The sequence below is a fragment of the Tympanuchus pallidicinctus genome, unplaced genomic scaffold (assembly GCF_026119805.1).
Source record: "Tympanuchus pallidicinctus isolate F22 unplaced genomic scaffold, pur_lepc_1.0 scaffold22, whole genome shotgun sequence".
NCBI classification, from domain to species: domain Eukaryota; kingdom Metazoa; phylum Chordata; class Aves; order Galliformes; family Phasianidae; genus Tympanuchus; species Tympanuchus pallidicinctus.
In genome coordinates, this window is record NW_026294739.1 from 10,836,937 (window position 1) to 10,981,115 (window position 144,179).

Here is a 144,179-nt window from a genome sequence, read left to right on the forward strand (position 1 = left end):
ATCCAAACGCCAAACAAAACCGACAAAATTAATTTTTCATTGGTACCGTCATTTTCACCCAGGAACACAGTGGGAATGAAGAAGATGCCCTGAGATACATAATTCCCGTGTTTTTCTTCCTGTTGCAATGCAAAATGTATTCAAAATAATAATAACTTAAGTGCTAATAAGTCACATATAATCCTAAAAGCAGATGGTGGCCTATTGAGATCAGTAAGGGTTTACGCCTTGGAAACATTACTGGAGGACCAAGGGCATCATCCAAACTGAAAATTCGTGCTGAAAGAAGGACTCGTGTATTTAAGATCCACCTATATAGCAGTCAAGTACACACCTCATTTTTTATCTTAAATGCTTCTATGGGCCTACCAGATGTGATTTTTGGATCCACAGAGTGAAAAATAAAGGTGAAAGAAGGGAAAACTTGACTGTGGCATCCTTTGGTTTGGAACCTCAAGCAGAAATCAGGCCCAGCATTACGTGCCCAGATGCCTGCATGGCTAATTGGGAGAACTGCATCAGGCAGTACGTGGCAGAGAGCACAGGAGAAGTTCACCCCTGGGTCCCAGCAGCTCTGAGGACAGAGAAAGCCCAGGCAGGGGAAACAGGGAAATGCTGAAAATGAAGGAACCTGTCAGTGAAGCTGCAGTTGATAATTACAGGATTAAAAACAAAAGCCCCTTTGCTTCTTGGACAATTACTCATGGCCGACTTTCTCCTGCCACCTCCATCAGGCTCACAGAGATTCAAAAGAGAACAAACATCACCTGAGGTACAGACAGTGAGCACTGCTCAGTTCACATCCCTGCATGGCTGCTTGCCCTCCAAGGAGCAGCACTGCTGCACAGCATGAGTGCTGTGCTGGCTGCGAGTAATGCCATGACCTGCGCACTCTGCGAGCAGTTCTTTGCTCATTTCAAGAATCAAGTTCAAATGTTAGACAAGAAACCGGGGGAAGATGGAAAGAAAATAGTTACAGCTATAGTCTTAAGGTAGAATACACGTAGGAAAATTTTAGAAAGAGGTCCTAACAGATCAAACCTCATCTCAGGTCTGGTAACAGTAACACTTGTTCTTAGAGATGTAAAGAACATGTAATTACAAGGCTGACAAATAAGAAGTCATTGGGAAGGAATTAAATCACAGTAGATATGTAGAATATCATCCACCATGAAAGAAAGGACAGATTTCTTCAATAAAGCCAGAGTGGAAAAAGAAAGACTGTTGGGCATCATTTCAGAATAGCATTGAACTGAGGTCATGGCTCCCACGGACAGGAAGCAGGAAAATTCAGCCCTCAGGATAGAGGATAAAGCCATCAGCTGAGCGTCACGTCCACGCAGTGCTCCAGGGAACTGCTCCCTGCAGCCCAACCCTGGCAGCAACACATCTTCAGTAGACAGCAGTACACAGATCCTGGAACTACACCCTGACATGAACATCAATGGTTTTCAAAAAAGGAGGAGGTATCAGAGAAATCCCAGGAAGCATTTTGTTACCAAATGTTCACGTAGGCAGCAGTAGAAAAGAATGAAAACTATTAATGAAAGAAGGATGTAATATGCAACAATTAAAGGAAAGGAGGAAGCTGGCAAGGATACATTTCTAATGTATGACAAAAATGGGTGGAGAGAACTGCAATAGAAAAAAATACATGTACATAGCAAGTTCATGCCCAGAATTTGACTAAAGACTTCTACATTTTCTTGTTATTTTCCTTGGTCTCTTCTAAACTAATTTTATTTTAGAATTTTCTTAGAAAATTCAAGCTTTTTCCTCAGGAGAACACAGAGCTGAAAGCAATGCATGCAAGGCAATAGATGTGGTGAAGCCATCTCCTATCCCCAAAGGCTTTGCTCTGCCCGATGGAAAGGAAAATGCTTGTGAAATGCCAGAGCTGAGCGCAGCTGGCTGCAGAATGCCCAGGAGCTCTCTCTGGCCCTGCCTCTGCAGACGCAGGGTCAGACGGGCTGCTTTTGTCCAGAAATGCTAACTTCAAGGCCTGAGTTGGCAGCTGGAGGTTAGTGCTGTTACAGCGTTCCCAAATCTCTGAACTAAGTAGCAACTTGTCCTCAAATCAAGAGTTTTGAAGAATAACGTAGGCAGTGTGTTCTGTACCATGCAAGTATGCACGTGGTGCTACAGAGGTTAACTGCAGAAACAATTTGTACAAGTATTCCAAGACATAATTTACAAGACATACAATTCCATAGACATAATCTTACACTGTCACCATCTGCACCTTTGACTTTTGACCTTATCAAAACTTCATAAAGAATAAAACCTTCCTTTTTCTGTGAAACAAGGCAATTTCTCCACAGGAAATAAATAGATTCAGTGAAGCAGACATGGAGGAGGGGAGATAACTCATTCCTGTTAGCTGTGTGGCTCTGAGCATGGGAGCCCAAAGGATTTTCTTACCCTAAAACTCCAGAAACAATAAGCAAAACCAGAAAAAGGAGTGAGCAGCCGCAAGCAGTGCTCCCTACAGAAACTTACCATGAAAAGTGATTTTCTGTAAACTTACAGCCAGTTGCCAAACTATTTTTTTTTTCTTTTTTTTTTTTTTTCATTGTAGTGCATTTTCACAAGATCAGCAATAACATTTAGGATTCAGATGGCAGATATTTGAGCAGAATTCTCGGGGACCTCTGAAGGAGACAACAGCTCCCTGAGTTGTTTGCAATACCCATTCCTTCAGTGCCCCTTTCCTCAGATGTCCAGATACTCCTTTCTATCCCCATCTCCTTCTCCCATCTGTTTCTAACTGCATGAAATCATCATACAGCTGGCAACTTCCATCTTGCCTAAACCACCAACGTTACGTTTCAACATATGGATAACTATTGCAACGTGGAATGGAAACAGACATAGTTCACTGCACTGCAAGCCTATCATTGCAGCCAGATGGAAGCAGGCTCCATCACAGGAAGCTGCTTTCTGAACTACAAAAGTTGTAGTTATGCTTTATAAAGATGAAATTGCAGCAAGGGAGGAAGGACCTTACTCTGCCCATGTAAATCAGCAGCAGTCAGAGCTTTGTTGCTTCAGATGTGTTCAATCAGCAGTCACCTGGGTAGTGCAGTTAACGAGTAGGAAAAGTGAAAGGCATAGTAAATCAGCGATCAAGGTGGCAAAGCCTTAGCAGTATTTACAAAGGAAGAGCAGCTCTCTTTTAATATTCACCCTTTGTTCATTACATCCATCCCATGAAATGAATGAAGTTGTCATGTGCTGCAAAATGAGCCAAAGAAGAGAAGAAAGGGAAGATGAGCTTTCCCCATCTCCAGCATTTCAGATAGAAACATGATGAAGTGACTGCAAGGCCTTTCTCTCCAAAGCACTTCTTCAGCCCTCCTGCACTCAGACAAGGTTCATCTTCCACAACGACTTTTGCAGACAAGCTGTAAAACCTAACATGTAAAACAAGCCAGGCAAACCAGAGATTACTTACATCTTCTTCTAAGAGACCTTTTTCGTATCTTCCAGCTACTTTTTATTATATTCTAAGAAAAACATAAAACCACAGAATGTGCTCCTGCTGGGTTTTGCTGTCCTTGAACTCATCTAACTCTGCATGTCTAAGAGTCCAAAGCTCCTTTGTTCAAGAGCCCCACTAGCATATCTTAACGGATGCTGAAATGAGGCAGCACTGAGCTTCCTTCCCTAATATTACAATGTTACTGTTGATCATTAGGCAGTAATAAAAGGGAAAAAAAGAAAAAAATTACAAGATTAGTCTGTGAAAAACCATGGGACAGAAGGAATTGTCAGCAATTCCTTCACTGGCAGCAATGAATGTTTTTTCCAAGAATGAAAAAGAAACATCATGCAAGTGAGGTTATTAGTTTCATGTCATAAATACTTGACAACCTGACTGTTTCTCCTTGCGTTTAGATTAGTAATTCATACCTATTTTCCCAAATAAATGATTAACCTTTTTGAATGATAAATTCATCTGATCAGTATTTTACATGAATTAAATATTATCTGAAAATAGCAGGGATTCATTATAAAATAATACTAAAAAATAATATTCCAAAGTAAAATTTGAAAAATCTCTTTTCAGTTATAGATATACCTACATGTACTGCAGGTATATCTCACTGAAATGATTACATCTGTTCTCACTCAACCACAAGCCTATGAAATACTAGAGCTAAGCTAGAATGAAATGAACAGAAATACATGGGTGCTGTTGGTTTCTTTAACAAATACATCAATATGAGCTTAAAGGCCCATCTGGCAATAATATAGCATTTAAACATGCATCACATTGCCTGACCCAGTATGTGCATGTGATTCCTTAACGAGGGCCTCTTCAGTAGTTCAACCCTAATAAGAAATCTTCCATAGCCATTTTATTTTCAAAGAATCAGGCTAAATGTTACTGAAATTCTACTCTAGCTGTCTGAAAATAGTTTCTCTTTGGTTGCCTCTCTTTAATTTATGCTCAGCTCCAATAAGAACAGAGCTGCCACCCCAGTCTTGTTATTATGGGCGCAATCCAGCCGGTGGCCGAGAGGCCCCACATTGCTCAGAGCCGCTCATTTCAGGGGATGTCCAGCACCTTGCACTGCTGAGCACGGCGTGAATCACTCGAGCTATATTCATCATGTCTCTTCCAAGCCATCCAATCCGAAATCACTTTGTTGCTTTCGCTCATTCATGATTATAGCCATGAACAGCCCAAATGAGCAAAAGATTAATAGTGCTAGCAAACATTGCCAGGGTATAATCAGCTGTCGACCCATAATTACTCAAAAGATCGAATGAGTGGCTTTGAAATTACAAGGAGAGTTACATTCCTGCACTGAGACTGAGCAGCAAGACATGAGTGCCCATGAAAACCCATGCTACGATTTTTGTCTGCGGTCCATTCTCCGGTATTTATGACATGCTTGCTCCAGCCTCAAGGCCCCATCCTGCACTACTGAAGTCAGTGTGCACCATAAGAGAAAAGTATCCTGCTGACCGGGCCTTAAGCCAGACTTTCTGCACTGAGGGAGGTCTTAGGCATCTGGCCTAAGGCCAGGTCTGATCCCCATTTTTTGCTTTCATTGCACTAATTTGTACATGATTTATGTAGGCACCAAAAGCTGTAAATTAAGCCCTGCAGAGTGCATCTTGTAAACCCTGCTGACCAGGGTTGATCTTGTAAAAACTTCAGTTCCATGATCCCGTAAACAGTAAAATGCTTTGCAGGACTTCAAATGAGTGGTGTTGAAATGGACAGTTAATCATAATGAGTAATTTAAAGGCTTGCATTTGTTAAAGTTTAGGGATGCAGAAAAAAATACAATTGAAAAGGAGCTGACATTCAAGAGAACGGGCTTAAAGCAAAGAAGTTTTAAACATTTACTGTGGGATGAATAGGAACTGGTGGAAAAATGCACTTATGAAATTGCCTGAAACTGGGAGTCTATGTGAGCATTTATGTCTCTGTCAACAAACCATCGTAATGTAAAAAATGTTCCTCTGAAATAAGTCTGTGGTATTAAACAGACTGAAGAGCATCCCATGTGTTCAGCCAGTAGGGGAGGGCAGGTCACTATGTGTTTTCCAAGAGTTACCCTAAAGCTCTCTTTTCTTTTGAGATTTCAGAAGCCTGGTCCAGTCTCCTAGAGTGGCAATTTGGGAAAACCGCTGGAGCAGGGAAGCTTCTCCCACAAGTATTCCCCTAAGGGTAGACATCAGATTTCATATTCTCTGTTACCGGAATGGGTTTTGGTCTGATTTTCTTTTCCTGACCCTGCTCTCTGTGAGTTTTATGGCTATTCTGCCTGTCCACAGTGATCTCATTCTCTCCAGCTGTCTTATTTAAGGTAAATAGAAACTGCTGTCTGACAAAACCTAGTTTTGACAGGTAGGTCTTTCTGAGTAGTATTAATAAGTAATTAAAGTTAATTTAAACAAAATTGGCATCAATTTAGCCTTATTTCCTACTTCCTGTGTGACCTAAATGAGGAATCCCAGATGGCCCCAGAACAACTCCTGGCAGAATTTCTGCAGAGCTGAATTTGAGAAAGACAGGAGATGGGCTGGCAATGATTTTGCTCTGCTAGAGTGCCTTTGCAGAAAGCCTTCAGCCTTCCAGCCTTCAGCAGGCATTGTGTGACAGGCTGACCACAGGAAAGGTGAGGAAAAGCTGAGGTCTTACTTATTTTAGTGCCTCTCTGGTTGGTCAAAATACCATATGTCTTTGCAGCACACCTCACTCTTTTGCCTTTTGACAAGAAAACTTTTTATGGGGCAAGAGAGGTGGCAGCCAACAAAAACACATTGTGGAAAAAAATATATATATATTTACATGAATGGTTAAATACTGCTACTAGGAAAGTTGGAGACCCTGACACAAGAAAGCAGGCAAGAAGATTTCATGACTGCAGCAGTAGAATATGCTTTTCTGCTTAGAAACATTTAGGAGCTAAATTCTATCTTTGTGGATTTTTTTTTTTTTCCTGTCATCTTCTTCTCCATCTTTCATTACATATGCACATAGTTTTATAGTTTTATTTGGTAAAAGGAATCTGAAGAGAAGGTGTGTTCAGATAAGTAGAAGAAAAATATTTCTGCAGAGTAGGGTTTGCACCAATACTAGTACCCACAAGCACTGAGCTCCACTTCAGAGCAAACCTGAGATAGGCGCAGATTCAAGCCTTTAACAATTAAATGGACAAGAGTGGCTGAAATAATGTTTTAGGTTCCAGGTGGTGTACTGTGAACGTGCAAAAGCACAGATACCTTTTTTTGGAACTGGCAGCTTGTCTGGGAGGCACACTGTGAGCAGAAGCATGTTTCTGGTTGATGCAATCTGCTCTGCATTCAAGGCAAACAATTCATAGTTCAGTGTTCACCTGTCCCCTGTTCAAGGAATGACAGGAATAAATGGAGAAGTTCCAATGGAGCCTCAACAGGGCTCTTTTCAAAACTTACAATTTTAATTATATTTTAGTGTATCATTCAGCAGGTGCCAGAATAATAGCCACTTTGAATCTTTGAAATAATTTCTCAGCCTTCAATTTGTGCTGCTTTCATTTGGATGCTCAGAAAGATGATAATTTTGATGATTTGTCAGGTGGCTAAACCTGACATTGGCAGTACATTCTGCTTCTTCACTCTGGGCTGTAGGAGAGTATTTTCAGAGATGATCTGGCTGCTTCTCTTGCAGATAATCCCAGGCCTGCAATGCACAAGACAATCTATAGATTGATTCTACATTAGGGAATGTGATGGAATGAAATTCCTTTCTCTTTAAAGAAAGCTAAAAAGCAACTCCCTCTAGAATGGAAGAGCACCATGATCACCTGCAGGAGTCACAAGTAGCCCAGCAGCAGTCTCGTTTTGTGAATGGCTGTTCATGAAATCACAAGCAGGATTAAGAATGTGGCCAAAATTGGATGCAGCCTGAGAATTACATGTTGACAAGCATGGGTCACTGTTTTTCTGCTGTTCCTTCTTCCCCTGGCCATCCAGAGGATATATACAGTTAAGAAGGCTGCAGCCAAAATCACTTTCAGAATGAATCATAGAACTGACAGAAACTTGAACCTAATATTGTTCTTGGGTAAGCTGTGCAGGCAGATTCTGCCCCAGGGTACTTAAATGAGGAAGCAAAGTTGGTAGGCACTGAGCACGCATCTCCAGCACACTCCTAGTAAATTGCCAGGTAAAAGCAATCACGTTGTCATAGCAAAGAAAAAGGACAGATACAAGTACTCTTGTATAATCGTATGCATAGTGTTGCCTCTGAGATGTATACACTTTGTTAAAGTGTAGCCTGATAGACAGAAGGAACTAAGGAAAACCTTATAGCCTCTGTATGGGATTCTGGCAGGCAGCTACCTAGCAAATTATCACCTCCACAAAACCCTTACTTGCAGGAAAGTCTTATTAACATGACTCTCATGTTGTGCTTACATCTCCTCCTAGAATGTAGAACCCTGCTGGAATAAAGCCAGCAAAACTCAGGATGGCTCAGCTGCAATGCTCCCCACAGATAGTGGGGAGTATTAACCTTAATTCTTTTATTTTGAGCTCCCAGAGTGGGATTTGTACACCTGAACCAAAGAAGGGAAAAAAAGGGCTGGAGGGTAATACTGTTTTGGCTGCACTGCTTGGAAAGACTAAAAATTCGTATTAACCACTAAGTGGTTTCCATCCAGATAGATTTGATACAAATTATAAAGATATACATCACTTGCAGAAAACATTTTCATATTATTTCTGTTACATATATTCTCAGCTTCAAGATGTTGCCTCTTCACATTTGCCACTAAATATCTATTTTTTTTTTTTTTTTCAAAATTCCTGTGTATCCACAGGAGCTGTACTAGCACTGCATTAGCCTTGTCTCAAGATATATGCCTCTTTCAAAAGCTCTGAGGGTCAGTACATATTCCATTCTCTTCATTTCAAGACAGAGACACGTGACTATCTTCAGCTCAGTCCCCTTTTGTCCTGCATTCTCTTTTGCTCTGCCAGCTCTGTATGGAGATGACTCAAAGTCTCTAAGTCTGCCAGCTTGCTCCAACCTGGACTGGTGCTCAGAAACAGCAGCATTCATTTCCAGGTCTTTGGTAAACGCATTGAAAAACGAATACAACATTTCCAGTCATGTGGCCTTCATCTCTTTTCAAGATCCTTTTGAAGTTGTTAGTTCATGAGATTCAAGAAACAGGTCCCAAGGCTATATATCACTTAATCATATCCCTCTGGCTGGAGTTTTGTTTTTGCCAGATGGAGTGTGTGTACCTAAGTGGAACACAGCTCGATGGAGTTGTTGGATCTAGCCTCCAAGGTCAGTGCCATCTGAAGGATTTCAGGCTGCCAGATAACATAAAAGCCATGGTTTCTGCTTCTCAAAATAGAGTCCATGAAAGTCATTTTGAAACTGTAGTGCATGCACGAAACTAGGAACTATTATCAATGTTTCTAGTTTGTCAACTGAAGGCAAAGTGTTTTAATCCCACCCACCTAAATAGCACATTGACACTATTAGCCCCTTGGGAAGCTTTTCAAGATAATAAAAATCTGTAAGTGAACCCAATCCTTCAGAGAGGAACATTAAGGCATCCCTGTAGATTATTAATTTCATTACTGCCATCACTGTGGTCAGTTTGATAGTGCTTGTCACAGGAGGAGCATCAGACACCCTGCACAGCATTGCAGCGGCAGTATGCAAAAGCACACTTAGCAGCAACCTATCTAGCAGAGGACTAACCATCTGAATGATGAAAAACCTATTGCTAAATATTTACTGAGACATGGGGGCTTCTCAAATCACTATACAAAGACAGTGTGAAGTATTAGTATTGCCACAGGCTGTACACATTACCTGGTTTGAAGGTTTCACCTCCCTAGAGAACTACTCTGGCTTTCCAATTCAAAGAGTAGAAATCACTTGCTCACAAAACAAAATATGATCTTAAAATTGTACCATGCTTGAAGCAGCTACTAAAGCCAGAGAAAACATTATGATTCAATTTCCAAAGGAAAACAAAGGTAAGATAAAGGCTGAAGAAAATCCCCTCTAAATCACAGAAACCCAAGAAAAATCATTTACTGCTTTGGGCAAAATCTCAGTTGCAGCCTCTTTCGCTTGTTGGTATCTTGTACATGCTTTTCCAGATTAGGGTCAGAGGATGAAGATTCCCACTGTTTCAATAAGAGCAGGCCATTTAATCGTGCTCTTCGTATCTTCCTTCTGCTGCTCATTAGCATCCTGGCTTGCTGCATGTCAAAATGCATTTGCTCTGTTGAGTTATTACAAATGTTTCTCCACTTTCTAGGATTTAGATGGAAAATGTTGCAATGTTTATGCTGTTGGAAAAGAAAGTAAAGACTTCCCCCTCCCCCCTCCCAAAAAAAAAAGGGGTTAGGTAATGGGGGAGGAGGGGAGCATGTGATGAATTAGATAGCTCTCCAACATAATTCTAATGTTTTGTTCCCCCTATGCTCTAAGACTATAATTGAGACATCTGATGGTGCAGCTGAATATAAGCTTCCATAAACAAGCCCTGTACATTTGAACACAACTGCACGTAGGCTATCCACACACTTTTTCCACTCTGGCTGTTCCTTCCTGCAGGCAATTGGGGAAGATATTTTGGCCACAACTCCACTGTAGATTACTCCACATTTTAGTCTGATTGGAGTGAGGAAAAAACTACTGGTTAAATGTTCATGATTTTCAGCCAGCAATCCCTCTCCTTTAAAAGGAACCATCACTCCCAGGCTGACCTCCAAGGCAGAGCTCTGCTTGCAAGAGTGTATACCCTTTGACAGTGAATTTACTAAAGTGATTGAATTTTTATTGGCTCTGCTTACTTTTGATCCAGTGCAGAGAATACTAAGCCAGGATTTGCTTTACTATCACAATTTATATCATTTACTATTACTTTTTGTCCCAGAGAAAGCTAACCTTTTTCCCAAGGAATTTCTCTGAAGCAAGTCACAGAAGACAGCTGTTGCCCAAGCACTTACAGGAAAGATAGATTTACATTTTATTTGGATTTTTAGGAAAACTCTCCTGTCACACCATACATCTCTATGACTAAATTAGGTCATTCCTTTCCTTTTTGCCTCTTTGCATTGCAGAAGAGAACAGTAGTGATCTATCAGTCTGTCATCATGCAAGAAGGTTGATTCTGAGTTTGTCCATTCACTTTAAACTCCACACAGACTTCAGTCTGTGATTCCCATCAGCTTGGGGCTCCATAAACAAGACATGACTGGGCAGAGAAAGGCTTTGATATTTCAGCAAGTAAACATGTAAAAACACCTAATTTAGATGATGAGTGGTTGATAGCAAGGAAGAGCAACTCTCTGTGATATGGTCTCCTCCTAGCCCACTGAAAAATATTTGGCAGTCAGCAAAGATCCAGAAAACAGTTATCAGCAAGGGTTTGCTCCTCCACATATATTGTGCCTGAGATGGCTGCCCATGACAGGTCACTGGGAGACAGCATTCATCACTGTTCAAAGCACTACAGCCGTGCTGCACAGCACCATTGTCCTCTTCAGGTGCCCCAAGTCTTCCCCTGGCAGCTATGCTATAGGGAATCCTGTGCCTTCTTAGTATTAACAGAGGATGCAAATACTGCTTTCACATAGTTGATTCCTTTAAATGTCTTCAATAGATTATAAATGCATGGAATAAATTTTTAATTTTGCACTAAATGTCATCCAAGAATCACATACACACACTTCGAAGTTCCCTTTTGCACTGCCAAATGCTTAGTTATTAGCAAAGGACTAATGGAACCCAGCTTAGTTACTGCTCTACAGGCACATGGATCTCCAAGAGAGAGGCCACTGTCTAACTACATCTGCTGAAATCATTAATTCAAGTGTCATTATTTAGAGAATTCCCTGACACATGGAAATAGTAAAAATCTAAGATGTGGGGCTAAAAGGAGTGTAACACTTTCATAATTCTATTTGCTTGCTTTTATTATTATTTTTTTGTTTTTTGTTTGTTTGTTTGTTTGGGGGAGAATCATAGTTCTTATATTCTGATGCAAGAAGAGGTATTTGATTACCTGAATGTCATTCATATACCTTCATACCATAGCCAAGAAGATGAGTTATGTTAACTCATTTTGGCCCTCAGCTGACTAAACTGTTGATGCCATGCTGACAGCCTGTCAGCAGTCACCAGCTATTAGAGGCATGTTGTGGGAAGACATCTGCAAATAGCTTATCAGTACAGCCTTACCTCAGCAGCAAAAAGGACACACAGCATCAGTTCTCATGGCCTGACCAGCATGAATATGCCATGTTCTTCCTCCTGGATGAAGAGAGAGCACTTTAATTGGTATGAATGGCAGGTGGGTAGCTCAGGTGGAGAGGAATATAATTGCCTCAAGGAAAGGATGAAGGTCCAGGAATTGTGACAATTCTCTACATATCTGTAATCAAGTAGCACCAAAGCATGTCTCCAAGGAGAGCGCTCTCTTGCTCTCTTAAGTGTCCCAGGCTGCAGCTTGATTAATATGTAATTCCAAGCTCTCTTACTTTTAGCAACATTCTCCTGTTTCTTATCCATTGACAGCAGGTATATTGAATTTTTAAATGGTCAAATACTAATCTTAAATTTATATTAACTTAAAATCCCTATTGGTGTGTCTGGGTCTGAGCTGAGGCTAGGTGTACTCTGGGCTGAGCAGTTAATTGCCTTTGACTTTGCTGAGCTCAGTAGTATTTTGAGGTCAAACATATTTCATTAATGTTTACACCTCATTACCTCTTTAAAAAGATAAAAACTCAAGTTTTAGTGCTGATTTCTGTTTGCAAATTCATTTTCAGTTTATCTGACGGTGAAAGCATTTGCTGAATTTCACTACGTAATTACTGAATTGCTAACTCCAAGGAAAAAACTATTTGCTGTAAAGATTTCATATTTGCAGCTTAAGAGGTGCTGATTAGTTCATGTTTTACTTCAGTACTTCTTGGTAGTATCAAATCATACATAACCACTGATGAATTTCATAATTTATTTTTCATAAATTTAACATGCACTTTTGCATAAACTGCTTCTGCAATTTAAGGCCATAAATTGAGCACAGACAGCGAACATAAAGTGAGTTGATTTATTCAACAGAGATTTTACCTTCCTGTCTCCTGCTCTTTTCTCTACCATGGAAATAACTATTCGCTCTTTTCTTCTTTGCTTTTTTTTTTTTTTTTCCCCCAACAGGAAAATATGTGCTGAACACACAGGTAAGTTCTTGTTCATTTCAATAGCTGGCTTTATTGCTTGGTGCATTTTAATGTTAGCTCACCACCTCTCATGGCCTTTCCAAAGTTTGTTCAGTGGAAGGAGAGGACAGGGCACAGTGAGCCCTTGTCTGTGTTGAACGACTTTGCTTGTATTTCTTTTCTACCCAGCCTGGCAACAAGCAGGATACAGACACAAAATGCCAGCAAGGTTAGCCTCAGTCCATTGAATGGCCTACATTTTCCAGGAGCCACACATTCTGCTTCCTGAAAAATGAGAAATTTGCTGAAACAATAAAGCCTTTTGCTCCGTTGTACAGCCATACTCAATGGCATTTTAAAAAGAAAAAAAAATACTGAAGTCACTGTTGTGCATCAGTTAAAAAGCAGGACTGCCTGCAGTAATGGAAGACAACAGGATTTAGCTGCTAAGGTCTAGGTTTCTGGCATACATACACAGCACCTTTATAATTAGGATTCATTTTGCCAAAGCTCCCTGGGTGAGGCATTGCTCTGTCTCATACCACGTGACTGGAAAGCCACAGCAAAACCTGGAGACAGCACTCGAGTTGATCAAGTGGCTGGGAAAGATCACTAACAAAATGTAAAGGGTGTGGAACTGAGCTCCTCAGTAGCGCACACAACAGCTCAGGTATGCGATGGGCTGCAGTGAAACAGAAAGCATAGAATCATTAAGGTTGGAAAAGACCTCTAAGATCATTTAGATCAACCCTCCATCTATCTCCAGTACTGCCCACTAACCCTCAGTGCCACATCTACCCTCCTCTTGAACACCACCTGGGGTGGTGACTACATATCTTCCCTGGGGAACCTGTTCCAGTGCCTGGCCACTATTTTGGAGAAGTTTTTCCTAATAACCAAGCTGAAACTCTCCTGGAGCAACTTGAAACCATCCCATCTCATGCTATCAAAGCCACATTCATGCAAGTCCAGTTACTTTGGGAGGATGTGCTAATGCCAGCTGTGCCACACAGTTCCAGCATTCAGATGGAACTTAACAGTTACACAAAAGGGACTGTACTTTGGAGCAGGGTATCAGCTACAAAACATCATCAGAATGGCATCTGGGGCACACATAGCACAGCCCCATGTTACAGCTTCATGTACCATGTACCTCCCATCCAGCACGCCTGCCCCTGCTAGCTGCTCACCTCAGCAGGGCCTGATTGCTCCTCAATAAACAGTAATCAGTGGAGAAATATTGACTTCCTCATCTGCTTCCAGCTGCTCTGGTTCAATAACTAGGTCAGCTAAAGGTTAAACCAGCAGAAACACTAGCAGCAAGCTTAAATACCAACAAATAAACTAAAAAGAAAACAGTCATTGGCCTGGCTTGCCTGTCTCTTGCCCACTTTCCCAAGTGTTCATGGCCCCGGGGCTGCTCAGCCTCTATCATGGCCATGTCTTGTGTCTAAGGCCCAAACTCACCTCAAAGGTAAGTCGATGCCATTATACCAGCAACAAAACAAGCCTGACTCCTTTGATGCACGCTGCTGTGATACATTCATAACTTCTTGCAAAGCTATGAATTATGTCAGAAATCACAGCCCAAACCCTAATTCTTGCATGTGCTATAAGCCTAGTACAACTTTAAAGGCATTACACAGTTTTTGGCAGTGTGTTCTCACATACTTGCACGTGCATTTTTTATTTTCCTAGTGGCACATCATTCCATTTGCAGCTGAAGACGTTTAAGCTTTGATGGGAAATATCTCGCTTTGCACACACATGCAGGGAATACATACTTCAGAGATAGTGTAATCTGCAGTTCTTCCAGAGAAAACCGGAGGGAAGCTCACTGTGCCGGCCTTAGGCTTGCAGCTGCCATTTCCACGCCGGCACTGCCACCTACTGAACGCTGGGCTGCTTGTATCAGCGCTAGCGGGAAAACAATGGAAACAAACCTCCCCAAGTGGCTGGTCGAACGTCTTTGTAGAACACAGGGTAATGTTTCTCTGGGACAAAATCTGTAAGGTGTCTTTTTTAACTTGCAGATGACACTCAGGACTCCTCAAAATGATCACAGAAACAAGATTGGGAAAAGTCCTGAGAAAAATAAATAAGTATCAAGATGCCTTACATTTTATGTTTTGTATAAAGGTGGAGGTTTGGGGTTTCTTCCCTTCTTTTCTTTGCCTTCTATTCAGAACCAAAATGCATAGAGATGACCAATCCACTGGCCCAGAGATTCTCCAGTGTTTGTGCGTGCTGGGGAGGTAGGAGGCCCCTGGGAGGCAGCTTTGCTTTGTGTTACTGCAATATTGCTGTCAGCAAACAACAGAAGAAAAGAGAGGATGATAAAAAGGAGAGAGCGTAAAGCATGACGTAACATACCTTTCCAAAAGGAGCCTTATACCAAATGGCCCAACAGAAGCTCTAGGTCTCAGCCTACTTGTTTTTAACTTCTCTACAATGCAACAACATTTAGTTAGCAGAAGACGTACAAGTGGCATGAAGGTTCAGAAGCAACTTTTTGAGGTCTTGGTGTAGGTTCTAAATTGTTGCTCAGTTTAGGAGGGGGACTGTAAAAAAGGCATAACGTGGAACAGCACATCCAAATCCTAGAGTGATCCAACCCGGTCCATAGACACAGCATATATAGGCATGTGTCATGAAAGCTTGAACAGAGCTTACACAGCCATGATACAAGACAACACCTCTCTCTGCTGGCTAGGTTTGTTGCTGCACCCCAGAAGGGCAGCAGATTTTGTTTTTGTTTATTGCTTATGTTTATTTTTTAATCTTTCTGACCTCCTGTCTCACTAATTCCAACATCAGGTTCCATTACATGATTGCTTTTTGACTGAATTGGCTTCTTCATCTCACGGTCCAGTTTTCTCTCTGCGCAGCAGGTCTCTGTTTCCTTGCCCTGGCTGCACAAGCTCTCCTTCCTGTGAGTCCTCACAGGAAACTTCTTCCTCAGCATCTTCCAGTCACCATTCACATTTATCAATTCCTATGTGTTTCTGTCACACAGCATTAGCATTCTTATTCATGCAATGCCCATTAGTAGTCAAATATTTATGCCATGACGTTTTATAATACGTTTCCTTGAACAAAGATTTTCTTTATCAACCCAACATTCCCAATAAGCTATACCTGAAATAGAGTAAATGATCTAGATTTCTTCAGAAGAGATGGGAAAACCAACTGCTTTTCTCTTTCCTGAAAAACTTTTATTGTTCAGTCTCTGCTCCCATTCTCAGTTTTTCAGCATTGAGAAAAGTTATTCTCACTAGTAAAACCAAGGCAAAGTATGTAAGGCATGTATGGACCGGCTTTGGGTCTACAGAAGCACCTTTATAAAACTCATCTGAGTTCAAACACCTTTAGAAGACAAGCTGTAACATACTGTATCTTTTAACAGTGGCCCTCCTCTCCTCCAGTTTGCAAAATTCTCTTTGATCAAGTAGCAAAACCCCAATTTTGTTTTAAGGCTTCGGAAGGGGTAGATGATTTTTCTTCCCTCTTTCTTATGATTTCATTTTCTGAGAAACCCAAACTATCTACACATTATTTTACTGAGAAACATCATATAAATTATGTTTTTCTCTGACATATAGACCCTAGGGTTTCATTAAGTGACTGCGACTTCTGAACAGCTGGAGATAAAAAACTTACAGGGATGATACAGATGGAAAGGTCATTAACAGAACACAAGAAATCCATCTGCAAATCTCCCTTTGTAAAGGTTTTATGTAACAGTTTTCTCTAACCTAGATGGAATTGAATAACATGCAGTGTGCTGAAAAACTTCTCATGTTTTCCAAAGCCTGGAATATGGATAGGGGATAAATCATTGTCTTGTTTACGGTCTGATAGATGAAAGTGGGAATTTCTAGAGCCTGGTTGTTTTTTTTTTAATCAAGTATGGATGCTACTGTGGGTTCTTCGAAATACAGACAAACTGCTTTAAGAATGATCTATTCTGCATTTAGCACAATCACAAATGCACAAACACACTTGTCTCTTGAAGTTCTTGAAAAAATAAATGAATAAGCATTCCACAATTAAATATCATTAGGAAACAGTAATAGATTATGACAGTGGTAGCATACTGTTTGGTGAACAAGAGAGTTATCCTTTGGTAGCTTTAGCTATGAATTCTCAAGCAATATTTTCATCCTCACAGAAAACTACTGTGAAGCATCTTGCAAGGCAAAAGAGCTGTGGAACCAGCACCATAACTACCCAGTTAGCCATCTGATGGAAAGTTCCTAGTCCAGTGGTCCCTGTGTGCTTTAATGAATCAAGACTGTAGTTCTTTCCTGTTATTACACCAGTTCTGGCAAATCTGTGAGGCTTAGCCAGGGTTTCTTTCTTATAATAAATATTTTCCCTATATAGTTTGATCTGAGAGACAGATGTGATTGTTTTTGTCTAATTTTGCATGCAGGTTGCACTGAGGGTGTTTTCAGGCCTTACACTGAACATCTAAGCAAAGCAATACACACAAGATTTTGAGTTACACGGAGGAATGAATATAGGCTCCCAGTTAAGTTCTGTTAGCCCAATGTTCCTAATACCTTGCTTATATTTGCATTCACTCTTAAAGTGGTCCCATGATATAAAATTGATGACAAGATGCTTTTCAGACAGTACTAGAAACAAATGCCAGTGGCTACTTCCTTTTAATAGTCTCCTCTAACTTCTAACTTCACTAGATCATCATAATTTTTACAGCGAATTTTGATAGTTCTGTTTCTTTAGGTTACTTGTCTTTGAATGTATTTACTTGGTAAGTTGGAAACAACAGAATATCAACATCAAGCCAAAACTACCAAAGAAGATACATAGGAAACAATCAGAACTTCTTTATTAGGCTGACTGCTTATATTATTATTGAACAAAGAAATTGATCTCTTTTTTTAAGAATTAAGGTTTTAATACAACAATTCCAAATTTATTGGAAAAAAGGCTGCTATATATTTCTATACATTACAGTATTGTTCTGTACAGACAAAAGGTGCTTATTTGAATACAACAGTGTCATTAGATTACAAAACCAGAAGCTAGACAATAAAGCCTTTAGTTTATAGAAATATAATTACAAGAGTAAGAGGTCCACTTCTTCCACTTCTCACATTCTCACTGGAGCTCTGTAATCCACTGGGAAGTGGGTGGTTTATTTTCTTCCTTCTAAATACAAAGTTCTAGATTTCACTGCCACACTCCCGCTCGCTGTTGGCTGTCACCAATACTCTCAAAAAACATGAAATCCTAGGAAGGAAATAAAAAGCAAAAAAAGGAAACAAAAAATCCTTTTAAAATCTAGATCTTGGTTGATGGTTCTTTTGCAAGGTATTCAAAGCAATTCCTCCCAGAAACTTTATGTGATGAGAAGCAGCTGGAAGTACCTCTCTCCAACCTAATCCCTGAGTCTCTTGTGAGAAAACAAGGCATTCACAAAAAGAGAAAAAAGTGGTGGAAGACTGGGATGTTTAACTTTATCATTATCAGAAGGCATGCTTCCTTTACTTAGGATTTCCATCCTAACTTCCTTTAGCCTGACTCAAGTCCCTTCTATTTTACCTCAAATTGGATTCTACCATAAAGGTCACTATCTTTACTTTACATATGGGAGATCCGTATTCTGTGCCTGAAGTCCTTGCTTCTTCATATTCCCTACTCTTCACCTACATCCGTGCACCTAAAAACACACAGTTAAGGAAAACTTAGTCCATATGCAGGGCAATAAAAGCTGGCAAGAACTTTCCAAACTCAGATGCTGCATAAGCCTGTTTCCTCCCTTTCTGGAGCCTGACCAACACAGGAAGAGTGCACTTTTGAAGCAGTACCTGATGCTGAAGTACACAGGTTAATTGGAAACACAAGCATGACAGACTCAGAGTGCTGACAACAATGGCATGAAGTCAGGTGTACTTTGCCCCCCACAGAAGTCTCTGCCCATAGAAATAACTCCTCTGAGAGCATTTAGTCCTACTCATCTTGGTGCTTCATGTATTTCCAAGAAGAAGGATCAGGAGGAGCTGGATGCAGCACCTATCTGTCCAGTCCACCACCTCACTCAGCTGTTCTGGCATTAGTTGGGCCTCCTGGCTAATGCTGTTCTGTACGTGTCTGTCTCACCACCCACATAAACATGCTTGCCTCTGCTTATGAGTCTGTAGAGTTGTCTTTTACAGGGTTTGTTAATCTGATTGTGAAAAGTTCTTCTTAATATATTCAGCACTTCACGTAGCCTCGAATAAGCTTAATATCCAAAATATTCCCTCCAGGGTTAGCTTTACACGCAAGAAATCCAGCAAAAGCTCTCAAACACTTTGAGAAGCCTATAATCAAAACCTTTATCAGCACAATTTAAACACTGAGATGAAGTCAGTTCATATTCAAATATCAGTAAGCTACAGACTTACGATAAGGAAGCAAGCGCCGAGCATGACAGCTTTCATTTTTACATCAAGGTCCATTGGAAATGAGATTCCAAAGTTATCAGTATCTGTAAATGCTTCTTTCAAAAACCCAGACCACTGCTTAGAAATCCTCCCAATATTAGAAGCCTCATCCAAAGTCTTCACCTGTTTTAACAGAAAATTAAAAAAGAAGTTGTTCAAGAATCCCCAAATTCTTTTCATAATAGATCCATTTGAAAGCTTTAAATTGTGTTATTAAATTAATGCAGTCACTGAATGCAACTATTGGTACTGAAAGACAAACCAGACCATCAGAAAGTCAGAGTGAAGTAACACAGGCATCAACTTAATTCTACATCTGACTGGAATTCAATGTTTTAATGGTATTGGAAGTCAGCTACTGCATGCAAACATGCACGCATGCATGTACACACACACTGTGTTGGGAGTGTTGTCTTTTAGCCAACGGAGTGAATTAGTACATCCTGCCACGCACCAGGAACAGCTCAAGGGAAAAGCAAACATTCTCTTGTTCCAAAAGAGAGGTTAGCCCTTTCTTAACATTGTTTCCTAAAGTTACACAGTGTTCATAGTTCTGTGAAAGCGTAATCTCCCAAAATAAAATCAGACTAAACTTGCTTCAGCAATTTACAACATCATTTTAAACAAAGTTTACTTAGTTTATCTACTAGTTAATTTGTATGAAAATGCTAATGCATTAACCAGTATTGTTTTTAAATAAAAGCTGTAATTCTTCTGTCATTCCAGTGTATATTTTAGGTCCAAATTATTACTTACTTGGTTAGTGAATGACTATTAAATGATTGGATGAGTGGTTGTGGAAAATCATCTTAATAAACAGCTAATACAACTGATAATGACTTTTTTTTTTCCTGTTTGGGAGTAACACCATGGATTAAAAAAGATTTTGCTTCTAAATTTCCATTAAGAGATTTGCATGCAATCACAAGGAATCAGGTCTCAGATGAGTGTCTTTCATATGTGATTTCTGGAAGTTTGCCAGGCTTTTCCAGAATGATCTACCTACCTAGAGAACTGAATTGACTATATTAGCATTAAAAGATTACGTTCTAATTATTTTGTATATACCACAGTATAATTGTAATAAGAGAAGCAACAGACTACTATCAAAATACTGTTTGAAAGGAGATATATACAAACAATTCTTAGCATTACATACCTCAAAATTAACATCTTCACAACAGCTGCAGACGACACAAGGGCCACTAATTTTCAGTACATCCATTCTTTTCTCATCCTGAACAGTAAACTTGGGCAAGCAGGGATGCCAATTCTGGACAACATAACCTACCGGTGTTCCTGGAGGTGCCTGAATTTCTATCTTCAGAGGAAAAAGAAAATCCCCACGTGAAGCAGTTTTATACGCTTGAAGATATTCATTAGACAAAAAAAACACAGTAATATGCAAACTGAACACAACTTATTCTTCCATAACAACCCAGCTTTCCAATGAAGCCGCACTAGGTTTTCTGCAAACAATTTCAGAAAGCTGAACACATATTCCAAAACCAATACGCAACTTCAACCTTCACTGAAATCAACAGCATACTCCTGAGCTACAAAACATATAAGCTATGGGTCTAAACTGCAAAGATCAATGTATGTGAAGGAAAGATTCTAAGCATCCTGAAAGTCAAGGCCTCATAGGGTGCAGCTACTACACATCTGTCAGTAAGAGCTCTGAGAAGGCTCAGATTTGAGACTCCGTCCATAATCATCACCTGAGATTCATTAATATTAAAGAAGATCTTATCCCTCACAGTGAGAAGTGACTCACCTCCTGCAAGCAGCAGGGGAAAAAACATGACGAACACCTGAGGGGTCTCTCCAGCCTTATCACCTCATGACCCAGATTGTCCATAATCTTCATAGTGAAAGGTCGTGCTGGCCCACAGCAGTTCCTTGTGCAGCAATCAGTGTCCTCTGCTGCAAAGTACACCCTTTGTCCCAATGAATTCTTGATTTCATATTTGTTGTTTGATTCCAATCCAATAAAAACTGAAAAAAGTAACAGAACTGTTAGTTCCTGAGGTGCATCTGCATGAACAACAAATAATAAAAGTACCAAGCTAACCCTAACCTACTGCTTGGAAAAGCCTCATTTGGAGACCATCAGAGGCAGCTCTGATAGAGGGAGCAGTGGGGAAGGGCCCTCAAGCAGAGCAGCCCAACAGAAGTTCAAAAAGGACAAGCAAGCACTACGAACATGGTGATACTGAAAGAGTATGGAGACGTCCATCAGTTCCCCTCCCTCCAGTCATGGGTGCCTGCTGCAAGAGCAAGCATTACCATTCCTAGCCACACAGCGGGAAGTTTCTTAGGGAACAGCAGAAGGTATGGTGAAGCAGAAAAGGGCTCCAGAGGGCACAGTTAACTTCATATTCAGAAAGCCACAAAAAGGCCTCACAATCAGGATTCATAGCTAAACAAATATAAGATGTCAAGAGTCAATCATATAAGCCAATCTGCTATAAAAACATTTCACTTACTCTCAAGAAGTTCAATTTGCTGATGAATTAGTATCTGGTCAATCTGTTCATGGTTGAAAAATAAAACAGAATAAATAGTTAGCAAGTTGTAACTAGGATATACCAGTTTTAAGAAACATTGTTTCATTTCAGAATACAATGTTAATGTCAATACATTTGTCAGAGATTGATATCTATCAGTAAAGCTGCAGACATGACTCATGTCTCTCTCTCATTTTAGCAGAACAGTGTTACAAGCACCAGAGCAGATGATGGAAGCTGTACCAGACTGGTCTGGCTACAGGCATGCAGGTCTAACGTACTACTTTCACAACTTGGTGTGACTCCGTAACACTACAGAGTCTGAAATCCCCATGTCAGATGCCTGCCTCAGGAATCTGCACAGAGAAAAGCAGGAACCATTAGGAGGAAATTCAAAAATTTTAAAGCAGAACCTCAGCTACTGCTCAGTTCTGAGTGAAACTAAGGAAACACCAAGTTTGGTATTGGTTTATTTTCTGAGAAATATGCACATCCATAAACATCAGCATAAGGCCTTTGTATTTACTCCAGTGATGACATAAACTACACTTTTAGAGTCAAAGGGTGTTTCCTGTGATATATACTGCAACATGGGAGCAATTTTCATTTTGCTGCGAACATTTTCTAAGTTTGTTACATTTGATTAGAGACACTGAGAAAGCATCATGTAAGAAAGCAAGCTCATATATTGTGCTACAGGTGCTTGTATATGTATACATATAAATGTAATGCATCTTGACAAATTGCATTACATCTCTCAAACAGTAGCTTCAGAAATGGGAAAGATATGCAATTGCTCTGTGCCCACTGTCCTTTAGCATCACACTCAGAAGGAGTGGGTATCCCTCAAAGTGCTCTGGCCATAACAGGCACTTCCACACTCACATGTGCATCACTCATCAAGAGGCCCCACACAGCAGCCTAAAAGCAGCAACTCATGCAGCTGCAGTAAAGACAGATGTGTTTTCTTGCTTTCTCCCAGGTGCAGGCTGCTTCTCAGGTGACCACATGTTTCCTGGGGAAGGATAAAGGGTGCAGGTACCTGTGTGAGATATTCCAGTCCAGGAGGGCAGTTGGGAATAGGAGGAGGGATGGGCATCCAGATGGTCCCGGGAGGCTGGTTCTGGATGGGTGGAACAGCAGCTCCGGGTGGGTTTCCCATGGGATGTGCCTGGTAAGCATAGGGCCCTGGTGCAGGAGTGCCTGGCGAAGAGACAGGAGAGACGCAGTTAGGGAACTGAGGTCTTGAAAAAAGAATTGTATCGTGGACCTTCAGAAGAAAAGAACATATAAATTATTTTGAACTACGCAGATTCTCATATCTACAGCGTATTTCAGTTAGGGATATTACAACTGTCATGAAGGAAGTTATGCCGGATTGGGATGCTCTGATCACACCAGACAAAACTAAATGAAATAAACAAATGCGTCTCTCTTGAGCATAGTATTCACTATACTATTCACACGGAGATTAGTTAGAACTGTTCGAAGGACTCCCTCCCGTGCGGCAGCGGGTCGCAGCACCTCCGCAGCAGGGAGTCCTGCGGCGTACCGCTAGGTGGCGCCAGCAGCCCCGTGCCGGGAGAGCTCTGACTTCGTCACCAGCAGCTGCGGAACGGGAAGGGCGAGCTGCCCCCGTTTACCGTTACGGCAGGCTGGTGACAGCTCCAGTCAGATGCACAGTTCTGTATTTTGCTCAGAAGCACGCAGGAGCTTGCGAGGAGAAACCAGCATGAATACTTTAGTAGAAAGTCCCAAGACGAGTGGTTCCAGAGATGTTGCCTCATAGACGTCGTGGTTAACCTTTGCACCAGTGCCTCATTCTGTTATAAAACACACTGGTTCACGTGAAAGGTGACGCTGCGGCCATAAACCATACAGCGCATGCAGGCGCGGCGTACAGCCCCGCAACAGCAGCACCGCCCACCGCAGATAAGGACCCACCCTCCTGCAGAGCTGACGGCTATCAGCGTGTGTTACATGCAGCATTCGGGTAACACAGCCGCTCCCTGGCCTTGAGCACAGGGAGCACGTGCTCGTTCCTTGAAGGCGTACTCACAGAACTCGGATTTCCTAGCTGAAAGACGCACAAGGTTTAATGTACACACAGCACAGAAACTTAAGCCAAACATTTTGCACTTTATAAATAATTTATGCCTGGAGCCTGTTAGATACTGTTCAGCTGATCTGGCTCTTCAGAAAGCAGTTTGCTGCCAGAGTGATAAGCTATTTGTGAGTGCTCTGTTCTGAATGGGGAGCAGAAAATGAGATTAAAAAGAGGAAATAAATGGAAGGTACAACCACATGCAAAGTACAGCAGCAGGAAAAGAAACAGAAATAGGATCTATGCAAACGACAGAACTGTGATAGGAAAACAATCCTTCACTTCTGGATTACTAGAGAAAAAGAAACTGAAGAACTGAAATAACATTTAAAAAAAAAATCTGATCATCAGCAAGAAGATGCCACACATTAATTGTGTTGCATCAGTAGCACTTCCCTACTAAGCTCACCCCCAGCAACCACTGAGGAACAGCCAGCATTGCAGACTTCCTCCACTGCTGGACTGCGCAGCACACATAAACATGTAACACCAAGAAGGAAAGAGTCTGACTTTCCACCAGAACAGATATTAACAGAAACGTTACAGAATTAATACAGAATTGTAAATCGGAGATGGCTGCTTTGATGGAACCTCCTGCTTCCCATGCACACCTCATAACCAAACAGCAGATCTGTAGCCAGGCAACCTACCGTAGAAGTTCCCAGCTGCATACTGCGGGTGGCCATATGGGGCCTGGTTTCCTGGTGCATAGCCAGTATTGGAGAATCCAGGTGCTGGTGCTGGGTTATTTGCTGTAAGAATGCAACATATACGCTTTGAGTACTCCTCTCACACACAGGGGAAAAGGTCCCTAACACCGCCTTCTTTTTCAGAGTAGGTGTACAGAAATTAAGCTGCTGTTTCCTGAACAGCAAAATGAGCTTGTATTTTATCTATTGAAAACACGTGTATTACAGCATGACATAATTCAAAGGGGTTCTGATTCTTAGCATGCTTAAAAAAGGACAGTTACTGCACTGTCATGCCTATCACGAAGAATATCACAGAATAACAGAACTGGGATTCGAACTGTTTAGCTGGAAGCCACACCCAGAGGTCACCTAGCCAAGCCCTGCCAAGCAGGGTCAGCTCACTGTCCATCTGCACCACAGGGACATTTGTTCATTCACATTCACAGGAAGCTTCAATGCAAAGAATTGTCCCAGAACTGACAGGCTGCACTCCAGTACAGAACAGACTGGTCAACTACAACTCCTTCTCCACTACATAAAAATTTTCTCCCAAGTTCTTCTTGCTAGTAATGTGCTAATTTGTCAGCTAACCTGCTGACTTCAGAGTTATGAATTTAGTAACATTTACCGACATCAGCATGTAAGCAGCAGTAGCCTGTGTTTCAAGATGATTCAAGATTTGAAAACATTGTGTAAATTATTAAATTTTGACATTTGAATCCAAACATTCAGACATCTTTCCTAAAATTATTAGGCAAATTTATATCAGTTTAAACTAACATTGCTTGAATACTTAAGAAAGAATATTATCTTTACTATAACACAAGACAACACTGGTCTGTTTTACTCACCTTGCATTGCTATGGATCTGCTTGTAACCGTTCTGCAAAACAACATATTTATTTATTGGTTTTTGAATATACAATTTCACAGAAAGGCCACTCACCATTTTCTATTAATTAGCAGTAAAAGATATATGAATGTCTAAATTATATGGAACTGTTGAATTACAAATAGAAGCTAAAATAACTGAATATCTCAGCTTCCTCCTGGGCCAGGCCACCACGAAATAACCCTGCATTGCCTTTGCCTGCTGCACTCCTGCTTTGTGTATCCTGAAACCATGCTCAATTCGTTGGAAAGCATCGGTTATTCAACTGCAACACAGGATGACATTGTGCAACTATCCAAAGTCATCGTGCAATTCATATGATCGAGTATAACAGTAATTTCAGAGCAATTAGTTTAGTTATCCATGCGTCCAACAAAACCTGCTTGGGTAAATCTTGAAGCAGCTGCCACTAATAAATCTCCACGCTATTTCACTTTTCAAGTGGCCCTGCTAGATATTATACATGAAGACAAAAATTGCATATATGATAAGAGGTGGGCTAGCACATGCGAGTGAGCATCCACAGCAGACTGGGCCAGCAAAAGGGCCAGCTGTTTGCCTTTTTCTATTGTTCTAGGGCTTCCAAAAGGACTTGAATAAGCAAAAGAATGTAGCAAAACCTAGAGATATATTTTGTCTGTTACAGTTCATCCAGCTAGTCAAGTTCAGCAAAGACACAAAACTGGGAATTTAATCTGAAAGCAGTTATTTCCTGTTTCTCATTCTCACAGCAAAAGCTAGTGTCATAAGAGGATGCTGAATGGCTGTGGGACAATGTGGCATCCAGCTCACTGCCCAGCTTAACACAACATCCTCTTTGTTTAATAAATTAGTTTTAAAAGTGATCTTCTCTATATCCTTTTTCTTCTTTACTTGCATACCCTGCTAACAGAAATACCATGCTGCTTTATGTATTTTAATTGGATTCTAGTTCAGTATGTGTATAGATTTAAAAAAAAAAGAAAAAGTAATCTAAAAAAACGCGTCTTCAAAAATAAAAGAAAAAATCTGAAATAATGCATTAAAACTACATAATTAAACCTTGTCCTTGCTGATGATAATCTGGTGTGTCACATTTAATATATGACCATATTAAAATATGCTGACAAAACTTCCAGCTTGTGGGAACACACAAATTCAAGATGATTTAAATATTTACGTAAATGGATCTTTTGCAAGTTTCAATATATCAGCTCACACTGTGAGATGTTCTGCATACCTGAACTTCTGAAAGGTACTAAGAATTACAACTGAACCCTTTAGTAAAGGTCAAGCAGAGACAGAACCATAGGATTTATGCAACAAAAAGCCTTTATATTAGCCCAGAGTATTTTCTCTCCCTACAGCCACTCGCACACTCCTCTGTGTGACTGAAGATTCAGAAATACTGAGATGTGCTCTACAGCTAGTAAAGACTTTACAACATTCACCTCCCATTTCATCAGACACGACACTAGTGTTGACATTATTTCTTTCACTAACGTTATTTCTCTATTGCTTTTATCCAGACTCCTGCCACCTGTGATTCAGCTACTATGTCACAGCACTGCCAGTCACACCTTGCTTTTCATCCGTGTGATTTCATCGATTGTGAAATAATGTAAAATTCTGAAGTACCACAGGAACAAGGAACAAAATCTCATTTTTTCTCAATTGTGTTACACAATAGATTGTTCAGCCATTCTCATATGCATGGGGAAATTCCCACCCGGTGATGAAAACGTAGCAATGAGCAGACCAGTTGCTTTAAACCTTTCCAACCCAAGTTATGCCAGGATTGTAAGGATCCTTCAGATGCCATGCTGGGTGCCACAAAGCCCCGCTGATGGCACATCCCTGTGGAGAGGACCTGGCTGGGGCTCTGGGCCTGCCCCACACTGTAGCTATTTGGGGTCAGGGATGGGAATAGGACCATGTGCCCGGAAGACGTCTTCCGTTCTGGTCAAGCACTGCCCTTTCCTGGCTGAGATTCCCATGGGATTTCATAGCTCTGGGCTCACAGGGGATATAAATACCCTCCCCTGGTAGAGGAGAGACCTCTCAGGGTTCAGTTTACTCGGAGAAAAGCAGGAGTGATTTTGCTGGCAGGCTCCAGTAATGACACTCATGAAATGGTTTCTGGATCACTGGGAAACCTGACATTTCCAGGCAGAGCCAGCCCTGCCACCAAGCAAAGGTGGAAGGGAAGAGGCTCTGTGCCTTCAGGAGTGAAAGAGACCAGGCCCAGCAGCCTCACCCACTGCCCCTGCCTGGAAGCACTGTGCTGCCCACCTGCCTGCACAGCAGGAGCTCCCAGGCTTCTCCCTCTGCTCTGACATGCTGCATTCAGGGCCTTCCACAGCTTAAACTCTGTCAACCAACAACAACAACACACCCAACCTGTTCTTTATTTTCTCAAATCATTAACAAGTACCACAGAAGTGGCACTGAGGTGCAAGGCGCTGCATTTTTCCCTCTCGGGGAAGTTAGAGCCCAGGCACCTAAGGTCAGCAAAAAACTTTTGGAAAGGAAATTGTGGAATTATCTGTTCTGAAGGAAGTCAGAACAAAGCAGTTCCAGTTTAGCGAACAGTATGGGAACACTGCCCTGAGACCAACCCCTTTCAATGGGCCACACAATGCCCATGCTGCTTTTCCACCCCTTACTCTTCTCAGAACTGCATTACACAGCCTCAGTTTCTAGATCTTACCCCGATGCACGTCTGAAGCGATGATGCACTGCTTTCAAGACCCCTTAATTCACTTCATTGCTGGGCTTCTGCTTTCTATCTGAAAAGCAGCACTGCTTCCATTCGTGACCACCAGCTCCATCTCCGACCCAGCTGTGCACAATGCTGCCAAGAGCACATTAACACGTGTCCCCAGACACAAACACTATGCACAGTGCCACTTACAGACCCAAACAGGCCCTTTCTGAGAAAGCACGTGGTTTAGAAAACAGACAGGAGGAGTCAAATAGCCGTAAGGCAAGCATTAGTTCACCCCAGCTAGCTTTATAGCACCTCTTTCTATCGCTCATTATTTCAGACTGTTCAAACGCTGGATTTTAACCTTGACTGCTTAGACTTTAACCCTGTTTACTTAATTAAACAGGTGTTTTTTTGTTTTGTTTTTTTTTTTTTGGTCAAAATTAACAAAATAGCTTTTCAAGAAGGAATTTAATGACCTGCAAGTGACACAAAATTATTTCCTGGTGCAGCGACATACCTCCTCCCTTACACAGACCTCCCTGATCCCCAGGGCCCTGCTTACAGCCCTGGGGGCATCGTGCAGAGCATCCCGGCTCAGCCCCACCCGGGTACCACCGAGCCCCCAGTGCCACCAAGACCACCACGCAACCTCAGCACTGCCAGAAACGAGATCTCCCCATAAGCCCACCTTCGGAAGGAGTTACTGTGCCACTTCTATCAGCCGGCTATCCTCGAAGAGAGAGATTCTCTATTTCACCGCACAATCCCCCCGTGAAAAACGTGGCCCTTCTGATCATGAAGCATCCCCGTGACAAAAATACAGATACCTTCAGAAGCACCCGGAGGAAATCCTACGCGGCGAGCACACGCCCCGCCAGCACCTGGAGACCGCTCCGCACTGCAGCAGCGCTCAGCGCGGCTCTTAGCCCAGCGGGGCGGGTGCGGCCGGGAAGCGCCACCGCCCCCGAGCAAAGCAGAGACCGGCGCGGCCGGGAAGGGGCACGGCCACGGGAGCGCGGAGCCCGGCGTGCGTCACGGCCCCGCCCGCGGCTCCCTCGCGGAGCGGCCTCAGCCCGCCGCTGACCCGAGCTCGGCGCTGGTGGCGGAGTGCGAGGGCGAGCACTAAAAAAGCCCTGAGTATTTCTAGAAGGCCTTGCACGGCTCGAAATTTAAAGTGGTAATGGCTCCCCCGGTACAACTTCTGGAACTGAAGTAATGCAGGTGCTCTTTAAGGAGTTTGGCTGTTCAGCTACTTGTTTCAAACGCTATTTGGCAAAACCAGCTGGTTTATGGGAAGCATTGCTCAGGAAGAAAACAAAATGAAACTGCTTTTGATTAGTGCTTATCCTGGATGCAGTTTGTGCACAGTTTCCCGAAAACTGGAAAAAAAGCTCTGAGCATCTTGAGTTGTTCTAACAGCAGTCCTTGGAGGGCAGTTATTGCACTCCTATACTTTGTAATTCTAAAGTTCAAGCTGGAATGTTGTGTCTGGCTTTGCCCCGAGCGCTCTGTGCCAGAAGGACCTTGGTTCCTAACTTTCGGCTCAGGGTCCCAGGACAGTCAAGGCTGCAGTACTTTGTGAGAAGAGGCAGAGAACATGGAGTTTCTTCTGCTTGGAGAAAAAATGGCTGTGGGGAGACCTAATAGCCACGTACCCATATCTGTGGGAAAGACATCAAGGCGATATATGCCCCAGCCCTGAAGATGCTTAACGTTGGATGGGCCCTGGGCAGCTGGGTCTAGTGGATGGCAACTAGCTCCCAGCAGGGGTTTGGAGCTGAGTGATCTTTAAAGTTTTTTCCATTCTAAACCATTCTATGAAAACACTGTTGATTTAAGGAAGTGATTGGCTTGCATTTGGTTCATTCTGATATCTGATAAGTAACACTTTAATGCTTACCGATACAATGGTACCAGTTGGAGAAATACAGACAGCACAGAGGATCCATACTGCTCGGAGGAATGCTGTTCTTAAGTCTGAGCAGATTGAGACAATTGGAAACTGTCCTGTAATTTTTAAAGCTGTCCTGAATTCTTGCGCTTTCCATCTAGACCCTGGGGAACCGCTCACCATCCTTAATCCATAAGCAGCCCATTGGTGATGGAGAATGGGAAAGCTCAAAAAGAGTACCAGGAGAGCTACTAGTGGTCTATCAGATAAGAGCAGCTGTAGTTTGGGGCCCAAAGGCCTATGCCTATATTTAAATTAAAAAAAATAAAAATAAAAAGAGGAAGAAGAAAGAAGGAAGAAATCAATTATATTTCATCAAAATTTGTTAATGGATGACCTAGACAGTAAAGCGTTAAATACTTCCTTACAGCTCAGCTACTTTTGTAGAAGCTGCTTCGTAGAAACATGTATGTTCCATATGTTTTCAGGTTAAAGATTACCCAAAGATGCAGTTAATATCCATGTCACATAGATAAGCTAGGGATGTATTTTATTGAAAGGCCTGGTTTTATAAGGGTTGTTGTACATAGGTCACTCAAAGTATTTACTGCTGTGAAAACTATAAGAGGAACAAAAAGCACAATAACACTGTTTGATAGAGCAAGTTCTCAGCTATGGAACACTATTTTTCAGCACAGACACCACCATCAGCTGTGCATTTTCATCAGCAACAAACAAGAGCCTGCATGCAGCATACATAGATATTTCCATCTCTAGGCTGCTGCGATCCTTTTCTTTCATCATACATTCCTACTTCAGAAAGCTTAAGAGTATTTTCAGACAAGTAATAATAGAAAGCAACTCTTTGATAAATCACTAGAAACAAAAAATGCATTTTCACAAGAAGGAAAAAGATATTCTGCACCTTTATGTTAACGACTGGCTAACTGATTCTTAAAACTGATTTTTCACTGTGTCTAGGAGGTAATAAGTAGTAGCACTATTCTGAAATATATTACATATGGCATCATCATCACCTCAGTAGCACAACAGTCACTTTGTCAGATCTCACAGCTCTGAACAATTTTGCAGCACCTATGGGCCATGTGTTTTTAAGTACGGATAATAATTCCATGCTGTATGCCCACATCAGAACTGAAATAAATGATAGCTGAAATTTTATTTTTTTTTTTCCTTGGAGAAAAAAAGATATATATATATATAATATTATATATATATATTATTTTTATATATATATTATATATATATACACACAAACTTGTGTACTTTCAGTCATGGCAAGAACAACAAAAAAAGAAACAGTGAATTGTTAAGGAAAGAAATCCCTTGCAGCAGTGTGGCCCACATGCTGATGGCAGTGTTGGTGAAATCACCTTCTACTTCCTTTTCTTTATACATTCATGTAATCATTGAATCACAATGGTTGGAAAAGACCTGTAAAATCATCTAGCCCAACTTACCACTAATAATGCCCACTAAACGATGTTCCTAAGTACCACATCTCCATGGTTCTTGAACACCTCCATGGACAGTGACTCCACCACTTCCCTGAGCAGCCTGTGCCAGTACCTCACCACTCTTTTCAAATATTTTCCTAATGAACCTCCCCTAGAACAACTTGAGGCCATTCCCTCTCATCCTATCGTTACCTGGGAGAAGAGAGCGACTCCCACCATGTCACAGCCTACTTTCAGGAGTTGTAGAGGGTGAAAAGGTCTCCCCCGTGCCTCCTCTTCTCCAGACTGAACAATCCCAGTTCCCTCAGCTGCTCCCCCTAAGACTTGTGCTACAGACCCTTCACAGCTTCACTGCCACGCTCTGGACATGCTCCAGGAGACCGCTCAGGGTCTCAGTGGCCTCAGTGACATGATTACAGTCAGGGCCCAAAGCTGAACTCGGTACTTAAGATGCAGCCTCACCAGAACTAAGAGAGGGAAGATCACTTCCCTGCTCTTGCTGGCTGCTCTATTTCTGATGCAACCCTGGATGCTATTGGCCTTCTTGGCCACCTGAACACACTTCTGGCTCATGTTCAGTTGAATATCAACTAAGACCTCCAGATCCTTTTTCTCCACATAGCCTTCCAGACAGTCTGCCCCTAACCTATACTTTTGCTTGGGTTTGTTGTAGCCAAAGTGCAGGACATGGCACTTGGTCTTGCTGAACCAGGTGGGTCGTCTCGTCATAGGAGAAGATGAGGCTGGTCAAGCACAACCTGCCTTTCATGAACCTATGCTGGCAGGGCTTAATTCCCTGATTGTCTTGCACATGTCGTGTGATTGCACTCAGGATGATCTATAGATCTTGTAGTCCATGCTAGGGCTGCTGTTTTCCATCTATATCTCTGGAAAGCAAGCTGCACTTAATCTAAAACAGACACATCTAATTGCAGTAATTTGTGCATGCATGAATCCCAAGACTGCAAATTAAATTAGAATCCTTACCAGACAAAAGAGAAATGAGTAAATGAAGGTCACTTTGTAACCTTATATATTCTACAGCTGCCCTTTTCTATCTCCCAAAATAAAGTCTTCATCTGAATATTCAACTTTTATAAATAAATAAATATATATATATTATTCTGGCCATATTTTGAATTTCATCTAGACAATGGGCATGTCAGAGATTTGGGGATTTTATTTTGGTGGTTCTACCAGCTACATACAAATCTAATCTGGAGTTGTCATTATTCCGCATATCTGCACTGAGTCCACTAAGAGAATTAATACTGGGCACCAATTTTTGTCAGGAATAGATAAATGTATATTTTCATATGGTTGGAAAATCAGAAATACATGGTAGTATATGATAATATTTTTCCTTTTCAACAGGAATGAAGTTGTTAGCTAGTTCGACTTACGTGCAAAGATTTAAATACTCTATTTCAACAAACATGCTTGTTTGACATAGGGATGAATGTTGTTTCCTGCATAAGGATATCTTTGTCCTGTCAAGGAGAACAGCAGCATATCCTTCCTTTTTCTCTCAGACATTTTTCTGGAAGAAACCTACTCACCTGCAGGGGCAGAAGAAATATGCCATGTTTTACACAACACTAAGTAAATGGCCAGCCTGCCAAACAGAACAATACCCAGCTTGTTTTCTCCAACTGAGATCACTGGAGTCACAACAGGCTGTCAGTCAGATCACATAGTGCCTCTTTATTTGCCCCAGAGAGCAGATTTAATCAGTGCCTTAAACATTTGAGAGAAAAGTTGGAATTGCTTCAAAAGAAGTGAGAAAGGCACCACGCTCCTTCCTCAGGTTTATCATGTTTAACTGGAATTAAACATTATTTGTAGATTCCTGATCCCATTTTTGAGATATGTTGCGTGCATTCAGAGTGCTTAGAATATCACAGCCACTTCAACCTCCAGTCCTCCTAAACTCTGGCACCTTGGTGGATCCTGTAGCATCCAACCGCGATGATGAGACCTCAATCCTGTTGATGAAACATGGCGAGAGTAACATCAGATCACCACCACTGTGTCAGGGATGATGAACATGTAGCAAAAAGCAGCTTAAATCTAAACATATGAAAAATAGATAAATTACTATTCTTATTTCTCTGGTATGGAACTGGGGCAAACAGATTCCTTCGCAGCAACAGCTGACAGACAGAGAAATGAGCCGATGTCTTCCACATCCCAGTTGTGCTCTGTTTTTGGTTCAGTAACTAGGCCTTAACTAAGATAATAAAAGATGTATTCACAAAACTAGAAGACACAGCTGACACAATAAGTCAGTATTAAAGATTTGTAGCTGTGGTAACAGGACTGTTAGCTTATTTGATTTCATTTAACAATGTCAAGTCAGCATCAAGCTTGCAGCCTGACTACTGACTTTCAGGTTCTCCTTTGGGAAGGGAAATGAAGAAAATAGTTTTAATACCATTGCATTTTTTGTTAAATCAGCATTCTAGTAACAGAGTGGTATGGATAAGAATTCTGAATTGCTTGGTTCTTCCATGTTGACCTGCTAGGTGTCCACTTAGGCAGACAGGGACAGTCATTTAAATAGGAAAAGCAATTCCCAGAGTGAACAAGCAAGTGTTGGTGTGTATCTTTTCTCAAAATGTTGGAACAGAAGGGGAAAAACAATAGAACAATGAAAGAATCAACACAACATACTGGATTTTGCTACTAAATGTTTTTCTGCCAAACCCATTTCTTACACTGAGGAGAAGGCTAAATGAAGTTTTGCTGCTGCCAGCCAGACAAAATTTTGAATGCCAGCATTGCAAATGAATGAGCATAAGCTGCTTTAGAGTAGGAAATCAGGATATAGAGTGGAAAAGAACAACTAGGCAAAAAGAAATACTATGCTACAGCTTGCAACATTTAGGATTAACTGGGATACTACAAATGTTAAATGCAGCTTGAGTAAATCCTGTTTTCTGCTGAAGTGTTCCTTATCCGGCAAATAGGTATTTATGAGCAACGTTCCCATAGGCATGATTTTTTACCTAAAAAGCATAAGTAATTCAGGCTTAAGAATAAATCAGGAAAGTCAGCTCCAGCCAGCTCCTGTTCCCTATCCTGCAGGCACACAGTGTGTGTGTCAAAGTGCACACTCCAGCTTTCCAAGCAGTCTAGAGCTGCTCGCATTTGTGTTTAAGCTTATTTCACCATCAGGGTCTTGCGTTTAGGCTCTGTTGTAGGCAGCCTTAGAGTTCCCAGCACTGACAAGATGCCTGCGCCCCTGTGGCCCTGCATGCTGCCCTGCTGCCATTCAGATACTTCCAGACCCAGCATCCCTGCCAGTGCATAAACAGGGAATCGCAGCTGGTCAATTCTGTTAGGCTGCCTGGGGCCTTCAATTGCATTTACCTCCATTTTTGAAAGCCACGTGGAAATAAAGCACTGCAGACAGCAGCCATCCACACCACATGGCTGCATGGCTGTAGTGAATAGGTTGGTGTTAGGCATGAAGGGGTCTACATATTGGTCTCCTCCACTGCCCAGCCTCACTTTGTTCCAGTACAACAAAGAGTATCTGAAAGCACTCAGCCCCACATCTGTTTTTATTTACAGTTAGCTAGTCTTATACATCCTAGCATTGTTTTTGAATTTGAGCTTTTGAAAAAAAAAAAACCACTTCACTTTGACTTTACTGTTGTTAAATAAATCAGGGGACGTTTGGATTAGAAATTTAGATATTAAGAAGAAATTCTTTACTTAGAAGGTGGTGAGGCCCTGGCACTGCTGCCCAGAGAAGCAGTAGATGCTCCACCCTCCCTTGAGGTGCTCAAGCCCTGGGCAGCTGAGCTGTCGGGGGAGCAGCCAGCCCATGGCAGGGTTTGGTAAGTAGATGGCTTTAAGATCCATCTAACCCAAACTGGTCAGTGATTTTATTATATGATGTGATAGTTAATCAGGTGCCATAGGTCAGTAAGAGAGGTGCTGAAACATGGAAGAGTCACAAAGGGTGCTATTAGGGCTGTGCCATGAGGTACACTGTGCACTCACTTCTTATCAGCCTGAGTGCGAATTTTACAATACCTGAACACATAGCCAGACGGAGAACAGAGTGCACATTTTTGCATAAGTGACTCATCTGATAAGAATGTTCTGGCATCATTGAGGATTTCATTAATGAAGTAGATTAATTAGGAGGTTGTGAAGGTAAAAGGGACACTAGATCTGCAAAGGTTTATGATGCAGACCGACAGGTCAATTAAGAATGTTTCAAGGAAACCCAGGACAAGAACTAGGAGATACAGGAGGCCGGAAAGGGGAAAACATTGGAAAAGGAAAACAGATATTTACATCAGACATAAACTCTATTTAATATTAAGTCTTACTTAGATGTCAACATCAGGTACAGTGAACTCCCTTATCTCATTAATTACTTTGGATGTGGAGTAATTACACATGAAGAGATTGTTTATCACAGAATCGTAGAATCGCTCAGGTTGGAAAAGACCTTGAAGATCATCGAGTCCAACCACAACCTAACCATACTACCCTAACTCTAACAACTCTCCACTTGTTTATCAAAGCAGAAACCTCTCTCTCACTCTGGGACTGTTCTTTAGAAATCCTGAGCACAGTTTTCAGGAGATTTAAACTTAGTCCTATTAGTTCTTAAACTAAGAATGTCAGATTTGTTACTCACATTTCTGATGGACTTGTTCAATACGTGGTGTGATAAATTGTATTTGCCATCCAGTTCCTGATTCAATTCTTGAGTATAATAGAGCTGCGAGTAGTCAATGATTTTCTTAAAACATTTTTTCTTTCTTCATCATCTTCTCTCAGCGATATTTCTTAACTACAAAAGAGCAGAGTATTATGGCTTGAACAGATCAGCAGTGCACTAGAAAAATGACTTCACCAAGCAGATGTTTGTTCTGTAATGAATCTCTGCCATATTTTTTCCACTGAGCTTATATTTTTAAGGATGTAATTAGACTTAACAAGTAGTTGAAAGCATTCTTTTACTTTTGCCATAAATATTTCATTCTCACCTTGTCCTTCTTCACTCCATGTCCGCTCTGTTCTGCGATGGTCTCAGTCTTTCCTGAAAGTTACACTATTGTTTCATAATTACTCATCTTCGTCAAGTGCTTCTCTGGCTTCCTAGTCATTCCACCTTTCATAACATTGGGACAATGCTAACCAGGGTGGTGACAGCTCAAACTAAACACACTGTTCCTAAAACGTGCCAAACCCAGTTCTGACAAGGGCAGACAGAACAATTGACCTAAAAGCTTCAGAGAAAGCTGAGGCTGCTTGTGCAAGCAGGTCACTATGGGGTCAAGTCTGATGTATGTTGATTCTTTCTCCTAGCCATATAACTGCATCTTCTTATGCCAACAGCATTCCAGCCTGTTTCAGAGCAGGACTCACATGCACACAGCTGTTAGAGGAGATGACTTTTCTGTTGAAAATCAAGGCAAAATGGCTTTCTGCCACCAGTTCTGCTTCCTGCAGCTAAAGCAAACAATTTTAGCTTACAAAAGCTTTTGTGACTTGCATATGTACCCTTTCTTCAGGTGTAATGCTTACTGGCACGCTTCATGTCAGCGTCAGCCCCAGGTTCTCCACTGTTAGGAACAAAGCATGCCAGAAGACACACCCTGCCCGTTTACACTGACACTGTTCCCTACAGTTCCTTTCCCATTTCCAGTTTTTTTCTGGTCTCTTACATTTTTGTCTGAATTGTTCAAGTTACTCCTTCACTCTGCTTGCTGGTATCTAGCAATTTCTGGCCAGGAAGTATTTCTGTATGGAGCAATGGTAGCTTATGTCTTTTTTTTTTTTTTTAATACAAAATAACTGCACTGCAAGTAGAGCACTTACCTGATGTGGTTGTCACAGAGTGAAAAAGTCCCTGAAGTATCTCAGCGTGGAGAAACACACCAAGGTAACACATCCTGTTGACATGACTTGTAGCATAGAGAGTTCAATGCAAATCTGAAGCTTTCAAGTAGACTTTGAGGCTATCAGGATACATGAGGACAAGGCTCTGATTCCTACAGAAATACTAATCCTTTGCCAGGAGAAAACAGAAGATAATGGGGATGAGAGGTCTCTGTTATCATTTTTGCAAGAGAGTGGAATGCAAGACCTAATTGTGAATTTAGCTTAATTTTCAGCGGCAATTCTGGAGATGCGCAATCAGGAAGTCACCTACAGGTCTCTTTTCACAATCCCAAAAATTTCCTATCCTTTGAGTTAAAGGAATTGATGTACTCGGGGTACAATCACTGGGCATGCATCAACCTGCCCATCTGAACTTTATTTTGTGAAAGGTTAGTATTGTGCTAATAAAAGAACATTAACAAATATGGAAAGGAAAGCAGGAAATTGTATCTAGCCTGGGCTGTCTCAGTCCAAAAAATAAGTATTCATCTCTTTTGCAAACTGATTTCTTAGCTTCATGTGAGAGGAGCGAAGGAATTAACTGCTGATAAATAAACAAGTCAGTCTCATGGCAATTGCTAATGGGAGCGATTTGCTTTTGAAGATGCCATTCCTAAGAGAGGTTTTTAACGAAACATCTTGCATTCCAGAAAAAATAACAAATCTCCTTTCACAGAATATGGACTAACTTTTCCTAAGGATCTAAAGCTTTAGCTCCCCCTGCCCCACCAAGGGTGCTACTTTTCAGGAAAGAAAAGTACACATAAAAACCTGTAGCTGCTCTTTGAGTTAAAGTAATATGCATGATTCTAACTTAGAATATATCATCCTAATTGAAAAGAAAGCAATACAACTAAGAAGAGAGTCAAATAGGAAGAATTATTATTTTTTTTTCCTCTCAATACAGGAAGCACTTACCTCAATTAGAAAACATTGCGTTGGGATCATTTCCACATTTGTCTAATTATAGAACAAGGAAATTAAAAAGTTTTTTTTTTTTTTTTTTTGATTGTACAACATCTTCAAAGAGACATACTTTCATATCCCCAATATATTAGATAACCAGAAGATCTCAGAGCTTACAGAGATGCTGTGTTGCCACTCTCTTCCCAGGTACCGTTGTCATCTGGGGTTGTGGCAGTACTGGGGGTTTCCATCCTCTGCCCCAGGACAGCACACTGCAAGGCACCATGATGATATGGGACAGGAACAAAGGTATTTTACCCATAGAAAGTCCCCGTTCTTCTAGGGAGCAAACCACAAAGCAGCTGCTTTTAGACACAGCATTTTGTTTCTGCAGAAGGTGGGGAGTGCCCTGGAATCAGAGCTTTTCCCTCCACCCGAGGAAGATAGAGAGATATTCCAGGTGCAGAAGATAGGTTTGAGGCTGACCAAAGGAAATGCTCTCTTTGACATAGACTGGCTCCTGCCCATGTTACCTCATGAGATATTTGTCACCTGTAATCCAGCTATAAAAAGCAGGTGATAAGAACAAGCCAGCATCTTGTACCAAAGGTTTCATATCAGGCAACAAAGAAAAAAAAATCTTCAGTTAAGGGAGAAATAAGAGGTTAAAAGTGTGTTGGTCTTTAATCAGTGTCCTGAGTACACCTTGTGGTCTGTGAAAGCCATTCTATTAATGAACTGTTGCTGCCATCTACTGAGCACAAAAACTGCATATCACACAGATCAACACAGCAGCTAGCTATGGAGCGGGAAACTGGTCACTTGGCTGAATTAAGGTTTTCACTAGAACAAAAGTATTTCTGTATAGAAGTTCAGGACGTGCTTTTACTTTAGACTGTACCTGTGCCTGTGGGAAGTACTGAATTCTTCTTTGGGGATTGGAGCCACTGGGGAACTGAGAAATGTGAGTTTTGTAAAGAGCACCCAAAATATGAAATACATTGCTGTTAGTAAGAAAGCTTGCACAGCTGCAGATTTTATTTTTTTTAAAATAATGTTAATTTTCTTTGGTGATATCACATCAAACTCCATCTTTGGTGAACCTGAATTCTCATCCTCATATAAGTAGGGAGTTTCTAGTTGAAAAAGTGCTGGCATTGGCACTGTATTTCTTCCAGGATACTGAGGGGTAGGACTAAAGCCAAGCAGGCTGCCAAGGAAGTTCTCCTTGGTAGGAAGAGCTGTCACAGTCCCCATGCTTTGCTTTGTCCAGAGACGGAGGCAGTTCTGGATCATACCAGAGGCTGCCACTGGGTTTGAACGTGGCATTCATACATACACATATGCAAGTGGTGTTGTTTGTTTGTTTGTTTCCAAGTTTCCAGACTAACACACAAAAACAGCAACCAAATCAGTAAGTGCAAGAACTACAATTCCATCATCTGGTTGCAATATAGAAGAAAACATGTGCAAGCACACATTGCTAACCTACAAGGACATTGATGGCCCTGTGGGTAAAGACAGCTCTATTAAATTCAATGTGAATTGGACACGTTTGTTTCAGAGATGTTTTTGGCTTGTTAAGGGATATCAGAAGGCTGGACATTGGGAGTGAAAAGTGGCAAAGAACAAGGGAGCTGCTGGTCTCAGCAGGCACTGCATTTGGCTGTGCGCAGCATCAGTGCAAGAGCATGGTTTGGTGTAAGAAGCAAGACTGTGGCTGAAAGGACAGCTGCTCGTGTCTAAGGTAGCAAAGCGATTTCAAAGGATAAAATAAAATAGGAATCTGGTTCTTTTTCTCAATTTGAATTAGGGGAATTTAGGAGTGAAAGGACTGAATTCAACGGAATTACATTAGTGAGAAAAGCAAATTGGCGTCACCTGTGTCCTTCTGCAAAACCATATATTTCCACAGGAGGGAGCTTCTTGCCCACGAAGCCCACTGCTAGCGCGCAGGGAAAGGAAACAGCAGCGCTCCCCGCCTGAGCGCTGCTAGGAATTACAGCGACAGCTGGTAGTGAAACGGTTAACAAATAATGATGATTGTCAGAGCTTGTTAACCGCAGTTATTTTCAAGACATATGTAAATGTGTATAAATACCTAAGTGTGGTATATAATCTAAAACATACTGCTTAAATCTATGAACGTTCCCGAGTTAATTTCACTATGGGAACGTTAGTTGCAGCTTCCTGGATTTACTGTGTTTGAATTCATACCCATGAACATTAAATTAAAATTAGTCTAAATATTTGTTGAGAATTAATCACCTGATAAATTTAGCTCTTTTTCATTGTTATGAATTATTCATCATCTCCTCTCCCTTCCGTTGATGTGTTTGGTTATTTACAAGAATTGAATTACCAGTTTGTGTTTCAAAATCTAGCATTCCAGGTGATTTGTAAGGTGTTCCCCTTGGAAACTGTTCTTACCACGATTATTTTACGGTACTTCTCTGCTTCTTGAAGAACTCATTGAAGTTTTTGAGAGAAGCATAAGTAAATTCATACAGGAAATACTTTGCAACAAAATGTTTTTGTTTATGTCTTGCATGTATATAATGAATGCTGGCCTCAGTCCATCAAACCAGCCTACCCAGATTCCTCTGTAGGGTCTTCCTACCCTCAAGCAAATGAACACTTCCCCAAAACTTAGTGGCATCTGTAAACTTAGTGATGATCCATTCAATCCCCTCATCCAGATAATCAGTAAAGACTTGAAACAGGGCTGGCCCCAAAACTGACTCCTGAGGAGCATCTGAATTCAATGCCATTCACCACCACTTTCTGGGCCTGGCCATCCAGCCAGTTTTTTTACCCAGAGAAGAGCACACCTGTTCAGGCTATGGGCTGCCATCTCCTGCAGGAGAATGCTGTGGGAAACAGTGTCTAAACAGTGGCTAAAGCCTGGGTAGACTACATCAAAACTTTTTCCCTTATCCAGTAGGTGGGTCACCTGATCAAAGAAGGAGATCAAGTTGGTCAAGCAGGACCTGCCTTTCATGAATCTGTGCTGGTTGGACCTAATCCCCGGGTTGTCCCTAAGAGCCCGTGTTGGCATGAATGCTTAGGAACAGTATTATGAAATACTGTGACTGCAGGAGCGAGCAGTTATGTAAAACTTACCTAACAGAGAAAACTCCTATTGCACAGTTTTACCATAGAGAATACCTGAGCTTGCCAAAGAGAAAAGATAATTCTGTTCCAAGGAGGTGTTTGCTCTTGGATGGCCTCAGACAAGGCCAATTGAGAAGTTATCAACCATCAGATATTACAAAGAGCGGGAAAAAAAAAACAACTTCTAAATGAAATTCTTGAGTGGAGAGGAGCACAAATGCTTCACATTAGATAGGTCAAAAGCTAAGTGATTCGTGTTCACATAGGGGACTTTCTCAAACCATACTGCCTGCCTTCAATACAGACAGCAAAAGTCCACATTTTCTGAATGGAGTTTAAGTTCCCCCATCTACTATTGGAAGCCTAATTTCTGGCCACAGCTCATTAAATAAATCTTTGCCATAAAATAAATTGCAAGCAAACATCCCTTCTTTCAACTCACTGAAATAGATACCATGTTGAACTTCCCATTGGGTGATGTCTTTATATTTGTTGCTTTCAAACTCAGTTTGTTACTATTAATTAAATAACAAATCCGAAAATGACTTCTAAAATTATGAAAAAGCTAAACCAAATCCCTCACAACACACCCTCATGTGGTTAGTAACTGGTACCAGCACTCACAGAGCATCAAAGAGTTCTTTAAACAGAGACTTTCATCAGTGACGCTGCAAGGCTTCGTCTAATCTTTCATGATTTCCCATGCAGGAAGATCAAAAGAGAAAGAAGAGAATAGCACTGTTCCTTTGGAACAGTGCTCTGTGGGAAAAGTATATGTTTAGCTACAACGCGTGTAAAATGTAAGTGGGAAATTATTATTTACAAGAGATATATTTTAATAAACAACATCATTAGCTCCCTTTCTTTTCCTATAAGGAACAAGGATTTGTGCAGTTCAAAATCATGTCCAAAGCTCAAGAGATTTCTGGAAGAAAATGAAAAAGAATTAGAAAGTATCTAACATATAAGTCTTCAAAGCAAGAAGATCAATTTATGTTCATTTTTACTTACTGAAACACATTCTGCATATTTTATTGTTTCTGTCATCTTGTTAGAAGCCATCCAGAGAGTTTTCAAAGAACATTAAGTCCTACAAGTAAACAAATAGTGAATGGTAACGAAAGTACAAAAATGCAACAATTAATATCAGAAGTCGTGCTTGTAGGCTTTTGTTACATAAATTAATTAGATTAGTCAATCATTTTCTATTATTCTGCCACTGAGCAATAAGAATGTCAGAAGACAATCCAAAAATCTTTAGTAACACGAGTTATGTTTTTAACCTAATAAATCCAAAATATATAGGTTGCTGGTATTCTAGAGCAGTGAGTAATTTAAGTAGGTTTGCCCTTTTATGTATATTTTGTGTTGTACAAATCCTAGACGGCTGAAACCATTGCACATGAATATTAACATGTTAGCGTCAAAAGCAGCACAAGCTCTTTTTAGGCAATGGTTTGACTTTTCACTGCGTGTATGCCTTTGTCAGGTCACAGCCAACAGCAAGGACCTCTTTGGTCGCAGTCTGTCCAGCTCTTGACTACCTCTTGATTTTTCATACTTACGATGAGAAAGCATGCACCGATCATCACTGCCTTGATTTTCACGTCAAGATCTACTGGGACCTGGATCCCAAAGTTGGCAGTGTTGGTAAAGACATTGTTTACAAATCCAGACCAGTACTTGGAAATTTTGCCAATCGTCGACATTTCATTGAGGGCTTTTACCTGCACCAATTTAAAAATAAAATAAAATAAAAGGAATAAGCCTAGATGTAAATAAATCAAATACGCACTGATTATATCTCCACAGAATTAATGACTCTGTCCTGACATGCAGAGTACTCTATAGTTGTCAGGCTGTTCTTTTCTTCTTGTCGTTGAAATGCTCTACGAGTGTCAGATTTGACTATAGGGATGGCATACAAGAAAGAATCTTTCTTGCAAATTTGGAGACATCAGAATCGTCAGAGCTGACAGAAAAATGGGGGGAAGCAAGTTTACACCACTTTTGCTCTTCTTTCACGAGGATTTTTTTTTTTTCAGATTCAGATATGCTCCAAGTCACAGCAGCAGCACTGCTGTGGTCTGCTGTCTCCTACAACTGACAGATATGTTCTTGATTGCAAATTCCTCACACAATAACAAAATTAGGAACATTACCTATTTAAGTCTTCTGATGTGGCTAGAAACACAGAAGTTCTCTTATGATTATGTAACTAAGAGGAAGAGCTTTGTTTACATCAGAAAACTGTTCACAGTTTTTTCAACAGTCTCTCATTCTCTTTCATACCCTAAGTATCTCAAAGGCTCTTCCAAATTACTTTTTTTTTTTTTTTGTCCTGACAAATGAAGATAAATGGATGCAGAATTGTCAATCCCATCCAGAAGACATCTGCAGAAATCTGCATGTAGAAGTTTGGAACTCCAGTGCACATGGTTGTGATTCTGTTCCCAAGTTATTGCAACATACGTAATGTCTTTAAGAGTAGAATGACAGGGTTTTTGATTAAAAATTTCATTCAAAGCAGCAAAACCGTAAAATTCTTAACACTCATAAGTAACATACCTCAAAGTCAACATCTTCAAAACAGCCACAAGTTGCATATGGACCAATTATTTTTAGTACATCTTCTTTACTTTCATTCTGTATTGTAAACTTAGGCAGAAACGGGTCCCAGTTCTGTACAACGTAACCAGCTACTGTACCTGGTGGGGATTGAACTTCTAACTAGCAAACAAAACAGAATAAAATCTTATAAACTAATTTTATATTAGCATGTTTTTCCATAATACTTTATCATTTATGCAATTACAAACTATTCATTTAATGCAGTTGTGTATAATTTTTACCAAATCACGAACAGGACATCTAAGGTGCTTTTAAATACAGTGAACAATAGAGAACTCAAAAGCTGCACTAGAAGCTATCATTTTGAATCAAACGTAAGATTTCATAGAAGTTATACACTGTGGTGAAAAACAAAAAGCCTGTAATGTGTGAGTATCCCATAGGCTATTTTCTGCAGTAATTGTGCTACCCAGGATTCTTTCTTCTGAAAATCTGGATGCAGAACTGAAAATGTAGGTAAAAAGTCTCTCTACAAAACATTTTCATAAAATAATATCTATGAATGCAAATCAAAATTAAGGAGAAAAGATCTTATTCTTGATAGGATCTGTTTTTCACTCAAAGCAGCTGATTTTTGCAATTTTCCATGGCCTTGGAGAGGTGGAGCCCTGACACAATACACCAGCTTCTCCTGAGAGCTGCTTCCCAGGCCAGCCTGCACTGCCAGCCCCAGGAAAAGTCCCTCCTTCCCACTCTGTGCTTGCAGTGAGTGATGCACATCCACAGCACTAAGTGATGTCAGTCTAAGCTGGGTGAGCAGCGGCTCAGGGCCGCCCTAAACAGAGGGAGATCTGTGTTATCAGATGCAGGAGTCTATTTGGGATGCCCATGAGAGGCATGCGTGGCACGTTACTTCTAAATTACTTCACAAAGGGCCTTGTTTATCAATAATCGCTTCTAAAGGAAAGTCTTTGGGTTCTTCTCTCACTCAAAGTGTTGCATCAGCAAGTGCAGAAGCAAAAAAAGAAGCTGCCTCCATGCAGCCCAGGCTAGGTCACAGCTGGGAATTCCTTCCTGCCATCCTCACTGAGGTCATGCAAGGCTTAATTAATGCAGAGCACATGCAGTGAGATGCTCGAACAAAAGGCAATTAGGCAACACTCACCTCTTGCAGGAAGCAAGGGAACCAGCAGCTGTTGCATCTCAAGGGTCTATTCACTGTAATCACCTCTCGGCCAGTGTTATCAGCAATCCTTATGGTGAAAGACCTTATAGGTGAACACAAGTTACGATTGAAGCAACCATTTTCTTCCACTGCAAAGTAAACTCTTTGTCCCAAATGGTTTTTAATCTCATATTTGCTGCAGGTCTCTGTGCCAAGTATGGCTAAAAAAGCCAAACAAGTTGGATGTTACCTTAGCATAAGATTAGATTACAAAGAGCCTCTGCCAAGACTCACCGAATTCTGCTCTGCATACATATTTACAGCTGCAGTCTTCTCTGTGGTATTTACTCTAAAAAACTATGAACAGAGACTGTTTAAAAATTGTTTTTAAATGGTGACATAAAGAAAATGTATGATAATAATGAAATAATCATGTCAAGTTCTATTTTGAAAGAACATTTAGATCAAATACTTTAATCTGCTGTAAACTGCAGTACATATCACAAAACAGAATTCATACACTGAGTTTTGGTTTTGGCTTTTCTTAGTCTGCACACTGTGAAAAACATTGATACAAGGTTATCCCACTTCAGTGACACAACTTTCACTCAGAGAGGTGCCCAAGAATCAGGCCAAAACTTCTCGAATAGGAGAAATACAACTGAGGAATACATTTTAAGGTGTTTTAATTGTTGAACGTGAAATTTTGCAGAACCATGTAAATCAAACTATTATGCTGTATTTAATGCTTTCTGATCTTCCTTACTTTCTTCACTCGTAGCACATTCATCATTGTTTAAGACAATAACCATCTTTCCAATCCATGGAAAAAATTGAATCTCTAGTAACTTTGAGGGAAGGATTTTAGGGCTTGGGCACTGTAACTTTCCTCTCTTCATCTCACCACACTAACACCATGCTGGAAGCCTGATGGAAGGTCAGCATGAAGCTGGGCTTGGAAGCCCTTTAGAGACAGCAGTAGTTGGAGTACAAGAGTTATTAACAGCATACCTTCAAGGAGCTCCACCTGCTGATGAATAATGATCCGGTCAAGCTGTTTCAAAAAGAAAGAACAAAAATATAAGCTAGTGGGTGTTAGAAGGTCTGGGGCTGCTGGTGATCACCTGTCTCTTTGCATTCCATTCCTTCCAGAGTTCCCCAAAGAAACCCTCTGCTTGAAACCATCCTCACCTGTCATTTGGTTACAAACTGCCACTTTTCTGTGCTTACTGTCCCTCCGACATGCTCTGCTTTAGAAAATAATAATTAGTATTGCGAAACCTTAATTTCAGCCTACCTCCCAACGTTATGTGACTTTTTAATGTATGTTTTATGTGACATTTTAGGCTTTGCTGGTTTCTTCTCCTTAAATTCCAGATGGGCATCAGACGCCTAATGCTGAATTTTGCCATTACTCACAGCTGAAGACAGAAAGCTCATGACAGACATCTCAGACCTGCATGTCACAGCTCTCCAGCATATGTATATTTCACAATTGATAAATATTGTCTTGTACACATTCAAACTGTTGTAGCAATTTATCAGTTCCAGTCATCTCCTGCAGCTAGTTTAGACAGCAAAGAAAAGCTGGTAATAAATAAACTTCCAGATCCCTTTCATTAATCTCTAAAATGTGCATGCCAGTAATTGAAATAATAAAAAATATTTGGACTTAAAAATCTTCTCCCAAGAAGCTTTGCTGTTTGTCATTTAGATTTCATGAGATATGAGAAGCCTTGGAGCTCATGGGAAGTTAGTGCAGAGCTCTGCTGATGAAAAATGAATAAACAGGTTAAAGATGGCAGAGCTATTTTAATATTTTAGTATTGATTTTAATATGGATTTCTTTCCCCCACACAGGCTTTCATGGAGGAAAGAAAAATAATGAGCTTGAACTGCTAAAAACTTAGAGTGATTTTGCACTGCATATCAGTTTGTTGTGAACAAAGCATAGGCAATGTTTAGCCAACAGGCAGCACCATTTGTTTGACTTGTTTGTTTTGCCTTGTTTCTGCAAGGCAACCATTCTGATGCATCTTTCACTGAGGCACTCGTGGATTAAGGAAATTCTGCGTTTGTATTTGAAAGCATGGAAAGCCCTTTGCTTTACATAGGTCTCAGTACTCTTGAGCTCTAATGTGCTAAAATTCCTTATGCAAAGCTAACTCTTAGCATTTAGTTTTGTGCGCACTAAATTTACAAAACATCAGTCTGACCAAGTCTAAACTAAGAAGCTTCTTACAAAACTGGTAAAGCCTGAATTATTGCACAACACAAGGTTGAGCTGCTTGGAAAATTCTCAGGTCTCTTCTATCTATTCCTTCTCTGGGCAAAGGGTGATCCATCACTTTTGAGGTGGATCCCACACAATTCCCAGAACTACAGCTTCAATCTGGAAGTTAATCACGTTTTTTCGGGTAACCTGTTTTGTAGTAAATTATTTAGAGCGACACATTTGTGATGATTATAGAAAGCAAGTTCAGCAGGGCAGAGGCAGTTTATCGCCAGGCTCTGAAGCACCTCAAAGAGCCAAACCCATCGCTCCTCAGCCCGACTGACTTCAGTGTGCATTTGCATAGTGACAGTTTTCTGTTCCTCTCACCCAGTGCTACACGCTGTGCCCTAGAGTTCCTGTTTAGCATAACGCTGTGGGGATCTCTATGAGATTCACTGGGGCTGGATCCTGCTTTCAGAGGCAAGTATGTTATGGCCTTATTAAGAAATATATTCAACTTTCTCAAATAAATCTATCCAGCTATCTTCCCTGCTCCTGCTGGAGATAATCCCAGAACCTCATTTCTATTTGTTATCTTCTATTTATTCACAGCCACTTTCTATATAATCCTTCTTCTGTTGAAATCATTCTTTAAAACAATGCCTTTTTTTTTTTTTCCCGCACAGGTTGTTTTCTCTTCCAGGGATGACAGCTGTCAGAGTTCCTTCTCTGATAGAATTTTATTTTTAGATAAAAATGAAAAAATTGCAGTCCTGTTTTAAAGCAAGTTCTCTATTCCCTGTGCCCTTTAGATGGCACTTCTCTGTGCCTGCTCCAATTGGGAACCCACATCCATAATGCACACAAAACCAGAAGCAAACATGGTATGCTCCATTAAAAATCCCCAGTTCAGCTAGAAATACTTTCCACCATTTACATGAGAGGTTCTGCCTGCAAGTTCTGGTGCAGACCGTGGGTTTCCAGGTCTTCCTCTGGCCAGAAAAGGGGACACTGAGGGCCAGGCTGATGCCCTACCTTCACAAATGCAGTCTCACAGGGACCCAAACACACAAGGACCAGGAGTCATCTCAGGAGTGAATTGAGAGTAATTAGTAAGGGCTGCAGCACAGAGACATGGTTATTGAGTTGAGAATGAAGACTTTATGTCAGATGTAATCCTTTCATAAAATGGAGTAATAGAATTTGCTTACCCACGTTGTACAGATAAAGGTAAGGTGTAATTCGTGTTCATGCAGAAAGCTGAATGTGTTACCTGCCAAGTATTGACTATCACAATCACTTTTCAACTAAAAAATGTAGCTCCACAGTCTGTGAACAAATGCTCCTGTAATTGACAACACATATCATTTTGTGCACAGGCTCCATGAAATGAAAATCATAACTCCACATGAAAGATGGTTTCTGAAAGGTCTCCCACTTTTGTTAACTGTCTTATGTTCCAAATAGAAAATGCATTCAATTTCTGCCTCTATACAAAACTACAGAAAAGCATATTTTAAATACAACCCTCAAGTCATGCATCAGAATTACAGCCTCATAACTACTCCTCAGCTCCCTCTTTTCTGCTGTACACTGTTTGGGCACTGCCCCTTTTCTGCCTCACAGCCCAAAACAGAGGTGCAAGTTTGCAGCTGCTCAGGCTTTCTCTTCGTCAACTTGAGAACTTGTTTCTCCCTCTCAGTTGGAGAGCATTGTCCTTGTGGGCACGAGGAATTTGCTCCAAAGACCTCCATGTTCCTCAGGGAGAGGGGTGTGATTCCCTCACACACTGCTGGTTTTAATCAACCAAACAAATTCTGAAGTCAGCCAGGAATTTGGCACTGGTTTCCCTTAAGGAGCTGGAAAGAAACTGGAGGGACAATGAGAGGGGTCATAGTATGACTTAGGAAAAGTCCTAGAGAGAAGAAAATCATGTCTGGGGGCAAGGAGAGCTGCATGCACAGCAAATGGATTTGTGCAGAGATGAATAGCAGCAATGAAAGAAGAGCTTATAATTTGTACATTCTTTATCTTATAGTAAATGTCAAACAACAGAAAAGCCTCTCCATATCCAGTTTCCCCTCCCCAAGAAAAAAACTCAAACACTCCCACCCCTCAACTACCAAAGGAGTCCATGATGAAACAGAACAGTTCCAGCATTGGGAAAGATTCTGGACCTGGTTCAGGTACTCCAATCCAGGTGGTAAGTTATGCGTGTGTGAGGCTTGCTTCCAGGGGCCTGCAGGCTCAGCAGGCTTGTCCTGCTCTGACAGGTCAGAAGAACCAGGGAGGTAGTCCTTAAAGACTGGGTTTGTTTGTCCTTCAGATTCTGCAGGGGGGAAAAAAAAAAAGAAGAAGAAGAAAAAAAAAAAGAAATGAGCAGTGCCAAACAGCAGCCGGTAGAACTGGGACACCAGCATCACATTCTGCCTGTGCCTATACCAGCATCTAAGCTCAGATGAGCAGCAAGCACCTTGGCTGTCTGCTGCAAGCTGGTCTCAGTGCCAGCACCTTCCCACCGCTGCAATAACACTGGCTCTGCTCGTGCACCACGTGCCAGCTGCAGCTCTCAGTACATCTATGGTAAGTCCTCGCATTAACCAAGCCCCTCCGCCTCGGCAGCAAACAGTCACCAAACCATCTTTATCTCCTACGTGACAATACTCAGGCATAGCATGGACTGAGCTCCAGAAGGAATTTTGGGTTTAGGTCTGAAGCTGCCTTTTGCAGTTGTGTGTTTAATTGAGGTCCTTTAGCTTTATTTGAACCCACTGTGGCTGATTCATCGTTTAATCATATTTTGATCTTAATTTGCCTTTGCAGCCACTGCTTTCCTTCAAAGCCAGAGACCACAGGAGGAAGAAGAAACCCCTTTGAATTTGTAGCTGGCTTTTAAAAATGTATAACTGGCAGATAAATATTTTATATGCTCTTCTGCATCATTTTACCTCACAGGGTTCTGTTACTGCCGTAACTCTTGTTGTTACATGAAATGCCACGAAGTGGCCGAGTGTTAGTGTTATTCTCAGATAATAAAAAGGAAAAAAGACAACAAATTGCAGTTCTACCTGTCAAATTTTAAGCTATACAAAAATCAAACGTAAATGCATTAAATATTGATGACAACCTAAGCTACTTTGAGGCTTTGTCTATTTTCATGGCTGCTTCCTACTTCATTTACAGTGCGGGAGAACTTAAAAGTTACGACATGATGCAGTGAGCAATCTGCAGAGGTACTGGTTCCTAACAGAAGCATATTACCAAGTTCCTTCGTTATGAAAACTGTATTACAGAACATGACTATTTTGTTGCTCTTGTTAAGTACTGTGCATTAAAATATACAGAACCAGATCTCTTTTACATGGCTAAATATAAGCAAAACGTATACTTTTCCCTTCGGGGAAAAACGTATATTCCAAGAGTACAACAATGCTCTAAAATCCGTTTCCTGCTGCATAACTTCTAGTGCTATAAATACTGAAATGTCTGAAGTATCTGGTGGGGAAATAAAGGGATAAGTATTACTTTGCTGGAGCTCCCTGGGCCAGCATCTGCCTCCGTACGTCACACCAGGGCAATCCCTGTGGGGTTGCATTCAGCTAAGAAAAAACAGATTTGTGCCCTTCTGCTTAGCTTTTGGATTTGACTGCATGGAAAAAAATGAATGCTGATGGCTTGTGAGAGCAGCGTATTCCCGTGTTTATCTACAGCCCTCAACAGCCAAGCGCTGCAGCTCAAAGACAATACGTGACAGAAATTAACCTAGAAAGAAGTAATCTGGTTGCATTCATTTATTCTTCAGATATTTATTTTTCCAGCAAAACTCTAGTCAGTTTTGAAAGTGAAAAGCATTTTCTGATTTCATATTTTCAGAGTGGAATAGGAAAGAAGTGCGAAATCTGTGTGAATCTTGGATCAGAATGTGCCCTTCCCATGCAGACCATACTGACAGGTTTAAGCACAAAGATACAAGCACCATTTCCTGACTGAATGTAGATGCAAACATTTTGTAATGCACTTTATTCAAATAACACTCCAGAATAGATTTTAGTCTCCTTAGGAGCCTCTTGAATACTAAAAAATTAAAAGAAGCCCAAACAACCGTGCTTTGGCTGCTGTGGTTTTAGCCTGAAACTCTCATTTCATCAGACTGCTGATTGCTGGAAATGTACAAGACTGTAGTTTTCTGTAAACATGATCTAAAAATAAGGACTATAGATGCACTTACCTTGAGAGGCCATGAAGCTTCCTGAGTTACTTCTTCAAAGGAAGCCAGGTTAAAAGAAAAGGCTTTTCTTGTTGCAGCAAAGAAAAAAAGAGCACAGCATGCACAAAACTTCAGAAGGTGTCTGTCTACTTCATATCAGCTTACAAAGAACTGGAGGAAACGTATTGCCTTTCTCATGTTCCAGAACACTGCATTTTATGTCGATGGACAACAGGGGGAGATGATGCTAGCAAACAAGAAAAACATTATTCATTTCAAGTCGTTTGCACCAATGGAAAGAGGAAGAAGTGTTTTGTGCATACAAAGAGGTAAAACTTCGATGTACCCACTGGGAAACAGAACGCATTAAAGCTGCAACTCCACTTTATAATGTATGTATGTATTCTGCTACAATACAAATTCTGCCTTTATAATTCAATATTTATGTTTTGATTTCTGCAGGTATGCTGCAAGGACAGAGGAGATGTTAGCTGCATCTTCCCACTGCTGGCACCCACACAACACATCTCGTGCTCGAAACAGAATGGGCTGTGTGGACTTTTTCCCTGCACTTCCCTGTGGGGCTCAGTCTCCCCTCCCCAGGACTTCACCCCTGGGAACAGCTCCATGCAGCCCCTCCACACCCCTTGGGCTTCACTGCTGATCACTGAGAAGTGCTTAAACAGACATGGAAAGTGAAACGGGCTGTCTGCGTCCTGCTGCGGGCAAGCATCGTCCATGCCAACACGTAACGCACAATTACCCGCATTGCACCGAGAGCAAAGAGGGAGGAGGGAGGATAACCTTGACTTACCAGCTCGTATTTCTACCTCGAGTGCCCAAGTCGCCATGGAGATCATGCACATGTGAGCCGCAGACAGATATGATGCATGGCTGCAAAATGGCAGAGCCTAAGCAGAGCTCACGGAGGAGCAGGGCGAGGTGTTGGGGAGCATTTCTACTCTGCTGCTGCAGGTCCTGACACTTGGGAGCAGTCCACAGAAGCACACCGAGCAGATTTATATCTCTGGAGGGCGCAGCTCAGGGAGATACTGATGAGGATCTCTAAAAGAATACGTGCAAGAAGGAACACAATTTGTATTGAGTTTATTAGTAAATGCAAAGCCCACAGTGGAACATGTGAAAAATTGGCTGTGTAAAACTGCCTGGGAGCTTGTCATTGGGCACTGAGGAGTCACGGAGCAGTGCAGCCCTATTCACAGACATGGGAAATTTGGTTGCTGAACAACTCTGCACTGAACAAATCCTTTCAGATTGGGAAGAAGTTTCCCATCACAGGAGATAAAGACTAGGAATGACTAGAAGTTTTTGCTTCTTTCTCCTTGTCAAAGATGTGCTTCTTCAGAGCAGAAGATCTAACCTGGGGAGCAGGCACAGAGCTCCAGCAAACTCCCTGAAGAAGAAAGGGAGAGGAAAAGCCCCAGGTAAATATCATAAACTTTTCAAACGTAACTTTGAAAGTGGTGGATGAAAAATATCAAAAGGCAGCTTGGGTACAACAGTCACCCAACCTTAACAAGGAAAATAGTTTGCTTTGCCTCTTGGAAAACCACTCCAGAAACATCCCAGTACTTTTGTCAATGCATAAAACAAGAGGAGGGCAGTTAGAGAAATGTGCCCAATACAAAAAAAACCCCCACATGCTAAGAGATATATACTGAAGAAAAAGGCTTCAAATATTCACAGAGCATTTTCTGAGAGCTCCAAACAATGCTCAAGCCTGTCCCCACCAACACACTGTGCCTGCAGCGGGATCCCTGACCTGGACAGTGGGCAGTGGAAAGGAGAGCAGAGCTGAGGCACATGTGTGGGCTCTTTCCAGGAGCACTATGGTAGCAGGGGCAGGTCCAGATGTGAGCAGAAGTCAAGCTTCAGTTTTCCACTGCTCATGAAATTAACATTTCTCTGGAGTGTTTCTGCCCCAAAGAACTCATTTCTTGGCATTATTCACAAAATTGCAGTAAGTGGGTAATAGGAAGACATAAAACTTGGCTTGAAGTATATTTTCTGTGTTTGTTTGGTTGTTTTTTTTTCATTGCTTTCACAAATTTCCATATCTTTCACAATGCCCCCTTCTTACCTTATTGTTTTAGACTGAAACAATCATTCCAGTAGATTGTATCAATTGATTTCTGCAGGATCTGAAAACGAATCCTGCATTGAGATAAGTCTTTACAATTAAAATTGTGTTATTTAATCTCAGTTTATTTTTTTTTATTAAGCACCCACATGTTGGTCTAAATCTGCTCCAGCTGTGATTAAAGGCAGCCTCACTGAGGACTGCAGGAACAGAAATCTTAATCGTATTTATCCACAAATGCAGCCATCCTTTGGTGCTATTTAAAAACACATAGGGAAAAACTACAAGCAAGGGAGGGACATACAGACAACTAATCACATACAACTAATTCTAGCTGACTTTTAAGGAATTCCACAAGCTGAATGGCAACACCCAATTTCTGCCAAGACACTGAGTTCAGCCTTATCGCACCCCACTGAAGACATTGGGATCACTGCCTACATTTGTTCTACTGCAGGGAGACTGAATAATAGGAACAGAGCATGCTCCCTTCTTCTGGGTGATGGTGCTGGACACCTGCAACACATTCACAGGCTGTGACCACCAGGCCAAAGTGCTGGGAGAAAAATAGGAGACAGCAGCAAGATTTAGAGTATGAGAGAAAGCTGTTTGTTTCTGGAGGTCAAGGCATGCTGTGCCATCCAAGAGCAGACTGCAGGGTTCTTGCCTATTCACATCAGTTCAGACTGCACTGCCAGCAATTCCAGAGCTTCCTGACTGCTAGGAAAAGGAATAACTAATGCCAATTTCAATTTTAAGTTTCCTTTCCCTAAAATATCTATTGTCACCAGCTTTAATGCTTTACATTGTCATTTTCCATTTTTATAGGAAATTACGTGACCTTCCATCTTTCTTAGATTACCCTTTAGCATAAGAAGAAACACTGCATGAGCGCAAGAATCAAATGTAACTGTGCAGTAAGCTCCAACCTGCAGATTTTTACATAGTATTACACTCTGCACTGAAAAATGTGTATTAGAAATTTTAATGCTACCCCCAGCACGTGTTGATGTGGGTCAGAATCCAAGCATAGATGTTAGCAAACCTAGATGCCAGCAAATACAGTAACCAACTAGAAATTTGTCAAGTAGCTTCCATACTCATATATTGACCCAATATATGGAAAAGACTGAGCTCAACAGCAGAGCCAAATATTTCAGTTTGAATCCTATTAAACGTGGTTAAGAAAATGTGACCATGAAGATGTTGGTTTATTTAAGCAGACTGATGTGATTTAAGCAAAAATAAGTCAATAAATGGGTAGCATGGAAGACCTAAAGGTACCTTGTACCAAACTCCTTTAGAGCACGCTCAGTGTTTATTAGGTGTGTAGCTCTGGCACCCTCTCAAGGGGTGCAGCTATTGTAAAATTATCAGTAAAATTAAAATGATACATCGTAAGATTATCTCCACTGCATCTTTAGGAAGTCACTACTCAACATTCTAATTCCAAATTCAAATTAAATCAAATGTGGTGTTTTTTTTTCACTTTTAGGAGGGAACAGAGAAGAAGAGAAAGGGATAAGATACCCATAGAATTGAATGACATAACAGTAACTCTATTAGGACATCAAAATTAATTTCAGTTTCCCCGAGGTATCTTATTTTAATTAATAAATTCACAATCCTGCTCTATTAATTAGAATAATAGGTTTCAGACGAACTTATTTCTAATAAAGCTTTTCATAATGTAAAAAGAATAAAAGAAATTAAGGACCTCATTCAATTTTTCTTCTACATTTAGTAGCAACATTTAAGTTTTTTATCCAATGCTACAGCAAAACTATTGCTCAAATTTTAAATTTGAAAACCTTTGGGTTTTTCATTCACTGTTTTTCTTACGCTCTGACTATTGAAGGGATAACAACGGCCTGCTTACCAAAAAAAATAGTTCTTGTGGGATAACAGTTATTTTCATTTCTCATATTATTTCCTACTATTAAAGCTGATAAGCCATGGATTTTTAAAAGTCCTTCTTTACTGCTTTCTTTCCAACAAACTCACAAAACAGCACTTACAAAATTCTACAAGCTTCTCAGATGATGTTTTGCAGCTCGGGTTACCTGGGCCATCTGATGGTCACCAAGGCTGCCACGCTAAGGCTCAAATCACACTTTTACGCATGCTAATCCACTCTTCTGCACAAATCAGCAATAGATATGGAGAACTGAATCTTTTTCTCCCTAAATCGTTTTATGTTTCTGTCTTTTTGTATCATAATTCACTCACTGGTGGAAAATCAGAGCATTTCCCATTTTTTCTCCAGTTGCCAGAAGTGATAAATATGTACTTTAGATAACTGTGAAGCTCTTTTCAGATTTCTGTTACATGAAACAAGAAGGGAGAAGAAAACATTAGCTAACTCCCAAAGGTTTACGTTAGCAAAATAAGAAAAATTCTGCACAGGTGAAATGGATGCTCACCATTTCAGAGCTGTTTGTCCTTTCACTTAGCACACTGAGGTGTGTGGTTAGCGAACACGGTGGCATTGGGCTGATGGTTGGACTGGGTGATTTCAGCAGTTCTGACTGGTTACCGAACCAGAGCAAGAGAGGCCAGCAGTAAGTTATGCACAACTTGTCCAATTGGTACATCTGAGTAGCATTTTGTTTAGACAGGTTTGAAATTGACAGGCTGAATATTTTCCCCACTTTACTGAAGAACAGAAGTGCTTTTTTCACACAGTAATCATGCTAATTTATTCTAATACTTACATTTTAAATACAATAGAGAGGGGAAAAGTTAGGATACGAAGAACTAGAAAAATTTAATGAATCATAACAGCAAAAAATGAGAATAATCAAGTATTGGATGAAATTCCACTCTCACTTACTCCAGCAAAACAGTTCGTTTCTGGTGACTAGGATATGAATGTAGTCTCTTCTATATTTTTTTAGACAAAGAATTATACATTTTATAGACTCTAACATTTGGTTAATGGTTACTAAATCTGGCATTTACAGAGACATTAGGAAAGATAGTATTTATTTGCAATTTTATTTCCCTCATAGTGAAAGTGGAATCCATACAGCTGCACAACGAAGATGATTAGAATTGCTAGAAATGAAGGCCTCCTGGGAAAAAAAAATATCAATAGCATAGTTTAACTACATGAACCATAATTGCATTATTAGCTCTGCTGCGTGCTACCACAGGAAAGCTAATGACATGATTCTGAAGAAGCTTTATAGATTATGGAAAACTGGATAACCTCTTGTGCTCCCATTGACAGCACAACTCATTTGAGATCCCTGCCATCACGGGGGATGAAAACTGCCTCATTTTTCACAAGCCTCTTGCATATGTATTTTTGTGGAATTTAAATATTAACTGTACGTACACCATTGGATGATTAGCCAAAATAACAAATGACCTTTTGTTTAACCTTAGCTGTGGCAAATTTAGCAGTGAATTCAGTGGGTGTCGGTCCCTGTCCAATAGATAAGCAGGTGTTGCAGGAGAAGGAAAGGAGAGGGGCACTTACCACTCCAACATGCACTGGTACTGAGAGGAAGCCAGGGGATTCATGCTGTAATCTGTCAGTGAAGTGAACCTCTCGAGTTCTAAATACACTTTCTGCTGAATCAGCCAACTTAAGTTTGCTGAAGCTGCGAAGTGACTAATGGTATACCTACTTCTGCTTGAAAGGGCTTGCTTGCTGAAGGAAACACAGACTTGCCAAACGAGGTCTTCTAAGAAGGAAACACAAGGACACGTAGCTGTGAGGTGTACAAGATATGGTGGGTAAAAAGGTCTTACTTGCAGAAGATGTTAGAAAGCAGTGCTGTATGAATATCTGGAGCTTTTTAATTGAGTCTTGAGGAAACACATTTTGGTGGTGGTGTTTTTTGCTTGGTTAATTGGGTTTTTTTTTTTTGTTTTGTTTTGTTTTTTTTTTGTTCAGGTTTATAGTTTCTACTGTCAAATTCTGCTGGCTTTGCTTATGCGTGGTAAAATGTTGCCATCAAGTGGCCATTCACTCAATTACAGAGCATCCTCCCACTGGGGCAAGCATTCAGCTTTCTTCCATCAGACCCCTGGCCGGTACCTAAATGTATTGCCCAGATGCTGCAGGCTGTGCCACCACTTACAGACATTTTTTGATCTCGACTGCCTTCAGTCTGCAAAAAGGAGGAGGAGAATCAGAGCTCCTAAATTAGCAGCATTTGACCTCTTTATTGGAAAAACTAGCCAGCTGTTTTTCCTCTGTAGCTGAGGAACTCTGATTCAGCTGAAGGAAAGTAAGGAAGCATTCCTCTTACTCTTGTACATACTGCTTTGTAAACCATAGGGGGCATTATGTTACCGTGGTTTCTTCTAATATATCAGTTTGGGATGATGCTCTGTTATCATCAGATTCATCATTCTACATACCTTATATTTATTTACATAAACTCAATAAATAAATGCAGAAATTATACTCTACATATCCTGCTTTTTAAGATATCCTTTGCATGGGACCCAAAACATGGGATATCCACTCTTTCTTCTTATCTGCAACTTAATTAAGATCTGTTTACATACTCTAACATAAATAGATCAATCTGTAAAACAGATGTTGAGTGAATGTACAAAGCAAGCCAGAGACTAATTCATGGAAAGAGATAAAAAAGCAATATCACAGCATGAGAGTATTTCCCCTCACTGTTGCCTTGAGAAGAGCAGCACCTCCAATGGTGGGAAGGAGTGAGATAGCCCTGATCTACCTGTGCCTTTGAACAGCACAAGCAGGAGAACCTGCAGCCTGCAACATAGAATCACAGAGGTATAGAATGGCGTGGGCTGGAGGGGTCCTTAAAGACCATCCAGTTCCATTCCCCTGCCGAGGACAGGATTGCCACACAATATCAGGCTGCCCAAAGCCTCATCCAACCTCCTTTGCTTTTCCTTTGTCATCTGCTTGCAGCCATCCCTCTGGCTCTGCGACCACCACGTGTGAGCACTCACCACCTCTAGCACAAACCCCAGGGATTCACAGCAGGACACACTCTGGGTGGCTTTAGGCAGGGACACACATTTGTTCCTACACAGTGATCTGGAACATCACTATCCCTGTTCTCTTCTCCTACAGCTGTGTAACCAGCACTGAGCACAGCCCTGTACCATCAGTACTTTCAGTACAACCTTTCTGAGCCTGCACTAGAGCTGGCTGTACAGCACACAGCTGGGTGCCATGTCAGTGTGTGGGGGGGTTAATGTGTTAATCGACACAGCTGCTTCAGGAGTCCAGTTTAATAATCTTTGCATGCTTTCTGCAGAGACAAGTTTTTGAGGGTCTTATAAGCAGCAGAAATAAAGACAGTTTCAGAATTAGCTCACGATTTTTGTTAATTGGAATTTTTTTTAAGGGAGCAAAAAGGAAGGCTTTCAGATGAAATGTTCTTTGGGACATAGTCCAAAGTTAGGTTAAAAAAAAAAAAAAAAAAAGTACTAATCACCAACTTTGATGCTGAATCTAAAATCACCTTAGACTTCAGTATAATAACAACAAAAAAATAAAGGCTGACTGCACCAGAGAACAAATCCACATCTATTGTAACAGACTTCCATTAGGTTAAATGGCATAGGAGACAAAAATTCAGCAGATTTCTTAGATTGATTTAACAATAAATATTTAGACCCTTGCAGAAAGACGACCACCCCTTGAGGATGGAAATCTATATTCTGCGCAGCCTCAAGAAATCTCCACACCTCCTTGTTCAAATAAAGACTTGCAAAAACACAAAACAGAAGAAATGGACAAAATCAAAAGTACGAGATTGAAACATGGCAGGAGAGGTGGGGAAAAATAGAAATAACTGCCATTTTTAACAACAATCTTGAGAAAAATGCGTTTTTATTATTCATAAGCTCATCATTAATTATAGTCTGGCATTCTAAGGAAAGGAACAGGAGAGTATAATGAGAAAGACAAGCACTCTGTAGTAAAACATGCTTTCTTGCCCAGCTTCAAGGAACAAACTAACCATTTGCTAATGAGATGGCTCCCCCAGCTGAGAACTGAACTCTATTTTGTTACTTTGGAAAAAGTACCTTTGTGCTGTACCAGCCAGTTCCCCTGTCCTTTCAGCTCGAAACCTCTCAAACACATAAACAAGGCACCAATATTCTTTGGTCCATCTCCCACAACCCGCTTCAGCAAAAGGTGCTTCCAAGAAGTTTCTGCTGAACAAGGATAAAGCCAGCTGCATGCTTCTGTCAGCCAATGTTGCCCAGTATCTCTCACAAAGGTAAGGTACAACTTCTTTGCCAGTTATTTCAATGATTTTCATCTGTCTCACAATGCAAAAATGTGATGCAGTACTGAAAATGCAGCAGAAAACAATCTCAGGCTTGCCAACTAAGGACATCAGCAAAGTGCTGGGTGTACTGCACCAAGGCTTAAGTGAACGAAAAAGGAGAGAGTTCAGTGCTCTTGACACCTACAAAAACATTATCAAGAGAAAGAAAGAGAGATGGGGCCATCTAATAGTATAATATTGGAAGAATACTTGCATAATTACAGAGCTACAGTGACAGCTGCTACAATGTCCGCTATCACGCGCTGCAGGTGGTAATTTATCCATAGGTTTCCTATTCATCTGAATGGAAAACAGCAGGGGGGGGGCTCTTGGCATCTCACATAATGGCAGACACTTTAAACAACTACCATGCACTAGGTCCCCTCTCTAATTTTGGGGAAAGGATACAGACTCGCCTGTTGTCAAGTGCCAGTTTTAGGGCTCTGTATTCTTTATCAGAGATGCCACAGGACGAATAGGAGACAAGCAGGGAACTCCAGCAAACTTATGAGAACTGTTCCTTATAGACCTGATTTCCCTTAAGATGCATTCTCTATTGAGTGCATTTTCCAAGAACTGGTAAAGTAGAGCTGTGCCATTTAAAATTCAGGACTCTAAAATACCAGCGAATGTGAAGACAACTGTTGGTAGTTTGAAATAATCATATATGTATGAAAAAGGCTTCTTTGTTATTTTATTTATACCTCAATTATGTCACTTCTAAAAACACCGTTAGGAAGGAAGGGCATATCTCAGTGCACATCCCTTCACCTCCTTCATGCATATGAGTATACAAAATTCACCTCAGGGTCAGAAATCAAATGGTTATTATGGCTTCAGAAGGAACATCACATACTCAGTGCTCTGCGGTGTCTCACAATACAGTCTCTTCATCTCTTCAGTTCCCATCCACTCTTTATTAATAAGCAGTGAGCTCAAAACAGAGCAAGGCTTTAATCCTGCACTTCCTTTGAGCAGGATGGTGAGCACTCCTCTCTTGCTTACAGCCTTCTCTTAGTGGTATATTTAATTCTATTTGCTTTATTCTTTTACTTCCATTTAAGAGTTTATATTTTCATGTTTCCCTATGTGTTTTAAAAACTTGTTGAACGTTATCACAGGTGTATTGCCTTGGTGTTGCTGTGCTCTAACAGCACCCAACCACAGCCCATACTCCTATCATTCCCAATGCTTTGTGGGACAAGCTGGAAGATTCACTTTGCCAGTTGTGCAGCTGGGTGCCATTCATGAGGTGTTTCATTATTCTCACAGCATTACCTTGCATCATGGAAAAGTACAGAACTATCATTTGAATTGGAGTAATCATAGGTGTCATACTTGCCGCTGTATATTACATTAAGTTAATGAACTTTGGGAGACACATTCGAACACATTATCATGATCAGCCCAATTCATTTTAAATTGTATGCCTCATTTCCATGGGTTCCTAGTTTATTTTACTGAGGATAGGGAGTATGCATCCTCTGCAATCAACTCAGCTCTTTCTTCCACATTCAAATTATTACTTCTGAGAGACAGGCTGATGCTACAGAGGAAACAAAAGCATAAAAGGAATATGCACTTAGTGTGAACTGCTACCAGTAAACTCAAGATTAAGCTTCTAAATATGAAGGAAGCAGAAAACAAGGTTTTGCTTGCCCTTTTGTTTCCATGTTTGTCACAGGAAGGCTGAGACAGCTTGTGCTGCCATCCATCCATCCATCGGTGACCCCTCCAGCCCTGTGCCCACCAATGGCTGTTGCAGTGGGAGAGACACTATCTCTCAGCCCTGGGGCTTCATTTCCCCACCTTCCTTCCCCATACAGCCCAATTTGATTTAAAAAGAAAATAATCACAGATGTTTTAAAGTTAAAATTAGCTTGAAGGAAAAATGAACATCTCAAAAAGAAAAAAGAAAGGGTCACCACTGCAGTGCTTTCTCCAAACAATCCTTTCCAACAATCCTTTCCAGTTGAGTAAGGAACTCTCCCACCTATGCTTTCTCTTTTTACTTGTTGTGCAAGAGAACAGTAGACAGAAAGCCTTATCCTAGCACTTAGATTTATGGACAAAAAGTGTACCAAAAACAATAATTAGCAGGGAAATAAGTCCAAGGTGCTTAAAAGGCAGCTCTAACATACACCATATGTTTTTTCTGAACTGGTGCATAATTGTGTATTTTTATGTTATGTATCTCAGATGCTCATTGATAGAAATCTCTTCAGAGCTCTGCTGGGCCATTTCAGAGACTGTAATGCTCTTTCTCTTCTGCTTTTCCTTTTCCTGGAGCTGTCAACAAGGCTTATCATATTTATTTACTTCACTCATTTGTCTTTTAAAAACCCAGAGAGCAGCAAGAATTTTGAAACTTTGAAAAGCCTGTATTTATATAAAATATTTATAAAAAAAAAAATCAACTGTGCTTTAGCTCCGTGCTCCAATAAATGCATTTACTTATTTATTTTTAGCAGGGAAATGTATATGTGCAAAGTATGAAAACCTCAGATTTTAAGTGCTCTTCCATTAGACAGTCTAACTCAGGTCCACTGTACCACAGAACCAGCGAGTTGCCCTAACCACCATGTGCATGCTCTGCTCCATCTAAGACTGTCTGTGAAGATGATTAAAACCTGCAGGTTCTGATGATGATAAACATCAACATTAACTAAAGCTGACAGATGTAAATCAGCCCATAAATTGTTTTATTCAAGATAATAGTGATAATGTTATCATCTATAAACATTAAAGGAATATATTCACCTTTTTACTAAAAAAAAATGTGAACAAATAAAGGACATTTTCTGCTGGTTTGCACATGTGCACATTAATGTCTCCTCCTCAGTAGCCATTACTTCATGAAAGAATGGACATTTAAAGCTGAAAGTCTCCAATACCCTTTCTGATATGGATCACATCTTTCTATTCTGAAGATAACCAGACATTGCAAAACCCAAGAACACTGAGTGACCTCACCTTCCTGTACGCAACTCCCAAGTTGCATGAAAGCTGAAAAACATGCTATATTATGGAAGAAATGGTTTTAGATGTAGAGCCATGAGACTTAAAATACAAGTCACAAATACACCAAACACTTGAGAACCTACAGTGATACCAAAATCCATGTTGCTGTCAAGAGCTGCCATCCTACAGCTTGCCCAAATGATCTCATGGTGAGCAGATTTCTGCTCACCTTACCAACAAGGCTGCAAAAGTTCCTATTCCTTAAAACGCATTATCTGTCTCCCCACCCTTTTGAAAGTTTCATTCAATAATCAGAAGAACATGACTTGATTGGAAGACAGTGGGTAGATAAGAATAAAAATATATATTAAAATGGATGATGTGAATAATTAAAACCACTTTTCTATGTACTGAAGGAACAGAAACCACAAAGATGAAAGTGAAGTGGCTTGTTTTATTAGTTGCCTAACCAATCAATACCATCCGTCAGCAGCAACTGTATAAACACATCCTCTCCGCAAAGCCTTTGTAGAGCCACCTGCACTCTGATCCACACTGAACTTCAGTGACATTTCAAACATTCTCATGAGAAGTTTCCTTCGTTCAGTGAATACAGCATAATGCATGGCTGAACAAATTACTGGAACATATGCAGTAGTAGTTCAGGATTTTCAAGAAGTAGTTTAAGGGTGCTTTGTTTTAACATTTGAAACCCCCATATTCATTTCCATCCATGTTTCAACTGAATTTCCCAAAACCTTTGCATACTTTGCAGTCTGACTCACAACCAGCTAATTCCCTAGCCACTGTAAATCAGTTTATCTGCCTTGAACTCAGTCAGAGAGGAGGATTCAGCCAGGATGAGGATTTTAGGCTATTGCATTTTAAAGTTTTCTTTAAAGTGTCTTGAGCTATTTATTATTGAGTTATGAGGTTTATTTATTTTTTGCAATGTTTGACAGAGTCATAGGGAGTGAATTGTCATTGTAGTACGCAGGTGGTTATCTGCACAATTCTCATTAACAGTAGTATTTTTCTTGGGATTTTGCAGTGCCAGTCGAGCTCATCAGTCCTAACTTTCATGCTTCTGCATGCACAAACCAGAAGCAATAGGACACAAGAAAGGTGAAGGGAAATTACTGTGCCAAAAAAAATACTGATTTCATTTGAACTTCATAAACTCCAAGCAATATGAACCATGATATTTAATAACATATCATAAAAAAATTCAGATAGCCTGCTCTTAGTCTTGCAGTTTGCACTGTGGAGCTTACCCTTTAATATAGACTTTGAATTTAAATATCAGGACATATTAAAAAGTCTATATAAAGGATAACGTTCTACCAAAACAGGTGGTTTATTTTCCTCTTTGAGACTATTGAGCATTTTTCTGTTTCTAAATAACAGAAACACAACAACCCACAAGCACTCAATGCATGTACTTACCAGGCAAAAACAACAAAAAAAAACCACACTGCATCACAGTTTTATCCACCTTTTTTTTCCAGAGTGCTATTTAGTTTTGCTGCTTCATTCTCAGAATTTAATCCAAAAACTGGATCTAGAGAAGTTACACAAGTGATATAAGAAGTATTTTTCTATTTTTGTTTTCCTTGCCTGCCCAACCACACATAACAACACTACCCTCTGGATTCAATAACATCTAACTTTTTCTATCTCAGCAATATTGGGAGATTCCTCACTATCCCTTCCGGTGGCACACATGCTTGATTCTCAGGTGCTAACACTCATCATCATTCATCAGCATTTTGTCATATTGCATCTTAACATAGGTGACACTGAAACACTAACAGGAACATAGAAGGAGCAGAAATCCAAGAGAACACGAACAGATCTGCAAAGCATTCATGTGAAACTTTCAATACTTCTTTCTTCTATTACCATCAAAAGAGAGCATTCATTAGTGAAACTTCTGCCATTTAGACCAGGAGAAGAAAACCCCAAGCAGAAGCTAACTCTGAAACATTCCATCAAATGCTCACCTTAGGTGAGTTACAGGAAGTACTAAAGCAGGAAAATGGGTTGAAACATTAAAAGTGTGTGAGAGAACTTGTTTTTTTCTAACAAATTTTAAGGAATTCCTTCCAATACTGTGAGATTACCAGGCTCCACACTGCCTGGTTAAGCAATCCTTTGCCTTTTGCTTGCACAAAACTTTCAGTGCAGTAACCACCTAATAATTCATTGCTGGATGTGTCAAAAAACTGCAAAACAGAAAATGCTATAGGCAGAACATGCAAAATCTCCTCATAAATCAGTAATTATCTTCTCTCATTGCACTTCCCAGAACAGAAGCAGCATTACTGGAAGCACAGGCCAAACAAATACCTCAAATTCTAGTCCTTACCGAGAATATAATACAGCCCTTTTTTTCCCCCCCCCTTTTTTTTTGTTACTGAAAATATTGTGGAAACAGCTTATTCAAGTTCAGAACAGCCTCTTTTGGTTTGGAAATATCTGTTCTATTTGGCAACTTTGGCATCAGACTTTGCATTCACTTTGCATACACAAACACACATATAGAGTCTGGATTATTTCGGAAACTGAGTTGAATACAGAAACATTGCTGTCTACAAGAGGTATTGTTAACTTTCCACTGTACAGCTGAGAACACTGTCCAAAATCATGCGGTCTTCTAATGAAATAAACACCGGGAAATAGAACGAAAGGATATTTTTTGAATGGAACAAATTCAAATATTCTGCTACCAAGATCATACACCGTACAATATAAAAATATGTCTTAAATGATCACATCCCATTGTAGTATAAATCATTTTGAGAAAACATTTTTTTCTGTCATCTTGCCTGACAAGCATTATGTATTTTATTTGTATGCAAGTGAATGGCAGTTTGTGTCCCGGAGGATGAAGTATTAATGATCATTTGCTCCCTGCTGTGTGGCCTGTCATAATTTTGCAGCAAGATTGACAGCAGTAACAACCAATCAGTATGTTAATACTCACCTGGCACTGGCTATTCCATCCATTTTAACCAAGGGTCTTTGCCAAATCCTTAGGTAATTTTCATTAAAAAATGCAATTTCTGATAGCATCCTTAAATTGCTAGATAGAAGCAGACTAAACAAACCATATATTTCTTTTGTGTAGCATTCAGACTTCTATCTCAGCAGGTGTCTTCTAGAAAAAAAGACTTCCAATCTGAAAGCCCATTTTGGTCAGCAAGAATCAATCTCTAAAACATTCAGCAATTTGTTATATCAATATCTTAACATGGCGAATTCCTTGCAGCATATAAGAATTAAATCCGGCTCTGACAAGTAAATAGAAGGCAGAATTTTTTAAAATGATAGTTGAAAGTCAAATGTCAAAAAATCCCACAGATTTATACAATGTGATGTCATTCATTTCTCTTTTCTGCCTGCTTCATTTTGCCTTGAGGCTCGCAGGAAAAAAAAAAAACAAGAAACAAAAAACACAACAGATAAAGACAGTTGTTACCAGCTCTGACACACAAATAACCTCACATTTTAGTAGTCATTTTGTATCATACAGCACTGCAGTAGACGCACTCTGCGCTATTAAAAAAAGTTTCAGGAAAATGATTTCTGAGTGTTTGTGAGCACGCGGCACGCATGATTACAGGGGGGATTAGTGGATCCTGGTATTGACAGTCAGTTGCCATAAGCTTCCCCCAACCCCAAATCAAGACCTGTGTCTTTCCAAGCACCTACATTTTATTCTTATTCACATGGAAACAACGCAGCGTCCCAATAGCCTTGGAATTAGCCTGAAAACAAAATCCTGACAGGAATGATCCTTGGAGACACTGTGGGAGGGAGAGAGCAAAAATGAGAAAAATCCCTGACAGGTGCACATCAGCTTGAGACAAAACCCTGCCTGCTCGGTGATAAACAGGCTGTGACAAGGTGCAATGTGCCTGATGGACCTTACCTGCAGAGAGCAGCGCTACCAGCCACCTCCATGTTGCGTGCTTCCCAGACCTAATGGCAGTTAATATCACTCAGGTGTTGCAGCTATAATGTTTTGATGTGAATTAAATAGATGCATTGCATCAAAGGCGCTCATATAAATGGAATAAGAAAGGAAAAGATACTTGTTTGCTGCCTGCTGTTCTTTATATGCAAATCTTAGTATATTACATGGCATCATATTTGCCTTCCATAGCCGCATAAATGTTTTACTTTATATGAGATGTTTGCAATAAATGTGATTGATGATGATTTTTTTTTTCATAATTGCCTATTAGAAATACACTATTTTGGTAACAAATCCTTTAGGGATATCTCAGTTACAAAACTGAAGCGAATGAGAGGTACCTGCACCAAGAACTAGGTGATGCTGCTAACAAACACCAAAACGCACCGTCAATCTGCCGGTTCATTTTACTCATGCATTTCTTTAAGCTTGTTAGCATCCTTTCCAGGTTTACTGAATTTTGCATTTCAATCAGATACAAAGATGTATAAAAATACTGCTACTGTACCTTAGGGCAGGCAAATAGCTTTAAGCTACACGCACAAATAGTCACAAGGGTGAATAGCTATAATTATATTGGAGTGCATCCAAGAAATCAGCTATTCTGTTTATACTTATTGCCTCTTTGAATTTATGTGCTCTTCAAGCAAACATACTGTAAACTGATTTTAATACTAAAACTGTTGACCTTACTATTGCAGCTTGTTGACTATTTTTCATGCAATTGCAGATGTGCTGAAAAAGATAAGCATCAGGGTAAACATTTACAGCAGAAACACTCCTGGGCCATTTAAAAATATTACTGGATATCACTAAGATTCAATTTAAAATACAAGACTTAGGAAGATCTTTGGCCTGTGATTTTAAAGCCAAACTCTGTCCTGAGCAATTTTGAAATTGGCAGAAACATACAAACAAAATAAACCAGCCCTATTCTTTTGATATACCTAGTCATTTTGTACCATCAGGTATCAAGATTCCTTCAGCATGAGCTACATCTGAGGGTGGAAACAGCTGCACAAATCTCTAAAGGTTATACATGGATTTGCACTCATTATTGGCCCGTGGAACACATTTGTCAGATGTTTGGCTCTACTGCTTACATCATATCGTACTTCACACATAACAAATGAGTGGCAGGAAAGGAGGAGCATCGTTGTTGGCATGAAGACTATGAATCACCTTCCAGAAGAAAAGAACTCTTATTTGATATATACTCGCTTCACAAAACATCAAAGTAAGGATGTATAGACAAGCTCATATTTTGTCTTGCCACTGAACCTTGCCCAGGACATTCTCACAGTTGTAGTTTTGCCTCAGCTTTTGATGGAACTGCTCAACGCTTTTTAAAAAATTAAGCCAAACAGATGGAATTCTCTCTGCACTAAAAATGTGTTAGTGCTGATGAAAGTGTATCATCAGATCATTAGCACTGCCCACAAAATACCAGTAACACGTCAAGAAAATCAATGAGTGAACAAAATATTGACTAAGTACGTAAATAATGATGTAGGACAGAAAACCTTCTGCAACATTAAGTTGCAATAAGTAATTCAGAATCATCTATCAAACTTTTCAAATACATATTTGGATCAGTCATTTAAATTACAGCTCACAAAATAGCAATTGCAAGCTAGTAAATGAATTGAACCAAACCCAGGAATTATTAGTCACAGATTACCATAACAATACATTTTTTTTTAGGTTAATTCAATTATGAGGAAATTTGTCCAATTTTTGCCAAATAAATTAGATTTAACATATTAACTTGGGAAGACATCAAAGGAAATTTACTAGGTTCATTAGGCTTGGGAAATTAAGTTACAGAAAATTGTGCTTCCTTGTAATAGATTTAAGCAGCAATCTTTAGCAGCCTGCCAAAGATACACATTTCTCATACAAGTAGGTATCTTATAACCAGAAAAAGCCCCTACTTCTTCACAGCATGTGCAGTCATGAATTGGGAAATGGAAATTCTTGTTGTACTTGTAAAGGATTCTGAAATATCTAGAAAATTGAGAAGAATGGCAAATGAAAAGAAGTTAACTACATCCACACAAATCAATCACTTGTGCACTAGGGTAATGTCAAGCGAGCATGCCCTGTACAACAGGAAAAAAAAAAAAAAAAGGCAGAAAAATACACCCTAAAGTGCAGAAAGATGCTCAAGGCTGGGTGAGCACGTGTTAGCCCTCACCCAGCAACATGGGTCCTTAGCATCAGTTTGTAAACCACCAATGCACCTGGCACCTGCTTGTGTTCCCTGGGGCTGTGACAGAGGGGTTTAGCCAGTCCAACTCACTCAGCACCCAGACTGTGGGCTCTCTGAAGCCTGAGATCAACTTACAACCGAGGCAAAATCCTCATGGCAACTAACAATACTAATCAGAGTACAGCAGTAAAAATTCACAGGCTGGGAGTCTTGGGATATTTTCTAGTAGACTGCAGGCACAACCACAAAATTTACAGTAACTTACACCATACTTTGAGTGTTCCCACTACGCTATTTTTGAGAATCTTCCAGTAACAAGCTAAGCCAGGTGTCACTACATCCTCTCCTCTCCCCTTTCCCCAAATAGAGAATTGCATTAAGGAGAACTGTTTCATAGAAACTCAGTTGTGAATGTGTTATTTCCTATTGAAAAAGAGCAACATGAACACAGGAAATAATTTTCATAGGAAATAATTTTCTTGACTTGTAAGGGCTTGAACATCAACATCTCTGCCAAACAGACAAAAAAGGAAACCTGACCATTGCCTGGGCACATCCACAGAGCTATTCCTACTCTGGGTAGGCCTAGAATTTTGGAATCCTAGGAGAAACAAAGTGATTACACCTGTTTTTGTCACTTTTTATCTGCTCAAAGGGTGCAATACAAGAGACATTAAGAACTCTCAGTCTAGCTCCTAACTTAAGGTGGAAGAGAGGGATCTGAAGAGCTGTCTCTTCCTCCTGAAAAGGAGGGCAAACCATGTGGGAAATTACCTTCTGGGACAGCACTGTCAGTTCTCCTGAAACTCCATTCTAGAGGCACAAAGGTTTTTTGAAAAGCATCATTGTAACTGTAATTTTTGGAAATTCACTTCTGACATGAAATTTAAACAATGGATTGAAAGTTCTGATTGATCTCTAAAATCCAAGTACCTTTCACCCATCATTCTCTATGTCTTTTTCTTCAGACAAATTGCCTTCTGTTATTGCTCTCTCAGTCAGCTAGTAGGTAATTTGATTTGCAGAAGAATGCACAGAGGACTCTAGTGGGTTATTTCAAACTACTACTGGTACCAAAATAGTGCTCCAAAGGGCAGTCTCAGCTCCCAGAAGTGTTTGTCTAAGTAAGGCCCTGCAAGTACAAAACCAATAGCACTTCATCAGATACGCAATTATGATGACATTTCAAGAAGTAGTGCAAGCCATGGTTTTAAAATTCTTTATTCGGTAATAACAATAATAATTTGATGATTGAAACATTCTGGTATGTCATATTGGCACTTGGCATAACTGCTAAACAGACAGAACAATAAAGCTGTGGTATGTGAGGGCTCTTTTCCCTGCCTCTCCCTCAGTACTATTTCTAAATTCTGTTTGTATTTTCATTGCTGTTTTCATCATTGCCTTCAAATGTAGACTGCCAGACATAGCCACTGACATGCTTGGTGATATCTATGAGTGCCCACTTGAGGAGATATATAGAAATGGATGAGCTTTTCTGACTTTCCTCTAAATTCTGGAGTTGAAAGCTGATGTTTGAGAAAAACTTGAGAAGTCACAAAGTCTGTGGGAGAACAGGAGATTAACCCTTTTAATTTTACTTACAACTGTCAAATTCTCAAGAAGTGCTTATTATTATAGACCGTCTACAAGGCTATGATGCTCTTGCGGAAATATTCTTCTAGTTAAAAGTACTTCACCATTCTAGAAAAAAGTATTTGGGGTCACTAAACTTCTGAAAGTAAAAGCAACATGAGAAGAGGTTCCTCTAGGATGTTAGCTACTCAAGACAGTATAAAAGATCTAACTGGTGTGTAGTACTGTGATTGTTTCTTTGTGCCTTATACCCTAAAATATTCAGAAGAGTCAAAATAACACAAGCTGCTTAGCTTAGCTGCTTAGAATATTCTAGGACATTTAACTCTCCTAGGCCAAAGTCAAAATGGATAGTCAAAATGGATCTTTTTAGTTGATGCTGATACTAATTTCCTATATTTTTTGTCCTCTGTCTGATGACTTTGCCTGACTTATCTACTTGAAAGGACAGGGATGAAACAAGTACCTGGAACAAATATAAGCACTGTAAGGGCTTGTATAATTCATTAGTGTCTTGTGCTTGGCTAATGAGCGATTGACAGAGATCAGCACAAAATGAAAAGAATTCAGCACGGGTCTGCATTTTGAACTGGTCTGTATTCTGGAGATGGGCATGTAGAAGCTGTTCAACTATAAGATTACTCTGTTAAGTGAAGATGGTCATTTAGATGACTATCTGGACCAGCAGATCCCTCCTTACATACTGTGAAGGGAACAAGACACTTTAATCTCTCAGCTTGCATCACATGTAGACTTCTTAGCATTTTCCTTAAGGGACCTGGTAACGAGGTCTGTTATTTTTCTACCAAGATGTCACAAGAAGGAACAGACTAGCATGCATTATCTGCATCCCTGAACTCTGTGAAAAGCTTGCTTTAAATCACTTTAAACACCAACTACATCCCATACAAAATATCAGTTCTACAATACTTACTCCTAAAGCTTGTACAGCTGGGTCTTTGACCTCACTGGAGCAGATGCTGCAGATGGCTTAGCATATATTTTCAGGATCCATGTAAAAGTACGCTATCATATTCACTTCTTTATTATTCCTTGCAACAACAGTGGTTGGGTAGGGAGAAAAACAGCTCCTAAAGATTCAAAGTTTCTGAACATTTTAGAGGTTTCTTAGAATACATATTGTGGTCTGTAAAACCATTCTTCGCATTTGATGAATATGCCTACAAGTCACCATCTGGAAATTATCAAAATTCACAGGAACTAGAAAATATATACACAGTGTGGTTTCATTATTCCCTACCCTCCTGCATCACCTCCCATATTTAGAAAGACAGAATCTTTTGCTTATTTATTTTTAAAAATAGTTGAACAGAAGTTTAAGCTCTCAGAAAGGATGACCAGAATAGAAGTATTATGACCCAAACGAGACAATAGTGCTTTTCTATCCTTGGCCATCCTCTCCCCCTTCCCAGTAGCATGTCCCCATTACACAAACAAATGCCACTATCCCCACATGCTAAGGTACAGGCTGTCTCACAAGATATTCTCATCCCTGGTGAGCTCAATTTGACAGTTTGCCCATGCAACTCAAATAATCTGGGGCCTAATGAAGGCTTAGCTTTCTCTCTCTCTAATTATCACCTCTTTATTGACATGCATTGGGAGGCCTGAATCAACCTCCCCACTTCAGAGCTCTGCAAAGCATTTTCTGTCTTTTGAGGTTTACAGAATACCTAGTATTGTCATTGCAAAACATTGACTAAAACAGTGAAAATATAATTTCAAATTGGGGTTGTCTTTTACCAGAATAATTTAAAAAACAAACAAACAATTTTAACACAATTATTGTAGTCCTGTGGGGATTGATTTATTAAAAAAAAAAAAAAAAAAACAACATATAACAACTCTATGGCTTCCATGGTTTGATGCCAGTAGAATCATAAAAATAATGTCTCTTATACTTTTTAATATGAGAATTCTCATTAACATGATACATGCACTATTACCATATTCATCACAAATTCGGTGCCAACAATTTCCAGTGACTTCCATACGAAGGGTGATTGAAAAAGTAATAATTGAAATAAACATTAGCAAAGACAGTTTGATTATCTATAACCAATCCCAATAACCACTGCTTCCTATGATATCTTCAGCATGAATTGGCCTTTTCTACCTGCAAGACATTTTTCTATGAAACTTTTAAAATAAAGCATTAAAAGCCAAAACAGTTACTGCAGATTAAAGGATAGAGGGAAAAAGTTTTTCTTAACGACTTCTATTTTATTCGTTAAGGAAAGACTGCATATTTCAGGTAATACACAAAGAATAGCTTTGCTTAAGAAACTATCTCAAGGTTCTGTAAATTTTTAACAGTGCCCTTTATAAATGTTTCAGGGGCTATAGAAATGAGACAAGCCTATAAGAAGTTTAATGGGTCCCTGTTTAGCCATTTGTAATGGGGATTTAACTGCTTTGTTTGTTAGCTTCAGCCAAGGAAACAGATTACCTTCATCAAGTACTAATACTCCAGAGTCAATCTAAACTCTGCTCAGCTATGGAAAGGTATCATGGGATGTCAATAAGTTTTATAAACACTAATCCAGCAAACTTGTCAGCTGCTTTATAAAAAAGTTATACCTACATCCAAGCTCCAAGTTCAACATTGGTCTTCCATGTCCAAAGCTTTAAAAATGGTAGTGGTGGACCATTAGGGGCTCATTTCAAAATATAATATTTTCCAGTTACAATTGAAATCTTCTCAGTGAAAGGAATGCTATTTGTGCACCAGCAGGCTAAATTCATGTGTTAAGAATTAACAAAACAATAATTTCAAGTCCTCTGTAATGAAAATCACCACTACCATCATAACATTCTCCTCTCAGTATGCATAGGGCTCAGTTCACAAAAATGAAGATGTTATCAGCAGAGGGTAGAACTACCTCCTAGCTCATCAGGTCACCCAGGCCCCATATGACAAGCCAGATGTACTGCTATCTCTCCTTGAGACCAACTCTGCTGCCAAAAAATCTTAAACCAGTACATAGGGACAAGATGGAAAGTATATCCTGGCCTCCTGGGATTTAGTCTCACAAAGACAACACAGAAGCCTTGCTTTGCTCCTTTCTGTAAAGAAGGGGTGCACACTGCACATATTTTATCTGCAGTGAGAAATAAGGAATAGGAGCAACAGGAGAGTCGATATCCTTGACAGAAGAGTTCTTCAAGGAGAAATCAAAACAATCCTGGTTTCTGGTTTTTTGGAATATGAATTACTATTTCTCCTTTTGTCCTCAAAGCAGGTGGAGGAATGATTTGTAAGCAGAAGTTTCTTTCCTGAAAGCAGCTAATCCATTTGGGATGAGAGCAGCACTGGGTGCTCAGCCAAGTCCCCTGGGCAGCAAGCTGCTGCCAAAGCTGTGCCTGCCAGGACTGCTCCCAGCAGAAGGCATAGGTCCTGGGGCAGAGCAGCAGCACAACCTACTAACACCCCGGTCTGCTCAACTACTCTTGTTTTCCTACTGACTTCAGAGACTTGGTAGATGCACCTCAGCAAGCTAATAGGCTATCAACATCGCAGCACTTCAAAAGATGGAGCCCAGCCCAAGAAATTTTGTGGTACTGCTATGTGTGCTATGCATAAAAAGCATTTCCTTCCTCCAGGGCTTTCAATTTAGTACCTTTTATGACCAGTAAAAAAAAGAGAAAAATGAGAGAAGAAATATCTCACGTGCTTTCAACATCATTTCTGTCCCCCTGCCTACAGCAATTATTTGCTAAATATTTCTGATGCTGTTTTCTCAGAAAGTTTGGGAATCCGGAGCAGATTGCTGTCATGTAGCTCTCATACTTACTATATATTGTGTATTTGATAGCAAATATTCCTATAAAGAAGAATGCTTACTGAAGGAAAAATTATATGAGTTATATATGATTGGCATATGGAAAAATATAAACAGAACACTATTTGCATAAGAGTACATTAAGAGAATTTCTTTTATGTTTATTCAACAAATGTTTCCTAAAAGGTTTTCCTCCAAACTAAGCAATTTAATTTTCTTTTTAATGTTATTCTCAGTGGTTATAAACTTAATTAGCTTCTTAAGCTTCACATTTATTTGCATTTGAGATAAATGTAATCTGTTCTTAGTATAACTTTTTGAAATCAAAATATGGACTAAAAAGGTGCAAGTTTGATTAGTGGAATAGATACTATGGCAAGTAATCATAGCAATGAGATGTTAATTGGTGTCTGGGTGGTGCTATTCATAGCAACAATAGGCCATAATAACACCCGGTGTCCTCTACTGCTCAAGAGTATTTTGCCTTCTCATTTATCATACTGACAATTATGTTGTTCTTGAATTTCCTGCCTGTCTTAAAAACAGAAAGGTATATAAAAATGAGTCCGGCACCTGAGACTGTTTGAGGCAGACAAATTGAGAACATACAGAAGGTTTGCTGTAACTCATGTTTGTTGCAGAAAGTTAGCAGACTAGAGGCAGTTTAATTTTTTTTTTTCCCCCATAAAACATAGTATTTTTTTTCCTATAAAAAGACCAAGATGAGTCCCAGGTACAGCCATTCCTTTCTTCAACATGCACACTTCCAGGCTCAGCTTCTGCCCAGCCCCTGGGCCTTGTGGCCACAGCAGTCCGAGGAGAACAAGGGATTCAGCAGCTCTAGAAAACGTACCCACTGCCATCTCCTTTACTACACAGTAGTACATACCTTTCAATTCTACTCATTATCTTAAAGAGAATGTAAATCCTTTCTGTATCTTCCCCCACTTTCATGTGTGGGATTCCCAATTACGTAGTCAAATTTGCACTTACCTACCTGTACGTTTGTATGTAGTCCCCCTTTCATGATATTTATGCTATTCTGCCTACCCATTGAAGATTTCTGTATCTGGGTAATTTCATTCCATTGATACTTCTGTTTTTCTCTTCCTACCAGAAATCTGGGATTCACATTAACTACCTTCCTTCTCATTTTCTACTAATAGCATGCCCCTCAGTGAGCCACCCATACTTCTGTCAGAAGCTTTTGTTTCCCTCCAGAATTTTGGTGTTTAATTCATCTGCCAGTTTGGAAAGCCACTACAGAGATAACAAAAGTCATGGGAAAAAGAAAGAACTATGAATGAAAACTTGGAAAAGGAGAAAACAGCTTATTTGCTTTTTATTAAATGAGTGTCAGCTTCACACAAATAAAAAAATAAACTAAGGTACATAATTCCAGCCTGAGGCATAAAGACTGTTTGGTTACATTATGGACTTCAATAAAAATACAGAAACCAAGAAGTTCATCCTATTTTCATGGGATAAGTATCTTTGATAGATGGAAGTGTTCACATACCGAAGACTTCTAAAGGCAATATCACTCTCCAATTACAATGAAGCTCTATTTAATTTCATATACAATGCTACTTTCAATGTGCTTTAGTTAGCCTCTTCTCTCTCAGCCAACACACTTTGACTTGTAGACAGGGAAAATGCAATGGAAAAGTAGGAAAGAATATTTTTGCTCTATCCCAAAAAATGTTAGACTAACAGATGGAATAGATTAAATCTGCTTATCAAAGACTCACCCCTAGAGTTTATTACCTGGCTGTACTTCACAAACACATTGCAAAATCTTTCATGTGTATTCCTATGCAAATAAACAGCTCTGCATGGCTAAGTACATTTTTGTACAGAAATCTTTTGGATTTCCAATGAAGGCATTTTGAGATCGGCAGATTTCCACTAAGGAACAAGACTGATGATTTAAATCTGGTAAACCACTGATGTTTGCACCAGTGAAATAGCCTTAAATGTTAGAAGAAACAAGGTGGAGAGAATTCCTCTTTTCTACTTTCACTGTTCTTCAACTTAAAAAAAAAAAAAAAAAAAAAAAAAAAAAACCAGAATAAATCATTTTTAGAGAAGTTGAATCCAGAAGAGTCACAGTAATGCTCTCCATACCTTTGACTTGTTATTCTCAGAGTAAACTTAAAGTGTTAAATCATTTTAGCAATTATTGTCAGAGAACAGTTTTCTTCAACTTGGAGGCATACTACCCTCATAGCTACAGTCATACATACAAAATAATCTCCTGCAAAGAAACAATTGACCTAGGATAGTTTTCACCACTTCTGTGAACTGCCTGAAAGCAAACAACTCCTGCATGCAAAATAGGCTCCTGATACCCTGAAATTGATTAACTAAAACAATTACAATCAATTAACATTCTTCAAACGGTTGCTGCAATTCAAAGAAAGAACAAAATCAGCCAGGTGACCTTTAGCATTAATATATGCCAGAACATTTACATATTATGTTCATACTTAAAAAAACATAACTTCAGGCCCTGATTCCAAGGTGAATAAATAAAGCTGAATATGGTGGAACAACAGGAAGCTCAGCAGCTCCTACCAGCTGTGGATGTAGCACTCCAGTGTGCTCCAAGAGAAGAGTGCATCAAAGGAATAACTAAGAATTCAATATCAAAAACATGAAAAATGAGATACTGAACTACAATTGCACTATGCAAAAATATGGAAAAAAATGAAGGCCACAAAAGGACACTCAGCAGATTGAGGTTCTATTCATCCAACATTCCTCATCAAAAAAAACTTCTGAGCATGTATGCCCTTCATTTTAAATATATATATATGCAATTTATGTATAGTTTCCCCACACATCTGCTAAGCTGTGCAGATTGATTATAATAAATGATTAACCGTGCCTTACATTGCTCAGCAGCTGACACAGCACAAGGCTAGTATGTGAGCACCACTCCAACCAAGCAGTCAGGATGTCCCATGAAGCTACTCTTGAATTTCTTGCTACAACCAAGCAGCAAAACAACTTTCTTGACTGCAAAAAGAGAAGAATCAGTCCCCGCCCAAGAGTAAAGGTGGAAGGTAATGGTTTTTGCATAGCAATCTGCTTTGAACAGGCAGCACATCCCCAGTACAGGAAGACACGTAGGAAGATGTTCAGGAGCAAACTGAGGGTCAGCACACAGAATCGAAGGCATGTTGTACTTTGTATGATCCTATTTGTGTCAGGGCCCAAGAGGAGGACAAAGCTATAGTAACCAAAATCAATTTACTCTGAATGAGATATTCACAAGAGAGAAGGGATTGCAGTTATGTGCATTAATAAGATACTTTTAGCTTATTAAACTAAGCCTCCCCCAATTGTCCCTTTGTAGTCAAGCCATCCAGCTCAGCAGCTTGCACCTATTACCAGCCAAGTTGCCTTAATACGACCTTTTATAAGTCCAAAGTCTGTTTCAAAGCATCTTAGATAATTCTGCTATGAGAGAAAAACCAAAGTTGAACAAAGAGAAGCACAGGCCTGCCCCTGCCCCAGAGCACACTGCAGACTTAGTAACTGCAATGTTACAAACCCAACACACCAAATACCAGATCTCTTTTCCTGCTTGAAGGATAGGAGCATAATTTACTGAAAGAAACAATCAATTGATCCAGTATTTAGATGTGATCAATGTAGTTATACTGCAAAGACAGGCAGGACTAACACGCATGCAGTTCAGAGAAAGGAAAGCTTGTGAACTGGTCTTTCATCCTTACAAAAGCCTTTGTATATGGCCATGTATAATGACTGAAATGTTTTTTATTAGGCTTTCCCTGAGAAGATATCAGCACTAAAGTGCAATGTCTGGTCAAAACCCACTTTATATGTGTAGAACAAGCTCTTAAACTTTCCACAAGACAGTGTTGTCACTGTCTGTGCATCTGTTCTCATTCCAAATATTTTGACACCCCAGATTATAGATTTTGGTGACAAGTGATGTTACTGTTTATGGAGATAAAAAAGCAAGCTAGAAAATTTTCTTTGAAGATCTATATATTTTAAAGAATTTAGTGTTTAAATTGCTCATCAGAATTCTGCTGGGTGTTATATTCCTACTTTAAAACGTACTGAAAATTTATTCCTTTCTATTAACTTTTGTAGGGCTTCTAAAAAAAAAAAAATGCCCCCCTATGTTTCCAGTATTAGTTTTAAATCATGATTAAATATTAAAATAGTCTTGAGCTTTCCTCAGAAATAAAATGATTTGTGCTAAAGGTCAAAACTCACTGAACTAGAAGAAACATTACAATTAATGGATAAAGGAATTTCAGCAAGATTAATGGCCACCAAGAACTACAGATTAGTTACAAGCTTATCATTGCTCACACTGATCCTGGGTCTTCACATTTCATTTTACTGGTTATCCTACTTGCAGCTTTAACCATCCATATCTTCATTAGCAAGTGAAATATGACATACTTCTGTGATAAGTTTTTCTCCATTTCTATCAAGATATACTTTCTTCAGGAATAACTGAAGTTATCCTTACTCTATACACATACTCTGTTTTTGCACATTAGTTGACAGGAAAAGGGTAAGGTCTAAGACTGTGTCTGAATTCTTTTGTAGAGTATTATAAAATAAGGCAGAAAATGATAATTCTAATGAGGAAATTCTAAAACACAACATATTTGTTGAAAGCTCCATTCCATGTAAAACGCAGCCACGACAATGCAGCTCATAATTAAAAATCCTTGAGCTGGAATAAAATCTCATGTTTGATGGGGTTGCAGTATATGCAGAACACACTTTTTTCATATATATATATATATATATATATACACACAGGGAAAAAATATATATATTTATATACATACACACACACACACACGTTTAAGATGGATGGAATACAGAGCAAATCCGTGGTGAACTCTACAGCCTCACTACAGCCTCAGTCTTCCTGGATAGATTCACCTTCCAGACAGAACATCAGATCATTAAACCAACTTCTGAAGAGGATCTTGGCTGAGAAAAAGCCAATCCTCATGTCTTAATGAAGAGATCAGTATCCAGGCGAGTATCTGGAGACAAGAGACTTCAGAGAAGCTTCAGCCTGGAAGCTCCCGAGCCCACTGCAGTACCAATGCAAAGGCAGAACTTGAAGAAAACATCACACTTTCGTCTCTTCCAAAGCTGTTCCACCAGCAAAGCTGCTGTACATGAGTTATGCATCTATAATGGATAAAAGGAATACAGCACAGGTTGTACTGACTGACAAAGACACCAGAAGCTGCATTGCACGCTATCGAATTTACCCAAAGTCCTCATGAAAAGTGGATGAAGTCTGCAGCATGGTGTTTCTCCTGACAGATATATCTGAGATTGGGCAAACTAATAAAGCAATTGTTTTGTTTTTCATCTATGAATGAAAAACATTTTTCTAGCATACAAACTAAATACTTGTGGAATAAAAAAAGATGAAAATACAAGACAATCTACTGCTATTTAAATTCAATATATTGAATAATGGCAGAAAAAAAACTGCTTTCAATAGACCACTTTCAATAAACCAAGAGCAGTTGTAATAAGCAGTACATTTCTGATAGTCTGAATAATGAATAAGATGCAATAGAAATCTTAAAGGACATATTTTCTTATAGAAAACTATGCTATTTGCCATCAACAGCACAATTAATTCAGATGAGTCAAAGAATCGTTCATTACGTGAATTGACAATTTTTCAGCACCTCCATAATTCCATGTAAATTACAGGCACTAAATATAAAACACCACAAGAAACAGTCATGGTATCATATACTGTAATTCCAATACATTCCTAAACAAGGGAACAAGGGATAATCTTTATTTTCTGGATTCCAACATACTGAGATCTTAATGTTATAAAGGTTTTGCAACTATTGCCTAAGATACAATTCTAAATTCTAAACTGCTTTTATTTTTGCTTCAGAATTCACCTCATTCATTGAAATGTTACCTCAATGTCTATTAAGGTTTTGCCTTGAGCAAAGAATTATTGGGCTTTTTGTTTTATTTTGTTTTTCATTTTTACATTTAAAAGCTGTCTGCTGCTAAAATGAAGCTATTTAATCCTTGTCATCACATGGCCATAAAAATTGCAGGCAGACAGAAGTTAGCAATGGCTGCTTCCCAGGCCCCACAGCAATGCATGGTAACAGATTTTCAAAGCAGTTCAAAGAGTCCAGTTTCCATCTGTGTTTGGTGAAGGGTGCAAAAACCTTGGGGCCATCTGAAAACTCTGCTTCATCTCTAACACTTGGAATAACAAAGGTGTTATTTTTCAAAGCCACATTCTCCCCTCCTGGGGTGGCTCAGCAGATATAGTTCAGGGAAGGTGGGAAACTTCAGAGTAGATATTCTCCTTCTAGACTTTGCCTCCTTCAGGGAGTTCTTTTGAGGATGTCACAATGGTGGCCTATATAACATGGGTTACTGCCAGCAGAGGCCAACAGTTAATGAACCCTATAGACAAATTCTTTCTTCTGATTTCAGTACAAAAATCTGCAGAAAAACAGCATCTACGTTCCTTCTGCACACCCTTCTCTTCAAGCCCAGGAATGTTATTTGATCAAAAGAAAGTAGAGGGTGCTCTACACCCATTGTACAACTCCAAATTGTGCAAAGATATCTTTTACATTCAGCTAAGCAAGCTTGGCTAAAGAAAACAATAGGAAAGCATTAACAAAGGCAATGATTAGTTTGCTTTTTGCCTGTTAAATAGCCAGTTGCTAATCTGCACTTCATTTTCATACACAGGGCAAGTGTTTATCTGATGTTTATTTTCACTTTGTGGCTGTATAAAGTCAAAATAGATAAACCAAAAACTAACTTGCTTATTATTTGCTAGGCATTTCCTGTAATATTGCTCTTCTGATATTGCTTGTTTTGTTTTTACCTGGTATCACACAAACATACAAAAACAGAAATATGGAGAACAAGTTGACCAAAAAACACTGATATGCAAATGGAAAAGCAGTAACTGCAAGAATCTCCTTAAAACAAAGACAGTTCTGGATAATACAAGATTTTGAAGTATTAAAAAAATAAATCCAACTCTAGGTACCACAGAACCGGAAAGATTCCTCAACAGCAGTTTTACTTTGCCCAAATGCTGCAGAGCATATACAATACCTCTGTTTACATTGGTTAGGTGCTCACTTGGCGTATTATCAAAGTCTCAGAAGTCTGTGTCAGTATATTCACATCAATTTTAATGACCCTTGATTCAGCTTACTTCCAACCTAGCCAACGTCGTGGTCAGTATAATTTCATGAGGTGGACAGAAGCATACATCTAGCATAATATTCCTATTAAAGTCTGGGAGGTACTTCTTTATGGAGGAACTGGTGAATGGCTTTGACTTCTTTGGTATTCAAGAATACATGTTATAAAACAGTGTCCTCGAGGGATTTTGCTTGATTTATACAGATGCGTTTTCCCTTATGTAGGTTACTCTACTACAGCAATATTTCAAGATTGTTTTGAGTACTGCTTTAACTAGTTTCAGTTTCTAGAATTGGATTCATCTTTAATATGCTTTTCCATATGTCCCCTGAGACTCCTTCCTTCTTAAGACAACATGATTATTTTTTAGCTGTATTCTATTAGTGTTATGCAAATCATGTCAGTGAAAATAAAGCAACACGAAATCAGCATGAAAGAACTCTGTTCCAAGGTCCCTGCCTCTTTTGCAGTGCTGAGATTGGTTAGGGTACGCAGATGATGGTTCTTTTTGGGGAGGAGATGTAATGCACCATCTGTTCCCACTGTTGGTAGGAATCAAAGTGGAAGAGAACATAACTACTCCATTCCCACACAACCTTTCCAAGAGTCCATGGCTTTTATATTGGAATGTAATTCCATGTCTGCCATTGCCTTTGGGGACCCACGCTGTCCACAGGCATTTCTTTCTTTGTTGTGAGGCTCCAGGCCTCATGTATTTGTTCAAAGCTTCTCCTGAGGCAATCTCTACCCTGACTTGCATCATACTGCTTCCCCTGTGACGTCATTCTTGGTGAGAGTAGAGACAAACTGGTCCTAAAATTCTATGTGAAAACATTATTTTATGATCAAGTATTCGTCCCACATAGTTTTATCATTAACACTACATTTTATCTGAGCATTAGCTAACAGAACAGGATGGATAAAGTCCCAAAACAAAAACTAGATTGTTTTCTTTTATCCTGTGCTATGTTGTCTTTGTATTAACCATTCTATTATTCTGAGCAATTTAAAATTGTAACTCAGCAAGCATCGGGTAACAGCAATTCTGATTTCTGAATAAAGATAGTTGGTTTTGGCTGAAGTCTTTCTAAGACATTGGAAGATTTTAAAAGACACAAGGACAGAAAAACTCATTTAATAGAAGATAGGGCTATTCTCTCTGCTTGTGCACAGGCATTTTTAGGACATCTTGACTGTCCCTGGCATAGAGCATTTGATGTGTAAGAATTGCTGGGGAATGGGGAGCAATGACATTTTTGGTGGGTAGGAGAGTACTTTGAAGTTATGCATTGTTCTGCCTCTTCTAGTTTTATACACTCCCCATCACCATGGTAACTGACTGCTTCAGTGAAAGAAGAAACCTGCTTGGAATTTGTTTTTGAGAGTCATGCATGCACTGTTACAACAGCAGTTTCTGTCTAAATTATTAATTTCATGTCATCATCCGGTTTAGCTAAGCTATGCAATCACACAGCAGCTGAGTGGCTAACCTGAACAAGAATTTATGCAGTGTGTGCATGTTGAGAGGAAATCACTAATTTAAGCAGAATGAGATTAAATACTGCAATAAAATATCTATTAATCTAAGATAACTATTAATCTAAGATAACGTTACATGGATTTTTATGTCTTGAACTGTTATCTGTTAAGCAATACCATGACCATTTTTTTGGTTGTCATTTCAAACTGAGACATCCAGATTTGATGAAAATGTTCTATAGCATAACAATCATTGCTTACTGGGCTTCAAATATATTTAGACCCCAGATATGCTATGTATTTAGAAATTGATAATTAAATCATATTAGGATCTATATCCATATAGATAGCCATATATGTATAGATAATTACTAGTGAGTAGAGAAAGTTAGAGAGCTATTCTTTTCAAATAAGAAACATGGTGAAGATCAAATTATCAGGGCTATTTCAAGATGGGAACTATGTACACACTGTAGTACTAGTCACTGCCCAGTGGCACTGCAGGGGCTTGGGCCAATAAATTTTAAACTTATGTATGTGAGGTGATACATCTAAATCTCTCTGACACCCTAAAACTTCATTTCCAGCTGTCAGTACCACTGCAACGCAGGTAAATGGGAAACAACATCTAACATTCACAAAGTACAGACTGGCAGAGATATAAAACCTGTGTCTTCCTGCAAAAATTTCAGAAAATCCTTCTGCAGGGAAATGCCCCTTGTGTACTTGAATGCTCCAGGTACTCTAACATTTACAGTGAGTTAATAGAAAAAAAAAAAAGTAAATATTTTATGCTTCCCTTCACACTCTCTCATAAGGTATCATCATAAAAGTATGAAAACTATTCTGTTAATGTAAGGTGTGCCATTTACCAGGCAAAGAATTTTCTTTATGTTGCAATAGTTGTATATGACAGTAAATTGTCTCCACACATTAAGCCTCTAGACATTAAAAAAAAAACACTCCACATTCATTTTTATGCCTCTTACCAAGGAATGTGAAAGCCATGAAGTGATCATTTATGCATAGGTTTCAGCAAAATCCAGCCTTATGCATATACAGGTAACCAAGAAAAAGTAGCATCTACATGCTGTATTGAGCCACTATCATAGAAGCACACAAATGACAGACTTTAAAAAGCAGACAGTATATGCATAAATCGAATGGGAAATCAGGCCTTCAATTTCTATATAAAGTCACTGGTTCTTTCATAAGCAAAAAAGAAGTTATATACATTTTTGCTTAATTCACATCTGCCCACCAACTGACTTGGCACTGGAGTGCACACAGGCAAAATTTTTAAAACTGCTAATAGAAAACACAGTCTGAGACACCAAATGCTGGAATTGTCAACATACACCAAGTTTGATATCAGAGATCTTCAGCAAGTTGTACTTGGAAATAGATCCAATAATACTTTAGCCATATTAGTTTTACCGCATCAGTATAGATATACTTTTAACAGTTAACAGAATTAGATATTTAAGACTTTTCCCACTCTTTGCAAACCCAGTTCCCATTTATTAGGGAACATTAAGTTGATAATTTTTAATTAGTAAAAGAGATTTCTACTTATTAATAAGTACTTAAATACTCTCTTGAAAGAGATAAAAAGTGCTACTAAAAAGCAAAAAGAAAAGAAATGAAAAGGCTCTGCAAGCGTTAATGTAAAATTGAAACACCACAATGTAGAGATAGGGCTTGGCTTCCCCCAGCTATTCACACCATCTACACCAGTCCACAACTGTGTAACCTATGACACTACCAGGCTGCACCAAACTGAATAACTAGTGCTCCTGGGTTGGCACATTTCAGTGCTACACCACACCGGCATGGCCATGTGTCCTCAAGCTGGAATAGATCTGCATTTAGTTCAGGAAACAAATAGAAGAGATCACGTCCTTCTGCACTTGCACATGTGCCTGCTGTGCAGAGTTGCCCTTAGTTCAAGAGATACTTCATTATTAGTGAAGAGGTAATATTAATAAAGCTCACTTTGATGTTTAGTGTTTAGAACTCAGCATTGTTTTTGACTACTTTAACACCCTCTGGTGCATTGACTGTGTTCAATGTACAGAAAGGCACATAGCCTAATTTATGCAGAAAGGATTAACATGCATAACATTTGCGCCTATAAGTAGGTTTGATTTAGTCTAGATCTAACAGGAAAAAAAACCATTCTACAAAGCACAATCCATTTAAAACAGAGTACTTATATCTCATGAACATATTATATAAGTGAATTACACTCTAGGTAATGCTATAAGCACTCAGATCTAAAAATGAAGACTGCCTGACTGTATTTAAATTACACTTTGAGAACATTCCTTGACATGTGTTTTGGGGGCATTTTCTCCATCCTTTTTGAACCTACACAGTTTAGGGTGGGCACACAGAGGAGGTAAGGATGACCAGCCCCAGGAGATAATCATCTTCCCTACACCGTCCCCCAGCAATCATCAAACTGCAAGATTCCATCTGTGCTATGAAAAGATCAACTAAAGCAGATTTAACTGATTAGCAAAGCACTCTATCTTGTAGGAGGGCTCCATGCATGTCCATTGTGCACCAACATCTGATGCTTCCAACCAGAGCCTTATAGTCTGAATTCAGCAGCTCTGTCCCATGTTTGAGAGCAGTTTGCCCCTGACAAAGAACTACACGTAGCTCATCTCAACTAGAACTTTTTCATTATTGAATTAGCCAGCTGTAAGCAGACTGTTGAAGAAATTCCTCCATCAGTCCAGGAGAGGGAGAGAACACAGATTTGACCATCTTGCCTTTATAAAGAGAGATACAAGGGAATGATACAAGGGAATGCCACAGACTTTCATTTAATGTGTAGCAGATGCCTCTTCTTGTCACATGACACTCAATTTGATGGAGCTGTGTTCTGTTCCAAGATGCCTAATTCCACTAATAATAATCCCCTGTAATAGGCTCTTGTCTTGAGCAAGAACCATTAATCTGTCTCTCCCACCACCAGTTCTGACCAGCATTCAGGGAATCTCCACCACTCTATCGCTGAGATACAGACTATGTCAACAGGAATTAAGCAGGCTGCCATGGCATCAACTGCTGCAATCCCTAATTCTTTGTCCCACAGACATTTCAGCTTTTTTACAGTAAGTGACAGAGGACATCACTGATGCTACTTCCCATCATTTGTATGTTATGAAATTACCCTTACAGCTTGCAAGATTACCAGCCAGCGTAGGGAGATGTTTCTGTTTGGTACATACACTATGAGTTGTTGATTCACTCTGAAATCAAAGTGATATACTTTAGACCCCTAAATATAAAACATTACTAATTTTGTTTTGAAACTGAAGCAGGAAAAGAAATTGAGAACCATGTGTGAAAATGAATACTCTTGTGCCATTACAGAGCATGAAAGAACTCTACCTGATTAGACGTTATGGGAGGCAGCATCCTACACAAACAGGAGTGCAGTTCAATAATCCTAATTTTTATTCCTGCCCTTTCCCCCACTGTGCTCCACCCCCCCCCCCCCCCAAAAAAAAAAAAAAAGAAAAGAAAAGAAAAGGCCATTAAAACATTTTGAAAAGCAATTTTATGCTTATCTAGTATTATTCCTCAGGAGCAAGAGATAACAGTTTTACATAGAAAGTCATTCTTCTTGTATGTTTCCTTTAAGTTGTCCCAAAGCAAAATGTACCTAAAAGATATGTTCACATTATAGAGTGCGTGGAATATTCAGACTCACCAAATTCAACCTCTGTGTTGCAAGCCCACCTATGTGTTGCAAGATAGTTTATCCACCAACAGCCACATTAAGGGTTCATGACCTAATTAAGGTGTTACTAGATGCTTCCAAAGAGATTGATGAGAAGAGTGAAGGATGGCCCAATGTCTCGTTGCAAAGCACATCCAGTAAAGTAAGCGTTCACATAGTCACTGTAATTCTTGATGTTACCATGACTAATTGTCACATGTACCACTGGAAAGAATTGGTTTCAAATATATATAATGAGAGAAGAAATCCTGGAAATCATGGATATTGTCAAACCCTATTGATTTAGGCGAGGACTCTCATTTCATGTGATCAGAGTAAGGGCACATTTAAGTTTTGCGGGGGGTTTTTGAAACCGAAGAAAAGGTCGCCCATGATAAGAAAACACAAGTCTGGAAAACTATGGAAGAACATTCAGAAGATTATTGTACACTAATATTTTAAATAACTTGCACTAAGATATTTCTCTCTTCAAACTGGAGCCAGATATACACAAAGTCTTAAGTTAAAAATATGTAATACTTAAAAGCAAAATTTAAAAAATTCATGGTAGAGTACAGCTTGCACTGAAACATAGCTGAATTCTATATATTTTTATATATTCTATATATTTTTCTCATAATGGCATATTAAGCTCCAAACTGACTGGCAGCTAGGGGGACTGGTTTACAAAGATACTGCACTATGATATTTACTGTCATCATAGTAAATCATTTCCCTTACGTGAAATTAATTACAAACCTAGTTACCCAGGTGTAAGTTTTGTTCTTGTGAGGTTTTTTGTTTGGCTGGCTTTTGTTCTGCTTTTGTTTTTCTAAGAGCACATCATATAAGTATGGAAAAAAGTAAAGTATCAATCTGTAAAGATAGATGGAATTCAAAAAACAAGAACAGAACTTGTATCACAGGTAGCATCTGTATTAGCTACTCTAAATCATAGGCAAGGGAATGGTACGTTATTATTTGTGGAATCATAAAGGTTAGAAAAGACCTCTAAGATCATCTAGACCAAGCCTCTGCCTACTGCACCTACTCAATATTGCCTGCTAACCCAAGCCCCTAAACACCACATCTACCGTTTTCGTAAACATCTCCAGAGACAGTGACTCCACTGCTTCAAACAGATCTGATAAAGAAAAATATACTTGTCAAGAACTTCCTATTAAACTCTGGCATTATAGGCATGCCTTGTAACTCAGTTTAGGATGACAATACATGCTTACATGGTCAGAGTGAGATGGATAAGCTGTAAAATCCTAACAGAAAAGCTTATCTTCACTTTCTAGGAGTCTGGGAATGTTTGAGAGAAATGAAATTTTCCACTCTGTTTTGTCCCATCTTCTATCTTCAGCACATTCTGTTGCTAGGGGGAAACACCAGTGGAATAAAATATCATTTTTGCTGTGTACAATATGCTTTTTAAGGGTGTTATTCCATTTTACTTATCAAACTCAGAAGCCAAGTATTGATCCCACTGAGACCTAGTGAGGGAAGATTAAAGCATTCAAACATGCTTGTCTACAGGTGTGCCATGTTGAATTATGATCTTCGCATAATTCATAGAATGAAAAAGTTGCACCAAGAAACCAACTGTTAATCAGTGTATAGGCACGGGAGATCAATCTTTGATTCGTATATTCACAAATCCTGTTTACTTGGCCACATTAGAGAACAGACGGGTGTTCTGGAATGGATTCTTAGAAATGATGGATGTAATTGTCAAAACTGCCAAGGTCAATGTATAATGTTCAAAAAAGAACCAACTCATTTCAAGCACCTTCCATTTATCATTCATGCAATTTGACCCCCAGTTCTCTTTGTAATAACATAGTATGAGGGAACAACTGCTGTGTTCATTCCTATATACTCCTGTGGACCTTTAAATATCATGCAGGTCACAGCCTTTCTAGAAGACTGAGAACATTTGTACATAACTTTTTTTCCACTCTGAAGTATGTTGAAGCTATTAGATGAGGCCTGACTTTAACAAGAGTAAGTTTACTTTTCATGGAATTGTTATGCTGCAGTACTATATACATTTGAGAGGAACTCATTGCAGAATTTCCTATTTTTTCCATTTAAGACATGCACATTTATTTATAAGTTCTGAAAAACATACCAAATGAGTTGCTTTTCAGAATTGGGATGTCCCTATCAGCGATGATGTATCTTAGTTACTTAACATCATGCTGCGGAATATAATCCAACCCTAAATAATGAGGGTTAGAGAAAAATTGTCCCTATGGGCAGTTTAGTCCATAACTCAGCCATTTCTTTTAAATACCAGCCTTGGTCAGAGTCAGGATAACAAATTAAGGGGAAAGGCCTGGTGGTTTTCCTTAGTACTCAGATTTAATTATCTGGAAGTAATTGATAGTGTTCTAATTTTCAAATTTAAAGGCGGCAGTTGTAAATTTTTTAGGAATTTTAGTTTAAATAAGGTATTTTAAAATTCCAGTGGCTCAAAATTGCAATTTTCTGACATTTTTCATATAGGTGGACAAAAAGAAAAATACTTCTGGCATTTTTTATTCCTGCTTTGTGTGCTTTTGAGTTTGTAATTTTCACCACTTTTCTTTCACAAACCTTTATACAAAGTAGCAGAGTAAACCTAGAATCAGATAGTCAGCAGGTATAGAGAATAGGACTTTGTTTCAACATTACAGATGATTCACAATACTTTTTGAAATTGAATGTAGCCATAGCATCCAGCATTTTTCTTGCTGGAGAATAAGGAGACTGTTTGCTTTCCAAAGAAACTACACTTTGGTTCCTATTCTATTGAACAATTAAGAGCCATGCTAAGTCTGAGAGCAATAAAACCCAGTAGATACAACTGAATACTCTATGAACAGTTGGCAACCAATAGCTTTATGAAGGAGGTGGAGAGGCCTATGATCACCAGGCACAGGAATAACTTCAATCACATTCTTTAATCCTACCACTTGCAGTAAGAAAGTGAGGATAATGAAACGTGATTGCTCACAAGGTCCCTCCTCAGGAAAGCATTCTTTAAATGGAAACTTAAGAAACATTTACTAACTTTCTACTATGCTTGCACTATTATCTTTTAATGAAAACATAACAGCCAGCCATTCACATCTGTTGCAATGTCATACCTTCCCCAAATAGATGAGTTCGCTTGTCCTCAAGCACATGACAATGTAATAGAGTGGGTAGGTGGCTTGTATAATTGCTTCATTTCTCATAACATTGTAATAAGTCAGTTACTTGTGGACTGAGAAACTGTGACATCAGCCCGAATGACAACGGAAGATACATGGATGGGAAAACAAGTGTCTAAAATAGCAGAAGATTGTTTAATTATTTTTTTTTTAATAACCAAAGAATCATTTGAGTCGAAAGGGACCCTTTCGTCTGGTTTTTGTACATTACTGCTGATCTGTAATCTCAGCTTTCTGAAAGGCACTTTTTCCAAAAGCACACTTTGAAATATGATAAAATCTTTGGTATCTATAGCAGACAATCTCCAGAAAAATTATGTGATAACTCCGCTTATCTGGTCAAGAAGTCTTTGCAAAGAATCAGGAAATAAAAGGTTCTGTTCCAAAGGAATTTCAAAATTATGGCAGGGAGGAGCAGACAGCTCAGAAGATCCCCAAGTCTCCTCTTGGAAACAATGTAGCTGCTGAGGGCAATAAATCAGCAAAGGGCTTGAAATGCAGACTGCCGTGGGATGTCAGTCGTCACCCTTATACAGATATCAGACACTTATCAGACATAACACGACTTATTTAAGCATTTCACTTGCCAGAAACTCAGCTGATGTTCTCCTACCACTCCACCACAATAGGACAACTGGGGGACTTGCTCCAAGTACCAGTACACAGACATCCATGTCTCAGGCAGGTGATATGTGACCCCTAAATCTTGTTTGGAAGCAGTAGTGCTGCACACAGCAGAACACCTGCCGGGTGTTTGTAGTTTGTAATTTGGAGCTGGCTTATGCCTGTCTGCTGAGGATAAGCATGATGTTGGTTTACAGAAGTGTGTGCACAACCAAGCTCATACGTACATTCTTTTGTAGCAAATTAGCATGCATTATTGCAAAACCTTTTGATGACTTCAGGAAAAAAAAGTGAGAATATAGTTTGTGATCATTAAAAAAGGGGATGAATTAATCTGATTAGTTTTCTAATCCTTTACACCCCATTGCTTTTTCAGCCAACTTGATATTCAGGTGTAAAACCACTGTAGAGACCAAAGCATGCTTTGTAAACAGCAGCAGCTTTGAAGTATAACCCATGCTGCAGGTGGAGATCAGGCAATGCTGCTTTAGTGCATAAATTTCAGGCAACCAGTCAGACATAACTTTAAAAAGCAGTAAAGGAAAGTGTACAAATTAGTGCTCCTGATGAAGCGACTGGTTGTACCTTTCCAATGCCTCATGACATCAGACTACAGCAGGCCCTAGTCTCCACACACGGAATTCATCAGGAAGAACCAGTGGCAGCAACTAATCAGTAACCACAAATACCAGGGACGCCCGGAGGCAAGATTGCACCCCTGCAGATATGCTACACAACACTGGATAACAGGCACACTAATGATGAGGGCTCATGCTTAGGTACTAGATATGACCCACTTACTTGCCTTCAAATTAGATCACATAAACTTGGAGTGCAAACCCATGGTGCTATTTCATTAGAGAGGTTATCCATGCTTCAGGTGCCAGCCTTGCAGTATGAGGACAGTGACTGTATATTACTCTGGTTATCAGTACCCTTCACACACAGACAGTGGTGTCAAAAGTTATCACTTGCAGATAAGAACTGTGAAAGATGTGAATACAAGTGTCAAGCTCTCTCTCTAGAGTGCAGTGCTCATCCTCTGAACATGCATATATTGCTTTATCTCAGAGATTCAGTATATGGGAACAGAAGCTGCTTTTCCATCTCACCTTCTTTACATCTGCTGAGTTCTGTGCTGAAAAATTATTATTCAGCTTTTACAGGAGGAGGAGGAAGCTTTATTGTTTGTTGGCCCTACTTCAACCAGCGTAGCACCAGCAACTTGCAGAAGAACAGGTCACTTGCAATCAGGATGCTGCAGTGGGACACAAGGACCTAAAGTATTTATTACAGAGCATTCCTATAAAATTCCACTCGTAAAAATGTGTGCAAGACAGTGCTCACCTGATGCATGATCTGAAAGAAAGATCATGCGTTACTTTGGACCCGTTAAATCCAGTGAAGGATTTAATTTAATCTAATCGATAAATTAACACAAAAAAGTATTGAAGAAGAGAAACTGCAGGAACTGATATGATTGTCATTATTGAATAGAGCTTTAAGTGCAGGATGTGCACCCTCCCAGCTGCATAACTGTACCAAAAACAGAGCTCTCTACAGCTATATATGTATATAATTGAAGCAGCACAGGAAGACAGTATCATCTTGTTAGAAGGTCAGATTCTGTCAGATGTCAAATTTATTCTTTCTTCAGTTTAAGTCATCCAATCCCTAACAAGCATAAACAGGATATTCTAATAATCTGTGGATGCACCGTAGTCTTCTACTATTCTCAGCATTCCCCCCAGTTTGCAATTAAAGCATTTTTCAAGGTAAAAATTCCTATTTCATAACAATCCATCTACAGAACAATAAAACATGCTTTTACATTTTTATGGTACAAACATGGTTGATAAGTACTTCTGTCTCGTATAAGCAAAGTGCAATTTCACCTTCACTGTTTATCAACCAAGATACAAAGCAAGCAGAAATATAATTACTTCTCCTATTTTTTGCTAACACTGTTGGATAATGTAGACTGTATTACTTGTGCAAAACAGACCAAAGGGATGGTAGCGTCAGAACAGAAAATGGAAGAAGAAAGTCAGCTTTGAAGTCTACCTGTACATCTTCAATGCACTGCCAGCTCTGAGCTCATTTTGAAATCAACAAAGACGATCACACAAAATTTGAAGCAATCAGACACATTGCTACATGGAGATTTCACATCAAGTTTTCTTTTGTGTGTGGAAAAGTAAAAAACCCTGATATTCTGAGATGAGGACTACAAGCAAATTAGTTACATCTAGCATATAATTAATGTTCTCAGCATTTCAACAAAGACTAACACTTTGAAAACTTTAAAAATTTAGGGTTATTTTTGTGAATATATAGTGTGAAAACCTGTCATTTTCATGCAGAAGTGACAATTCTGAAATCTTCACAGATGTTCTGTTAAAGCTATTAATTTCTTCAGGATGATCAAGAATGCTTTACTCAGCTGTTCTACCATCATTAGAATAGTAACAAATCAAGTTCTAAATTACAATACTTCTTGTCCTCGGGACTGCTATTTTTGTTTTACTTTCCATGCTTTGAATCATGATTTTCAATGAGACAGCAGCTAACTGATAAAAGCTGTACTAAAGCTTGAGTAAATGAACAGGAGGATAGTGGGCGATCTAGTTATATTTAGTAAGCCAAGATATCTCAGGGAGAGTTTTAGCTGATGGTAGCCTTCTTGTGAAAACATCTGAATGTTAACACCTGGGAGAGTGGGCTTCCATGAAAAAGAAAATGACTTGAATGGGTCACATCTGACAGTGTGTCATACAGGGGTAGATGGTGAAATAGAAGACTGTACAAGTGTCAGACACATTTGATTCAATAGTTGCTTACTGGAACACAGTAGATTTTAAGATCGGTAATCTGCTATTTGTGACAAATTCACTAATGTTACGTAACCCAATAAAATACTTGGTTAACAGCACTGCATTGAGCCTGAGAAAAACAAAGCTACTGTCAATAATCCTTTTAATTAACCCAATAGTATTAGCTGCTTGTGACTTCATTCCCCTTGGTCCCAGTGGGCAACCTGAAAGGCAATTCTCACTATTACTTAGCTCCCATGGCGTAATCCACAAGAGGCTGTCAGCTTGCCACGGCTTGTGACCTCTGACCCAATCACTTTCCTCCTTTTAACATTACTACCTTTGCACATTTAATGAACTTTGTACACGGTTAAAGAGATGTCAGCACAGAGAAACGATAGTTCCTGCTGAGAAAGGCTCCATTGTTTCTATAAGTCTAATTGACCTTTCACATCACAGAAAATGAGGGGAAAAAAATCAATATAGTTACTTAGTCACCAGTCCAATGCTATCTTTTATAATTAATATGCTAACCACATTGCTTTTGGAACGCTGACACCCAAACACCCCTTGATGTACAAAAATGAATTCTCATTAATAACCATTATATTAATCACTGTTGCCCAGAACTGGAACCTGACTGCGAAATCCCCTGGTGGAAATTGCTATAATCGTTCAAACTGCAGGAACGAATATTTTTTTTTTCAGCATAATTACTGCTGTCGTCTTATTGAAAAATATCCATTAGATGGCAGCTTTTAGTTACGTAAATCAAGTTGATTAATTTTTAATTCTTACCATTTATATGACATTGCACAAGTAAAGATCTTTGATAATTTAAATGATTAGCTGAACAATTATTAAAGCAACTTGCAACAGTTCAAATATTCATTTAGTTACTAGAAGAGACATACATCATTAACTTCCAATTAAAATAAAGTTGGGAAATTGTAAATGCTGATACAATAAAAAGTACGCTTATGTTCTTGTCAATAAAGTAGTATACCACTGTGAAAATATTGTTCTAACTTCAGCTGAAAGTAGGCAGTTCATCTAGCGCCAGCTTTCTGCAGCTGCTCCATGAGTGAGGCGGCAGAAATTCTCTTATGTGTTTGACAGCCATTGGGAAGAGCCATCCAATGGCAGCACAGTGCTTGCACTGCTCCATCAGTCCTCCTCTGAGAGGAGGACACAAACCAGCTGCCAGCTCCCTGCACCCACTAAGCTCCAGACAGCAGTTCAGGCAGTAGCCTGCTCCACTGCCTGTTCTATGGTTTTCAGACTCCCCACAGTTTTTCCGCCAGGGCTTGAGCATATTTTGTGTTCAATCATCCAGAGCTGGACTTTTAGGCACTCCACTCCCATCTAGGCTCAAAGTAAAGCACATTCCTGCCTCTGTCCTACACCTCACCCCACATCAGCAGACCACTGAGCCCAGCACATGCTACAGCATTTACTTTTCATTAGAAGTTTTGTGCAAAAAATTGCTTACTTTTATGCAAAGTCCAGTGGCATTTGTAATCAGCTGGCATTGATATTGATCTGACATGACTGACTACAACAGAAAACTGTTTTCTAGTTTTATTACTGATATTTGTGGATTTGGACTAGTCATAAAACCCTCATACTGTCCAGAGATTTCCATCCACTGAAGAGGAAAAGGAAACACCGAAATTTAGAACTGGTGATATCCAGCACATTACCTTATCTTTCTACATGCATGGCAGGCTATTTCGATACTCAAATATTTTCCTTACATTCATCCTTCAAGCATTACAGCAAGATAAAAATGGTAACATACCCTGATATTTACATTCCCACATGGGCACCTTGACACCTGTTTTGAAATGGAAGTTAAATGTGGGCATGAAAACAAGCATAAGTTAATTCAAATAAAATTGTCTTTCAGGGAAGACTTAGAAGAAAAATCAGAAAAGCAAATGAAACATAGGACTTCAGTGACCTAATTTCTCACTGTACACCACCAACCTACCCACCCTTCTGTAGACTACTATTACCTGTTGAATTTGTACACCTAGACACAGAAGAATATCTTAAGATTATTTTTAACAATTAATTGCCTCTCCTCAATATCAAAATTTATTCTGAACACTCAGCTGTTTTAACACAAGATATTTGGCTTTGTGGAAAGTATTTTTCTTCCATAAAAAAGTTTATTTCTGGAAAACTTTTGCAGGGAATGTTATGAGTTAATACAGTTCTTTAGATCACTGTTATCAGCATGTGGAAGAAAACAGCTCCACAAAGGGAATAGACAATATGAGCTGCTACTGCATCAATTAAACCCCGACATTCATTATGCCCATGTCCTTTTCCTACCCCCTTCTTCCTTGGTGGTCTTCTGATATTTTTCTTAATACCAGCAGCCAAGAAGAAAAAAAGATACTAGAGGCAATTTCTTCAGTACAGTCAGACAGACCTTTTTGTAGTTTAATATTTGAAACTGCAGCCCTTGTAACTTCAAGGGGCCACCTCTCCACTATTTACACAGATGTTAGAGAAGGCAGCCTGTAGCCATCTACCTCCGCCCCTGTGGTCACCTTTGCCTCTGAGCAGTCTTTGGGAGGTACATTAATAACGTTTGTTTTAGATACCCATTTCTAAGTTACAATATTTGCATTTCACATTGTCTGTGTGGAATGTAACTTAATATATATCCATGATGCAAGGAAATGTTTACATAGTATTTTATGATTAGTTCAACCGGAGACCAGTGAGTTTCACAGGCCAGTACCAATACTCCAGATCATCAAAAAGCAGGCAAGATACAATTTTGGTTTTGTGGAATAACTGCACACAAATTTCTGAATGCATTTTAAAGGGATAAACATCAGCTACAAAGCAGAAATAAAATTGATTCAGTTTTTTAATCTTGCACATTGAAACTAGAGTAAAACTTTTTCAGGAAAGGCTGAATAAAAGACGAAGGCAGCCTGAGCATTTACGCATTTCAATCAAGCAGCAGTAATTGCTTGGTAAGGCAACTGAACAAGCAATCTTTGCAATCTGACCATCCATCTTTGGCTCTTCTTTAAAACACTCCAAAGCAGCAATAGTACTGCTAAAATGTTATAGGAGTTTGTCTTAGTTTCAACTGGGACAGAATTGTTTTCTTCAGGGAGTCTGGTATAATGATGTGTTTTGGTTTTGGAAGAAAAATAACAATGATAATACCCCAATGATTATAGCTGCTGCTAAGCAGTGCTGTACGGAGCCAAGGCAGTTCTCAGAGAAGGGCCTAATGAGTTAAAAGGAAACAGAACAGCTGACTTAAAGTGGCCAAAGGGATATTTTCCATACCACATGACATCTAGTGGAAAGAATTTTGAAGCGGTTGGGAGTTCATCTCTCTCTCCTCTGCTGCTCAGGGTCTAGCTGGGCATCATTTCAGGGGTGATAAGCAATTACTTGTGCATCACTTGTTATGCAATTGTGTGTGTGTGTGTGTGTGTGTGTGTGTGACAATAATCACCCCTTTCTTTTTCTCTATCCTAGTAAACAGTTTTCTCTCAACACTCAAGTTCTACTTTATTTTTCTTGATCCTCTCCTCCATCCCATTGGGAAGGGGGAGGAGGGTGAGCAAATGACTGTGTGGTGCTCAGCCACCTGCTGGGTTAAACCACAACAGAGCCAATGCAACATTTCTTTTGATTTTACCTTTTAATACTCTCCTCTTACACTATGGACTATGGAAATCAGTAAAGGGCTTATTCCATGGGACCTTCCTGCCTCTTTAATCTTCAGCTTTGCTTTCTGAGCTGCTGCAGGTGCCCATGCCCTGCTGGCAGGGCGAGTGTGGGTCTCCCACTGGGAATTTTACTCAGTCAGGTGTCACGAGGCCCTGCTGAGCTGCAAACATTGAGCAGAACCTGCCGGGGGAATATTTGCATTGTGTTTTTTTCTTTTGAATCAAAAGGTGTTAAAAGATGTCATTGAAGAGCTTAGAATAGTGACTAAGCATTTTCTATACTTCAGTCTCTCTTGGCCTAACTTAGTCATATGGCCTCCTGCAGGTACGCCTAATAGCTCCAGCTCTAGTGCCTATATCTTTTCACACCTTTTTACCAAGAAGGAAGCATTGTCTTTGATTGTCCATCAGCCCTAATCCTCTCTCAGCATGAAGCTTGTTAGCATAATTGGAGAGAGGAAACCAAAAAGGTACATTATGTGCATCTATGAGGGTGTGTTGTGTTTTTTTTTTTTTTTTTTTTTTTTTTTTCAGTAAGGGAGGCTTTGGATGAAAGACCACTGTATTTATTGCACAAATCCAGCACCTACAGTTTTCCTTGAAAGAAATAAGTCCGTGCCTTGTCAGGTTTTGATTTAAATGTTAGTGATGAAAATCACAGCCATAGCTATGAGAATGACAGCCACCATGCTACAGAAAGGCTGCAGTGAATATTAGACTCACTGTCCAAAAATAACTGTGGGCACTGTCTGACATCACTGAATTCAACCTCAATTTCTTGGTCAATTAGTAAACTGTAAAATTGATTGCAAAGAAGTGACTTGATTAGGTTTTTCAGCATTTTTTCCAAGAAAAATAGAAGACGATTTAGCATCTTCCCAGGACACTAGAGACTAAGGAAGTAAGAGAGCTGTGAGCACTAAAAAAATCCCAAGGTGTTCTCACTTTTCTACCATCTCAGTTTTTAACAAGAAGTTAGAAGACAGTGAGCAACAATAAAAGAAAGCTAACCACCCATCACGTACGTTTTGCATTAGAACTTCATATTTTCATCTCTTGTGAATAACAAAATAAATGCCAAGATAAGTACAGTTTACCTTTTGATTACACACTTCTCAGAGCTAGTAGAAACTGGTATTTTTACTAGTATAACTAAGGATATCAAAGCCCTATCAGGAAAACCAGGCAGAGACATATACAGCTCCTAATACCCCTCAAGAATGACAATTTACACTAACCTAGGTAGCATCTGGTTAATCCCTAGCAGAATCATAGGAAACAAGGAACTGTAAGTGTTAATCACAAGTGTGCTGCAGCTTCACCTCAGAGCATGCAACTTGCAAGTACCCTAACTCTTGATTTGAGCCAGGTCTAAAGCAAAAAATAGTAAAGATATGATGTTTCATAGGAAAATATTGCATTTATAATGCTCTTGTGAACATGCAAATGAAAACACTTGTGGAGCAGGTTATGCAGGTCAGGTTGCTTTCTCTCTGGACCTAATAAATGCACTCACAAAATTGCTATACCACTGTTTTTGGGCTATGTTCTGCCCATGTCCACTTCCCTGCGTGGGTCTACATGCATTCCCTTACTACACTGGCAATAATAACAACCTGTATTTTCTAAACTACATGCCACTCATCCCAGGCAATCTATGTGCCATTTTTCATCACAAGCAAAAAAAACCAAACACCAAAGAAACTTTGACAAGTTGAAAAACACATTTGTGCAAGCTTCTGTGTTTTTTAAGCAACTGAATCTCTGAAAATGCTTAAAAGGCAGAATCTTGACAACAGAAAAGATCTCAAGTTCTACAGACTTAAAGGCAAAGAATGAGGCATTTTATTGCTCAGTTTTTAAATTCGTTTGTGGTATCTGAGTTATTTTATTTCATTTTAAGTGCAATTCCTGATCCAGACAGGAAAAACTAATTTTCTTCCTTGTACATACGTAAACTAGTATTGCATTACCTAAAGGACTAACTTGCACAGAATTAAGCAGTGCATATTCTAAATTAATGTGTATATGATTACAGAAATCTCTCCTTTTACTTCTACTTTCACATTATTATCCTGCCTTTCAACCTTTTTACTACTCTGGAGTGTTTGCAAGCCAGATAACATTATCAAAATTCCTTAACTTCACACTGAAAAAACAGACCCATTTACTCCGTTTGGAAGCACAGTTTAATCATTTACACACAACAGTAGTTGTTTTAAATTGAATATACTCTTGTTACTCTTCAAATTCTGTAACAGTAACATGCTCCTCCTAAAAGTCCTCAAGTTCATCACAATTCAAATATTTTGAGCATCAGCAACATGCATGTCAGCAAGTGAAATTAAACATATCTACACTCTTTTGAATTACATGTGCTATGGTCTGTACACAGTTTTTCTAGAGCTTATGGGACCTCAATCTTGGTCCCACTGTGATCACTGGTCCTGCACGGAGGTTCTTCATGAAAGATCATGGCAGTCTGAGGGGAGCTCTTGCAGTAGCAATGTGACCTACCTTGTGGCTGTGTTCATCATTACTAAGTTCAATAAAAATCTTAGCCTAAAATCATACAATCTTGGGCTTTCTACAACACTGATCTTATCACATATAACAACTTGATTTCAGTTAACTGGGTTTTTATTCTACTCTGATCTCATAAAACCAAAGCTTTTCTCCACTTCAGCACAGCAACACTGCACAGAACACTACCAAGAAACCCTTTCTTATCAGAGAAACAGTATATACCACAACTTATTCTGGAGTTCAGTTTTTCCTTATATCTAAAGTCACTGACAGTACTGGTACATAAGATCCATGGGAGGGTGAAATTGAAGTAGTTGAATCCAAGCAAAAGAAAAAATCCAAGACTACAAATCTCTGCAAAATAAGAATTTCAACGCCGAATGAAAGAAATGTGAGAAGGTCATACAATATAGCATAGGAGAACTCCAGAAAATGTAGTAAATCTCTTGCTGTTTTTGCTATCAAAACTCTAGAATCCAAGAATTTTTGGAGGTACACACGTATCACTCATTTTTGAAGCTCCAACATCAGTCAGCTAGTTTTCCACAGCTCTATACACATACAATGAAAGTCTTGATCTTATCCTGGCAAGTTAACCTAGCAAAATTAGCCACATAACTTAGCTATAATGATAGTAGTGTTCCTCTCTTAGATCATTCATAGATCATTGGAGAAGTTTATTTAGGGATTAACCATTTACTGAGATACCTGATGTGAATGAGTCAGTACAACCATTATCTTCATGTGGATGTACTTTTCAATAAAGAATTACCTTCAATTTCAGCCAAATAGCCTACTACATACTTTTACAGAGTCAGAAGATGCATTTCCTTAATGGTTTTCCAGGACACTATCAGTATTAAATATATATCAGTCATTATATGTAAATACACATAACAGTTTTAACATAAGATTCTTCCCTCTGCAGGAAAGAAAAGGAAAATCCATCAAAGAATGGTGCACAGGGAAATCAAATATCAAATGCTTCCTGCTTCCAAGAAGAAATGTAATATTCTGTGAATGACTGACCTGGCTCTGACCTTGATCATGGTAAGAGATTTGTTTTGGTAGTCTGCTGTAGCCAGCAACCTGCAGAGCAGTTTGGGAATCCAACCAGAGGGAGTTCTCAATGCTGTAGTTAAAAAGCACATTTGTTTATGCGAGGATACTATTGCAGATATGGTATTGCAATAATATATTTAAGATTGCTTGACAAATACATTAAATGAAAGCTAGATAATTAAATACATAAGCATGAAAGGCTTCTTGAAGATAACATAAGGTGAGATGTAGCGCTCACCGCTGTGAATCCTGTAACAAAGGCAGCATTAGAACAACATTAGTGGTTTTAATTATAGCCAGACAACAAATTCAAATAAATTTTTCTCACTCCATTTATGCACTGTTGACCTCAGGTACCACACAGGTCAGAGAAAAGTTCAGCTTTTGTATAAAGCAATAAGTGTACATGTTACTTTCATATAAAGCATGAGAAAATACTGGGAGAATGAACCAAGCATCAACATGTTAATGTATAACAGACACAAGCCCATTTTCTTTTTTCTTTTTTTGTATTGTGTAACTCGTTTCTGATTTCTGTAAAATTTATTTTGAAAGTGTTCAAAGCACAAACTTCCAGCACTTTTCAGTAGAAGATATATTTGATACTCATTAGATACACGCTGAGTAAACATGGCTGATAGGCAGTTTTAGGAGACTTAAACATGATTACTTCCTGTAATAAGCTTCGAGTCCTTTTGCTTCTCTAGAGTTTTCTTAGGTGGTCTGACAAAATGTACAAGCAGCACAACCCTGCAAGCATTGTCTTCCCAAAAGTCATTGCTCTGAATGTAAGTGTGCAACCTCAGAACTCAAGATGGCTAAGTAACACATGTTATATTAGTAATAAACCATATCACTCAGAGCCATCCTATCACAAAGCTTAATGCTCAGCCAATGTCTTGAGCAGACTGCAGAATCAAGAGCAGAAAAGAAATGATGCTGCTCAGAAAACATACAGAAAAAATAGCAGCAAACACCTGAGGAAATCTGAGACTTGGAGTAGATAAAATTTTAAGTGGTCCACAGATTTCCAGGCTAGATCAAGTAATTAAAACAAAAAGCCCAACCTAGCAGACCAGCTTTGGTGATATGGCCCCTTTAACAGGGATGCTTCTGACTGGCAAAATCCCTTTTTCATGCAAACACAGGCACACTGCCTGTCCACCACTATACACTGCCCTATTGCATGGATACACTGTTATAGTCTACATCCCAACTACACAGAAGACCTAAATACTTGGCCAATATTTGAGTATTTATTCATCTCTGAAAACACCAAATTGTCATGGGAGCAAATGCAGACAGGGACTGCCAGCCACGATGAGCTGCCTCAGGAAAAGGAGAACATTGCTCTGGCTAATTGCTGGAGATGTTCCCATAATGATTCCCAATGCTTCTGCTGGGGAACACAAAAGACACCCTGAGTGATTCCTGTAGTTGGAGGCTACATGTCCCTAGATAGCCAACCCATAGCAAAATCAGCTAGCCAGAAGGCTGAGCATGAAGTGCGAAAAATTTCCCTGTGTGAGGAGGAGAAAAATCTGCAGAAGGCTGGATTTGTTTCACACATATGAAAAGTCACCAAAAACCAGAAAAGCCTTTGTGGCTTCACAAAAAAAAAAAAAAAAAAAAAAGGTGAGAATCTACCCTCAGCATGACAGTAATTATGTATAAGCCATAATATGTCCTCAAATCAATGTGATGGTGTTTATATTTCAGGTGTAGCGTAATTTTAACTTTAGTGTGTTGGTGATTAAATTTAAGGTGTATATGAATAATACATACAGAGTGAAGTGGGACATTATTATATACAAAAGAAGTGAAATAACCAGTTGGAGATGTTGTTACAGAACTCTGAATGTGCAAGCTTCCAGATGTTTATATTCACCAGCTTAAAAGATTAATGAGAATACTAAAGATTTATACCCAGCCCCTGGAGCAGAATACAAGTGGGATTTTCTAGGCATGAATCTGTCCACTTCCTGAAAGAGGCAGTTTTCCAGGTTCAGTGTGGTTGATGCTAACTGGCCTGGAATTAGTTGGACTCAAACCCATTTAAATGGGACTCAAACCCCGACTGATCCTCAAGGGAAACTTGTCGTGATGGCACAAGACATTCTAACCTTTTGAGAAATTTCATGGCATAAATAATGATTTTTTTTTTTTTAAATAGTATTGAATTCTTGGATTGTCGATGGTTATGGAGACTGCACTGTCTTACAAGCCCTGAAGCTGTTTCCAGAGGAGAGAGAAAGATACAGAAAACAGTATCTGGACACTTGCCCTACTACTGTGTGCACTTCATAGATTCTTATTTTCTTACTGATACTCTGGGATTCTTCATAACTCAAATTAAATAATAAATAAAAATCAGACAAGTTTCATCAATCAACATCAGAAAAGGAGTCTCCCATCATAGGAGATTAATCAGTCCATTTAATCTGAAATACTGTAAAATTTACAGAAACTAGAGTCAAACAAAAGCAGGAATTTACACTGTACTCACTACTCACATATCATCCAAAATACATTCTTCTACATTCCCACACTGCTGCTATATTCAACATTTATTTTCAACAATATTGAACATTGTATCTCATTTTTCTTAACTGATTAGCTGACATTCAATAATGTAAAAGCATTCACTTCTGGATATTTCTGTTTCAGGGAATCATCCAGCTAGTTTTTCATGCACTTACCTATTCTTATTCCATTGAATAACCTTCCTTCATTCTGCCAGAGAGACCACCTCAGAGCCCTTAGTGACAAAGAAGCTAGGAACCATAGAAATCACTGCCTCAACAGGCTAACCCAAAACTGAGTTCTTTCCCTCAGAAATGACTCTTGGACATTACCATTCCTCTTTAAAACAGTACCACTTTCCCATTACCCACTATGGCTTCACAACAATAGCACTCATGTAAATTGCTTACCACTTCCATCTCTCATCTCTCCCATCTCTGAACATACCAATGCAGCACAAGCAAATCAGCAGTTTCCTGGCCAACAAAGAGCTGCACCACCCATTCTCTTCCAGTGAGCAGTTGAGTGACCCTCAGCTGCTGTAGAACTGATAGCCCTCTGCACAGGTGGGGCTGGGCCTCAGGGATGCTCAGCTCTCTGGGTAAGTGCTGCCATTAATTATGGGTGGAATGAGGAGACAGAGCTATGAACCTGTTTCAACCTTGTTCAGAAGTGAGCACATTTCATTCAAAGCTTGAATGAAATTTTGGGTGCTACAGTAGCTGGCTGTTTATTAGTACAAACCTTCATGCATACCTGGAAAAAAAAAAAAGCCCTTTGAAAGTCATCTCTCTGCATTTACTTTTTCTGACCTATGGATGCTTTGCCAAGAGAGAGCAATGAGTTTTGACAATCCAATGGTTTGTTATCATGTCAGAAAACAACAGATTGCATGATGACTTCTACATGCAAATGGTTGTGCAGAATGGTCATTCAGGATAGTTTATGATGTTGCCCTAGCTACCAAAATTTGCATAGCTGCAAATAACTTCTGAGCTGTCACATGCAGCTCAAATTAAAATTGAACATTAAGACATTTTAAAATATATCTTTACTCCAGACCATGTACATTTGAATAGTTTAGCAGTAGATCCTGGTGGGCCACATGCCATGTGTGCACGTGCCATCAACACTCCAAATAGAATCAACTCTTCATTCTCTGAGAAAGAGTGACTTGACAGTCAATCAATGCAAATGCCTATCCTGAAATCTGATATCTAACAAAAGAGAGTTTTTGTGTGTCCAGTTCAGTGGGCACAACCCAACTTAGAAGACATCTGTTAGATCTGACTGGCTTCAACACCTCCTGCCTTGGAAACTCAGCCAGATAGTACTGGAGCTGAGCAGTTTCTCTCATGTTGCACTCGAGTCCTGAGCTGTTGCTGCATATGAGACAAATGATTCACAATCTAGCTCACTAAGATCTAGCCACTTAGCCTCCAAACCCCATTTCTTCTAAGGTGAACAGAAAGGAGACAGCAGCCAATAGATGTAGATATCGTTTCTCATAGTTATTAGCTTGCACATATTTCTTGGCAGTGAAAAAGAATAAAAATAGGGCATACATTGGTTGACAATGAAAACAATAAAAGTATGACTTTTTCCCATTAATACTGTTTAATAACTTTTGATGACTTTCTAGATTCACTAAGCCATTAGTCAGCTGTTTGAGTTTAAAGAGTGGAAAGGTAATTTAGAACATGTTTGAACATTCAGCACAGATCATGTCTGTCCAAGTTCCTTCATCTTTCTCATTCAAAATACACATAACACCATGCTTTAAAAACACTCTTTATATGGTCACTAACATCAGCTTTAAAGACATTTTACCATAAGCTTGAAATCTACTTTTCAGATACTTTGCTCAGGTTCTCACAAGTATTTTTAGAAGAAATATTATTCAGTAGAGAAGTACACTTGGAAAGTCACAGTGGTGATTGAGTCGCTCATACCTATTATTCAGAACCAAAATACACTTATGGTTTTTCACTGCAAGAATTTGTTTGTGGTGCTGCTCATTTTTGGCTGAAATTTGCCAAAGTTGATCAAAAATTGCAGTTCCACTCAAAGATCTGAATACCTTTCTCTGACAATATGAAGAAGATTCAAAGGCACTTCTTTGCTGATTTCTTAAATTTTATTTACAGTAATGTTAATGTTTAGATTTTTCAGACATGTATAACTGGAGTTTATTTGGTAAAGCATACTTGAGACTGTTATAGGACTTTTAGATTATAAGCAGGATCTCTGTGATTAAAATCTATTCTTTAAAAGTTTTTTTTTTTGTTATCTTTCACTTTCATCTGATGGAGAGTAAAAGATAAAACAAGCTTTTGTTGTTTACTGTACATCTGGAATATAAAAAAGCACAGTATGAGGAAAGGATATTCCATGAAACACTATGTCAGAAACATTTGCAGTCAAAATTCCAGCAATAGCAAGATGTTAGATAGATAATTAAAATGTCTTCCAGGTCTAAACCATGGGGAGCTGGAGTTTTAATCATGTAGAGTATATTCATGAGAAGTTTCCTCTTTTATCTACATGATCAGATTTTGATGCTTTCTTTAAGGCAGAAATAAGATCCTGGTCTGGAGCACAAACGTTGTTACATTTGGTGGCTACTGGCAGAGCTCTAGGAATTGAACGCTTATGTGGAAATCCCTTTTTCATTTACCTTTAGTGAGAGGGCCAGAGCAGAACCAGAGCCTTGTTTTGCTGTGAGCCTAAGATCCAGCCTTGAAAGGCTTAATAAAATGCCTGCTGTAATAACAAGGTAAAGTACAGGGGACATTTCTGCTGCGACACCTTCACTGGGCTGTGGAAATACCAGAATGAGCTTAGTGGGGGAAAAATAAGATTAGCCATTTTTTCATAGCTAGAAGATGGTTTCACGGCTAAAGCAATTCGCTAATCTTATTTTCTAATTCTACCACGTCTTTTATTAACTTATTTTTCATCTTGTAGCCCACACACAACCATAACATTTAAATAACGTTACATTTGTATCTTTTTGTATCTGTACCATCTCTGTCTATGCCTAGTCAGATCTAGTTATTGAGAAGTATTTTAAAAGCTACTGCAATTTAAGGGACGATTTAGATCTAGGCTATGCTAAGAGAAAGGAAAACACATCAGTGCCAAATTAGGCTCTGATGAGCCTCTTGATCACTTTCCCTTCTCCTGACAAAAACAGAAGGTGCTAGCAATGCCGAGAAGGTCTGTGTCCCTGATGAACAGATGTTAATAACAAAGAGCATCTTCCTCGTGTTAAATAGCCAAAAGAAGAGAAGAGAGATTGCAGTCACTGATAATGATACCCATATATCATGCATGCTAAATCATGACTAAATAATTAAAATCTGTGCGTGGCACGTGTTTCAGGAGAGAAAAGCAGATCACAGTTTTAGTGGTCAGAGGAAATGAAATGCAGCTTCACAGAAGGGATTGTTGCTGAGCATACAGTGCACAGAAATGTGCACGGAGAAAATTAAATGGGGAACAAGTCCATCGCCTGTGAGTGGTTTATTCAGGAATTAGGGTGGCATTTTTGGGGATGTGTGCTTTCCAGGTATTTTGGTGCATAGTTTGAATATGCTTTAGCAAGTATGGAGAGTAAAAGGAGGGTTATGTCACACAGTGTCCTCTGAGGCATACGCATGGCCTTGTATCACCACACAGCCTCTGCTCCAGTCCTGGCCAGAAGTCACGGGTGGGGAAACCCACCATATTTCATGCTCTGGGGAAGGGGCTGAGGGGAGGCAAATGTAGCCTGTGACAAACACTGAGCACTGTATTCTCCATAGTCCCTATTTTATCAGCTCTGCTTGTGCTTGGGGAGATGTGGTGCAGCCCAAGCATACCTTGCCCAGCTCCATGCACACCTGTGTGCAGAACAGGTTAGAATGCCCTATTTGCTATGGGCTGCAGCCCACTGAACCTGCGAAGACCCATGCAAAGATCATCCCTTCCCACAGCTAGTAAGACGAGGACTACAAGTGCAGGACATGAAAAAATTTTCAACTGAAAAGTAGAGATAAATTTTAATTCATTTTGTAAGTAATTGTTCAATATGACAACACTGAAAAGAGTGTGTGCTTTGTTTTCCAAGTGCAGTTGTAATGCATAGATTACACATTTCCCATGATCCTCCTTTTCTCTTCATTCTTTTCTATTATACTTATCTTCTTAAGGCACTAAACTATCAAATAGCAGAAGTATATTTTAATTTATTTTTTTTTAAAGCAAGGCACTCTTTTGCCTGCACATACACTCTAAAACCTTTGCGCTAATGATAATGTATTTCAGTTATAACAGGAAAGTTCTACTTTTACAGTTGTTTTCTTCAATGTAGAATTTTTCTAGGGCTTGGATACTTCAGACATAATTCTGAGCCTTCTGTGACTTTCTTCTATATTCTTTTTCTTGTTGCACCTCCAGTAAGTTCTGTAGTGAAATTATTCTTTCTGTATAACTATAGGAATAGTCAAAGATAGTGGCCAAAGAATTGTTAAATTATTAGCAAGAGTTCAACAAAACATCTGATAAGTATTCCTAAATGGTGTGATGCTGAACACTTGTTGCATTTCCACAAGAAACAAAAACATTTTGCAAACACCTGAAATGAAATATATTTTGGAACAGGTAGTCATAGACAGAAATCCTTATCTGCAACATTTCAGCTCAAGTACTGGGAATGTATCAATTGGTCATAACAGACAATAGTGAGCAATGCTAATGAAGTGATGGTACAAGGAGTCTCCCAGATAGAAGCACATTTGTTTCATTCATCTATGTTATTCAGTTTTTCTCTTTTACATTAATTTTTTTTTTTTCCCTTTGTGGCATGGTTGTGTTGTTCTTGTTTTGCCTTTAGCAGATTAAATACTTTAAATATTTCTTAACAATACAAGATGGAGTCTTAACGTTATATTCTTGCCCCTAACCTAAAGTTAATTCCTATACACAATGTTTCCTCTTACAAAGAAATGCTTGAAAATAAATGTGTTAATACTAGACTGCTTTTTACAACTGTAAGTGACCACTAGGCTGGACTACCGGCTGAAGTTGTTTGAAACGCAGAGGAAAAAGTATTTATATCCAGACATTTGGGGTTATCGTCTTTCTATTCAATTGTCTTTCTAAGTTGTGTGTACATGAGAGAGAGAAAGAAAAAACAAAACTCAAAAAAAAAAAAAAAAGAATAACCATTTGAGAGTCATAAAGTAATTATTTAGTCTGCAATAACAATTCTAAAGCCTCCAGACACAATAAGTAAAATGGAGAAGAGTAGTTCAGTAAAAGGATATTTTGCTGACTTGGAAAACACTCTTAATTTAGAGAAATAAATCTTTTAAACTAACATGACAAGGTACATGTAAAAATTAATATTATACTCTAATGTTCTTTTTAGTAAGTAGCTTAGGTTGATTTATTCATTTAGGTAATTATGTACCACAATATTAGTAATTCAGAGTTAAATTGAATTAGGAAACACTGAATAAATTGAAACAGTACTCATATTTCTTTCTCACTGTGTAACGAACAGAGATGTATTGATGTAAGTTCTAAGCGTACTACATAAGTTAAATTCCCAAGACTGCAATTTGATCAAAAAGCATTAGACATTAACTTAGGCTATAATAGGTCCTTGCCATTGGATGGCAGTAAAATTCTACATCAATCACTACAAGCAAAGTGAATCCAGGAAAACAATAGAATTTTTCCCTTTTTATTTTAGAGTGGAAAGCTTGAGGGGGGATGGTGATGCTGTGATAAGCACTAATTTTAAAATGTTTCCTTTTTCTGTGTTAAGAGTATTTTAGAAATAGCAAACTCAATTTTCTATTATGTAGGAAATCATTTATTTTTTCTTGAAAAGAAAAAATTCCCAAACGTATTGCAAAGACAACACAAATACATTCTATTCATTGCTTTTACATATCATAGGTTTTTATGCATATGCTTTGTTTACTTTTTACTCAATATGATTTGTTAAACTTTGTACAATATGCAAATCATTTTGTCAATAACCAGCCTCCTGCCACAGCATCATAGATACAAAAGAGAAGATTCTAGCATTCTGTATTGTTGTTGTTAATACTGTGACCTCCCCATAAGAACCGTAATTTTTTTGTTCTTATTAAAAATAAGTCCTTTCTGTGGTGGTCATGTGCACGTACTGATCTCCTTTGTAGAGAGAGGCTTTTTATACAGCTATTTCATACCATGGCCCATATTTTATCACCTTCTCTCACACGCGTGCTAGGATCAACCCATTCAAGTTTCTGGAAACCTAGCCTATGGAAGAATTAACTTTCTGTAAGATGATCAGCACTGAATATCTCTAGGGCGTTTAAACAAAAGGAGCATATTTAGCACTATGCCTTGACCTTGACTAGAACAGTCAAGATTCAGGCTAGCAGTAAGTACAGATTTCCTTTAGTTAGTAATGCAACTACAAAAGAAAACAATGTGATTACCACGTTCTTAAAATAATCTTTATATAAACTACATAATAAATAAGGAAAAACGATTGTCAAATTATTGTCCAACATGATTGTACACTTTTTCAAGTCCTAACAAGGACATTATCAGGAGAGTTTCTAAAACACGTGTGCAAAATAGTTCCACTTTTAAATGCAGGAGTCCTGATCTGTGAAAATCACTGAAGATACTCTAAACACAATTACTTTCTCGTTAACTGCACTGTTTTAGGATTATGTTTTTAATATTAAAAATAGATTTTGTGGTTAGCAAATACACAAAATTACACATTTATAAGACTGAATTAAATAGACCAAAAAATGTGTTTGGCATATGGTCTTATATGAAGAAATACAAATTCTTATGTCTTCATTTAGTGTTTTTAGAAGAAACGGTATAAATTTAGTATGTTAAATTGCAATCTAAATGGCCATAAAATGAGTCAACTGTTTTTCACAATGCATTCAGGGTGGTCTAACTAAAACTAAGGGCTATTAATCAGGATTTCCTGGGATCAAACCACGGACTCTCTGGCAATTTATTCACTCACTTTGTTTAAAGTCTGTTAGAGTTTATAGCTTTTCAAAGATCAGATTAAGCATTAAAATTTGGAAGCCATGTCACAAAAAGCGTTATGGGAAAAAGAGAGAAAACAGCTTATTGCAAACACTTTCTTAGGAAAGAATGTATAAAACATACACAGTGGAACAATATTAATGGGTTTTTTTTGTGACATCAATGGTAAAAGGAAGCAATGCCATAAACCTGATGATACAGTCTTAGTTTAATTCACAAGGACTTACAAGTATAATGCTTCCGAACTGAAATACAAAATCCCTACAAAAATATTTCCCCCTATATTCAGGCAACAATCCTGTATATATACTATCAACTTCAGGGGCTTGAGCAGTCCCAGATCAGTCAGTAGAATTACTCATGTATTTAAGATAAGCATATACTAGCAGGATCAAAAGCCTAAGATTTTGTTGTTGAAATCCCTCAAGTACATGGGACTAAATCTCCCGAGGTCCAGCACACTATAAATTCACTTACATTTAGTGAGACTGAACAACCAGCAATTTGGCTGTTCATAGTCTTCCCAGTTATATTTAGTCCAAGAAGCATCAGTATGACCAATGAGCAGAATTTATTGAGGTGATCAGAATTCTTAATGCAACAGAAATTGAGATTTTTATTTTGACATTTCACAGAAGAAGTTTGGTGCAACACAGGATCAGACTGCAGCTGAAATAAAATTTGGAGTGCTGAGATATGTAATAAGACTGTTAAAAGATAGCATTCTTCTAGAGGCTTGCATTAAGCCCACATTTCCTTATTAGCAAGAAACTAAACAAGTTTCTGCATCCTCCAAGTTTATCACCCTCAGTGATATAAATGAAGCCCATGTAATATCTAATAGCATTTCAACTGCCATGCAGACATCTTGCCAGAATCCAATCTTAAACTATACTCCAAACCTCATTCTATTTTGCAACTCCTAATTTGCTATTGTACATAAAACATGTAGGATTATACCATGCAAGTTTGCCAGCTTCAAACTGGCCTTTCAAAACATGCTTTTGTTTGGAAAATACTAAATCCACATAGTCAAAAATTGTCAGTAAATACAATGAGATAATCACACACGCAAAACGTGTTAAAAGGAAATATTTAGTGCAAATGAGGTAACAGTAACTTTTATGGTCTTTTTTAAACATGATGGCCAACTGTGCACAGAGTAGCTGAACTTGAAAATTCAATATGATTTTTTATGAAAAATGTGGAATATACATCTTCAAAATGAAAAATGTATATTACAATAAGGTCTTGGGTATTCCAAGAAGCAGTAAGGATATTAAAACCATGCACCAACAGCAGCAGGTTTATGCTGACTGTTGTTAATGACAGGAATTGCGATTTCTTGTTGATTGGTTCTTGTTTTGTTTTCCAAGTCAAATTCCTTGGCATGCAAATACTCAAACTGTGCAGTGTTCTGTGGACAGGAGATGGGAAGGAATAAAATAGATGTTGCAAGAGTGTTAGAAAAACACTCACAAGGTATCCTAACAGGCAAATGAAAATTACAGAGTTAAATGAGTCCTGGACGTCCGACTAATAAAAGATTGGTGGAAGTGGACTGGGAAAAGTGTGCAGAGAGCCAGAGAATAAAGCAGTATGAGAGGAAGTTAGAGAGTCAATAAGGTGGACAAAGTTGAGCGTTGAAATGTCAATGAGTCATCGCAATGGGGAGGCAGCTGGATTGCAGGTGCTGAGTTCAGGGAACTATGGCAACAGCAGCAGAAAAGTTTTTCCCAGAATGTCAGACTTCAGTGCCATCATCAGAGGGCAGGGCTGGTGTTAGATAGGTGCTGAGTGCTTCTGTTAGCACTCCCACTTCTCCCCATTGATGGCAGAAATTCCTTCCAGAAAAGGAAAGGATTTTGGTCTTCCTTACTAATGAAAAAACCAGAATTTCTATAAAATCTTAAAAATCACTGTCCAACTTTTAAAAAAAATTATTAAACTTATAAAAGAGCCTACTCATCAGTAAAATCTCCTCTTACTCTAAAAATATTCAGTTAAAGTTATGTTTTAGCATAACTGTACCAACAGGAAACTTTAACTCGGGACACCAGAGCTAAACAAGACTCTTGTTTTTTTTTCCACACTCTTTTGGATTTAAGTTTCTAAATAGGTATTAACTTACTGCTTGGTGTGTGGTATTGCCTAATTTTGTATGAAAAATCTCAGTACAAGACACAAGTTGGATTCAGTGTATACTCATTCACACCTCATATGACTGCGTTCTAGAGAATGCGTACCCCTTATGATTACCAAGGTACCATATTGATAATATACCATGGTACACCACCCTGGGCCATTCAAATTAGGATGATTTTACACGACCAATGCTTGAAAAGGATCTGAGTAAGCAATTACTAGCAGAAGAAGCCAATTAGAAGTTTTCCTTACAGTAATGACATCCTCTCACATATTTCTAATGATCAGAACTGACCATAGTCTGACAGACCTTTGCTGTCCATGCAAAATTCAAATCAGCAATACGCAGAAACATCTAGAAGAAGATTGAAGTGTTGACCTAACTCCATAAGATTGTAATCATCTTCTGTTTGAAACACTACAATATCAGGTCAGACCAAAAGAAGCAGTTTGCAAATTTTGGAAGAGATGGAGATTGCTTCTTGGTCTCCTTTATGCTTTTTGATGGCCTAAACACTCCATCTAGGAAATCAAAAAGCTTAAAATTTTCTATTAGATCATTAAGTTGGGTAGCATGGGTGATCTAATACTATTAATGTTTCCTTTTGTCAGCTGCAACATTTGCGTACTCAGAACCTGCACAATACAAACAAGTTTTCACTGACTTTTGGAGAGCATGAGAGATCCGTGATTCCAAATGGATCTCTAAGTACAGAGGATGTGCATTCTTTCAGTCAAATAACAGACACAAGATTATGCCAAGTCATTAGTTTTAAAATAAGTAGCAGGAACTAGGTTCTAAAAATAGACACAGAAGACAATCAACACATTCAGAAACTGTGCTACCCTTATTTGAAACATGAATAATTACAAAAATAGTGAAACAACTCGTCAAGAACCCATATTTCAAGAATTAACAACTCTGCCTAGAAACAGAAGTCATCTAGAGGAGCACTCGCAAGAAGCAGTTCTTGCTGTTATTAACTAGAATCAGCTACAGACTATCTCCAAAGGATGCCTTCAGTCAGTAGGGTCTGGCAATGAGGATGCACAGCATATCAGCTCAGTTTTTCTGTCCTACATGGGTGCTCCTTTGCTCTTGGTGTGCCTCCAAGCACCAGATATGCAACTGCAGATACCTATAGCTACCACACACCCTGCTTCATGAGGATTAAGCAGGTCTGTTAGACTACTGGTTGCCAATGAACACTTTCATTTTCTGAGCACAGGCTTCCCTACATAAGCAAGCCCCAAGTTAATTTCAAGTCATTATTAGTTTTTGACAACATTTAAGATCTCTGAATTGGTATTTATTTTGAGGCTCTTGATATGCAAATCAGTTATGCTAAATTCTGCAGCTTTGACTCAGTTTAGATTATCAGCATTTACCTGCAAATATATGAATAAACACTAGTGAGACCATCCTTTTACAACCCTTTTAAGATCAAAGAGTCAGTATTCTGCCTTTGAGGCTTGTCAGTTTAAAACCTGCACTAACAATTAAAGGATTCCCCCTCCTCCTTTTCTGCTGTCTTCTCCCTCCCCCAAAACCAAGAATGAAAAGATTCCAGCCTGCAAGAAATGCCCAGACTTTTACCCAAACTTCTTAGTAATGAGAAAATGTGCTGTTCTGCAGTATTTTTGCAAGGCTCCTGTTTAATGGGCTCCATCCTACATGGCTGAAACCTCACAATGAAAAAGGATCTGGAGAGATCTAAGCTTCCATTAAAATTAGATGCATTTAGTACCACTTACTAGCAATACTTCAAATTTATTCACAGGTTAATGTCAAAATGTCATAAGAATTACACTGTGTGAGTGCTTACTGCTGATATCCCTCCATCCATAAGATGGAGTTTTGTTCTTTTTCACTCAGTAGAATAGGTTACTGTGTTTTCCATAGACAAACAAAATATTTTTAAGTATGTAGCACGATAACTAGAGAAAAATATTCCAAGTGATAGGAGGCACATCTGTTGCTCTACACTGGTATTTCTGAGTTACCATGATCATCCTCACTGAGACGCAGAGGCTGCAGAGAGGACAAAAGTATCCCACTTCTGTTTTATAAGAGATAGAAGGTGTCTTTTGTTTGTTTCAGAAGAGGACAGTATCAACTTCAGAGAATTTACATCATTTATTTTAGACAATAGCTTTTTCAAGCTGAATATATTTCAGAGGAGGACAGGATTATTGGTCATTTCATAGTCTGACATTTTCTTGACTGACAGGCTGCTGTAGCCCTGCTTAGCAATAGGAAGAGATGTGGAATATGTCAGAGTATTTTCTCTGCCATACAAACATGATTATATCATTTTTCTCTTCTAAGAATTGCTACCGACATTTACAGGATGGATGGAGCTATAAATGCTCATGTCCTGAGGTTGTGCTTCAGCAACTCTCTGTAGCCACCTGCATCACCTACACTTGACTACCCAGCCCTTTTCTTTCAGAAAGAGCACATCACAGGACTCTTCAACAACACATTTGTGCAACCATGACAGAAAATAGCATTTCCTGTGTTATTTCCATGACTCTGGATGGGTGGAATAGAGCATAAAAACAGGCTATTCTCTAAATGACCTAAAGAAAAAGGATGTTAAGTTCCCATGTAGAAAAGAATATTAGAAGTACAAAAGTGATAACTAAAATGTATCAACAAATACAGCTTGAAGTCCTAATGAGTTCCAGTTGACTCTAAGTTAGAGATAAGTGTCACTGCTTTGCACAATCATATCGAGGAAGTTTTAATTTTTTAGAGCTATGAGAAAAGATAAAGCAAAATATGTTTAAAGGATATAAATACCTATAGTTACTTTTAAAGGAAATATTTTAATTATGCACCATTGTATTCAGAATACACAGATAATAGTTTTCATTACAATGTACATACCGAGTATTAAAATCACTATAGAAAATACACATTATAATCATCTTCCATTGAGGTTAATAGCCAGTCTTGGGGAATTCTCATGAGGTTTTTCTCTTTGTCTCTGCTTTCTTAAAGAGGATTGAGAAATGAAAAAGGGGCCAGGATGCTTCTGTACTATACCTGGCTACATACTACAGATCACAAGGTCATTACTAGCTGAGCTAAGGATTCCTATCCAGGGTAAGAGAACATGAAGATTATTAGTTTCACTATGACCTCTGAGTTGCACATGTAATACAGTGTCACCTAGGCTTCTGAATTATTTAAAAATGATCACATTCACACTGTTTATAAAGTCTCCTGCATTATCAACCAGAATTCAGCCAACAGCTAAGTCCTTAGTCATTACAGGCAGCCAGAATAAAAGTGTCGTAAAATTCATTTGGCAAACAAGCATTAATTAATCACAAACTAAATGAAGACAGAAGAGAAAGATATAGAAAATACATACCATGACTGAATTAATGCAACTTATTCCTGTTTGCTTTACTTTCTCCCTTTTAGCATGTTCTTCGCATTCACATTGCCTCTTTAGGGACTCATTGGTACTCTTTGTATCACCTCTATAGATGTATCTGACTTACTGTGCCCTCAGCTACCAGCTTATACCAGTGGCTGAAATGTCATCAAGTAAGTGAAAGTGTTTAATAATCATAGAATTATCTAGGTTGGAAAAGACCATCAAGGTCGTCAAATCAAATCATTTACTTGACTTACTGAGTCCCATCATTACGCCACATCCCTTGGTGTCACATTCACAGCTGTCTTAATTACCTCCAAGTATGGTGACTTCACCACTCCCCTGAACATTCAGTTCCAACACCTTACCATCCTCTCTTTAGTGTTACTTTCGTAGTGAAGGGCTCAAAACTGAATACAGTGCTCAAAGTCTGGTCGCACCAGTGCTACATACAGAGGAACAGTCTCATCTCTGGTTCTGATAGCCACACTATTGATACAGGCCAGAATGCCACTGGCCTTTTCAGTCACCTGGGCACACTGCTGGCTCATGCTCAGCTGGCTATCAACCTGAATCCCCAGGTTCTTTTCTCCTAGGCGATTTTCCAGCCCCTTTTCCAGTCCGATACGACTGCATAGGGTTGTTATGGCCCAAGGGCAGCATTCAGCACTTGCTTTGTTGAACATTGTGTAATTGAACCTGGAACACTGAATCAACCCATCCAGATCTGCCTTCAAAGCCTTCCCACTCTCAAGCCAATTAACAGTCTTGCCTAACTAGGTATCATCTGCAAACATACTGAGTGCACGTTTGAACTGCTCATCCAGATCATAAATAAAAATTTTAAACAAAAAGGGCCCCACCACTGAGCCCAGTGGAATACCAGCAATAACCAGTCACAAACAGTGTTCAACTCCACTCACAAACCTCTGGAGCTGACCACTAAGCCAGTTTTTCACCCACAGAACCACACACCTCTCCCCATGGGGAGCCAGTTCCTTGATACAATAATTATATGCCAAAATGAGATAGATGATATTTTCAGACCTCTGGAACGTCAAATATTTGCAAATAAAACAGTTTAACCCTCTTCTCACGATAAGTGTAATGCAATGGAAAGCACAATAACCACAGCAGTACAGAAAGGTCCCAGGCTACAGCAAGTAAGGACTTACTCAAACACAATAGAAATAAAGGAAAGAAACTGCTTACCTTTAGAAGGCTTCAGACATTCAGGAATCTCCATCAAGAGACCCTCACCTTCACTGCCAACCCTTAAATGAGGTCTGGGAAGGGGTGCATCCTGGCTCCACTCCTTCCGGCCACTCAGGTATATTGCATGCACCTGAGCTCCCCTCGTTTGGCCCTGCCTTCCCACCATGTGCTCAATCACTGTTTTAAGCCATGACTTAGCATTTCTGCTCCAGTAATTTACACATTCCAATTACTTCATCAGTTTGTATTAGAAGAACTAAAAGCTACAAAGCCAGTTTTTCCTTCTGAAAGTAAACATTTACTGATGTTTCAGAATAACTTGCAGTAGCATAAATATAATGTTATAAAAAAATCACAAAATAGGTGAAGTATTGAGCTATTACTGCAATACACTGAAATATTAAATCTGTGATCAAAAGTTCAAAATAATCTCTATCAAATATATATATATATATATTGTGGGTATCATTCTATATAGACTGAAAAATACTTAGGAACATGATTAAACTGCATGAAATGGATTGGCATTCTTTTTTAAAAAGAGAGAAAAAATGGAATCTTAGCAATAAACCAGAAAACTACATAATGCTTAAGTGGTCTTTGCAAGTCCTGTCCATAATGGAGGTGACATACTGCTCCAAGGGGAACACTCAAAGGCGCTGTGTTTTGGCTGTGAACTCCTGCATTTCCCAACAGTGTAATGTTCATTAGAACTCAACATGTTCTCCAAAGAGAACAACTCAACCATTTCTCCCTATTTTGGCTAAAGTGAGCCAAAATTAGATAGCTTGTGTGAATATGAACACTACAGTTGCATATGATTCATCTATTTTTATTTGAATAGTATTACCAAAGTGATCATGTTTAGTCAGATAATAAAAATGACAAGATATTATGAAACAGCAAAAGCAAAAATGATCCCAAGTAGGCAATATAGAATACTAAAAAATAGAGGTGACATTCAAGTCTTGCAATTTCTGTGATGCCTATTTATTCACACATGCATTACATGTACTTATTTTTATGTGTACTCATTCATATGTGAGATACAGTAAATTATTTTGAGAAAGGTGAGTAAATGTGAAATTAGAACTGAAGTAGATAGTATGAAAGAAAAGGAACACAAAGAAAAAGAAGAAGAAGATAAGGCATGCACACAAGAAAGGACAGAAAGTGGGGAGGAAGAAATGAAATGTCTGAGTTGAAGATAAAGAGCCTGGTGACAGGACAGAGGAAATTAGGTGTTTTCTGTTGCTTTAAGTCTTTAGTGACAGCCTGGAAACGTTCTCTGACCAGGCAAGATGTAAGCTCAGAAAACCAAAAATTCCTGAATGTCTGGTATAACACTGATGGATACAGAAGATCCTGAGGATACTAGAGGTTTGGAGATACCAAGAAAGATGTAATGGATCTTTCTTGGAAGACATACTGGGGAGGAGGAGAAAAAGGCAAAGTGTTTTCTCAAGTTGAAACGGTGAAAGTTTCAACCCTCATACCTAGGAAAAATTATACTCTAATCACTTCTTTTATCTACCCACATCTACAGCTCTGGACATAGTAACTAGAGAGTCCTCAAAGAAGGTAAAGAAAAGCACTGTTACAATCCACAGCCTTATCTTTATTGGGCAGAGTTAGAAATGGTATGAAATTTGGAAGGCACAAATAAGGGGAATAAAGATAAGAAACTGCAAAGATGTTCCGATGCTGACATGTTAGGTTTGACAGCAACATGGGAATTTCTGCAGGCAATACCAATCACCCCGTATGGAGGCTGTGCCAACCTGTAAAAGAAGGTGGAAAGGAATCTGGGACTACAGGTGTCACAGTTGGTAAATACTGACTAAAATTGACTGTAAATCCCTAATAAAATTACTGACACCAGTTCTACTGCTAAATCTTTATCATGATTAAGGAAAAGGTAATGATCACACTACTTCAATGAGAATTTTTTTTTAACAGAAGTTGTTCCAGTATAACAGTACTTACATCATTAATAACAATTAGGAATATAAATATTGTGGTACCATCCAAAATGTTTTAATACTTCCCAGAAATGTGTTTTAGAGCATTCAATGGAGAAGAATTCAGCAGACTTGTTTGTGAATTGCTGAAAGTATAGTATGCTTTTGCACACAGAAGACTTAACAGTGCTTCAATATTTAAAACAAAACAAAACAAAAACAGAACAAAAACAGGAAATCAGGAAATGTTTTCTTCTTTTAATGTTCCTTTGGAATGCTGCACTGAAAATTTGGCAATTAACCTGATGGGAAAGTGTCAGTGAATGTTTTATGTCTGCTTTATAAAACAAAGATGTCTGTATAGCACCAAACTGAGTTCCAAACAGAAAAGACAAATTTCTACTGAGAATTGACATTAAAAAATAATGAATAGAAATATTTCCATGAAGCTTGGCAGGAATATGTACACTGTAGATGAACAACTGTTTTAACAAATGTTCAATAGAAGAATCCAGAATCCATGGAGGAAATAACATAACTGCTGATGTCGGATTCCATTAGGATCAGCACCAATGCACTACTAAATTATTACAGGATATTTTATGAACTGTTATTGATGATTTAGTGGTAAGCTAGGTTATGTAGCTTACAAGCTGTCACCTTTAAGGTGAGGCCAAAAGTGAGCCCAAGGATATATCCTAAAAGAAAATGTAACAATTATTATAGCATGTGTGTCAGCAAAGTTCATATGATTCATTGTCCTTCTGGTAATAGGAAAGCTGTCAGTGGGTGCTCTTGGGCATGGTTCAGCTAACTATATAAAGAATGTTCTCTTAAACATTCACCTACGGCTTGGGATTCAGAGGTTGTTTGTCTGATTAAATGGAAAGGAGGTAATTTAAAAGCATCTTCCTTTCCAGATCTGTTACTGTCAATTGGCTTTGGTTCAGAGGTTTCCAATCTGAAGTACATGAGGCAGCTGCAGAGGAACTCTATTAATATTCCTGCATAAAATGCTTTCTTAGCCCAGGTCAGCTCCCCTATGCACTTTTGATGCATTAGAACCTTAATGTTTAACTGAATCGACAAGTGATGGGTTTTACAATCAATGTGCACAAAGGACATGCCATTCTCAAGTAAGCTCACCATTTATTAACTATAATGATAAAGAGGAACATATCAGGTGGAGGTTAGTGCAGCGTTTTGTTCCTCTGCAGTTCATATATCGTACAAAATACACCCACCTGTGATATCATCTGGTATAAAAATGGACTGAAGCTCAGCTCTGTTTCAGTATTGAGTAAAGGAAAGTTGAGAATCCAGTTAAAACGAGGAGAGATGTCACTCTAAATGTTCAAGCGAGGGCAAAAATAAATCTGTAGCATATTTTCCTTAATGTTTTGCCACAGGGTGATTTCCGAACTCGCAGCACAGATGTTTAAAATATGATACAACCTATCTGCTACAATGTTCCATGCTAATTCCTTCAAAAATATGTACTAATTTAGGGAAGGTTATGTTTTCTTTTGATGAAGTAGCTCAGCTCCCACCAGCATTTCCAGGAACTTTTTCATTGTTTTATTTTGTTTTTCTTTAACGGGTAATGTTGGAATGAAGTGGCAGGATCTTTCACAGAAAGGCTAACTTACAGTAGTTTCTGTATAATGCTCTACAGATGTAGATGTTCCCCAGATGTGAACAGACTAGAAACTTAGTTTTGTCTCTGGGAATTCATTCGCCATATAAATCTCCCAACACATTCTTATCTGCTATGTAAATAAGATGTGGAATTCCAATAGTGTCTCAGCATTCTACAGCAGATGGTATAGTGAGATTTACCACACCATTACATTTAATGGGATTGAATTCATTTGGATATCTTGATGTTCACTCTGTCCTTCTCTGAGCAGCAGTGTTGCCAATGTTCCTGATTATATATGATTTGAGAGAGTGCTTAAAGAAGAAAAACCCCTTCATCTTAGAAATATGAGCATTTTCTGTCAAATTTTAAAGTGCATATGTATTGCATTTCAGAGGATTTATAAGCCCTATGAGAAAATGATATTTAATGAATATTCAACAAAGAACTTGAAGTCATTACATTCTAAGATTTTGTAAATATCAGCTATCCAGTTAACTGTTTTAGTACTAACTTCGTTATGTACTCATTTGGAAAGAAATGAGATTTTTATGTCACAGCATCAGTGCAGACAGAGTGAAAACAGGAAAAAATACCTATGTTCATAAAGCCTTTTAAAAACATAATCCAAAAAGAATTTTTTAATGTTCACTTTCAAGTAAATCTGCCTCAACTTATGCAGCAATTGTACTGAATTAATAAATAATATTTTCAAAATTAAAGTGCAAACTGACGCTGCTAAAGCATAATTAAAAATGACAGTGTAAAACACTGTCAACTTCTTTTAGTGAATTATCTTTTCAAAAAATGCTGCTGCAAATGCCTTGATCTACTTGTTCCACAAATTCCTGCACACCCAAAATGACATCTAAAATGTATACAGATGTTGTATGCAGTCATACATTAGCTGATGCTTTAAATTATTTTGTCTGCTTAACATTCTATCATTTCTGCAATACCATGTGTGGCCTAAAACTTTACTCAAAGCAGTCCTATGAATTTTGTCATGCAATTGCTACCATTCCTCATAGTAGGTGTATAGACCATCTTTCTGTAATTAAACTTAGTGAGGATTTCAGAATTTTTCTGCCTTAAAAATTCCTAGATTTTCTAATTAAATATAAAACATTTCTTAAGTCCGACTTCAAGCACAAGATATCTTATATGTTTTATAGTTTTTTTATGAATTGCAAACCAGTCATCTCATCAGCAGTGACACATTCTTTACTACAGTGCTAGGCAAGGACAGCTTTAATTAACACTATCTGTGGCAAACACCTCACCTTTCTCAATACCATGGGCAGGTAATAAGGTAGCTGATGTGGTTGACGCTCAGAATTCCTATTCCAGTGGACACTGTAACTTTTGATTTTAATTTGAAGATAAATGACACAAACAATTGTAGAACTAATGGAGTACAATGGAAAGGTCCAAAATATTGATGGTTTTGATCTAACTGATAAATAGGTGGTTCTGCCAAATTGCCAAACTGAAATGCAACAGAGTCACAGACACTTTAGAAATACTAGGACTGGGTTGCTGGGGTGAAGGCTGAAGGAGTTCCAGGCTCCTGGGCTATCCTTCTTACTCAGAGCAAAATCAAAAGTGTCTGATTTAAAATTCTGGTTTTATGAAAAAGGCACAGTTATAATGGACTGAAAAATAAAGTTTACAGCAAGCTTACTTCCCCTAGCATCACATGAGTAGGGCAATGCAAGTTGGTTTTGCCCACACAGTTTTGCAGGTAGTGGCAAGGAAGGCACAGAAGCAGTGAGAGGCCCAATTGTTGCCCAGTGATAATGTCACTGTTCCATGTTCTCACTACACTGTGCACTAACCAAATGTAATCATTAGGAATACCTCTCCCTTAATCTGACTACAGTTTCTACAAAAGAAAATGAGCAATTACAAGAAAATCATAAAAGTGGCAGAGTGGCATTCATGATTCGTCTCAACAGCGGCTTATAACTGAAGTAAAAGTAAGAGCTCTGTGGATCTTTCATTTTTGTAAGACTTCCTTGACAAACTTTTCCCTCCTTCAAAGAAAGTATCTTTAGAATAAGCAGCTCTACTTTTCCATTGTCTGCAAATTGTTTCTTCACTCTCTGGTTTTGATGGCAACTACATCAGACTGTCAGTATATTCCATTTTTCTATTGCTTACCCATTGCTTTTGTTATTTTTTTCCAGATATTAATGATATACAATACATTAATGATATATCTGTATTGGCATTAAGGAAATTAGCTATGGGAGGTTGCTACGGAGGCCCAAAGGAGGTATTTTGTTCTCTTTTTTTTGATTCACTCAGGATGCATTAGAGGATGGCTTTAAGAATTGCTGGGTTTTTTGGGGGGGGGACGGGGGGAGAAGAGAGACAATAAAAAAGGCATTGTGGCTGTTTATTGTTTATTTAAAAAAAAAAAGCAAAACTATAAAATCTCAGACACCTGTTATTTTTTCTATATTTATGTTTTCACAGTGAAAAAGCTGTGTGATAGACAAAGTAATTCCCATCCAAAACCAAGACTCAAAATCATTCTATACACTAATTTGTTCCGGAGCATTTTTAGGACTTATTATACAGAAAAGTCCCCAACAAAGAAGAAGAGTCTCAAGTTGATTTCTGCTTCCTTTAATGTTGAACTTCTAATGACTCATGCTGGTTCAAACGGGCTGACGATTCCCCAAAAAATGAACCAAGGAAATATTGTTTTGTTTTGAACACTTGCTTCTGGAATATCAGAGAAGCTCCATTATTTGCTGTATCCTTTGGAGTCCCAGCAACATGAAAAACTCGGGAGAAAAAGTTCACACATCAAAGTTTTCAGAATCAGACTTTTAGGAAGAGAGCGACAAACACATGAGTCAAAGAAAGATCCCTCCATTTGTCTGTCTGTCTGTCCTTCCTTCTCCTATTTCATTTTTTATATTGTTTAGAATTTCCCAAGAAGGGGTATGGAGGTGTTGTGGTAATAAATGAAGCAAGGAACTTAAGGAAAAAATTAGCTATGATAAATCTGAGTTCTGGTTATCATCCAATTACCTACATCCAATGAGTCTACTCACCTTTTTTTCTTTTCCTCTTTTTTTAAGAAAACATTACAGGACACAATCATGAGCTAGTGGAGGACATGAATGTTACATGAAAATTATTGATACTCAAGTGAATTAGAAAATAGTAAATGAAATAGCTTTCATTTAATTGTTTGGGGGCAGCTGCATATGGAGCAAAGGAAAACATGTCTACATAGCCAGTGAAACCAACCCAAAGAATGTAAGGGAATTCTCCAGTGAGATACACTTGATACATTACAAGAGTTAATCTTCCTTCTCTGTTGTAATCCCATGGTAAAACAAATTTTTCCACGCTTGCTAAAGTTGCTTGCTCACAAGCTGTGATTACTCATACTAGCCAAATTACCTGTGTAACTTGGAGCTGCCTGAACAAGTAGATGTTTTCTTTTCATTTTCAAAAAATGCTGGATGAAAATTTAATCTCCTCTTTCTGTCTTGTCCTCAGTTTATTTGAAGGACTGATACACATTTTCACTTAAATTATTCTAAAAAACAGAGGATATGGTATTTACCTACAGTGTTTCATTAGAAGTGGGGATTAGCGCTCTCTAATTTCAGCTTCTTATTTAGTTTGTTGTAGAAATTAGTGGTTTCAGAGAATAGTAAGAGGGTGCTATTAACTTAAATCAGCATTTTACATACGATACATGGGTTAGACATTTGTTCTAGAGACACTAACACAGTCCATTCTCACTGTTACCCAAGACGTGATGGTTTTCCAGTTCAGAAAGGAATCAGGCTCCGCAGAAGTACCCATGATAGCAACTCCAGATGGGAAAATATTTAGAAATTTGTGTTTCTACTTACATCTTTGATCATACAGTGAGTAACTTCTTCCTCTACAAATGTTTCCACTGTCAGCAGGAGAATCTGCTGCCCTGTCAGGTGCTAGACAATATGAGTTTGTTATCTAAAACTAGCCTGAAGATATTTCTAATTCTTGAGGAAGACTATTATTTTGTAGTCCAAAAGGAAACATTTTTTCATCTCTTTAATTTTTTCATTAGTCATCATTTCTATATTTATTTTGTTTTAATCCTACCACTAAACTGAAAATTTCAACTATTGCTTCTATCACAAATTTCTTGATGACTATTCTAAATTTCACACTGCTCATAGCTATGAACCATATAAATTTGAGCTACGGACTGAACCTAGAATCCTGTAAATCAGAAGTCACCACAGGTACTCCGTGTTCTTGTTAGTCAGTCCCTAGGATTTAGATAGGGAAAAAAATTTAAAACAGGAAAATAATATACTGTTAAAGTTGATTAGCTGGCTGTAGTCTCCTAGATACAGAAGATTTCCTCCTTTTGCACAGCAGGTGCATGCATGACTTATGCAGGAAAAGCTCAATTTTGTAAAGGTTAAATTTGATCAAATTGATTAAGTACAGATTTTTCTTCCATTCTATCAGTACCACTTTTATGCTTACTGGTTAGAAACCTGTTTCCCCAAAGCCATAGTAATTTCCCTACTTTATTCTGTCTGATTACTAAGTGTCACAATGTCAAATAAAGAAACAATCCTTTCACATGTAACTCTAAAATGCATTAACTAGCCCTTGCAAAAATATTTCTCTTCACCTGTGACGAAGAAAGTAAGTTGCATTTCTCCCTGCCCATTACATTTGGCACCTCAACCCTCAGACCAGGTGAAGGCTTACTTTAGGTAAAAGTACTTTTTCTTTTAGCGGGTCAGAAGAGCAAAGTGTTCAAAACTATCACACACGGAGAGGAATAAATTGTTTTCATCACTTGATCAAAACTGAAAATACAATCTAGGATCTGCAAATTATTTAAATCAGGCTAAGTATTACATCTATGATTAGCATCGCTGACTTTTAGAGACTTTCTTGTGTGGATAAAGTTAAATACATGCTCGAGGTCCGCATAGGACTGGGACAATAGCTAGCCCCACCTCTGAGGGACTGCATGCTTTAAATTCCCACTCAAAGTCTCTGGTAGCAAACAGTGCTCAATATCTTGTGGAAGATGCTGGACTTAGGGGAAGACCTGCCTTTGCACCTGGGCTTATGGTTGACTGTGGGCACAGTTTCAGATCCTCACCATGAAAAGCCTTTGCACTTCCAGGAATGATAATGGAATTTATTCAGGGTCATTAACTATGCAGAGACAGCTGTGAGCACCACGAAGATTTACTTAGCGTGAGGATATAAGAATTAACCAATCTCCTAGATTACAGATAGAAATTTGAGCTCTAAATCCATTCAGATCAATGCTAAATGAATCATTAATATTCTGTACGAAGCAGAAAATGAAGCCGACGAAAGCTGATCCCACTACCTTGTCATTACATTCTCTATTACCACAAGTTCATCCAAAATTGCAAATCATTACCGCTTCTCCGGCATCTGCCACACTCCACTACTGTCCCTGGAGCACTCAGGGAGTCAAATATGTTTACTAAAGCATAAAACTACTAACACCACTCATCCATGGTTACACAGACACATCTGAACATTACTTTAAAAGTGTCATAGACCTTATATTTATTGTTCTGAATAAACATTAGTCTCACGAGCAGAGAAACACCAAAGGCTGGAGACTGGTAATTACTCACAGGATAGGTACACTGCCATTAGCTGCAATGAAAGCTTCTCTGTGTTTCCATGTCAGCGGATTTCAGTGCTAGGAACAGTATCTTGCCTCAGACAGGAGAATTTAACTCCATGCTTCTTTAGTCTTATGTACTTAGGCAATAGGAGCGTAACATTGCGGGATGTTTGGCTGGGTTTTGACACAAATTGCACTAGACATGGTACATGGGTAATTAGCAATGCATACAGGCTCTATCTTTAATCCAAGCCTTTTAATAGAGTCTCAGAAACTGACATTTGATCCAACCAAAATATTTCACGACATTTTCATTTTCTCAGAAGCTGTACTCCTACAGCACTGATAAGATTCCAGAATAAATTCTGATGCTCTCAATAACATTTTGTAGTGTTTATTTTAAACTGTTTTCAGCTGTACTTGATTTTTAAAGCTAAATATTTTATTGCTTTAAAACGTGCTAATATTAATTTTGTAATGAAAAAATGGCACCTTTTTTTAACTTGCCTTTTCAGAGTAAACAAATAGAAAAAATTAGTTACTGAGCTCTAGTAATGCTATTTTCTGCGAGCAAAGATTAAATTGATTAAATTGTCTAGCTGATAGGAACTTGATAAAAATTGAGGAGATACAAAACTGTTACCCACAGTATTACATTCTTAATTAGAAAGGACAAGAATCTTTTCCACGTGATTTCCTTATAGTCTTCTATAAGTCTGTGATGTATAGCAACAAGACGTCAGGGAAATCAAGACTAAATCAAAAATGGTTGATAGCCAGATAAATCGTGTTCTGTAAAATGTCATTTGAAAGATTGTGACCCAGGAAGAAGTATATATTCACCCAAGACTCTGAAGTGCACTGATGCTCATTATACTCCTAAGATGGCAGAGACATCTGTTTAATAATACAACCATTCCCATCCATTTTTTAACCTACGTTCTGGGAAATCATCAAAAAGAAATGGGAGGTAGCCCTGTACAGCCATTCAAAAATTAAGTGCTCACTCATTCCAGTCTTTCACTGATGTGCTATGTGAAATTGAGGAAGACAAGAATAATAAAAAGTTACAAACATACTGAAGTGTCACTATTTCTCTGGAAGCTCCAAGATCAAAAGCCAATGTGTGTTTTAGCACATTGCACTTTCAGGGCTGATAGAAATGGAATTATTCTGATTTATATCAGCTACTGGCCTCACCCAAGGCCGTTAGTCTCTGAGGGATGAGGTTGGCAGCCTGGGTTGCTGCAGATAATACACCTCACCAGAGCCTGGTAGGCTGACTTCGCAGTTACACAGCACCCACAGTGTGGAAATCAGGGCAGGAGGCCCTGCAAGCCAATTGCAGCCAAGGAAATGCACCAGAAGGCTTTTTATTACATATCTCTCAACCTCACAGAAGACAATAGGCAGCCTTGTTTTTCTTTAGTGAAAATCTGCCTCTCTGCATTGCTCAGATTCAGCTCACAATCAGATGCTGCGCAGATCAGTGCCCAAAATATCAATCCAGCCAAATGTTTGCCAGAGCTTTAGGGAAACCTTACAGTCTCCGAACTATTTGCATTCTGAGCTGAATGTTTTATTTTCAATCCTGCTGGCATCTGCTATGTTTTTACAATCTTTTAGATGGTTTACTCTGATTATTAGCAAGTAACCAATGTGATTTGATGTTCTTTTCACTTCTCCCTCCTGCTAGTATGGAAAGGCAGCAAACTATACCTGAAACTGCTAAGAATTGGTTCCTCCTGTTTGATTTGACATTTTAGCTGTGGCTTGTTCTTTTTGTTGTTTTATTGTTGTTGTTTTTTTTAAGTTTACTTTTTAGCGTCCAGCCATCCTTAGAAAAACAGAAAGTAGGTGCCATGCAAATACCTCCCAAGATCTACTCCAGCTACTTTTTTATCTCTGGCATTTGTTGGCACCTTTTCTTTCCAGTTTCCATCCAACATCTTAGTAACTTATTGTTCTTATTTTCTGAATCCACAAACAATTTTTTCAGTAAAAGGCCTTTCAATAATGCTTCCTTATGTTGCCCCTCTTCTTCCCTGAACCTTTCCTTAGCAGCTGGCAATCTCACCTATTTATCCACTGGCAGAACTGAAACTGATGGATTTTCTCTTTCTATACATGTACTTGAGCTCAGCCTTGGCACTCCAAGCTGGGAAAAGAAGTGATGGCGAAGACAGCTAAGGAGATTCACATTGAAATATAGAAGCAGCAAGCAGCAGCTGTGGCCCTTGAACGAAACACAAGCTTAGAAAATGCACCTTTTTAATTTATCTAACAAAAGTGGATGATACTGGTGTGGGATGGATTCTAGCTGCTTCAGGCTGGATGAGCAACAACTCAAGGATCCTCAGGAGTCCTCGCTTAACAGAGTGCTGATTCTCCCTCTGGTTTGCTTTCCAATACTTTGAAAGCACTAATGAGCGTTTTAAATCAAAGCCTATCTCAAATATTAATGATGTTTGAATGTGCCTCCCATTTAACGTAAAGCAGTACATAGCATTTTTCAGCTGATTTTATTTTTTTTAAATAGATTTTGCATTCTAACTGGCATTAGCAGGAGACCTCTGAGTGGCATTACCACATTAAGGGTGCTTAGTTCCCTGCTTGTCTTTATCCCAGCCACCCAATGAGTAACAGTTACAGCCAAGCTTGTGGAAAATCCTCCCAGAAATTGTTTCAAATGCAAACACCTCGTATGCCTCTTGATTTAGGACCTCTTTTTATTTCATATTTTTGTAGGACTTGGCTGCCATGAGAGATATAACGCATTGCATTGTTTATATGTATAACACTACGACAAAGAGCTCATGTTTAGCAGCAGCTCACAAGGGCTGTTTTCCTTTTGGGGGGTAGGTTGTGCCAAAATGAGAGGAAATAGCATTTCCTCTGAGAGTAATGAGCAGCTGGTGCTTTTGCCCTGGTGTTTATGGGATGTAATAGGCACAGTGGCACATTTGGAACTGGTTGGGGAGAAAACTAAATGCTGCTTTCTTTTATCTTTATCACCCCCTTTCCCAAGAAGGATTTTCAGTTTCTATGCTTTATACTAATTTTAGAAAATGCAATAAAAATTAAATCACAGCACTTTGCTACGACGTAGTAGGATATTACAATCTATGCTTGGTAAAGATAGACTGTTTTTATCAGCTGGAATCATAAAAGCTAAGATAATAAAATATTTTTAAAACTACTCCAAATACATTTTGGAAGAATTAAAACAAAGGGAAGGCACATGGAAATGATACTGGGAGAGGAACCACTGAAATTGCCAAAAACTGTACATCTGCTCTTTTGGCCATTGTCTGACCTTACTGCGCATTCAAAAATGTGCATTCTCATACTGTGAGACTTTAATCCAGTGACAGGACAGCAGTAGAAGAACTTAAAAGTACTAATACCTCTAAAAAGCATTTACTAGTTTCTCATTCACTGTAAATTGATATAGCTCCATTGACTGTGACAGAGAAGTGCAACTCTCTTCAAAAATGATACAAACCCATTGAAACAGAACCAGAATCTGCTCCTTTATTCACAGCACTTCAAAATGACTGATTAGACCATTATTCATTGTGAATAGAGGTGGCAAACAATGTTCCACAGATAATGTCCTCTTCATCAGCCATACTAATTGGTATTTGTGATCTTGTAAATATTGCATAAACTGATGATACACACTTGATAACAGTACAGTAGCCAAAGATTATTTATTTGTGTTGATATAATGTGCTGAAACACATAATTATTTATCTCACTAGCATTCTTTACAAGGATCACCACTAATACAAAGAGTTATGTCATTCTCAGGTAGCAATGTCATATTGGTGATTTTAGAAATGAGGGTATGGGCAAAGAAAGATATTCTTCCTAGATGGCTTCATAAAGAGAATCTTATAGGATGCCACTTAGATATTATTTGGCTAATGAACAAGTCTAAACCCATGTTAAAGGAATTGCTCTCCGCCATGACTACATAAAGCTTTAGAAATGGTTATTTACTCAACATTGACTAAAATTTGGCCACATTTTAGAGTTATTTTTTGCTTTTCTGAAATGATGAGCTTACTCAAAAGTTGGAACTAGGATACATATTTAGGGCATACAAACATGAATTTAAAAGCCTGCCATAAGAATCCTATTTGAATAACATGTTTTTTGACTGGAGAAATGTATATTTTATGGCCATGTTTTGGAAAGTTTGAAATTGATTGTAGTTTCTCAAGTGTTCACAGTATCCACAAGACAAGAAACCTCTGTTAGCATGAATGTTATTTGCTTGGATTATATTAATTTCTCACATTGATTCAATGTGGCTTCACACCCAGAACTGTGGGTTCAGCACATCTGTAACATCTTAGGCATAGCTTAACTCAGTCAACAATTCTGATGAATCATAGAATCACAAAATCATAGAATGGCCTGGGTTGAAAAGGAACACAATGGTCATCTAGTTTCAATGCCCCTGCTATGTGCAGGGTCTTCAACCAATAGACCAGGCTGCCCAGAGCTACATCCAGCCTGGCCTTGAATGCTTCCATGGATGGGGCATCCACTACCTCCTTGGGCAACCTGTTCCAGCGTCACTACACTCTGTGTGAAGAACTTCCTCCTAATATTTAACCTAAATCTACCCTGTCTCAATTTAAAACCATTCCTCCTTGTCCTAAATGAATTTAATGAAACAAGTTGAAATGAAACAAGCTGATGGTCAGGCTGGCTTGACGTCTCTCTCAGTAGATTATCAAACACAAGAGATTTTCACCCTTTGGTTTTCACCCAAAACTTCCTTCCTCATCCAGAAGCTGCCACACCTTCCTTTGCCTTGTTGTCTCCCACCTGCCTTCTTGGACATCTATTTAACCTCACACTCCATTTACCTTAGCTCTTTCACTGCAGTAAGTGAGAGCTTGCTTCCAAGTAGTTCTGCATCTGGAGAGCTATGAAGACAACTTTCTAATCCAGGGTAAGAAGAAAATACAGGGTCATACTTACAGCTAGATACCTCAACTGTTAGCTGGGTGCTGCTGGAATATTTGTGCCCAATTTTCTGATGAAGACACCTGCTTTTCAGTGTGAGGATGAGCACATCGCAATCTCCACTATTACTCATCCTTTTTTTCTGTCTATCCTTTCTGTTCGGATTTTTCTACACATTTTAGATAAACTGCAATAAAATCCCAGTTAAGCTGAATCACCAGATCCTCTTCTGTGGAATATGACATGTTGCAAAACTGTGTTCCTTTTGAAATCATGAGGTATTTTAGCTTTCTCTTCAGTAGTAAGCTGGATCATATTCATGAATCTTTAAACAGTACCCTGAATGACTCCTTGGAGAAGAAGGAACTGCAGTAGTAGTTGAATTTCTTTGAGTTACGATCATTACATGCATTTCTAGAAGAGATCAGGTGTGTTCCAGCTTCATCTCTGCTACTTCACAAAGCTCATGGAGAAGCAATCTCAGAGCACACACCTGAACTCCAGAGCTCCTTCTTACAATTCCTTGCGATAAAAGAGAAATGTATTTGGAAAAGCATTTTAGAAAAAAATGCAACACTTCAGCCTTCTAGTCCCCAGATTCATGGTTAGATAGCATTTAGGAATCAAAACAGACAAGCAACTAGTCTGAACATTTGTACAATCCCTCCAAGAATGGAGAGAAGTTTTCTAACATTAGCAACATCTTTAGGAGGATTTCTGTTCCATAAATTCTTTTCATTCTGTTCTACTCATACCTTAAGTTCTTTTCATCTAGTCTACTGGCTCCTTGCTCTCTTTTTGTCAGAGGCTGTAAGATGGCAGTCACCAGGGTCATAAGGTCTTGCATGATCTGACCCAGAAAGCCTCTGTTAGGAGAGTTAAATAATTACTGCTAAATAATACACAATATTATTCAGCTTAGCTGATGCAAACTCATTTAAAGGCCCACTCCTTACCATAAAAATATAGCCTTTCCCTGCCTACCTAGCAATGACTCTATTGTTTTTCATGGGGAGCTGTGAGCAAACTAATTTTTAGCCTACAGCACATCAATACTGACTCTTTTGTGTGTTTCTCCAATAAACAGCTGCATTGCACTTTTGAGCTGTGCTTATCCTGCCTGTAAAGTTTGTGTGCTCATGGCAAAATATGTCCAATTGCCTACCAGAGGAGGGTGACAGAGCTTAGAAATGTCACTGTTTTATTGGTTTTGGTCCCCTAAACACTCCCCAAGGGCAGGGCTATATTTGTCTACTCAGACCAGTCTGGACAAATGTCAAATCTGATTCAAAATACCCAAAGGCCATTTCAGCTACCTGGGATCACTGAAGCATGGGATTCTCACAACAGCCTGGCAGTTAATGAATTGAATCCATTTATGAAGTATTTTACTTGATGCATGAGGAGATCTGTAAAGTACCTGCCACCACGATGTACACTTGTTTATCATGTTAAAATTCTTCAAATAGTTTGTGGTCAGCTGGCAGGTATAGAATCTACGTCCTCAGTGACACTTACGTATTGATCTATACTGAACATATGTATCTAACTGTACCTATGTACATGACTATAGTAAACCAGGTCCCAAATCAGCCAAGAAGACTCCTGAAGGACATGCATTTATTAGCTCCTTCCTGTTCCATTTCAGCTATTTTTAAATCCCAAAATAGCATCCCTTCTGATTCACCAACCCCATTGGAATACTCTGTAAAGATTTGATCAGCTTGTCATGCCAGAACCACACAGATCAGTGTAAGACCATTATAATTGCACATAAAAAGAATGGAATGATCTTTTGCATCTTTATTTACTTCTATTAGAAAGTGTTGTAGAGACTTAGACATGAACAGTTTCTGCTTTCTCCAGGAAAAGATAATATATCCTCTTAAAGGTATTAGACTCCTGTGTACTGTTTTTCCCCATTTGGTGTCCTTAATTCCCCCTTCAGAACACTTGAGCATTTGCAATCAGCACACAATGACACTTACTAATAACAACTGAACTACAACATCCCATCATAATGTTGTTCTAATAACATATATAACATCATATAATGCAACTAATGTGGAGCAGATTCACCGTGCAAAGTCTCAAGTCTCTCCAGACCTACATGTTTTAATTTTCCCTCTGGTACATCTGCTGTGAAGCACAACCCCTGCTGAGCCCTATACGACCCAAAGTTGTGTCTTCTGCTGTAATTCTGATCCTCAATTCAAATTCTGGCACTTGGCTTTAATTTCTCAGAAACTGACAGATGCTGGATCAGCACAACAGCATGCAGAAAACTGTGTGTCATTTCTGCTGTCTTTGTTATGCTTATTATTCTCTATTGGAGAGGTGGCCAACAATCAAATTCAGTAGTACACCTTCTTGTTACATTATATGCCACATTACCAGCAACGAGAGAAATATGAGAGACACATATGGGACAACGAAGAAGTGTTAGTTGGCTAGGCTCTGCCACAGACTTTGCTAAATTTCAGTGCTGTTCAGTTTGAATCAACTAGAAATGGGAAAACATTCACTGATGAAATTATCAATTTTTTTTTCCTGCTAAATTGTGTTCTTAGTAACACACATACACATAAATATAGGAATAGAATGGAACAGCTGTTCTGTCAGCATTACAAGAGTGAGAGACTGCATGGGTTGGGCATTCCTAAGGTCCCTGAGCTCTGCAGTTCCTTCCGTGCTCCTCCCCAGAGCACAAAAAGCACAAGTGAATGTCACTTGTAGACCTCCCTCTCCCCACAGTAGGAAGAGATAGTAGAAGCCCTTATTCAACAGAGAGAAGAAAGCTTGGACTTGTGCCAAGGATTTTTATCTGTCTTTAGTAGTACAAGCCTAACAAATGAGTAACTCATAAGTGCTCTCTGAGCTGCTCCATAAGATAGAGTTAATGACAACCTTAGCGTGCTTTGTTTTCCTCACATTATTTATGAGTATACAACAGTTGACCAATATCACTAAAATACTCCTATTGCCATGAAAAAGCAGAGTTCCACATGTGTGCGTGCATGTTTCATTAGACAGGCACAACTGAACACACATTACTGAGCTAAATCAAGTTTTAACATCCACAATGATTGTCCTGGGCATCTCTAGATATAAATTTCTGGAGAGATCCAATAGATGTCTTATAAATTCTCCACCTTTCTAACCATTTATCTGAAGAGTAAGTCCTGTCTGCTCTGGCCTACTGGTCCTTCCCAGCGTATGAAAGTAGGGAAGCACTTTACCAGGCTAAGCACCTCAGGCCTTCACTCTTATATTAGTAGATTACAATTTCTTCTTCTTATCTGCACTTTCCATGAGATGTTTCTCATCTGAGAGAGGCTGAGGAACTCTGCAAGTCCTTTCTGTGCTCCTTCCATCAGATAGCAATCCTTCCCTGCTTAACATGAAACACTACGTATTTTTGGCAGACTGTTTTCTGAAAGGGCAGGCAGAGGAAGAGACTGGGGGGAAACCTAGAAGGTATTAGACCTATTTAGCAACATACTCTTAGCAAGAACAATTTAAGATTGTTACAATTGTAACTAACAGTAATCCTGCAGGATAAATTGAGATTCCTGAAACCTACGCTAACTTAACATGTAAGGTATTTCTTGTTTGTTTAAAAAGGTGGCAAAATGCCATGAAGAATAATAATAACAAAACTTACGCCATCTTCTATGGAATACGAAAAGTTTGATTGGCTGACTTTTTGCAAGCTTGTTAAATGAGAATTTTTACTTTTCTTCTTTGGCAACTTTCCCTGCTTTTTTCTATAAGGCCATCTTCTCCCCACCTCATTCTCAGCTTCTGAAAAAAATGTAGAAATAAGTGTACAATCATGTTTGTTATTTGTTCAGGGAAAAACATCTTTTTCTTTCACCAAACAAAGAAAAAATTGTGGAAAAATTTCTTTAAGGTGACTTTTGATGGTAAAGGCAAGTGTTTAAAAGATTTAAAGGGATCTGTATTTATTTATGTGGTACAGAATAGATTTATGATCTTTTCAATGCTAATTTATAGTATAAGCACTTGAGGGAAATGCCTATACTGAGCTGTACAGTGCAAGGCTACATGACAGCATGCAAAGGGTTGCAGTTCCTTAAACCATCGCTCTATCCACAGAGGTAGAGAAAACACCAGCCATGGCTCTGCATGGTAAATGAATGAAAGCCCAACTCTTTCTCCCTTTTATGTTTCATACATCAGAAACTCACATATGAAAATAAAATGATTAGGAGTCTAGCATGCTGCAGGATTACTGAGCTAACAGTAGCTCACCCGAGCAGCATATTTTACATAGTTTTCATATCTACAAGGCACTGGCAAGCTATCAAAATAACACCAGTAAAGCAGTTGAGCACTGTGCAAAGCAGACTTTCAGAGAACTGCACTTCTGTCAGCTATATTACAAAGACCTTGTGTTAGAATGGAGCCTTTCTTTTCTCACTGTTTTAGATTTGACCATAATATTTTTATGACGTGTGATTTGACAACGCTGTTTAAGCAGCACTAACTGTTTCCAGTCTACGCAGTCTTGCTGATAGTTGTCCTAATACATGCTAACACTTGCAAGAAACTATGTGCAAACACGATAAAGCAGTAAAAGTAAGACTGAGGGTTTCCTAATGATAAACACACTAAGGGATTTCAGACTACCTCACAGTAGTACGTGTCCACAAGCATAATTTCAAATATAGATCTATTTCTATGTTCTGGACCTGAAACTCTATCTTTTTTTCCACTATTCATTTATTGTAGATGCAGCTTTTTCTTTTTCTTTTCCATTTCTTCTTACCTAAATTAGTATTACTGGGGAAGAACCGCAGTTGAGCAATGAATAGATCCATAGTGACAAGGCTTGCAGAATGTAATATTATGAATGACACAAGTGTGTAGCATTATTTAGTGGACAAAAGACTGTTAAGAAATTTGGTAAATGATTATGTGGACACTGTTAACTGCTGAAGCAGAAGTCCTGGTTCTGTGAGACATTGCAGCTTTGGGAGCTATTTAGCCTCATTTATAATGTGTGTAAAATAAACATCATCTGTGTGAATGGTGAGTGTGAAATGTTAGAGATTTACACCTACTTCATATTCATGCTGTACTCCTTTTAGTAATTATAGAGATGAACAGAACTGGCTAGATGGTATTCTTATGGTTTGCATTTGTAGAGAGCAAGCCTAGAAAGCTTAGTTTCCCCTTGTCTTCACAGCCACTGCAAAGAAATTCAGAGCAGAGATAATGTAGTGCCAGTCTTTTCTGAAAGTGATGCAAGACAACTAAGGACCAATGTAAGTGCAATTAAACCCAAAGGCAAAATAGACTGACAGGGAATTTAAGGGTCTCACCAGTTTTCTTTTTTTTAATTCTGGAAAAGAAAATGTGGTGGTAGTAGTAGCAACTAAGCCTACAGCAGTCTCAGTGCTTACTCTTTCATTTCTTGTATGAATACAACTGTTAAAAGCTCAGGAATGACTCCACTCGGTGAGGGTTAGAAAGAGGTCTTTCAGATTTTGGACAAAAAAGGCTTAGATGTGCTCCAAATCTCCATGTGCAGCCACAGATTTCATGGCTGATCAGTGCTTAACTCCTGAATTTAAATTCAAAATGTTTGTGCTAGCTATATGCATAATGCATATGCCTAATATATTAAAATGCATTTCAAGTTTAGAAAGCCAAGTAATTCATTTAATTTTGACATGACCATCCTCCACCTACAGCCATTCACACTCTAGTGATCAAAACACAGGAATAAATCCATTTAACTCACAAGCCTAGTTCTCCAATCTTTTACTTAGTATCCAGTTTTAGGTCATATGAACAGGGAACGTAATGAATAAATCATTATCTTCACTCTGTGCTTCATCTGGTCACCCCTGCTGGTGCCTACTTTCTTCAGTGTGTTACTGAAGCAAACATACTTCAACGTTGTGTAGATGTCAGTCAGAGAAGACAGCCCACATGTGCTGTAGCTAGCGTGTATGTAGCATGTTGTCACCAAAGCAACATCTGTCTGATGACTCAGAGTAGAAGTGGCTCTGTTTGTTCCATGTTGAAGAGAGAGAAGCAGTACTTTGATGTTCTAGCATGCATCAGAGTACCAGACATATGCACAGCAGAGACAACTGCAAGCAGCACAATCTGGTTTCATTTCATACATTTTAGGTATTTCCCAAAGTTACACCACTTAATTCTCAAAGTAGTGAACCACTTTGTGACATCCTTAAATAATATAATCCTCCTCCTTTCTTTAACACACCGACTGTCAATACACTCCATAATGTAACCCTGCCAAAAATAATGACAAGTTCTGCTCATTTACACAAAAGAAACAAACTGCTGAAACATGCCCCATTTAAACATGATTTTCAAACCATCTCAAGGGAGTTTTTAGAAACATAAAGCAAGATAATTAATATAATGCTAACAGCTACAAAAAATCTTATTTTTTCTCCAAATGGTATTCATATCTGATTCATGAGCTCGTGGTTTTGAGTTCCCAGCTTCACACACCTTTAAGAAATTTAATTTTCTGCAGATGGCTGCACATAGTATTCTTTGAAAAATCAGGAGCCTTTCAGGTGTTTCAAGATGAGCCTCCAGAGATTAAGGCACCACATTCTTTTTGTCACTCTACAGATCATGAGCCTGAAAGTCCAGCTCAAGGCAGTGGCTATCCAGATGAGCTGCCAAGCTGCTGCCAATCATTCTAGCCAGGATACCAGAGTGCAGCAGTGCAGGAACAGAGGACAGAATGTGAATACTTTTGGGTCCATGCCTAAGTAGATTAGGGGGAAGAAGAGCCTCCTGCTAGTTAAGCATGGAGATACAGCCTCCAGGGAGGAGACAGAACCAGCAGGGAGCAAAGCTTGCCAAAGATGGTTTCTAGCAGCTGATTCAGAAATCATCTGTGATTTTTAACAACCAGTTGCACTGAAATGTGCTCCAGCAGAGTCCTGCAGCTAGTTAAGTTATAATGGAAAGAGCCTGTAGCCAGTTTGTAATCTCACTGCTTAAGAGGAACAGAAATTAGAGGGGATATAGCCACTACATGCAATATGCCGGCTCAGGCACTGCTCACAGAGGTATTCAGCAAGAGTTGCCCTCTTTGGAGGATGCAGTAGAAGTCTGCTTCAGTCTGGAGCACAGTCTTCAGCAACCGAGCAAATGGAATCCTAAAGATTGCAGAGTCAGCTAAATTAAAATGCCACCTTCCTGCAACAGTGCTCCTGCAGTCATGGCCTGCTCATCATCTCCATGAAGAGTTCTTATTGCTGTTTGTGTAATAACATCCCCTCCTGAAATGGTGTTTCTTAAACTTGCACCATATTTCATTAGCTCCTGCCATTTCCCATAACAATCTCTTTGAATTGCAGAATGTTATTCAATTTAGTTACTATTTGGATTTCTTCCAGAGCTGTATGGCTGTGAGAATGGCACAGAAAATAACAACATTGGCTTGTATTATTTTCGACAGCTCCCTTTGTTGTTTTCTGATGATGATAAATGTGTGGTGAGATAGCTGAGAATGTAATCAACAGTGCTGATTTTGTATTCACCTATATTTCACTATAGTATATTTTTTGCAATTTTAGTAGTCCATGTCCTTTTATGTTCTTCACACTGCAGATGCTGCTATTATAAGGGCAATTTTTTTCTCATCAAAACCAAAGTGCATAAAAAAAAAACAAAACTTGTGTGAGTCCAGAATGGAACAGAAGACAAAATTGAGTCCCATTTTTTTCCTCAGGAATTTTCAACAACTCCTGAAAAACACCAAAGATGAGCAAAAAGGAAGATAAAACAATAACATACTCCAGTATGTTCTACAATAGCAATAACATACTCCATTGGGAATTACTGATTTCTCAGCAGTGTGCAATGTAAACTTCATAAATTGAACTTTTCATTGTATATCTATAATCTTGTAGCTTCAACTGTGCAACTATGGCATCTCTAGTTTATTGTTTTATGTTATAGGAAATGTTTACCACTTAAACCTTTATGCTGCTGGTTTTCATGTTATCTGCCAGTACAAGAACATTTCTGATAGCTCTATGGTATATATAGAACTGGCCAAACAACATGGATTTACTTGGATTGAAGGCTTCTATATTGCACTGAAGTTCATCTCTGGCTTTACAAGCAGTTGATCAGACTCCAGATCTTTGCCTGGTTTATGTAAGCAACTGCTTGACAAAACCTTATCCCAATTCTTCAATGCATGCAAGACTGAAATCCCTCCTTTAATTAATCAGTTAAGTACATAACTTGACTTTAATTTTGGTCTCAGCTTGTCTTCCCTCTTTCAGCCTGTAGCACAGAAAGTTAAGTCTGTTACTGTGAAATTAAACAATACAGAGACTGAAACTGAGGAAAAAAAAAAACCAAAAAACAAAAAACAACTATGGCAAGGAATTATTAAAACAAAAAAAAAGAAAAAAGAAAAAACCTTGTCCCAAAGCACTTCTGACAGGAACTGTGCTGCTCAGTTTGTGGCCTCAGATTCTGAACACTGCCACGCTGCAGCAGCATGGACGGCAAAGGCTTTATTTCTCATAACTTCACTAGGCCAGCTGCAGAGAAAATTCAACAATAAAATTCAAATTATGTTTGTCATAAGCTTCTGCTCTTTCTTCGCTACATTTGTGTACATGAAGTGTAATATACTAGCAAGAATGTCCCCTGACATGGAGCTGATTTTTATATCTGTTAAATTTACCACTAGCTTTACAGATGCCGCAATCTCTTTTATTCCAGCTCTAGCAATTATAACGTAATCTGTGCTAACACTGCAGATTACTAGGGCAATTTTGAAGATAAACGATCACATCTCCATTTCCATCTGCTAGTCCAATCATGAAAATTGTGAGAATAAAATCTATCCCTTATATTGGTGCATTTTGGTGCATATCTGGCAGTTTTCTGAATCAACTGTACCAGGCCATGCTAAGAGCAATTCTCAGGAATATATGAAGAAAATTTTCAGTTTCCCACTGGTTTTTATCTTCATTTAACAACATTAAGGTCTAAACATTTCTCTTTTTCCATCACTGGGAAGGCTCCTGATCATAAACAACGTATACTTTTTCAGCTTAATAGAAGACTTTTCTAGATGTGAATTTGGCATATTTCTGTTCCTATAGAGCCATAATTATATGCTCTGGTCAGAGTCAATTATATGCTCTGGCCAAGCTGTAGCCAAAGGCAATTTTCATCATCCAAGCACAGTGATACAGTCCATGCAATTCTTTGCATCTGGTTTTGTTCTAGGCTATACCCACCTACCAGCCTATTTCCCTGTGTTTGACAAAAGAAAAGCATTCAGAACATGCTTAGATGTCACTTGATTTTAGAGCACACACTAAGAAGCCAAAACAAAACACATGTCCCTGCCAAATTCAACAATTTCTTCTCCTCTCCTCATTCCTTCCTCCCAAAAAGCCCATGTCATGAAGTTTTTACAAGAAAATTAGATTTATAAGTCTCCTAAACATAATGATTCCAGCTCATACAAAACTATGTAGATATTTCTGATGTCATCAGGTGCAAAGATTCATGTTGCTGAAATGTGTTTTGATTCAATGATCAGAAAACAAAAATATTTGGGGGAAAAACAAAGTAGAAAAACAACACAACTGTATTTTCAAGGGAATTATTTGCAGCACACTTCTACTAGTAATTATTTTTTGTTCTGGTTTGCAGCGCTTCTGCTTCTGGCATCTCATCTCCTTCACAGCAGCCAGCAATTGAATTAGAATCATTGCTGAACAGCAAGAAAATCTGTCATAGAAGTCATGTTGACAGACAACTTTGTTCTGTTCTCATTTTTATTTTCTCTTTCTTGTATTTACATTTGAAAGTCCCCACCTAAAAGTGAGCAGAAACAGACAAATCTTATTTGTCTAGCCTCCCTCTCCTTTATTCTGCTCTTGTCTTTAATAGAGCTGGTATTCAGCCTCTTGCACAGGGAAGAAATAGCCAGCTACCCGTCTTTACTACCTACTGTGTCTGGCAGCATGTCAAAAATGTACCTTTTCTCCAGCATAGTGCAGTAGTGGTTTATGTCTCCCACAATCATCCTGAATGACTAACAAGAGTAAAAGATGATCAGATTCTTCCCTTACAAATACCTGACGCTGCTGTCTTTATGTACGGCACTGTGCTGTCTGGTAATGACATCACAGCACCAAGAGCATCTGGATCTGCCATCCGAAGACCAATCCATTAAAGCTGCCTTGTGCTGAAAACCACCACAGATAATGTAAGCTTTTGTGTTTTCCTCCCTTGGATAAATCTAGTCTTTAACTGCATAACTCAGTTCATATAATGTTTTCACAGGCACAAACAGGCACTGAGCACTGAAGTAAAGGCATTTCCTCTTAATAAAACCTGCAAAATACAAGGACTAATGAAGACTACCTCCAGAGAGAAGCATCCTTCTTAGCTGATCAGTAGAAGAAAAGTGCAGATAGCAAGTTCGACATAGCTCACACCAACTAGAGAGAATATTTACAAACAAATCAACAAACTCCCTCCATATCTAAAGAACAAATAATTTTTAAGAACTAATTTAATTTAATTTATGCAGAAATTAACGCATCCTGTTTTCTCTATGAAACATACGTATGGAAGACCACTCAGCAGCATCGCTGACTGAAACCAACTTATAATTAATTCACCGATGTCTTTTAATCTGTGGCATCACAGATAAAAGCACTGCTGCAGAACAAGCAACGAATCCCTTTGTGGTGAGGTGGATTTGGCTCATGACACATCCCACAGGTTCTTCTGGGAAAGCAAACCTTTGTGGGTGGTGACTTGTTTTGACATACAGCACAGTACAGATCACACGGTGGCCTCAACTTCACAGTTCTGCACATATGAATAAAGCTTTTGTCAGACACAGGAATGAGCTCTGCTGTTGCTGATGCCAGAGCAACAAAGCCAAACCATTGTTCCAAGCCAAAACTCCACATTTGTTTTGTGGCCAACTCTTGGGAAGAGTTTCCTTCCCATTTCTGTCCCTCTTCCACAGAATAGAGATCATTACTGCATACCGATGGCAGAAAAGGAAGGAGCCAGCGCGCTCCCTATCCTTATACAACAAAAATCTATACCAAGTTTATCAAAGAAACTGAAAAAGAACTGAAAGCCAGGCCAAAATCCATATAAACTGGTAGAGCACAATAAGATACAGTAGATGAACGGTGCCCACATACATCTATTTGACCATTCTTTGGACATAGTTTTTCAATTTGTTTGTTCTGAGGCAATCCACACCTCCTAGCTACCTGACTTGGGTGCAACAGATTTGCACACACAAGATCTACACAATACCAACAGAAAGCAAGTTAATGTTCTTACAGCAGAAATGAAAAGTTACCACAGCAAACTTCTCCATGGCAAGTAATCTGTTTTTCCTCAGCAAGCAAGGTTCACTGGGGGAAATAAGGCATTTGTTCCTTCAGGAACAGTGCTCAAATGCAGAGACATACTCCTTCTAGAGACAGATTCTCAAAGCACACTGAATGCACTTGCTTTGTTAGTCACTTTTTACATACTACCTTGATATAACGTGTATCGGGCTCATTACTGACTGCTATTCATGTCATTGCTAGCTTTGGACAGAAGACAGCATTCTGCAGCACTGAGATAACCACCAGTCTTGCTGAGAAGTCAGATAACGTGGGGGGTGGAAGGGAGGGAAAAAAGACAAGAGCAACATGGGCTTTGAGCATGTGGTCCAGTGTGTCATCTCTTTTTGGATCAATTTTAAAGCTAGAGCAATCTAATACCAAAATTTTTCCTACTTTACTGTCTCTGTTTGCTAAAAAGTTACATAGCACATGTAAACTGTTCACCTTTAAAGTCCAGGACACTAGAATGCCACCTAACTTTAATAATAATCAGTCCTCTGCCCTTTTAAGTCACAACACTAAAGAGTACTGCCAGATGAGTACTGAAAGGGGGTTGCACTCGCATGCCACTTTTTCCACTTGGTTTTGTTTAATACATCAATGTCTTTACAATGCAGAGAAACCACCACTGAGAAATAGCTTGCCCATGAGACTGGAAAGGTGATCTGAAGGTTTGCCCTGCTGGGTCACTCACTATGCATCCGGCTTACGCCTCTGGTTGACAGTAAATTAAAGTTACTGCCATCTGACAGGTGTGCAACAGCCTATGTAAAATGAGTTGGCGTGTTGAGCACTGCTGTTTGTAGGCAGGTGTCCACAGCAGTCACACTTCTAGCACTCACTCTGGCATTCCCAGGAATGAGAGGGGGGGTAGGGGAAGGGTCAGGACTTGCCCAGCTGCAGAGCACGGTCCTTTTGCTCTTACAGGTGGTCCTTCTGCTTCATTGTCAAAGCATGTGGGCAACATCACAGAGGAAAACAGAGAGCTTCCTACCATGTGGTGGTACTCCTTAGTGAGCACCTTCACTTCCCCTGCCAACAGGCAGGGACATGCTCTAAGAATTTAGCATCTAATTTCACAAAAATAAACATCGACTGTACATTATGCAGATATTATACATTATCCTGACAATCCTAAAAGAACAATATGTAAAAAAATCTAAATCATTGATTAATTATGGGAGATGATTCTGCCTGATTTCTTTAAGTACTCGAGTGGCAAACAGCATTCTGTTGCAAGGAGTTGAGACTGCTTTTCACATGCTCCCTGTGGGAAGCTGGATGCCTTCAAAGGAGTCAGAAGGGAAAAATGCAGGAGGCATTCTGGCTCTGCTTCTTACTCTGCTGTGGCCAGCAGTATCAGGAGGAT

The 144,179-nt window shown here is 39.0% G+C and overlaps 2 protein-coding genes across 7 annotated transcripts; both read right to left on the reverse strand.

Moving 5' to 3' along the window:
* Positions 1-17,616: 17,616 nt before the first annotated feature.
* Positions 17,617-36,811, reverse strand: PLSCR1 (phospholipid scramblase 1). 5 transcript variants are annotated; one of them, XM_052686022.1, is made up of 11 exons: positions 36,426-36,811; positions 36,074-36,229; positions 32,817-32,972; positions 25,315-25,346; positions 24,422-24,523; positions 22,710-22,870; positions 21,647-21,689; positions 20,935-21,155; positions 20,317-20,478; positions 19,119-19,280; positions 17,617-17,961 (listed from the first exon to the last, which is right to left on the reverse strand). In XM_052686022.1, exons 3-11 carry the CDS (start codon positions 32,849-32,851, stop codon positions 17,902-17,904), a joined length of 978 nt encoding a protein of 325 aa, XP_052541982.1. In that variant the 5' UTR covers positions 32,852-32,972; positions 36,074-36,229; positions 36,426-36,811; the 3' UTR covers positions 17,617-17,901. The 5 variants fall into 5 exon arrangements, with proteins under 5 accessions (XP_052541982.1, XP_052541986.1, XP_052541983.1 ...); XM_052686026.1 differs by lacking the exon at positions 32,817-32,972 and having other exon boundaries at positions 36,426-36,805; XM_052686023.1 differs by lacking the exons at positions 36,074-36,229; positions 36,426-36,811 and having other exon boundaries at positions 32,817-33,380.
* A 3,411-nt stretch (positions 36,812-40,222) lies between these two features.
* On the reverse strand, positions 40,223-117,210 carry PLSCR5 (phospholipid scramblase family member 5). 2 transcript variants are annotated; one of them, XM_052686028.1, is made up of 10 exons: positions 117,152-117,210; positions 52,316-52,566; positions 51,523-51,748; positions 49,472-49,623; positions 46,091-46,133; positions 45,080-45,300; positions 43,912-44,073; positions 42,909-43,070; positions 42,355-42,433; positions 40,223-42,268 (listed from the first exon to the last, which is right to left on the reverse strand). In XM_052686028.1, the coding sequence occupies exons 3-9, from the start codon at positions 51,533-51,535 to the stop codon at positions 42,395-42,397; spliced, it is 792 nt and encodes a 263-aa protein (XP_052541988.1). In that variant the 5' UTR covers positions 51,536-51,748; positions 52,316-52,566; positions 117,152-117,210; the 3' UTR covers positions 40,223-42,268; positions 42,355-42,394. The 2 variants fall into 2 exon arrangements, with proteins under 2 accessions (XP_052541988.1, XP_052541987.1); XM_052686027.1 differs by having other exon boundaries at positions 40,223-42,433.
* Positions 117,211-144,179: the final 26,969 nt, after the last annotated feature.

Coding starts and splice junctions, on each gene's coding strand:
- PLSCR5 (XM_052686028.1), bottom strand. Junction 43,071..43,911: donor TTGAAGATGTTGACTTTGAG/GTATGTTACTTA, acceptor AAATTGGTGCAG/GTAAAAGCCCTCAATGAAAT. Junction 42,434..42,908: donor TCGGTGCATGCTTTCTCATC/GTAAGTATGAAA, acceptor GTTTACTTGTAG/GACTTAATGTTCTTTGAAAA.
- PLSCR1 (XM_052686022.1), bottom strand. CDS start 32,851: ATGTTTGTTGAAATAGAGTATTTAAATCTTTGCAC. Junction 22,871..24,421: donor TGCAGCTGGGAACTTCTACG/GTAGGTTGCCTG, acceptor TCTCTTCGCCAG/GCACTCCTGCACCAGGGCCC. Junction 21,156..21,646: donor GCAAATTGAACTTCTTGAGA/GTAAGTGAAATG, acceptor TACTTTTTTCAG/TTTTTATTGGATTGGAATCA.